At 51.1% G+C, this 106,692-nt stretch overlaps 1 protein-coding gene across 1 annotated transcript; it reads left to right on the forward strand.

Moving 5' to 3' along the window:
• The first annotated feature begins 25,976 nt into the window (after positions 1-25,976).
• Fam222a (family with sequence similarity 222 member A) lies at positions 25,977-88,607 on the forward strand. The gene is made up of 3 exons (XM_004664109.2): positions 25,977-26,352; positions 57,915-58,027; positions 87,293-88,607. The coding sequence occupies exons 2-3, from the start codon at positions 57,946-57,948 to the stop codon at positions 88,567-88,569; spliced, it is 1,359 nt and encodes a 452-aa protein (XP_004664166.1). The 5' UTR covers positions 25,977-26,352; positions 57,915-57,945; the 3' UTR covers positions 88,570-88,607.
• The last annotated feature ends 18,085 nt before the right edge of the window (positions 88,608-106,692 follow it).

The following is a 106,692-nucleotide window of genomic DNA, read 5'->3' on the forward strand; positions in this document are numbered from 1 at the left end:
ACCGTCCCCCCACCCACAAAGCTCCTGGGTGGGCGCAAGCTAAGGCTGCCCTCCATGGGACTCCACCTGAGTGTGCAAGGTGCTTGCCTGCTTTCTGCAGTCCTTGCCTTGCTCCCCCACTCCCTCACTCGCCTCCCGTGATTAAGACATCCTTTGCACCTCAGTCTTGAGCTTGACAGGAACACTTCTACCCTGTGTAGCTCATTCTAGCTGTAGGGTAAGCGTTCACAGGATTCTTTTTTTTTTTTTAATTATTTTGAGGGCTGGGGAGATGGCTTAGCGGTTAAGGCCTGCCAAGCTTAAGAACCCACATTCTTCTCTCCAGATCCCATGTTAGCCAGACGCTCAAAAATGAGGCAAGCACAAGGTCTCACATGCCCACTAGATGGCGCAAGTGTCTGGAGTGTGATTGCAGAGGCTGAGGCCCTAGTGTACCAATTCTCTCCCTCTCTCTCTCTCTCTCTCTCTCTCTCTCTGTGTGTGTGTGTGTGTGTGTGTGTGTGTGTCACTTGCCCTCTCTAAAAAATAAAAAAGTTAAAAATTGTTTTGAGGGCTAGAGAGATGGCTTAACAGTTAGGGTGCTTCCCTGGGAAACCTAAGGACCTGGGTTCACTTCCCCAGTACCCGTGTAAGCCAGATGCACATGGTGGTGCCTGTGTCTTCCAGTTCCAGTGGGGATTTGAGTCCCTTTGCTGAAAAGACTTGAAACGCCTAAAATTTCAAGCAGAGGGTTGACTAGAGAGTTCTGAAATCTGAAGTCTCCAAGTTTGAAATACGAAGGCTCTCCAGCTCACAAGAATTTATTGCGTGAATTTACAGCCCAGCCATGAGCAGAGCTAAAGGAAAGGGGACGCGCCCTGCAGCTCTGTGCTGTGTATGCTAAAAAAAAAAAAAAAGAAGAAGAAGAAGAAGTCAAGTGGAATGTCCATGGAGAGAGGGAAAACTTAATCCCAGCTCTTGGAAGGCAGAAGTAGGAGGATCGCCGTGAGTTCGAGGCCAGACTGAGAACACAGAGTGAATTCCAGGTCAGCCTGGGCTAGCCTGAGACCCTACACTGAAAAGCCAAAAAAAAAGTCTCACGCCGAGTTCAGTAATCCCAGCACCCCTACGGCAATGGGAGGCAGAGTCAGAGGAATCCTGAAGCTCACAGGCCAGCCTACTCTGGCGTCCAAGATAGCAGAAACAAAACAAGAGCCTTGTCTCAAACAAGGTAACAGAAGAGGTCCAACACCCTGAGTGTGTTCTCTGACCTCCACACGTGCATGGTGGCATGCATGTGCCCATGCACAACACACACACACACACACACACACACACACACACAGTGTGAGGGAGAATGAACGTACGGCCGCAAAACTCTAGACAGGACAGGAAAATTGTGCAAACTTCACTCTCCACAATGACCAAGAACCAAGCTATGTCCAGAAAACATCTAGAGTTGCACACACACACTCACAATGGTGTTTTAAAAAAAGTATTTGTATCTATTGATTTGCAAGTAGAGAGAAGAGAAACAGACATAGAGAGCAGGCATGCCAGGGCCTCCACTCTCTGAAAACAACCTCCAGACATGTGGCCACTTTGTGCATCTGGCTTTACTTTTAGTTACCTGGGCTGTCAGGCTTTGCAAGCAAGTGCCTTAAACCACTGAGCCATCTCGCAGCTCACATAGTTTTATATTAGGAAGGGTAATTTACCTAAAACAAAATTCATCCCCCCCACCCCAGACACAAAATGGCCTGGATATCCATGACCTCACAGGGCCTGACACTACCTACACAAGACCATCATAATAGGAAGGAAAGATGATGACATCGAAATAAAAGAGAGATTGACTTGAGATGGGGAGGGGATATGATGGAGAATGGCGTTTCAAAGGGGAAGGTGGGGGGAGGGAGGATATTACCATGGGATATTTTTTATAATCCTGGAAGTTGTTAATAAAAATTTGAAAAATAAATTCATTAATTTGAAGTTAGAGGTTTTGTGAGTTTTCACATTTTTCTCTAGTATCACCACCATAGTCATGAGCCTCCCTCCGCCTGTACCTCAGAGAGGAGGCAGGGCCAGTTGAAGGACAGGGAGGCTATTGTGTCCTGCAACTGTTGCGTGTCCCCCCCCACCCACATACACCTTGATTAACACCTCCAACCCTGTGTAGTATGGGTCCCCATTTGAGAAATCAGGGAGATCCCTAAGATCCCACAGCTCACAGGAGCAAGCTGGGACCTCACCTCCTTCTCAGTGCTTAGCTATAGAGATCCTCGGTGATCCTGCAAGATTGAGAGAAAGTTGGGGAGGAAATACCCTAGACATGTCTCTGGGAAGGGCTGGATACAGCTGGGAGTGGCCACACCCACCCCCCACCCCCCCACCCCCCCACCCCCCACCCCCCCACTCACCGACCACCACATGGCAGGATCATGAACCTTCACCACAGCTCAGGATGTCACCTTGGGTCCTCTACCGTCCCTGTGTGCTACCCTGGAACCCCTGTGACTTGAGGGTAAGCGGCAAAGGTGTCAGGGAAGCCCACCAGCCCTCAGAGCTGGGAAGAAGGAGCTAGATGGTTCTGGAAGCATATGCCCCTGCTTTGCTCTAAGCTGCTCTTTGTCTTCTTATCTGCAGGTCCTGTCCCCTCCCCACAAGTGAGGCTGTAATGAGCCCCATTTTCTAAGCCCCTGCCGTCCCTACTGCTCAGCGACACCAGAGTGCAGCCTCAGGCTGTCCTTAGCCATGAGGCACAGCCTGGACACTAGGGTAGCCCAGCATGGGCTGGCAATGGCCAGGGTGTCACCACCTGGGCAGGGGCCACACTTCTACCTCACAGGAGGCCCCTGGGGTCCTGGCCCAGGGCTCCCAGTCTTGGAGGCCATTTGCAAGGGAGGCTGGGCAGGCGCTGCCTGCCAGGAAGGAACTTCAAAGACTCCCTTAATCCCTGTGACATTTTCTAACACAAGAGTTTGCTTTTTTATGCTGCACATCAAAGCCCGGGGCTTTATAAATAACCCTCATAAAAGCCAAGGGGCTTGTGAAGTTAAACAATAAGTCACAAAGAGTGTGGGCATTTGGGGGCAGCAGAGAGGACAGGAAGTGGGGCCTAAGCCCTGCTCTGCTTCCCTGGCTCGGTGGGAGGCCTGGGGGGGGAAACGGGGTGGGGGGGGGAGCAGTGGTCTAGCCTGGTTTGGACTTGGAGGTTCCTTTCAGACTCATTTCCTGCCTCCACTCCATAGGCAGACTAATAGCTGAGCTGTCCACACATTCATGAAATCTTTCCTTCACTTGTTCGTTTATTTATTTATTTATTTACTTACTTACTTACTTATTTGCAAGCAGAGAAAGAGAATAGAGAACAGAGACACAGACAGGGAAAGAGAGAGAATGGGTGTGCCAGGGCTTCTAGCCACTGCAAACAAACTCCAGGGGCATATGATGTCACCTTGTGCATCTGACTTCACGTGAGTACTGGGGAATCAAACCTGGGTGGTTAGACTTTGCAAGCAAGTGCCTTAACCACTGTGCCATCCCCTCCGGCCCCCACTTGTTCACTCTTTTAGTAAGTCATTCAACAAACATTGCCTGGTGCCATTCCTAAACAAGGAACATGAACTTTCATGGGACTGGAGTTAGAATCACAGCACTTCATTTGCTTGGTGACTTCTAGCAAATCCCTTAACCTCTCTAAGCCTCAACTTCAAAATGGGACCAGAATTTGATCCTGCCCTGAGAGGGTCACTGAGGGCCTCCACAGGTACATGGGCTCTGTTAATGCCACGTGTGACAATGACTACAGTTTCAGAGGACCACGTTGGCAACCAGCTTGGCAATCCCCCGGGGGTGGGAGCTTTTCTCTTTGTCTGACTTCGGTACTCAAAATAACTTCCCCCTCCTCTGGGGCCCAAGCGGGGGGATAAGTTCTGGTTTCCGTTTTCTGTGAATCACTCGGGCTGGGGTCATCCATCACCCAAGGGGAGGCTACTCCAGAGTCAGAAGGGCCTGGGATCAAACCTTGTGTTTGGCCCCTTCCCAGCTGTGTGTCCTTGAGCCCTGTTCTTCCTCTCTGGCCCTCAGTTTTCCCCTCTGCGAAGTGGGGCAGTAAGGGGATTGGGTAAGGCTGGGCACATCCAGTGACTGGCACGTAACACGTGCTCAGTAAATGCCCATGGGGCTTTTATTTGGCTTTTCTCCCAGTGTCACTCCCCAGGGGCAGAGCTGGGCATCGGTGTAAAGAGAAGAGGGGGCAGGACTGGCAGAGCGTGACGACCTTCAAGCCCTGCACGTTGGGAATGGCGGCTGAGGGCCCTGAGGACAAGGTGACTGGAAGTGGGCCAGCCGACGCCTGGGTCATACCCTCCCCACCTCGGAGGGCCTTCCTCAGTGGCGGGCAGCGGCAAGGCAATTTAGAGATGAGAAACACCTTGGCAGTGAAACCACTGGACCAGGTCAACCCCAGGCCTGGCTGGTTTGCACACATTTCTCTCTCCTGGCGGCGTCTACCTGCCCGGGCCATGCTGACTTGCAGACAGCAAGTTAGCACCCAGAGCTGAGACACTGCTTGGCACTGGGCAGCTCCTAGCATGGCGTCCATGCTGTCCTGCTGCTGGCATCCTGGGTCTGTGTGGAGGCCGGGACAGCTGCTCCTGGCCTGGCACTGCCCCCCTGCCTCCCAGACTTACCTATGGCGGGGAGGGGGAGATGGATGAAATACCCAGTGTGATATCAGCAAGTTTGCTTCCTGGCAGAGGTCACAACTGAGGTAGGAATAAAAAAAAGGTACCGTAAAGAAAAATGAAGTTATGAAATTTGCAGAAAAATGGATGGACCTGGAAAGGATTATACTGAGTGAGGTAACCCAGGCCCAGAAAGCCAAGCGCCACATGTTCTCTCTCATATGGGGGTCCTAGCTACAGATGACTGGGCTTCTGCGTGAGAATGAAAATACTTAGTAGCAGAGGCCAGTAAGTTAAAAAGGAGACATAAAGGGAGAGAAAGGAAGGAAGGAGGGTACTTAATAGGTTGATATTCTATATATGTAAGTACAATGATTGAGATGGGGAGGTAATATGATGGAGAATGGAATGTCAAAGGGGAAAGTGTCGGGGGGGGGAGGGAGGGAATTACCATGTGATTTTTTTTATAATCATGGAAAACGTTAATAAAAATTAAAAAATAAAGTCTAAACAAGGCTAGAAAAAAAAAAAAAGGTACCGCGAAAGGCAGCTGAGGCAGAGGAAGCAGTGTGCAAAGATGAGAAGACACACATACTGAAGGGTTCCTGCCTCAGAGGACCCCTTTGTCCTGTTTCTAGAAGCTTCCAAGTGACTGATGTGGCTGGTATTCTGGGATCCTCATATCTTGGGTCCCCCTCCCTAAACCCCAGGTAGATATCATAATTCCCACTGGGGTACCCGAGACAAGGAAGGCTCAGAGAGATGACGTGACTTGCTCAAAGCAAAGATAGCTTGTGTCCAGATGGGCCTGATGAATGTGGGCATCTAGGAGCTGTGTGCACCTGAGGGCCTCCCACAGCCTCCAGGGTTCAGCTTCTGCTGCCTTCGCAGGTGGCCTCCTCTTGCCACACCTCAGTTTTCCCACGTGCAAGACAAGGTCAGGGTGGCTGAGGCCCAGACACCCCACCACCTCAGCTCCTGCCTCGCCATACTCACGATCGTCACACCTCGCACTGGCCTCGTTAGGTCAAGTAGCCTCGAAGCAGGATTCTCTGGGGTGGGAAGGTGCAGCCACAAACCTTGTCCCAGCAACAGCAAGGCCAGTGGGATCCCCTTGGGAGTATCTGACCTGGGCGTCCCCAACAAGCTGGGTCGGTCTCTAAGACATCGGACCTCTGCTACCTCAAGGGGTTCCTCTACCTGCCCGGTCCACAGCAGTGGGTGCCCAGCAGGAATGCTGAAGCTACCTTAGGGCTCAGGCGGCCACGTGCCCACCAGCCAGAGGGCTCCCTCCCCCACTCCCCCCCCCCATCCAAGGAGGAGGAGGAGGAGTACCCATGGAGCCTCACACATTAGAGGCAGTTCTTCAAGGTACCCTGGTCTTTCCAGCCTCTCACTTCCACCATCTGGAAAATAAAAGTGATGAGGTCACCTCGTAGACAACGCGCCGGCCCCCTCTTCACCTTGGCTGTAGAATTCTGTGTCTCTGACTTGCCAGGTTAGTGTAAGAATTCACCACCAAGGGGCTGGAAAGATGGCTCAGTGGGTGAAGAGCTTGCCCTGCAAGCCTAAGAACCTGAGCTTGATCCTTAGAACCTTAGAAAATGCTGGGTGTGGTGGTGCACAGCTGTAATCCCAGCACCGGGGAGCAGGGACAGAGGGGTAACTGGGGACTTGCTGGCCAGTTAGTCTAACCCTACTTGGTGAGGCCAACGAGAGCCCCTGCCTCAAAAAGAAGTAGATGAGGGCTGGAGGGATGGCTTGGCGGTTAAGGTGTTTACCTGCAAAGCCAAAGGACCCAGGTTCAATTCCCCAGGACCCACGTAAGCCAGATGCACAAGGGGGTGCAAACGTCTGGAGTTCGTTTGCAGTGGCTGGAGGCCCTGATGTGCCCATTCTCTCTCTCTCCCTCCCTCTCTCTCTCTCTCTCTCTCCCCCTCCCTCCCTCCTTTCTCTATCAAATAAATAAATAAATAAAAATTTAAAAACAAAAGAAGTAGATGATGGGCTGAAGAACTAGGCCAGAGAGATAGCTTAACAGTCTTGCCTGCGAAGCCTAAGGACTCAGTTTCAATTCCCCAGGACCCACATAAGCCAGATGCACAAGGTGGCACATGCATCTGGAGTTCATTTGCAGTGGGTGGAGGCCCTGGTGCGCCCATTCTCTCTCTCTCATAAATAAATAAATAAATGTTTTTAATTAATTTATTACTTTTTTATTAACAAGTTCCATGATTGTAAACAATATCCCATGGTAACACCCTCCCTCCCCCCACTTTCCCCTTTGAAATTCCACTCTCCATCATGTCCTCTCATCCTCTCAATCAGTCTCTATTTTGATGTCATCGTCTTTTCCTCCTATTAGGATGGTCTTGTGTAGGTAGTGTCAGGCACTGTGAGGTCATGGATATCCAGGCCAGTTTGTGTCTGGAGGAGCATGTTGGAAGGAGTCCTACCCTTCCTTTGGCTCTTACATTCTTTCTGCCACCTCTTCCGCAATGGACCCTGAGCCATGGAAGGTGTGATTGAGATATTTCAGTGCTGAGCACTCCTCTGTCACTTCTTCTCAGCATCATGGTGCCTCTGAGTCATCCAAGGTCACTACCATCTGAAAAGAGAAGGTTCTCTGCCAAAAGTGAGAGTAGCAAAATAAATGTTTTTTTTAAAGAAATGTGGATTATATTCCTGAGGAATAACATCCACACTACACATCACCCTGCACACACACACATAGGAACACGCGTACACATGCACAAACACCTCACATACACACAGGTGCAAAAAAAAAAAAAAATGAAAGTTGAAGACTCAGGGCTGGAGAGATGGTTTAGTGGTTAAGGCGCTTGCCTGTGAAGCCTAAGGACCAAGGTTCAACTCCCCAGAACCCATGTAAGCCAGATGCACAAGGTGGCCCACGCATCTGGAGTTTTCAGTGGCTGAAAGACCTGGTGCACCAATTCCCCTTCTCTTATAAAAAAATAATAATTAAAAAATTAAAGAATCAAACAACAGCCGGCATGGTGGTGCACACCTTTAGTCCCAGCACTTGAAAAACAGAGGTAGGAGAGTCACTGTGAGTTTGAAGCCAGCATGGACTATAAAGTGAGTTCCAGGTCAGCCTGGACTAGAGTGAGGTCTTGCCTAGAAAAAAAGAGAGAGAGAGAGAGAGAGAGAGAGAGAGAAATCAACTACCAGATAATAATGATTGTGAGCAACTCTTGAGTTCTTGCTGTCTATTGCTCACTGTTTAAGGGCTGCATGTGAGTCAGCCCTCCATCCATGCAACGATCTTGAGAGAAGGCTCTTGCTGTTCTCCCCATTTTATACTTGAGCAAACAAAGGCATTGAGAGGGTTAGGAGCCAAGCCAAACACTCGTGAGGGCTGAGCTAAGTGAAGGGCACTTTTTTAAAAATACTTTTTTTATTTATTTGCAAGCAGAGAGAGATACATAGAAGAGAGAGAGAGAGAGAGAATGGGAGCGCCAGGGCCTCCAGCCACTGAAACTCCAGATGCATGTGTTACTGTGCATCTGGCTTTATGTGGATACTGAGGAATTAAACCCAGGTCCTTAGGCTCTGAAGACAAGTGCCTTAACCACTAAGCCATCTATCCAGCCCATGAAAAGCACTTTAAAAATTTTTTTTTTCATTTATTTTGTTTATTTTGAGAGCAACAGAGAGAGAGAAAGAGGCAGATAGAGAGAGAAAGAATGGGCATGCCAGGGCCTCCAGCCACTGCAAATGAACTCCAGATGCGTACGCCCCCTTGTGCATCTGGCTAACATGGGTCCTGGAGAATCGAGCCTTGAACCGGGGTCTTAGGCTTCATAGGCAAGTGCTTAACCACTAAGCCATCTCTCCAGCCCATGAAGAGCACTTTTATTTCTCCACCAGGGTCTATGCCTGCTCCCAACACTTCCTCCAACAGTGACAGAGGGCATGCTTTGTGGGGTTACCTAGGGAGCACACTAAAGATGTTTTAACCTTAACTAAAGTTAGATCCAAACCAGACATGGTGGTGTGTGTCTATAATCCCAACATTCAAGAGGCTGAGGCAGAAGCATCAAAAGCTCAAAGCCAGGGCTACAGAGATAGATCAGTGGTTAAGACGCTTGCCTGCAAAACCTAAGGACCCAAGTATAATTTCCTAGTACCCATGAAAGCCAGATTCACAAGGTGGCGCATGCATCTGGAGTTCATTTGCACTGGAGGTCATGGTGTGCCCATTCTTTCTCATTCTACCTGCCTCTTTCTCTCTCACTCTCAAGTAAATAAATAATTTTTTCTTTAAAGTTCGAAACCAGGGCTGGAACAATGGCGTAGCAGTTAAGGCACATGCCTGCAAAGATAAAGGACCCAGCTTCGATTCTCCAGGACCCACGTAAGCCAGATTCACAAGGTGGTGCATGCATCTGGATTTCTTTTTCAGCAGCTGAAGGCCCTGGCACGCACATCCTCCCTCTCTTTTTCTCATTTTTTTTTAATTTTTTTTGTTTATTTTATTTATTTATTTATTTGAGAGCAACAGAGAGAGAAAGAGGCAGATAGAGATAGAGCGAGAATGGGCGCGCCAGGGCCTCTAGCCACTGCGAACGAACTCCAGACGCATGCACCCCCTTGTGCATCTGGCTAACGTGGGTCCTGGGGAATTGAGCCTCGAACCGGGGTCCTTAGGCTTCACAGGCAAGCGCTTAACCGCTAAGCCATCTCTCCAGCCCTCTTTTTCTCATTTTTTATTTGTATTTTATTTTATCTACTTATATTTTATTTATTTTGGCTTTTCGAGGTAGAGTCTCACTCTAGCTCAGGCTGACCTGGAATTCACTATATAGTCTCAGGCTGGCCTTGAACTTGGCAATGCTCCTACTTCTGCCTCCCAAGTGCTGGGATTAAAGGCATGAGCCACCACCTGGCTCCAGTCTCTCCCTCTCTCTTTCAAATATAAATAAAAATAAAATATATAAAAAAAAAATTTAAGTTCAAAGCCAGTCTGGGCTACAGGCTATTCCAGTTTAGCCTGCACTACATAAAAAGACCATGTGCAAAATAAATTAATTAATAAATTAATTAAAATTAAAATAAAGGGAACCACAAAGACACCTCCCAGCTGCAGTAGCAAAAGGTGGTTCTCCATGGCCAAGACCTGGGGATCCCAAGCTACAAACCTATCAGGGGTGCAGGGCGGGAAGGAACCTAGGGACCTCTGGGTTTTGGTCTGAGGGCTCCAGAAACTAGCTATGACAGCCTCACAGGGCTATACTCCTTACAGATGTGTCTGCCTGGGCTGAGGATGCCAGGCTATTGTCTGGCACTGGGGGAGGGGCAGTGCTGGGTGACAAGATCCTAGGATTGGCACCAAACCCCTTTCCCCTCTCAGCCTGCAGCCTCCTCCTCCCCCCACCCCCCCCACCCCCCCCCCCCCGCCAGCAGCTGAGCAGAGCTTCCGCTGTCTACGGCCTCATTTATCACTCGGAGGGGGACATCGCCTTAGTGTCGTCCCTGGGGAAGGCTCCGGCTCCACCGTGGCCCGTATGATTGAAATCCAGGCACGGCAAACAACTCAGCATGGGAAGGGGCTGCCCAGAGCCCCGAAATAAATAACACCGTGGGCAGGAGGCACAAATCTGCCGCTAATTACAGCATATCCTGATTAAATGGGGTGGGTAAATAAATATTTCAGCTGCGAAGATGAATCGGCCAGCACAGCTGCCTTGGCCAGCCCTGCACTGAGTTCCTTGGTGCCAGCTTCTCATAGGAGTGAAGGACAGAGCTGTGGCTCAACTGGCTTACTCCTGTGGCTCCAGAGCATGCATTCCCCTCTCTGAGCCTCAGCTTCTTCACTGGCCACCCTGGGGACCAACAATCACACCCCAGCCACAGTCAAGAGCCCGTGATCATGAATGCTGATGAGCAAGGAACTCAGGGACCCACAGCGCTGGGTTTGAATCCAGCACCAGGACCCTCATTGTGCTTATGAATACGAAGAGCTCTGCAGGCTGGAGAGATGGCCAGGCAGTTAAGGCACTTGCCCGCAGGGTCTGGAGACCAGAGTTCGGTTCCCTAGTCCCATACCTACAGAAAGCCAGATACACAAAGTGGCACACGGATCTGGAGTTCATCTGCAGTGGCTGGGGCTGTGGCTCACCAATTCTCTCTGTCTCTCTATCTGCCTTTCGCTCACTCGCTCTCTCTCTCTCTCTCTCTCTCTCAAATAATTTTTTTTTTTCAAAAAAGAGCCCTTGGGCTGGAGAGATGGCTTAGTGGTTAAAGTGCCTGCCTGCAAAACCAAAGGACCCAGGTTCAATTCCCCAGGACACACGAAAGCCAAATGTGCAAGGTGGCACATGCGTCTAGAGTTCGTTTATAGCAGCTAGAGGCCCTGGTGTGCTCATTCTCATTCTCACTCTCTCTGCCTCTTTCTCTTTCTCTCTCTCTCTCAAATAAATAATTAGGCGGGGGGAGGGGGGTAAGCCCTGCCTAGCACATGGTATATAGTCAACAGGGGTAGATACGACTGATGGAGCCAAGACCCACCACTTGAGTCTGGGCAGTGAGTATCATTTAATGTGGAGACCTCAGAAGATGGCCTGGGGAGGGGCCTACACGCTCCACCCTGCCCAGAGGCCCTGCGACAGACCTCTGCGCTTGTCCTCTCCGACGCCACCTGGCCATTTCTGAGGCCGAGTCTTAATCCGGGAGGGGAAGTGAGGGTGAATCATTCTGGAAAAGTTTAAATCAATTAACTCCCTTCCAGAAAACAGGCTGGGAAACATAATGGAGAAATAATGACTTTTTCTTCGTAGGATTAAATGACAAAGACCAGGGCCCAGTGAGGAAGCAGGGAACAGACTCAGAGCCCAGTTTCTGATGGCCTATGTGGCCTTGGGGAAGTCTCAGTCCTCCTCCACGCCTCGGTTTCCCCATCTGCACAAAGAGAAGGCTTACATCAACATCAGGAATGGCTGATCCATGTCTTGCCTCACTTCCCTCCCTTGCCCACGGCAGGCATATTAATAGCTCGGAGCGCTGTTCTCACTCAGCTCAAGTGGGACAGCAAAACCAATCCAAGCCAACACTCTAGGTTGGGTCCACTTGGCACACAGGCACCAGACTGGATTTAAATGATCTCCAAATCCCCCTCTGACGCTGGGTCATTATTCACCAACAGCATATTGTTACTGCCCTTATAGACTCGGTCCATCATGGTGCTAATAAGGATTAACATTCAGAGTGTTAGCTGGAGGCCAGGCACTGTTCTAAGTGCTTTCATATGTAAAAATCACAACTGTCAGACCAGGCAGTTTCTTTCATTATTATACTATATTATAATAAATATTTATATTATTATAAAATATTACAATTATTATTGCTAGCCTTTTTGTTTTGCTTTGTTTTTCTAGGCAGAGTCTCACTCTAGCCCCGGCTGACCTGGAATTCACTATGGAGTCTCGGGGTGGCCTTGAACTCATGGCGATCCTCCTACCTCTGCCTCAGTGCCGGGATTAAAGGCGTGTGCCACCACACCCAGCTTGCTATCCTATCCTTATTTTCGACAGCAAGGGAAAGTGATTGGTACCAGGTTACATGCTTGACAAGTGATGGGGCCAGGATTCAAGCCCATGGCCAGGTCTTACTGGAAATAGTCCAGAGGGGATAAAAGGGTCCCCTTTTATTCCATGGGGGAATCTGCAGAAGAGGCCCCCATTTCTCCATGCCGAAGCTCTGTGCCGATGCATCAGTCATTGTCAATTTGGAACTGTAAGTATCTTCATACTCCAGATAGGAAAACCGAGGCTGGGTGGGGAGAGGGGGTGTGCATGCGTGAAGGGACCTGCTCCAAGGTCCCATGCTGATTTCTTGGGGACAGCCTCTTCTCCTGGCCTGCACTGTGACAGAAATGGTGCCCCTTTACCCTGGCAGCTCCGGTAACCCTTCTGGGTCCTGACACACAGATGCAGCTCTCTGGGCTCAGGAGACTTACCAACTTGCCATCGGGTAGACTGCTTTTGGTGACTCGCCTGCCCGGCCTGCATGACTTCTCCCCTCTGCTCTTGGCCCCCGGATGACCCCAGGGGCTGTTGGTTGGAGTAGCTCTAGATCCCCACATTTCAGGAGAAGGCTATTCCAGTCCCAACCCTCTTCACCCATCTTCCTTCTGTAACCAGAAATGGGCAGGGCTAGGTGAGCTGGAGAGGAAGTGTCTCTCTCAGGAGACCCTTGGCTCACTGAGTTCTCTTCTGTGTCCCCTCATCAACTTCCAGCTGACCCTCTCCACCTGCAAGATGCTTTGAAAAATACTGTGTCATCCTACCTATAAGGCAGCCAAAAACAAGTGGCTCCGACAGGCGCCTTTGGGGTTTGGGGGAGTGCCACTTGGTTCTCAGCCTCCCCTCTCCCCAGAATTCTCCAAAAGATACTCAGAAGGTATAAATTTCTTCATAGCCATTGGCTCATGGTGTGAGCTATAGTGAGGGTCTTCTTTTCTCTGGGCCTCAGTTTCCCCATCAGAAAAATGACAGGCTCGAGCCCAGTAGAATTCAAATCCTTATAGCTGGAACTGTTGACAGTTTTTCTTTCTAATGAAGTGACATGCCAAACACCGTAATGGAATCGAGCATGCCCTTGGTAAAGCTGGCGGGGAGGGGAGTGTTGTGACATCAGAATGCTACCTTTTCCATCATCTCCTACTCAGCCCTGCCACCAACTACGGGACCCAGGGGCCTCTTCCTACATTCCCAGGAAGATTTTCGAAAGGACTGGCAGTGTGGTTCAGTGGGTAGAGTGCCTGCCTAACACACACATAAAGCCCTGAGTTCAGTCCCCAGCACACTGCTTGTGTATACTGGGTATGGTGGCATTTACCTGTCATCCTGGCACACAGTGAGCTTGAGGCCAGCCTGGGATATATGACACACACACACACACACACACACACACACATGGAGAGAGATTTGGAAATACAGAACTGGTATTTTTTTCCCAAGCACTTCATCATGAAAATATTCAAACATACAGCAAAGTTCAAAGACATTGATAATGAATGCTTAAACACCCACCACCTGGGGTCTACCATTAATATTTTACTGTTCTCATTTTATCAAAGAAGAGCACCTCAAAACTCTGCAAAATGCCATCCCCGAGGCCTGCGCTGGAGTGTCAGGGTCCTCTGGATGAGGGGTGAAACCCTATGAATTTCTAAGGTCAACACCAACCACGGTGGCAAACTGATCTTAGCTTTCAGGGTTTAGCTTGAAAGCAGTTTCTCGTGAGACAGTTCAAAGCTGAGGTCGCTGGGAGGCAGGTGAGTAGCTTTCTTCCACAAAGGGTTGATTGAAGGAGCTGAAGAAGGGCAGGTACAGCCATGCCTTCTCCCATTCTGACTCAGTTTCACACAGCACCCTGAAAAGGTGTCTCTTGGGACTGCTCCCACAGCATCCATGGAAGGGGGCTTGGGTTTCTGCAACCAAGTTAGCTGTCTGCCATACCCACCGTGGCTGGCCACCCCAACATCATGAGTCATCCTAGCCACGACCCTGTGTCTCTGCTACCCCATGTCCAATCAGAGGGGCCTAGTCAGCTGTCCCAAGAAGCTTAGCTTTGTTTCACAGGCATGTATTGAGCTCGTACTGTATACCAGAGCTTTGTGACCAACCTTACCAATGCAGAGATGAACAAGACCCGGGCCCATCCTTAGCTTTCTCGTAAATGGAACAGACAAGTCTTTCCTTTTCAGACGGAGAGCCAGAGATTTTCTATCCTAAAAAAGCAGGTAGAGCTATCAAGAATTGTTTGTTAAGTCGGGCGTGGTGGCTCACGCCTTTAATCCCAGCACTTGGCAGGCAGAGGTAGGAGGATCTCTGTGAGTTCGAGGCCAACCTGAGACTACATAGTGAACTCCAGGTCAGCCTGGGTTAGGGTGAGACCCTACCTTGAAAAACCAAAAAAAAAAAAAAAGAAAAAGAATTGTTTGTTAGAGGTAGGGTCTCACTGTATAACCCAGCATGGTCTTGAACTTGTGATCCTCCTGCTTCAGCCTGCAGACTGATGGACGGTGATTCCAGTTTAGTGCAGTGGTTGAGGTCAGGGATGTCCCTTGTGCTTACAAGAACATGCCAGCATTTCAGAAGAACACGTGGCGCCATGGCTCAGTGTGACCGAGACCTTTCCTACTGCCACAGAACCAGGGGGGAGCTAGCATTTGAACCCCAACATGATCAAAGTTTCTTATTCTTTTCTCTTCCATAAAGTACACTTAATGAGATTGGTGTTGCTATTCTTACATTTTCTTTTCTTTTTTTAATTTTTTGGTTTTTTGAGATAGGGTCTCACTCTAGCCAAGGCTGACCTGTAATTCACTATGTAGTCTCAGGCTGGCCTCATGGAGATCCTCCTACCTCTGCCTCCCGAGTGCTGGGATTACAGGCGTGTGTCACCACGCCTGGCTCTATTCTTCCTATTTTTCTTGCATGTGCACATGGGCATGTGTGTGAGTGGTATGCATGTGGAGGACAGAGGACAACCTCAGGTGTTATCCAACTGTTTATTTTTCTTTCAAGGTAGGGTCTCACTCTAGCCCAGACTGACCTGGAACTCACTCTGGAGTCCAGGATGGCCTCAAACTCATAACAATCCTACCTCTGTGTCCTGAGTACTGGGATTAAAGATGTGCGCCACCATACCTGGCTCTTTTTTTGTTATTTTTATTTATTTATTTGAGAGTGACAGAGAGAGAGAGAGAGAATATGGGTGCGCCAGGGCCTCCAGCCACCGCAAACAAACTCCAGGCACGTGCGCCCCCTTGTGCATCTGGCTAACATGGGTCCTGGGGAGTTGAGCCTTGAACTAGTGTCCTTAGGCTTCACAGGCAAGCGCTTAACCACTAAGCCATCTCTCCTGCCCTTCCCGGCTCTTTTTGAGAGGGTCTCTTATAGGCCTAGAGCTCAACAATTAAGCTATACTAGCTGGCACGTGAGTCCCACAGGTCAGCCTGTCTCTGCCTCCCCAGAGCTGGAATTGTAGGCTGTGCCACCACACCTGGCATTCATGTGGGCACCGGGGATCGAACTTACATCATCACGCTTGTGAGACAAGCACTTTACTGACTGAACCATCTCCCCAGCCTTGTTCTTACCATTTGATTTTCTTTTTGCAGTGTTGCTGGGAACTCAACCCAGTCTTGAGCATACTGCGGCAGTGCTTTGCTCTGCCTCTAGGCTCCCTCCCCAGCCTATTCTCCTAGTGTTAGAGAGTAAAAGCAGAAAACTGAGGCTCTGAGAGATGAAGTAACTAACTCAAGGTTATGTAGCCAGCTTGAGTTCATATCCTGGTCATATCTGTCAGAGCCCATTGGGGCACATCTTGGTGCGTCAGTGTTGTTTTTGATATTTAATTGATTTATTTGTTTATTTATTTGAGAGAGAGAGAAAGAAGCAGGGAGGAGGGGGCAGATCGAGAGAATAGGCACGCCAGGGCCTCCAGCCACTGCAAGCGAACTCCACGCGCATGTACCACGTGTGCTTCTGGTTTACGTGTGGCCTGGGGAATCGAACCTAGGTCCTGTAGCTCTGCAGGCAAGCACCTTCACCGCTCAGCCGTCCCTCCAGCCCTGTCAGTGGTTTTTATGACAAAATATGGAGGCAGTAGGATGGGTTGGAAGACAGTGGAATGCCTTCTCCAGGAACTGGCATGAGCATATTTTAAGGCGGCTCTGAGCAGTCATGTTACAAAACAGCTGCTGACAGTTGAGCAGACCCCCCTCACAGCTGGATCCCAGCCAGGAAGGGGTGAAGGAGGAGTGCTTCCTAGGAGAAAAGTGCCCCTGGTCTGAGCCCCAGGACTAGGATTCCGGTGGGGAGCTCAGGAGGCTGGGGAGGAGGAAACAGACCCAGCCTGTCCACGACAAAGGGCCCAATCAATGCTATCTCTCCGGGCCATGCCTGGCCAGACATTGATTTCTACCGCTGTTGTTAACTCCCTGTTTATGTAACGCCTGAACTTTGCACAACTGAACCGTTTAATGTGCAGAAGAGGGCCTGTTGCCATGAAAACCACGCTTCGCGTGACAGCCGGGATGCGGCCGTATCCCTGTTTTATTGGCCAGCATGGAATGTATTTTAACCTTGACAAGTCAATAACTTTTTGTACAGAAAGAGATCTTCCAGGAGGGCTTAGGAGGACCTGGGAGGGCCTGCTGGCCTCTCCTGGTCAGAGGGGAGGCAGGGTGACTGGCTTTAATCCCCTGGAAATCTCCCTGCCACTCAGAGTTGTGGGGGGAAAGCCAGGCCAGGCAGGCTAGAGGTCAGAGCCCATCTGGGCTTGGGGTAGAGACCACCCTCACTTCCAGCTGCTGGTTCCTGTTTGTGAAGGTGTCCAACAAAGTCTGAAACATTGCCTGCAAAGGGAAACGTCCCCCCCCCCCCACAAAGTTCAAATCTAGCTCTGCCCACTCAGGCTCTGTGTGACTTTGAGTAAGGCCAAGGACACCAGGTTCACAGACCCCATCAATGACAGTCGGTGGGTCCTCTTTTATTTTTTAATATTTATTTGACATGGAAAGAGGGAGGGGGAATGGGTGTGCCAGGGCCTCCAGCCACTGCAAACGAACTCCAGATGTGTGCGACCCCTTATACATCTGGCTAATGTGGGTCCTGGGGAGTCGAACCTGGGTCCTTTGGCTTTGCAAGAAAATGCCTTAACCGCTAAGCCATCCCTCCAGCCCCAGTGTGTCCTCTTTATAGCTTGTGGTAAGCTTACAGGTCAAAGATGTGATGCATGGTAGGGGGCAGTGGCTGGTCACAGGGGCCCCCCCCCATGGTTGTGATCATCATCATCACCCATATATTTTACAATAAGAAGCATTTGATGTTTGTGTAGATTCCCTTAAGCTTGGGGACATGTGGCACTCATTTTCTCATTACCATCTTTTTTTGTTTGTTTGTTTTTTTGACATAAGGTCTCACTCTGGTCCAGGCTGACCTGGAATTAACTATGTAGTCTCAGGGTGGCCTCAAGCTCACGACAATCCTCCTAGCTCTGCCTCCTGAGTGCTGGGATTAAAGGTGTGCGCCACCCTGCCTGGCTCTCATTGCCATCTTTAATATTTATTTATTTGAGAGAGACAGACAGACAGAGACAGATAGAAAGAGAGAGAATGGGCACATCAGGGACTCCAGCCACTGCAAACGAACTCCATAGGCATGCACCACATTGTGCATTTGGCTTTACATGGATACTAGGGAATCGAACCCTGGACCTTAGGTTTTGCAGGCAAATGCTTTAACTGCTGAGCCATCTCTCCAGCCCTCATTATCATCTTCAGATGAGCAAGGCTTTTGCCAGTAGCCCCACTTTTCAGATAAGGAAACTAAGGCCCAGAGAAGTTGGCTACCAAATCCAGAGATCCATGATAAAATGATACCAAATTAAAAAAATCAGGCTTCCTTTACTCTGAACCCAGTGCTTTTCCAAACTCAGAAACACAAAAACAGGAATATCCCCTCCCCAACTGCTGGCATCCGAGCATCCAAATTCCAGACTCACAGCAGACATCACTAATTGATGGCAGCACACATTCTCCCTCCTGAACCTGGCTGAGGCCTATGAATCAACACCATGTTTCAGATGGGACTCATGTAGAGCTGTGTGCCCCCAGAGGACTCTGAGTTCAAGTTCTACTTGCATCTCAAACTTAGTATATGACCTTAAGCAACTGCCTTCTTGCCCTCTCTGGACCTCTTGCTCCGTGGTGATGAATTAAGAGGAACTTCCAAAATTTCTTTTTAATTTTACTTATTTATTTGCAAGCAGAGAGAGGAGAGGCAGAGAGAGAATGGGCAGGCAAGCACCTTAACCACTAAGCCATCTCTCCAGCCTTTAACGGGGACATTTAATTCTTCCTGGATTCTCAAGAGGGGTCTCCAACCTTATCCCAACTCTCCTGTTCTCCCAGAGTCCATCAACCTTCTCCAACTTTATTAACAAATATTGATACTGACCCACTATGAACCTCAAGAGGGCAAGGTGCTAGAGACCCGGCACTAACAGGCCCTTCCCTCTGCCAAGGTCTCCCAGAGCGGGGTCTAGATAGAGACAGACTATGGGCAAGTCCACTCACAGGGAGTCAGAGAGTTGCCAGCCATGACAGTGATGGGTGTGTGAAGAGGGAAAGCAAGAGAGGTGCTCTGGAGAAAGCCACTTCTCACGGGGGCATCAAGGAGGGCTTTTTTTTTTTTTTTTTTTTTGGTTGTTCTTGTTATTTTTCAAGGCCGGGTCTCACCCTAGCCCAGGCCGACTTGGAATTCCATATGTAGTCTCAGGGTGGCCTCGAACACACGGCAATTCTTCTACCTCTGCCTCCTGAGTGCTGGGATTAAAGGTGTGCGCCACCACGCCCAGCAAGGAGGGCTTTTATAAAATTATATTTTTATATTTTTATTTTCCAAGGTAGGGTTTTACTCTAGCCCAGGCTGACCTGGAATTTACTATGTAGTCTCAGGCTGACCTAGAACTCATGGCGCTCCTCCTACCTCTGTCTCCCCAGTGCTGGGAATAAAGGCGTGCGTCACCACGCCTCCCCTTTCTTTAAAAAAAAAAAAAAAAAAAAAAAGAACTTTATTTGTATGGAGAGAGAGAGAGAAAATGGGCGCCCCAGGGCCCCCAACCACTGCAAATGATCTCAAAGTGCATGTGCCATTTTGTGCATCTGGCTTTATACGTGGTACTGGGGAGTCGAATCCCAGTCCTTAGGCTTTGCAGGCAAACGCCGTAACCGCTGAGCCATCTCTCCAGCCCCAGGAGGGCTTTTTTAAAGAGGTGACATTTGAACTGGGATCTGAAGTAGCTAGTGAGCCACTAGTACAAAAAGGAAAACTGTTCCAGGTGGAGGGAACAGCCCACAGGCCAGGTGGGCAAGGGTTGGTTCACTGTCTAGCGGTCAGGAAGGCTGAAGAACTGCGGGGGGGGGGGGCTGTGGGTAGGAAATCTTGGCAGGGGCCAATCCCTGGGGCTAGCTGATCCTTTTCTGCACACCCCATGGCTTGCCCGCCCCTGGCCTCCCTGCCCTTCCCCCCCCCCCAGAGGCTCTAGATATGGGGGCAGGGCAGGTGAATGACAAGGTTACAAGGGCTCCCTCCCTCCCCTTTTCTCCCAGAGAAGCATAAAGAGCTCTTTCTTTTCTGCTTATTAATAGCTCTGATTAAATTATCTCTGAAAAACCTACGTGGTGTGCACCAATGGGGGCTCGGCTCCCTCCCGGCTCTGGCCTAGATTACAGCAACCAGGGCAGGTGAGGCGACTGGGGGTGTGGGGCAGGAAGCTGAGGCCACCCGGCTTCCCTGCCACCACACAGTCCTGTCCCTTCCCTGACTTAGCCTTCTCCCCAGCACCAGCTCAGCCTGTGACCCACCACCTCTGCTCTGGGATGTTCTGGACTCTCCCACTGGATTGCTGGGTTTTGGCATAGGCCCTTCCCTCTGCCAAGGTCTCCCCTCACCCTTTCCCATGGCCACCTCTTCCTTCCTGCCCACTGCTCACCAGGCAGCCGGCTGTATTTCCCCCATTCCACTCTGTACTGAGGCAGGCAGCAACCGCCCCTCTTTCCTTGCCCTGGTACCCCTGCATCCCCACTGTTAACTGTCTTGTTAGTGCCCCCAGGAAATCCAAGTCCCACAAGGGCTATGTTTCCTCTGTCACTACAGATCCCCAGAGTCAGGCGTGGAGGGTTCTTAGACCATGCTGAAAGTGTGGGGAAATGAGCAGAGGTGAGACAGGCCAGGCTTTGCGGTGAAGGGAGCCACAATCCCAGGCTCCAGGCCCTCAGAGTGATGCCTGTGCCGCCGTGAATCCCACTTCACAGAGCAGGGAAACTGAGGCACGGAGAAGACGAGTGTCACAGGACTCCATTACCTTTTCTTCATATTCCGATTCTACCAGAACACAAAACGATCTGGGCGTGGAAACTCGGGCCTATAATCCTAGCACTTCAGAGGCTGAGGCAAGAAGACCTGAGTTCAGAGCCCCAGTACCCATGGGAAAATGCCAGGCATTGGTGGTACACACCTGTAATCCCAGTGCTGGGAGTAGAGACAGGGAAACCTTGGGTTCATTGGCCAACCAGTCTAGCTGAATCAGTGAAAGACTCTCAAAGAACAAGGTGGAGAGAGTGATTACTTGAGATGCCCAACATTGACTTCCGGCCTCCGTACATGCACACACTTGAACCCACTCACATGTGATCATGCGCGCGCACACATACACACCCAACACACATGCATATGCAAAAAAAATTAAAGCAACAAAAAAAATAAAAATCTGGACCACATTCATTCATTGATTGACAGGTTAATTCAATAAACCTTTATGAATGTCAACTGTTTGCAGGCCAATACTGGGGGAGCCTTGCAGAGCCTTAGGCCTGTAGGAAAACTGACAAATATCAGACTGGAACATCAATGGAGGTGGCAGAGGCTTGCTCCCGTGGTAGGTGGAAGTCAGGAAGGCTTCCCAGAGGAGGTGGCCCCTCAAGCTGAAATATGAAGCAGGAGGAAGAAGAGCAAACTACCCGAAGGGAGGCCCTCAGGTGGCTCCAACCCACCAGCCTGGGGTCGCATCCAACCCAAGACAGGTGTGAATGTGGCCTGACACAAAATCATAAACTCACTGCAAACATTATGAGATTTTGGGGGAGGGGGCTGGAGAGATGTCTCAGCAGTTAAGGTACTTGCCTGCAATGCCTAACGACCTGGGTTTAATTTCCCAGCACCCTTATAAAACCAGATGCACAAAGTGGTGTAGACATCTGGAGTTCCTCTGCAGTGGCTTGAGGCCCTGACACACTCATATTCATTGTCTCTCTCTGCAAATCAATAAATATTTTTTTTTAAAAAAAAGATTTTCTTTGCAACTGCGTTTTTGGTAATTCTATTGTCAGGTCACAATATCAGAAGGTTCGACAGAACTGTGAGGGGGATGGTGTGAGCAAAGGCCTGGGGGTGTCAGTGGCATGAGGAAGGTGTGCAGGGGTTTCAATGAGGTTGGTGTATAGGGTCATATCGGGACAGTGAGGAGTGAGCTGTCCCCCTTGTCCTCCTGCAGCCGGTGTTGGGGGACCAGCATGTCCTGGTGGTTCTAGGGACTGTGGCAAAGCTGTCTTGACAAGGTCTCCAGTCACATCCTGGGATTACTGCACATGACCTAGAAGCACAAGGCTCTGACCTTGCCAAGGTAGGCGTATGAGAGAGGGTGGCTGTGAATGTGTGTTTGGAGACATAAGTCAAGTTCTAAAACTGAGCATCTTAGGGGCCCTTGGTCTGTCTAGAAAACACCTGTCCCACAAAGCTGCCTTTGAGCCTTCTGATCCCTAAAATTCAACATCAACACCCCATTCCAAGATAGGACGCCTGGTTTGTCACCTGGCTATACTTTTGGCTCATCTGGGTAGGGAACACTTTGGAAACATATGTTTAAAAAGGCTTTCAAAAAATTGGGGTCCAGAAAAGGGAAGACACTTGTCCCCAACGTCATATACTGTCAATCAGCGTCTGGCACAGAGTATAATAAACCAAGGTCAAGGGCTCAGATGTTTGGGACCCAAGTCTGTCATTGTGTGATCTTGGGCAACTCAGGTGGCCTTCCTCCTCTCCATGATGTGGGTAGTAATCCTATATACATCCTATACAAATCTCTACAGATTTGCTGAGATGGTAAAAGGAGGGGAGACTGTGCAACATGAACAGCTCTGAGACATGCCCAGCTCAGAAGGGTCAAATCATGGTGACCCATGAGAACAATTACAAACTTTGACAAGGCTGTACTGTGTGGCCCCCTGCCTCCTTCACTCCTTCCGGTTCTTTCCTCCAGGCTTTGGCTGTTGCTGTCTCCCACCCTGTCCCCTGCTTGAATCTAGTCTCCCCACATGGCCATGCCCTGGGTCCACCCAGAGAGTTGCCTCAGCAACCTGCTCTGAAGTCAGGGCAGCTCTGGCAGCTGGCCCAGAGAGGAAGCAGCTGGTAGCTGATCACATTTCCAGGTAAATCGCCACCCCCACAGGCACTCAGAAATCAGGGAGAGGGCAGGGAGGACAGGCAGCGGTTGAGAAATAGAGCAGGCACAGAGACGTGGAGCTACTGGGAACCGTGTGTGCGTGGCATCACTCTGACGCCTCAAACAGGGCCAGCTTCTGCCCCAGATAAGGTGGTGGGTGGCCTACTTGTGCCGACCCTGGAGGTCCCTCATGGGTACCTTTCCCAGGTTCTGGATGGGTGTGGATTGGCTTCTGAAAGTAGGCTGAGGCCTGATTATAATCAGTCCATCCCCTTGGATGCACTCAGTAGCCTTCTAGAATGGAGGGCCACCACTGACATTTATTGAGCACCTACGGTGTTTCTTCCAGGCAATAATACATTGTGCCCTCACAACAGCCCTATAGGATGGGAATTAAGATGTCTTGTCATCTCATTTCACAGACAAGAAACAGGCACTGAGGCGCAAAGATAAATGACCAAAGCCAACAGCTAGCAAGGACAGAGCTGGAAACCCACCCAGGCTCTGAGGGACTCCAGGTATCATGAGGATGGAACCTCAAGGCACAGACTGAGGGGTCTGCTTGCTGCTTTACATTTCTGAGGCTCTGCCTGGAACACTGGCCAACAAGTTAAGTGTCCATCACCTTAGTAATGGACAGAAGTGGCCCTCCCAGGACCCAATTTCCCTACCTGAAAATGAGGATACCGCCTGAGGGCTGCTAGGCAGAGCAAATGAGCACATAAGCACCTACTTAGAAAGTCAAAGACAGCTGGGGCATGGTGGCACACGCCTTTAATCCCAGCACTCAGGAGGCAGACAGTAGGATTGCCATAAGTTTGAGGCCACCCTGAAACCACATAGTAAATTCCAGGTCAGCCTGAGCTGGAGTGAAACCCTACCTTGAAAAACTAGAAAAGAAAGAAAGAGAGCGAGAGCGAGAGCGACAGAGAGAGAAAGAAAGAAAGTCAAAGGCAAGGTGCAGCACTGTTCGATGGAGTCAAATTTGGAGCCCAAGTTGATGTGACACCACGCCTCAATTTCCCTATCCGTTGAAAAGAGAATCCTGGTGTCTCACTGTGTGTGTGGTGGCACATGCCCATAGTCCTAGCACTCAGGAGGCTGATACAGGAGGATTTCTTGAATCCAAGAGTTTGTGACCAGTATGAACAACATATTGAGACCATGTCTAAAAAAACTAATAATAATAGGGGCTGGAGAGATGGCTTAGTGGTTAAGCGCATTCCTGTAAAGCCTAAGGACCCGGGTTTGAGGCTCGATTCCCCAGTACCCACATAAGCCAGATGCACAAGGTAGTGCATGCATCTGAAGTTCATTTGCAGTGGCTGGAGACCCTGGTGCACCCATTCCCTCTTTCTCTGCTTCTTTCTCTATCTGTCTCTCTCAAATAAATAAAAAGTTAATAATAGTAACGGAATACTAGTGCTTGCCTTGCATGGTCATTATATACATCTATAAAGTGTATTGTACAAGGAGCTCAGTATTTCTCTGGGTATATGTGCTCCACATATGTCAATTGTGATGCCAAAAGTCTATCACTGGCAAAAAATACACCTTGGTACAAACACATTCTGCACATTTCACATCTTTCTTTCAGCTCTGTAAATTAAGAGTGTAATACAACTTCCTACAATATTAGTTTTCTTGTCTGCAAAATGCAGGTGTTACCGTCTACATCACACAGGCGTGAGGATTAGGTAGAGTGTGCGCTTTGCTATGTAAGCGTGTTAGCTATTGCACTCCTGGCCCGTACCACTGAGCACACCCTAACTCTTTTATTATCTTGAACGCATTCTTCACCGGGTTGGTCCCAAGATAAAATGAAACAATTCAGACTTAGCACAGTGTGTTACTCCCATCAAGAAGTTCAAAAAAAATGATACTGGGGTCTGGAGAGATGGTCTAGTGGTTAAGGCTCTTGCCTGTTAAGCCTAAGGACCCAGGTTTGATTCCCCAGTAACCCACCTAAAGCAAGATACACAGAGTCTAGAGTTCATTTAGAGTGGCTGGAGGCCCTGGCGCGCCCATTCTCTGTCTGCTTCTTTCTCTCATAAATAAATAAAATATATTTTTAAATGATAATGATCTTTTGCATCCCTGGGCTCCCCAACGAAAGGACTACAGTTACCAGCGTGCCCTGCGCCCCCAGTCCGGGCCCCTTCCTCAGGTTTCGTCGCGCAGGATGCCGGGAGTTGAAGTCCTCCCGAAGTTAGTCCCTCTTCGTCCCAGCTTGGGTGGGTGGTGGGGGAGCGGGGGTGGGGGGGTGAGGAAAGAAGGTTGGAGGACCGCCCTGCCGGCCTTTGAATTTTGCCGCGAAAAGCGCGCGTGGCGGCCCCCGGTCCCGCCCCCTAGAGGACGCGGCGCCGCGTCACCCTGGTAACCGCCTCCCGTCCGCAGCTGATTGGCCCGAGACCCGGGGGGCGGGGCCGGGGACCAGACGCAGCGGCGGCCGCGGGCGCTCGCGCCTGTCAGTCGGGCCGGAGCGGAGCAGCGGGCAGGAGTGCGGGGCCGGCAGTTCCGCGGAGCGGCTGCGCGCGCCGGCCGGGGGGAAGAGGCGGAGAACCCGGCACGCTGCCTACGGGGCGCGCCGCTCCACACCCGGACTCCGAGGCCAGGCGAGGCGCCCGCAACGCGGCCAGGAGGAGGCGCGAGGCTGCGGCCCCGAGAAGCCCCGCGCGCCGCCCGTGACTATGGGTGCGTGAGAAGCCCGGAGCGCGCCGCCTCCTGCAGCAGCTCTCCGACGCCCGGTGCGCGGTCCTCCGGGCCGTCTCCGAGTCCTTCCTGCACCACCTGGACCAGTTATTTCTTGGCTTCGCGTCTCCCCTCACCCTTCCCCAACCTCCCACCCCAGAACCCTCCGCCCCTCCCCGAGGCTGCATCCCAGCCTCCGCCGCTCGTTTTGCGGCCGCCGCCGCCGCCGCTGCTTGCCGGCTTCCCCTCCCCCCACACCCGGGGCTCGGAGCAGGAGGAGGAGGGGCCGGTGCATTCTCGTCGCTGATCTTTGCAACCTGCGAGGGGACCTGGTGCATGCCCGACGAGGAGTCGGGAGGGGGGCACGTTGCAGGTGCGTGCAATCCTCGCAGGAGAAAACCCACCTCCCCTCCACCCGCGCCCCCCCGCAGGGGGGGCAAACCTGGGAGCTGCAAGCCGAGGGCGTGCGTGCGTGCGAGAGGAAAGCAACAAAGACAAGGGCTGCAGCTGGGGCTGGCGAGAGGGGCCGCGGCCCGCCGGGCTCCCAGCGCGGACGGAGAGGGCGCCCTGGGAGAGGCGCGGGCAGAGCTGCAGCGGTGAGCCCGGCCCCCGCGGGGAGGCTCAGCGCCTCCAGCCGGACGCATCAAGCACTGACTCCGCCGAGGATGCGCAGCCTCCTTGCAGGAGTGGCCCAGGTCCCGGGTGGACACGACCTGCAGTGAGCCGGGAAAATCACCCTCTACAACCACCACTGCCCCCCGCCCCGACTTCGGACGCCGGGATCGCCCCTCACCGACAGCTCCCCTTCCCACCCGCAGAGAGGCATCGGCCCCCTGAAGGGGGGGGGGCTTCCTCGGGCAGCCTCCGCCACCCTTGCATGGCTACCACCCGCGGAGTGTAGCGTCGTTGCCTCTGAGACCTGCTGCTGCCCTTCGAAGGCCTGGTTGCTTCGGTGAGTTGTGCTGGTGGGGGTTCCGGGCCGAAGCTGGGGACACCCACCTGGCATCCTAGACTGGACATAAAAGGGCGCTACGTTGTTGGGCGGTATTGCCCCTGACCCTCCTACACACAACTTATTTGCACTGGTCAACCACTGGTGGAGAAGGGTGGGGGGGATTCCGTGGGATTTGGGGCAGCGCCGATATCATTAGAGGAAAGGTCACTCCTCCGGTAAAGCTAACAAAGGTAATGACTCCGTGGCTGGACAATTCCCAGGGAACTCTTGCATATTGGAGGGAGAGGGGAGCACCCAGGATGGGACAGCATTGAAGGCTTTTCCAGAGAAACCTTTGAGACTTTGGGGTTTTCAAGTGACATGGTTCAGAGGGTGAGAGGGTTGTGAGGTCCCACAATCCACCTTTGATGATTGTGTCCTCTGAGGCTAGGCTGTAGCAGGACTCTTCCATTCAGGCCACGATTGATTTCCACACACAGTTTACAGGGACAGCACATTCCCAGTTGGGGCCGCATGTGACATCACTGCCCGGCCTCTGACGTCACCGAGGTTGCCCTGACAACACAGCTGGCCCTGACCCAAGGCCAGAGAGGGCAGGACTGGTAGTGGAAAGGGAGAAAGCCAGCTAGCTCCCTCCTTCCCCCCACTGCAATCTCATGACCTAAATCCCCAGCCACACCACATGAGGTGGGGGAGGGTGGCAGTGCCAGCTGTCCCTGGTGATGCTCCTCCCCCCAAGGACAGGTGTTCAGAACTTTGTCCATGTGGCCTAGCAGTGCGTGGGAGCTCGGGACCTCCAGACACAGGCAACTTTCTGCTTTCAAACGGGATGCCAAAATGGAAGCCTCCTTCAACCTCACCATATATATACCCAGCCCGCGAGCTGAAGTTTCCAGGGCCCCCAGGGAGATGTGGGGCCTCAGCCTTCAAATAGGACATTTTTGTCCTCCCCCCACAAAAAAAAATATGAATGCCCTGCACTCAGTCCGAGAAGGTGAGAGGAGTTGCTAGCCGTGTGAGGTGCAGGTCCACGGGTTCCCCCGCGTTGTTCAACACTGCCCCCCCAGAGTGAGGGGCCTTAGCCCAGCTGGAACCCCTGCTTGCGCCACCCTCCCTCCTTTTGGTATTGAAGATGGTTTTGACAGGCTTCGTGATTGATGCTTGTTAAGCGGATGCAGGGCAAGTGAGAGCTAAGGTCTGAATGCAGCTCTGTCAGGGGCCAGCTGAGATGGGGGGTGCACCAGCCTTCTTTTTCCCCACCACACTCCAGCACCTGCACTATATAGTCTGAAGCCCAGAGGATTCCTCCCCCCCCCACTCCCGTCCCACCTCCTGGGGCCAGGCGTCCTGCTGGCCCTGTGCTGCTGCTTCTAAGTCCCTTCCAGCAATTACTGCCAGCTTCGGATGTGGGTGAAACAGCTTTTATCACATTTCTAGGAAAAGGTTCACAAACACTGTTACTGCTCCAATGGTGAGGAGCCGGGTGAGGGCACAGCAAAGTGAGGGGGCGTTGGGAGAAGCCAGGCCCAGTCTGCCGCTAGCTAGCATTTTTTTCCCCCCTTTCCTCCTAACCAGAGTCTCAGATTAACAGGTCAGTAAGTACTGGGGAGGTTGCTTCAAGGCTTGGCAGGGCCATGATATTTCCAGCTGAAATGGTGTCTGTCCTTTACACACAAGCTTTGAGGACAGAGGAAGAGATGCAGATGAGGGTAGAATAATGGGGGGGGGGTGGATACGGGGCCGATTGCATGGCCTTGCGACGCTTCCCAGTTTAGAAACAAACTCGGAGCGCGCGCCAGAGATCTACACACACAGGCGGTTGGAGGCCCTCCGTGGAGTATTTACACTCCCTCAGCCAAGGCGGAGGGAGAGGCTGTCAGAATTGGGCAACTCCTTCTGTTCCCTTCGCTCGCCTCCCTGGGCTTGGCAGTGAGTGCCAGACAACAAGCAGGGGGAGTGCCAGTTTACCCAGCATCTCTCCACGTGCCAGGCATTTTACAGGCTCTTAGTTGTTTCTTGGAGGGTCTTGTGCCCTGTAACCCATCGTAAAGGCAAGGAAGCCTAGGTTCAAGCCAAAGAGGCATGGTCCGCAGGGTGCTCATCCAGGCACCTGCTGAGGTCTGGCCGCTGCGGCCCTGGCTCCAGACTCTCCAGGGCCTTCCCAACCCAGACACTGGGGAGACACGGAGGCACCCCTTGCCTTCAGAGACTGGGGTCTCTGAAGGAGACAGGGCCTTGTCTACATGGAATCCCAGGTTCGAATCTTGCTTCTCCATCGCCTGCAAGACTGTGTTGAACATAGTGCCAGCTTCTGGTAGGCCCTTGTGCTCAGCCTGCTCCCCTCCCACTGAACCCCTTTCTCCAGCCCTGGAGAAGGCATGTGTGGTGTGGAACCCACCAGCCAGGAAGGGTGAGTCCCTTGTCGGCTTTCTCCTCAGTTCACTGTACCGGGCCACCCTGGACCCTCAGTTAGGTGTTCAGATAGCGGAAGGCAGTGGCACCTGAGACCCAGCATGGAGGTGAGGAGGGTCTGTAGGAGAGAGCCGCGTGACCCCCCCCCAAAAGGGGCAGATAGGGCTATAGAGGTCATGGCTGAATGGGGTAGGGTGTCCTTGAGGTCGCTATGCTGGGAGTCTCGGGTGACAGCGTATACATATCTAGAGGCAACACCCCTGCAGACTCTTTAGTTTTCTGGGCAGTCTCCTCCCAAGGTTGTCATCGTCACCCCCCAACCCCCCCCCCCACACCCTAGTAATCCTTTCCCTTGTCTAACTCCACGGAAGCTCGCCCATGCCCCGGCCCTCTGAGCCTCACAGTTGCTGTGGATGAGAGCCGGGCCCTGCCAGCTTGCCTGAATGGAGCAATGGCTCATGGCAGGGTGCCAGGCTGTGGGTCTGAGTCTGACTGTCACCCCGGGTGCGTGGCTTTGTCTCCTTGAACTTCTGTTTCCTCATCTGTGAGAAAGGAGTGACAAGGTGAGGATCAAGGTCTTAGTGCCGGCTACAGCATACAGTAAGCACTGGATAATTGCACAGCTTCATGCCTACTGTGAGTGTCGTCATCTTCCAGCTCTCCTAAGACCTTGCAGCCAAAGCAGGAGACCTAATTCCAGGGCAGGCAGGGGTCCTATGCTTCTGGTTCCCCTGCGGGTGGTAGGGGCACCCCTGTCCACTGCGTCCCCCAAATTGTGAGCACAGCCAGCTTCCATCTGAGTGCCACCGGGGCTGGGCCATAGATTCCCCGCACACCCTCCCTCCGGCCCCTCTCCCCCCCACCCAGTCCCTCCCCAGTCAGAGGAGGAAGAAGCAGGCTAGCAGCTCGTATTCATGAACCGTAATTCAATCAGGCAGCGATTCCTCCGGGCTGGGCGGGGGTGAGAACGCGGGGAGACTCGCACAAAAGGGCCGCTTTATTACCTCCCGTGGGCTGGGCATTGCCGCTCTCCCCCAGCAGCGGCCAGAGCCGCCTTTATTGTGTTAACCCATTTGCGTGTCAAGAGCTATTGTGCGCTTTCTCTCTGCCTGGGAGGTGCAGCCCGTGGGAGGAGGGCTGTGCTGCGGGGCCGGTCACCTCCTCGGGCGCCGCCCGCCACCCTGATTGGTTGCTAAGCGATTTGCATCCAAGGTAATCACTTTTATCTCAGAAGGATGTCGACTATAATTATAAGCTACTGACATCTTTTGAAATCTGCCTAATGACTATTTTAGTCTGCCCCGGGGGTGGGGAGGGTGATTCTGCAAAGGGCTGGAGGCTGGCAAGGGGGTGGTGGTGCATGCCTTCCACCTGGACCACTGACTGCCTGGTTGAAAAATAGCTGAGTGCCTACTGAAGTGTAGTGAGGAGCTCCCACTCCTGTGGGCAAGAGCTAGTGCCATTGCAGAGATGGGGATGTAGAGGCCCAGCAAAGGAACCACCTACCCAAAACTACTCAGCAGCTAGGTCTTTCTTGGACACTAATGTTATTTTTACTGGGGTGTGTGGGGGGCCGAAGCAAGCATACAGGAAGGTATGTTCCTGTTGGGGTCATGCCACCAGGAAGTGGCTGAAGATGGAGGTCTGTGAAGGGTCAGAGGTCAGGATGGGGGCTGGGGGAAGTGGGCAAGGAGAGGGTGAGCCGGCCCGGGTGACTGTTCCTCAACCTTTTCTCTCCCTGCTAGTCCAGCTCTGGGGAGGGCACCCTGCTGTGACCACTGTCCCACTGTTGGGTGGCAGAGCTCCTTCACAGAAAGTAAAGTAAGTGGGAGCAGGCTGGAGGGGAGGTCTTGAGGAGGCTACAGACTCTGGGATCTGAGAGAGTCTGCCCAGCCGAGGATGAATGGGGATGTCACTGTCAGAGGCATGACCAGGAAAGACAGAGGCAGCTTGTAAGAGCAGAAGGAAGGGAGGTGAACTAGTAGCAGGTAGCTAGAGGGCTGAGAACTCCATGTGGTCTGGAGAGGGAGAGGTCCGCGCAGGCATGGGAGGAGAGAAGCAGGAGCACAGCCTGTGAGTTGGAGGGGGTTGGCAGGGGACCTCAGGCTCCTATACTGCGTCTGGCTGCACATCCTCAGACAGGTCACTGTACCCCTCTGGGCTTTGGCCCCTGAAAAGGGATACAGGCCCCTCTTCCACATTCCAGATGCCCCTGGAACAGGCTGGCATATGCAGCCTCAAATATGCCTTCAATCATTGGTGTAAGAGAGCCATAGCAGTTCTGTGGGCTTGTGGGTGGGAAGAGTCTGTGTACACAGGGCACTCTCAGGAGCTGTGGAGACAGCAAGGAGAGAAGGACCTGCTGAGTCCCTCTGAACTGAGTGAGTTTAGCTCAGGGCCTGGCCAGTCACCCTGGCCCCACGTCATGCCGCTGTCCCAGCTGTAGCAGCTGTTTGGGGCCCAGGGAGCTCCTGCTATTGTGCAGAGGGGACAGGACAAAGGCCTCAGAGGTCAGGGGGTGAGGCCTGAGCCGCGACGAACAGGCTTCCTGGGACAGAGACTTAATGACGCAGAACTTACTCGTGGAATGTGGGCAGAGGGGCCTCCCTTGGAGGGAAGGGTCCAGTCACCAGCTGTCTGCTCCAGGATTCACTGTTGGGACAGGGCAGCCACCTGGCAAAGCCCGGGCTGTGCTGGGCACTGAGAGAGGCTGTAATGGCAGCTCCCAGGCCTTGCTTCTCGGCTTCTGTTTGACCTCGGGTTCCTCTTCTGTCAGGTGTGTCCAAAGTCCGCTGAGAGGACAGGTGTGAGGTGTGGCCTCAGTGAGAGAAAGGCGGGTCCTAAATGGGAGTGGCTCTCGTGCATGCACCCTAACCACCTGCGCGTTCGCAGGGGCTGTTCTGCTCCATGCCAAGTTCCCTGTCAGGTGCTGGGGACACAAAGTTGAACAGACCCCACTGGCCACCTCAGACTCAGTGGGGTGGGCCATTTGCCCCAGTAGAGGGATTCACAGCATGAAGCCACTGGGGCACAAACAGGAAGTCTGTGCCCCTGGGTGCCTCTATTCTCCCAAAGTATGCCAGGGAACCTATAGATGGAAACTTAACTTGCCTCTAGGCAGCTGGGGAGGGCTTTCTGGAGGATAGGTGATAGTCGTTGCTGGCTTTAAAAAACAATTTATTAGCCAAGCGTGGTGGCACATGCCTTTAATCCCAACACTCGGGAGGCAGAGGTAGGAGGATCACTGTGAGTTCGAGACCACCCTGAGACTCCATAGTGAATTCCAGGTCAGCCTGGGCTAGAGGGAGACCCTACCTTGAGAAAAAAAATTATTTATTTATTTGAGAGTAGGAGAGAGAGAGGGCAGGCCAGACCCTCCGGCCTCTGCAAACGAGCTCCAGATGCATGCGCCACCTTATGCATCTGGCTTACGTGGGTCCTGGGGTATCAAACCAAGGTCCTTTGGCTTTGTGGGCAAACGCCTTAACCACTAAGCCATCTGTCCAGCCCATTGCTGGCTTTTTGCCCTTCCTTGGGGCTAGCATGAGAGTCCCAGGACACTGTCAACATCTGCTTTGTGCCAGACTAAGCTTCCTGTTTGGCCTTTTTTCTCTGCTTTCATCCTCAGATCATTCTGTTAAGTGTATTTCCGTCCCTGTTGTGGAGGTGAAGAAACATGCTCATCCAGGTAAAGCCAGTAGTCTAGGGTTGGGCCCACGTGGCAGGTGAACACAGTCCTCCTCCCAGGATGGCTGGATGCCTGGGCAGGGGCTGAGGGACTGTGCTTTGGGCCAGCAATCTCTTACATGCTGCTCAACCTTGAGCAAGTCACCCCCCCCCCCCCCCCCCCCCGCTCAACACAGACATAACTGCATCCCTCATAAAATGTCAAGGATGGTAAACCCGTGGCAGGCCTGGCCGGCCTTACGCTGCCGTGCCCTTGGTAGACATTGCCAATCACTCGCTGCCCTCTTTCCCGGCTGCATTCCTCCCCTGACCTTGAGTTCTTTCCAGGGCTCTGGGCAGGCAATGTCCATCAGTCAGCAAGGCCTGTGAGCAGCCAGAGCAGGTTGGCTGCCTGGTCTTGGTGAGCTCCCCGGGGGGGGGGGGGGGGGGAACTCCTCTGCTGTCACTATGTGATTCAGAAGACCAGGGGACCACAGCTGATGATTCTTAGAGACCTTCTGAGCATGTGTGTGTGTGTGTGTGTTTGGGGGTTGTCCTTCCTCCATGAGAGCCATTTGCATATGAGGATCAGTTACCTTCTAAACTCCACCCCCCCACCCCCTGCCGGTCCTTGCAGAGTCCCTGCAGCATTTATGGAGCTCTTCATGAGCTAAGAGCTGCCTGGAATCCCTGTCAGACACCACCCCACGGGGTACCTGCAGGCCTTCCCCGCCTCTAGGAAGAACCTCTGAGTCCATTTCCAACATGCAGAAGTGGAGGCTTTGCACAGTTAAGCAGCTAGCCTCACACACTTGCTGGGTGACGGAACTGTCATTCAACCCCCCCCCCTCCTGACTGTAAAAGTCCACAGCCTGGGGGGGTAAAGCAGAGGTCACAGCCTCCTGGACAAGGTGTCATTTGTTCTGCTGGGTCTCTGACAGGACATGAGGGAAGGGAGCTGGGAAGAGTGACCTTCCAAGTGGAGGGAACAGCATGAGAGGCGGCCCAGGAGCAGGCCAGTAAGAGTTTCAGTGTAAGGACCGTCAGTACGTGGTGGAGTGTGTCTGGAACGTGGAGAGGGGATTATAGGAGGAGCCAGGGCTGACCTTGGCATTTGGAACAGAAGAGCTGTGCAGTTCCATCTAAGCATCCACATCCAGCATCTGTGTGAACCCAAGGTGCAGGCACTTGGGGCTCCCTGCCTCTGGTATACTGTCTGCTTAAGCCAGAGTGGTGCATGGTACCCGGTAGGAAGGCATCACAGAACTGTTTGTTGAATGAATGAATGTATGCGTGCTCACTGGACAGAAATGCTCTTGACTTCTTTGGGGGTCCAGCTGCTAGGAGGAGCCCCTGTCTCCAGGAAAAGTTGGAATACCAGGCCTGGCAGGAAGCAGCAGGGGAGGGCATTGGATAGGGGCCCCTCCAGCACTCTCCTGCCCTGCTCCCTGTCCCCAAGACCCATCGTTGTAGACCTTCCCTGCTGGGCTGTCTGCACCTCAGCAGCCTAGCCTGGCCAGCAGTGCCGGGGCCCAGAGCTTGGGGGGATGAAAGATGAAGGTTCATGACCATTTTTTAACTCAATAAAGGGGGAGACAAGCTGCAGGCTGCAGGCCGGAGATATAATTAGTTCGCAGCAGTGGCGCTTTCTTGATTTAGCTTCTGAGAGAACAAGACAAGGATGTTATACCCAATTAGCAGTAACATCCAGTCGGAGCCTCAATAGGTGAGATAACAAGCTATTTTTATGACTTTTCTCTCCCAGCTTGGAGGGGGCAGGGAAGGGGGCATCGGGGCCTTATTTCTTTTCATCAGGGGACAATTATTAGCAATCTCAGGCTCTCCCAAAGCCAAATGATGCATTCGTTAACCCAAACAGGCAAGCAGCTGGCGTGGCAGGATGGTATTGGGAGAACAGGGGTAACCGGAGGGATGCAGAGCCCAGTAGTTTGGCAGGACAGGCTCATATCTTTGATCCTTATTGCCTGCCTTGATTTCCTTACCTGCTTTCCCTACCTATGAAGAAGTCAGGCTCACTCCACTGGGGATGTGTAGGAGCCTGCTCTGGCCCTTGGTGGCCCTCCCTGGCACCATTTTCCATCCTTGCTGCCAACTGGGCCAGAGGCTCTGGCTCCTGAGCCCTGCACCTGCCATCGCACCGTGGCTAGCGGTATGCGTCGCTCATACTTGTCCCAGGCCCCAGGTCTGGGCTCAGGCTGGGCCTCAGGTGATATGCTCCGGTCTCTTCACCCTCACTGCCCTTCCACCCGGGCATCCAGTGCTGCCCAAAGCCCCCGCTGGGCAGGAAAGTCCTGCCAAGCCCCGCCCCAGCTGCCCGGCTAGACTCCCAACTCCTGGCAAAGGGTGGGGACGAAGGGAGGCAAAACCAGAAAGCAAGCTGGCATAGTCACTGGCACTTGCCATCCAGCCAGGCCCCATGCCCAGAGCAGGTTCCTGGACTCTCACGCGCCCTGGGGAATCTTGCCACGCCCTACCACACAGCTCCTCCCCATCAGCACGGAGTCCCACACTCTCAGACAACTGACAGATCCAGCCATGCAAAGTGGGAGTTTAATTGCAAACAGTTTTTATGGATCATGGGCCCATCTGTGCCACCATATGCAAAAGGGGAAAAAAAAAGAAGAAGAAGAAACGCTTTTCTCTTTCCTCCCCACTACACTCCTAAACTAACTCCAGAAATAATTGCCAAGTCTTTTTGGCTGGAATGAGCAGGGAGCTAGGACTTACCCTGAGAGCTTTCTGGCAGAGTGAAGCCCTACCAGGCCAGAGGGTCCCACTAGGGCTCACCCCAAAAGTGGCACCTCACTGTGAACAGGATGCCCAGGGGCTCAGCAGTGTGCTGGCTGCTTCCCAACCTCACTGGGCTCTGGGCCTTTGCAGGTGCCTTGGGGCTGTCTTTCTCAGCCGCCTGGTTGGAGGCCATTTGAGGCAAGACCTAGCAAACAGCTTTGTGTGAGGGAGTGAGCTTGCCGGCCCAGAAAATGGGACCCCAGGAGAACAGGGCTCCCGAGCCTCATTGTCACATCTCTCCATTGTTCCTCTTGCCCTGGTGCCCCGCCTGGCTTTACACATGAGCCCCTCCTTCCGCCCCAAAACACAGGAAGGCCAACTAGGAGGCAGCCTCCCCCCCCCCCCCCCATGGAGCATCCTTCTGAGGGGACCGGTATTGGCAGCTTCTTAAAAGACTCGCTCACCTCAGAGGTCACCTACCTGGGTTTGATTCCCTGGCTGACATCCGACTGTTTTTCCCTCTCTGAACCCGTGTGTTCCTGTGGAACTTTGAAATGTGGTCAGTAAAGAAATGCACACAAAGCTTATTTCTATATCCGCAGACTCTCTTTTGCCTCGAGGCTGTGGGCCTTGTAAGGAAGGCTCTTTGCTTTGTTCCATGATGTCTTCCCAGATTCCTGATCCGTGTACCTGAGACTATGAGTGTGTGCGTGTGTGTGTGCGTGTGTGCGGAAGCGAGCCGGGGAGCGCATCAGCAAGTGCGTGAGTTCATGGGGTGGGGTGAGCCTGTGCCTGGACAAGTGAGGGAGTGAGTCAGTCAGTGAGCGCATAAGCAGGCCAGCGAGCAAGTGAATGAGTTTGTAAGGGAGGTAGTGTCCGAGTTGAATGAATGAATGAGCGTGAATGAATGTGAGTGAGCTACGCTCATGGACGTGTTTGCTCAGGCACTTCCCTTACAAACTTAACACATTCACTTGCTCGCAGCTCTTTGTGGGGAAGTGAACAACATGGGGCCTTAGTTTGTCAGAAATTCTGGGTTTTTAACACCCTTCCACCCTACAGTCCTGAGACCACCCTGTGAGCTCAGTTCTCCAGGTGAGGGAAAAGGGTTCAGAGATTAAAGGACTCTTCAAGGCCATGCATCTGGAGAGAGACTCAAGCCGTGATTATAGTCCTGGTCCGAGCGAGTCCCCACTGCTCACGGTGACAGGTGAGGAGGGTCAAGCCCAGAACTGGGAGGGGACCTGGTTAAGAACACACAGCAGAACCACAGCAGCCAGCACCTGTGTGGTCCTTCCTACCTCATGAGGAAACTGAAGCCTGGCAGCCTCTCTCGCTGCTCCCCCTTCCCTTGTGCCCCAGGTCTGTGACTGCCAGTGTGTTCCTGTCAGCTTTAGAAACTGGCAGAGTTGTAGGAGTCAGCAGCCAGCCCCAGAGTGGGGTGTCCACCTGTGCCCTGAGGCCAGGCGTTTCTTGCAGCCAGGTAGCCTGGAAAATGGGCCAAGACACCATCCCCTGGGGCCTGGGTGAGCCGAGCAGGGCCAGGCCCGGCCGGCCCCAGGCAGCCTTTCCCCGCCCTGTGGTGATCACCAGCTCCGGTTGTAATCATTAAAACTATTAGAAGGAAACGTTCGCTTGAAGCAAATGTCAGGCGTAGAGTTGTGCTTTGTAAACGCTCACAATTAATGCCAATCAGGCCCGGGAAAAAAAGCCGGCCTGGAATCCTGTCTGTTTCGTCTCATTTGTCAGCTGGTGCCGCTCCGTGTCGCACATTTTCATACAATTGCTATAAACATAAAAGGGAAACTCCACAGCGTTCGCCGGCGCCCGGATGGTGCGCACGGCTTAATTACTTGGTACTCTGCTGTTCACTTGGCTGCCCCAGCCCGAGCCCAAGCAGGTGGGAGGGAGAAAGGGGGACTTTGTGTGGCAGGCAGGGCCTTCATGGGGTCAGCTAGGGAGATGCGTCAGGCTGGGCTTCCGGGCTGGTTCTCTGGGGCTCTGGTCCACAGAGCTGAGGACATCCAGGAAACCGTTTACAAGCTCCTCAATAAAATCCAGGGGCTGTGAGTTCACCAGTCTTGGCTGCAGATACCAAGTCCAGCTCCTAGACTGGCCTGCATGCATGGCTTCAGGCTTCCCTGAGAGTGGGGGAAATAGCCTCTTAGAAAAGGCATCAAGTGCTGGGTGTGGTGGTGCACACCTTTAATCCCAGGAGAGGTAGGAGGAGCCCTGTGAGTTCAAGCCTGAGAGAGGCAGGAAGGATCCTGGGGAGTTCTAGGCCTCCCTGAGACTAAGCAGTGAAGACTATACCTAGAGGGAAAAAAAAAAAACACACACACACACACACAAAACATCAAGTTTGCTGGGCCTGGGAACATCATGAGGTGGCTTTCTCATGTGGTTGCTACACAGGCCCTACAGGGTGAGTGGTCCCCCTCATACAGGAGAGGATGAAGCCCAGGCTTCTATAGCCAGGAATTTGAAGCTCTTGTCACTGGACCTCAGAGTCTAACCACTGGATCATCCTGTTCCATCCTTCTAGGGGTTGGAAGGAGATGAGGTAGCTCTGAGTCCCCAAACAAAGTAGATGGTTAATAGGGTCATCCCTATGCCTGGAGACTGGACCTTACCACCTAGCCTGAGGGTCAGTCCCAACAGATGAGGGCCTTGCCGGATGGAAGGTTGGGGTGATTTAAGATTGTCACCCCCTCCCCCAGACTCCATGAGTAGGACTGAAGAGGAGATGCTGAGTTCAGGCCCAGGAGGCTCGCACCCACCCACTACCCTCCATGGGATGCCAGGCCCTCACTGCTTCACAGCCCCCGCTGTACAGAGGAGGAAATCGAGGTCAGCCTCAGGTTACCCAGCAGGGAGACACGGAAGCTGGTCTACAGTCTTCCCTGACTGTCAGTCCCCTCCCCATCACCACCTGGATGAGAGGCCTTGCCACAAACCCTCCCAGGACTCAGGCCCTCTTGCGGCCAGGGTCTTCTGAGGCCAGGCTGGCTCAGCAGGGATACACTGGCCTTTGTGTCCGCTCACTTGGCTGGCCTGTCAGGCAGTGGAGTGGGGAGAGGGTGGTGTGGCCCGGCCAGTCAGGGACAAATGCTCCAAGAAAGAATAGAGGCCCCTTTGTGTGGTTCTCGGTGGGGGGAAGGCTGCTGCCAGCTGCCACCCCATGTGATGAGGAGGCTAAGCCCTCCTCATAGGTTTGCCCGCCACCCCCCAGGGGACCGGCCGGAAGCCCGTCATCTTTTCCCATTGCATGTCTTCCTCTTGTCTCGTAGGGCCTCTGCCTGCTATAGAAGCCTCTTGCAACCACTTTCCTCATTTACTGTGAGCCTACTATGGGCCACCCTGGGCCAGGCCCTCATATCCCCTGCTGTTGGGGTTCAGTAGTTACATATTACCTGGAGGTCTCCACTCACAGTGTGTGATGCGGTGGAGGCCTTCTGTGACGATGGGCTCAACTTCCCTGGCTCCTCCCCGAATACCTGGTCCCTGCCTAGAAGAGCACAAGCAGGTCAGTGACAAAGGTATAGTCAAGTGTAGGGTACCCACCAGGCAAGGAGTCCCCCAACCCCAAAACTTTGACCCGCACTGAGACCCTACAGTTTCCCTGAAACCCAGCCATCTCCTTTAAGCCCAAGGCATGGCCAGGAGGTCACAGCTAAAAGGAGATTCAGAAAGCTAGAGACTGGACAAGGTCATGGTTTTGACTTGAAGCCCAAGTCTGAGCCTCAAACCATCTGACTGCAAAGCCATACCCTTCTCCAGAGTGCAAAACTCAGGTGCCCACCCACCAGCAGGCAAAACAAGGAACAGATCTGGTGCCAACTGGCTTCAGGAAATGCAGGCTCAGTGCTACAGAGGGCTGGGATGGTTTGGTTTTTGCCCCTGAGACACCAAGCAATAACAATTTTAGGGGGAACTTTAGGGACTTTTTTCTTTTAAAAAAAAGATTTTAAGATTTTATTTTTAAATTTTTATTATTATCTCTTAGAGAGAAAGAGGCAGAGAGAGAGAGAATGGGCATACCAGGGCCTTCAGCCGCTGCAAATAAACTGCAGATACATGCGCCCCCTTGTGCACATTTGTGACATTTCACTCTTACATCGCCGTGTGCTTGGCTTGCAAAGGACCTGGAGGTTTGAACATGAGTTCTTAAGCTTTGCAGACAAGCACCTTAACCACTGAACCATCTCTCCAGTCTTATGTTATTTATTTTGAGAGATATAGAGATATAGGCTCCAGGGCCTCCAACCACTGCAAATGACCTCCAGACACACATGCCACCTCATGTATCTGTACATGGGTCCTGGGGAACCCAAACCTCAGTCCTTGGCTTTGCAGTCAAGTTCCTTAACCATTAATCCATCTCTCCAGTCCCCCCCCTTTTTTTAAATTTTTTATTTATTTATTTGAGAGTGACAGACACAGAGGGAAAGACAGATAGAGGGAGAGAGAGAGAGAATGGGCGCGCCAGGGCTTCCAGCCTCTGCAAACGAACTCCAGACGCGTGCGCCCCCTTGTGCATCTGGCTAACGTGGGACCTGGGGAACCGAGCCTCGAACCGGGGTCCTTAGGCTTCACAGGCAAGCGCTTAACCGCCGAGCCATCTCTCCAGCTCCCCCCCCCCTTTTTTTTAAGATTGGCAGCCACTTTGTATTTTTTTTTTGTTTTGCTTTGTTCTGAGACACAAGACTTAAGACAATCCTCCTGTCTCAGCCTCCTAAGTGTTGGAATAGCAGGCGCGTACCATCATACCTGGTGATTTTGTTTTTAATTCAGCCAGCAGTGCGAAGAAAAGATGTTTGCAGGCAGGATTTGCATGTTTTGGTGACACTGACACGGAGTGTCTGGGCGTGAAGCACGTCACGGGTCCCAGGATGACTGGCCTGCCTCTTCCTCAGCCCTCACAACCCGCTGTGTCTCCCCCAAGTCCCTGCAAAGGCCCCCAGAAAACACCCCCAGCTGCATCTGCACTGCCAGAGGCAGGAGGCAGGGCCCGAGCCCTGTGAGGGCACCACCCAAATAGCTATAATCAGCAGCCTCGCCAAGACTTCAAACTCACCCAATTATCCTGCGAGGGGAAAAAAACACAAAATGAAAACAAATTAACATGTTTGCATAGAAACTGCCGCAGCAACACACACAGAAGGGCGCGCACACGCGCATGGCGGTGCATGCCCTGGCAAGGCTGGGAGACGCTGCTGCTGCCCCTTCCCAGCCCTGGCACCCACCTACGCCAAGACGGGACAGGCTTCAGTGGCCATATTGTCCCTAAACATGGCTGGGCACAGCTTCAGGCCACCCGGCTTTCAGTTTCTTTGATATTTTTCTATAGTGCTGAAGATTGAACTCAGTGCCTCATGCATGATAGGCAAGTACCCTGCCACCAAGCTGCATCCACAGGCCTTTTTTTTTTTTGACCCACAGTTTTTCAGGTTTTTTAAATTATTTATTTATTTGGGACACAGAGAGCAAGAAAGAATAGGCACATTAGGGCTTCCAGTCACTGCAAACGAACTCAAGACACATGCACCTCCACCTTGTGCGTCTGGCTTACATGGGTCCTGGGGAATTGAATCTGGGTCCTTTGGCTTTACAGACTGCTAAGCCATCCCTCCAGCCCTTAACTGTGTTTTGGGGTTTTTTTTTTTTTTGTTTTTGTTTTTTTTTCTGAGGTAGGGTCTCACTCTAGTTCAGACTGACCTGGAATTCACTGTGTAGTCTCAGGGTGGCCTCAAACTCATGGCGATTCTCCTGCCTCTGCCTGCCTCCCAAGTGCTGGAATTAAAGGTGTGTGCCACCACATCCAGCCCCTCAGTGTTTTGAGGTAGGGTCTCGCTGTAGCCCAGGCTGACCTAGAATTCACTATGTAGTCTCTGGGTGACATCAAGTGAACAGTGATCCTCCTCCTCCTGCCTCCCGAGTGTGCCGCCATGCCCAGGTTTTCTTCTTTCAATTTAATAAATTCATAATATTTATTGTGTGCCAAAGTTTCCTGTCACTGATAGGTGAGGGATGTCTGTTGTGAACCCCTTTCTGTGGCTGGAGAAACTGCAGCACAGAAGTTAGCAGACCTGCTCAAGGCTACATAGGCTAATGGGAGAGCTGGTTGGGGTTTGAACCCAGGCAAACCAGATCCCAAGCCCGCTATAAGCCCTGTGCCTTTGCCATGGCCTCCCCCTTGTCTTTGGGGGATGAGCCGGGACTCCTACCTGGCATTCTAGGTTCCCCCAGCCTGTGTCTGTCTTCCCTTGTACACCACCCACACAGTGCCTCACCCCAGCCCGGTGTGATGGTGCACGTCTGTAATCTCAGTGATTTGAGGCAGAGGCAGGTTGACAAGATCAAGGCCAGCCAGGAGTAATGAGACTCTTAAAACAAAAAACACCCCTGGTCTGCCAGTTCCTTATCAGGTGGTACCATGCCTGTGCCTCAGTTTCCCCTCTTAGAACAGTCCCTGCTTGTTGCAGTCAGGTTCGCATTGCTAGTAGAAATCATCCAATCAAGAGCAGCTTGTAGCCGGGCGTGGTGGCGCACGCCTTTAATCCCAGCACTCGGGAGGCAGAGGTAGGAGGATCGCGTGAGTTCGAGGCCACCCTGAGACTCCATAGTGAATCCCAGGTCAGCCTGGGCTAGAGTGAGACCCTACCTTGAAAAAAAAAAAAAAAGAGCAGCTTGTGGGGGGAGAAAAGAGGTTTATTTTGGCTTACAGGCTCGAGGGGGAAGCTCAATGATGGCAGGGAAAATGACAGCATGAGCAGAGGGTGGACATCTTCTCCTGGCTCACATAAAGTGGACAATAGCAACAGGAGAGTGTGCCAAACACTGGCATGGGGAAACTGGCTGTAACAGCCATAAGCCGCCTCCAAAAATACACTGCCTCCACAAAACGTTAATTCCTAAATCTCCATCAGCTGGGAACCTAGCATTCAGAGCACCTAAGTTTATGGGGGACACCAAAATCAAACCACCACTTTCTGCCCCTGGTCCCCCTAAACTGATATCTATACATGATGTGAAACACAATGCATTCAGTCCAACTTTAAAAGTCCCCATATATTTTAGCAATCCCAATGATGTTCAAACAGCCCCATATTCCAAGGTCTTTTTAACTGAGCCATAATACCAAAAAATCCCCCCAAAACTCATAATGGCACAGAATAAACATTCACACTGCAAAACATGGCATTGGGCATAGCAAAGAAATATTCAACCACTACAAGATTTAAACAACTAGGGTAGCCGGGTGTGGTGGTGCACACCTTTAATCCCAGCACTCGGGAGGCAGAGGTAGGAGGATTGCCATGAGTTCAAGGCCACCCTGAGACTCCATAGTGAATTCCAGGTCAGCCTGGGTTACAATGAGCCCCTACCTCGAAAAAAGAAAAAATAAAAAAAAAAAAAAAACAGGGCAAATATCCAACTCTGTAGCTTCAAGTCCACCAACTCTAGCCAGTGACAAATCTCCAAGTCCGATAACTCTAACCAGCAACAAGTCTCTGGACTTCCAATTCTGCCCCACCAGCTAGGCTACTCACAGTCCTGGAAAACTTCATCGGGGCTGGCAGCTCTCCTTAGCAGCCATCTCGTGGTCCCGGCATCTCCACCGGGTCTCCACTGCAATCCACGGTTCATCCTCATGGCCCCATTCGGTCTCCATGCAGGCATCCAGCAAACCCGCTTCATACTGCCCATGGCCGTTTCCAAAACACAAGACCATGTTGCAAATTCAGTGCCCCTCTCTTTGCTGCATTCTTATACTCCACAATACCAGGTATGTTAACTTGTTAATCCAGGGGGAATAAAGCAGATTTTGAAGAACAGGACACTCTGTGAGCACTCAAGCCCCTTGTTGCCCCAGTGCAGGTCAGATGGCCCAATCTCAAAGGTTGTCAACTCTCAAACAATTTGCAGGTCAGTGGGCAGCATTTTAGGCCCAAAGATTTTTTTTTTTTCTGTGCCATATCCCTCTGCTCACACCAGTTCATTTCTACGCAAACCAACTCTACACAGCCTCTCAGGACACAGCCATAACAGCAAGCTTCTCACACAAACTGCTCGCCCAGTCCAAGCAAAGCTCTTTCTCACCCTCATAAGCCAAACCTCACGGTCCACAGTTCTTACTGCATTCAGGTCTTGTAGCTCTGACCAGATTAGTCCATCAAGCTGTACTTTAGCACTGCAAGGCATCTTTTAGGCCAAGGTTTCAAATCCTTCCACATTCCTTATGAAAATCAGCTCCAAAAGGCCAAAGCCACATAGTCAGGTGTCTAGCAGCAATCCCACTCCTTGGTACCACTTTACTGTTGCAGTCAGATTCGCATTGCTGCTAGAAATTACCCAACCAAGAGCAGCTTCTGGGAAAAAGGTTTGTTTTGGCTTACAGGCTCAAGGGGAAGCTCCATGATGGCAGGAGGAAATGATGGCATGAGCAGAGGGTGGACATCACCCCCTGGCCCACATAAGGTAGATAATAGCAACAGAAGAGTGTGCCAAACACTGGCATGGAAAAACTGGCTATGACACCCATAAGCCCGCCCCCAACAATACACTGCATCCAAGAAGCTTTAATTCCCAAGTCTCTATCAGCTGGGAACCTAGCATTCAGAATACCTAAGTCTAGGGGGGGACACCTGAATCTAACCACCACACTGCCCCAGCAAGGTTAGGGGGATGCATTGAGAGTAACTGAGTGGAGATTTCCACCTGTGGTGTGTGTCCCTGCACTGGTCCGTCCAGCCCCTGTGGTTCTCTTAGGTCTGCCAGGCCTGGCTCATCAGATCAGAGCTCTTGCTGAATGCCTTGGGCTTGATCCTAGAGCTCCCCAGGCCCTGAGGGTGTTCAGATGAGGGACCAGAGGGTCCCCTTTCCAGGAAGCAGCCTACTATTGGACAACATCCTACTCAGGCTTCCTGAAGTCCCACTCTCCCGAATTTTAGGTCGCTGGGGCCTGCACCCCATTTTTTCTGGGGTATATGCTTCTTCACTGGGCCCTGGAGCCTGAGGCACAGCAGCTTGGTGAAGGCACCCTTTGAATGGAGACATCCCTCTCCTATCCCTATTTGAGGTCTTGTCCTTGGGAGTTAAAAATTACTTGCTCCGGGGTCCCCAGCCTCCTCCCTCTGTGGCTGTGTAACCAAAGACAAGTCCCTGGACCCCTGTGAGCCCTCTCACTGCCACCTCTGGCTCAAGTCGTTGAGCACTGCGTCCGTGACATGCGAGCGTTGCTGTTCTACACGTCATCCAACTCAGTCCTCACTGTGGTGGCCAAGGCAGGTGTGTTTTCTAATTCTACTCTGCAGAAGCCCAGAAAGCTAGGGCCTTGGTGACTTACTTGAGGCAGCCTTGCTAGTGAGCTGCCTGCTGGGCCAGCGAGGAAGTCAGCTCTAGGTTTGCAGTTCAACTGAGGAGTTGTCTTGTTTCCGCTCAAGGCTTTCGGGAGGGATGGGGTCAGTGGCCTGTGGTTCTGGAGAGAGGGGTCAGTAAAACACCTGGTAGTGCTGGTGGATGAGGTGACTTCTGTGGTCTTGGGTATACCCTTTGGCCTTGGCCTCTTGATCTATAGTCATACCTACTAAAATCAGGGCCTGTGCAGGGGCCAGTGCCCACTTGGAGGGCCCAGCCCTTCTTCAGCCGTGGGTTTTAGAGTCAGTCAGACACAAGTTCATGTCCAGACTCCGCCTACGGTAGCCTTGGACAAATCCTTTTCCTCTGTTCCCATGGGGCGTGGCAGACTGGTTATACAGTGCCCAATAGATGAGCTTCCCCCCACCTTTAATGTTTTAATTATTTTATTATTTATTATGTGTGGTGTGTGTATGCATATTTATGTTTGGGGGGATACATGCTACAGTGGACACATGGAAGTCAGGAAAGCCTGGGGCATCGTCTCACCTTTTTGAGGCAGGCTGTCTGGCTTATTTGAGCCTTTCAGGAATTCTGCTATCTCCGCCTTCCATCTTACTATAGGCGCACTGGGTTTACAAATGCTTGTGCTACTGTAGTTGGCTTTACATGGGTTCTGGGGATCCAAGCCTAGGTATTTTCACATTTGCATGGGAAGCTCTTTATTTTTATTATTATTAGTTTTCTTGTCGAGGTAGCATCTCACTGTAAACCACGCTGACTTGGAACTCACGCTATAGTCCCAGGTTGGCCTCAAGCTCACAATGGTCCTCCTGCCTCTGCCTCCCAAGGGCTGGGACTAAAGGTGTGCGCCACCATCCCCGGGCTGCTCCTTATTATTCACTAGACATCTCCCCGGCCCCGCGGGTGTGGCTTTGAAAATGCCCACTTACTGCTGGAGGAAACGGCCTACCCAGGCCTGAGCTGAGGGGCTGGGGAGAGGAGGACTCCCCTCCTTGAAGAGTGTTCCCAGCCCCTGAGCCTTATGACCCAGACGCTCCCAGCATGACCCAGGGCCAGATGACAGGAAGATGACCTGCCCCTGTGTCTGCCCTCCTCCCCCCACCCTCACCTGCATGGGTGGTGACTCTCTCTGCAAGGTAGGGTCCCTTGGGGATAAGGTGCTCTGGTTCTGACAGGTGGTTAAAGAAGGGATGTGAGACCCGTTGCTCAGGCCAGCTGACCAGAGAGGAGAGAACTGTGAGCTCAGGGATGTGAGGAATTATAAAGGTCTGGCCACTCCTGTTTAACAGAGATTTATCAAGCAGCTGCTGTCTGTCTGTCTGTCTGTCTGGCCTGAGGCCCTGCCTCCTCACCTTTGGGCAAACCACATGCATGGATGGCTTCCCTGGATCTAGCCTCACATGGAGTTCTGGTGAGGGTCTGAATAAGGTGACATTCTGTATGTACTAGGTGCCTGGGAGCACGAGTTGGGGTGTCCCCCTGGTGCCTGGAGTGAGGGGAGAGGCCCTGTTCTAAAGAGGAGCTGTACGTGGTGGCTGGTAGCCCCCCCCCCCCCCCCCCCGCGATTCTGAGGGAAGATGCTGGGGGCTGGGTGGGAGCTTCCTGCTCCTCGCTCGCTATGAAAGCAGCATCGGTCTTTAAGTGTTTGGAAATGACAAGTCTGATGAATGAAGAGAGAAACAGCCACCGTCTCGCTGCCCACAGCTAAGCGCTTGGTGCTATGCTGGGGGCACTCAGGCCAGGTGTAGGGCATTTATTTGTAGAGCATCCGGTGTCGCCTTGCACAGGTGGCCGGCCTGGGCAGGCAGGCTCGGTGAAGGGAAGTGTGGACACGGCTGAGCCCGGGGTCTGGGCTTGCTGGGTCGCGGGCTCCAGGCCGGACCCCAGGAGCCACCTGCCCTTCCTGAAGCACCTTGTCTGGCATGTGCCGGTGCAGAGCGGCCCTTGTTCTGCACACATCTGATCCCGCCTCTTCCACATCGTATCATTTGTAACCGTCACCAGGCAATGGGCCTGTCGCTGATTCAATCTTGGCTTTGTGCTGTCACAGCCGTTTTTCTGCGCCAGGCTGATTTTGAAAGGAGGCCCCATCCTCTGGGCCCGCTTTTCAGTGGTGGGGGAAGGGGTGTGTGCGCGCATGCACACACGTTCCCCACATGCGTGCATGCAAGTGCACACACACACACTCCCCCTCCGCCTCTCACTACCCAGAGTGGAATTAGGTAGGCCGATGAGGGTCTTAGGCCTGCTGCCTGCCCTCCTTTCCCCTTCCTTCCCCACTTTTGAGTACCTACTGTGTGCCCCAGAGTACGTGCAGCAGAGCCCGCGCTGTGGCAGAAAGCAGCCAGTCTTGCAAAGGTGCAGCGATGTCAGAGGGCACCGTGGTGGAGGTGCTCTGGGATGATGGTCAGGGAAAGAGGGCTGCCACCTGATGGGTGAAATGATGATGGAGCTGAGACATGAGCCAGGAGGTGGGGCTGGCTCAGAGACTGTCACCCGTGGAAGGTGGAAGTGGGCTTCTTGTTGGGGACAGTGTAGCCATGCACTGTCCACAGGTGGCTCTTGAGCACTAATAAGTGATTCAAAACAGCTGCCTGATTGGTGTGCCATCTACTTCAGATTTCAAAAGCTCAGTGTGGGAAAAGCACATTCAAGTGTCTCGTTGAAAACAAAAGATATCAAAGTAGAGGAGGAACTGGTTGGAAAGAGGAAGGGGTTCAGCAGAGGAGGGATGGGAGAGGAAGGACGAGGAGATAATGGGAGAGGGTTATGATCAAAATACAATCTATGCATGGATGGAAATGGTCAATAAAAATGTTAAGAAATAAGATGCCTGATTGGTAATTTTTGAATACTAGCTATATATTGAGGTGATACCACTCAGGATCTATTGGATTGAAATAAGGTATGTCACCAAGTTTAATTTCCTCTGTGGCTACTAGAAAATTATGCTTACACATGGACCTTGTATGATGCCTTAACTCTATTTGACAATGCCAGTGCCAAGAGTGTTTTGGTTTTTTTTTTTTTGTTTGTTTGAGGAAGTTTAGTAAGGGGAGGGGACAGACTCAGTGTGGTTGGCGTGGAGGATGTTACAAACACCCAGAGGTCAGTCGCAGAGCTGCAGGGAGTGAGTCACAGCTGGAAGGTGGCCTGGACAGGTAAGGAGTGGTATGGAGACCTGGATGTGATGGGTCTTATGAACGGAGCCGGGGTCTGCAACAGAAGAATCCAGGGCTTGCTGGCGCGTGGCCTGGCTGACCTGATCCAGTGCCCTGAAAGCTTCGTCTCTCGGCTGTCCCCTCCCACCCTCCTCCTTCACAGAAGCTGCTGCCTGTCACATCCGTGATTTACCATGAGCCCAAGCCTCATGTTGCCAGGTGGCCAGAGGTTGAAATATCTTTTGAAATGTTCTGAAAGATAACAGAAGTGATGTCTGCCCATTGTGGAAAGATTAGAAATGCACAAGAGCACAAACAACGAAAAGACCCTTCCCAAAGGTAAACTATTTCACAACTTGTCTATGACGGAGCCAGAACTTGAACCCAGGCAGCCTGGCTCCTGTGCCCTGGCTCTTTGTAAACCGTGGTGTCCTGTGGCTGGGTGACATGGACGGAGCTCTTCAACCATCAGGGATGTCAGATCCCCTCCACCTCGCAGCCCAGGTTGGAAGCTGGAGATAGGCATACTGGGGGGGGGGGGGCTCATGTGTTTGGCTCTCAGAGGCTTATAAACAAAGGTGGCAAGAGCTCACGAATGCCAGGCAGGACTTCCATAGAGCCAGCATCTTGTGTTTTTTTAGTCATTGTCCTGAAGCCGCCACTCTTTTCTACTGTAGCTCCAGAAGTTGGCTTTGGGCTACAAGTTGAGACCAGCTTTTACAGCTCCCTCCTCACCTGGGCTTCCCATTGTCTGAACACTTCTAGACCATTCTTGTGTATCCTGCCTTCCTCCCGTTGGCTCCCGCTCCTCCCTGATCACCATTCATCCTCAGGTCTTTCCGTCCACCAACCTGCCCGGGGTTTCTGCCCACCCCCCTGCCATCCTGCTTCCTCTTGTATAGCAGCACTTGTCACTGTCCCTGAGGTGAAACGGGTGAAGTGATGTCCACGAAGTGCTCAGCTCACGGGGAACACTAAAACCAGCTCATTGCTCTACTAAGTCTCCTCCTTTCTCATTGTCTAGCTGGCCCTGAACTGAGTGCAGGGTCTTAGGATACCTCACTCTTCATAGCTTTACCTTTGCCCACAGGTCATCGGAGAACACTTTTTCTTCTGGAATCCACGTACACAGTGCTTCTCCAGAACAATGGGTTGGGGACCTTTCCCCCTGAACAACCCAGTCCCCATTATAGCGCCACAGCACCAGTAGCTCATATTGACTCCTGCCCACAGTCCCCCCCCCCCCAGCCTTTGCCCAGAATGTAATGGAGGAGACTCCCCCCAAATTTCCCACCTTGGGATATTGGCAAGATGAGGACAAGGCTTTTGAAGGTGGGAGCTGGCAGATCTGTGAGCACGTCATCCCCTAGCGAGGTTCTGTCCTATCAGCACCAGCCCCCTGCCTCCAGGTAGGTGGAGGTTTCATCAGAATGAGCCACGCGCATCCACTCCCTCTGAACTTCTCTCTCCAAAGCCTGGCTCCAGGAGGAGGTCTCTGTTGGTTGTTAGTGGCAATGGCTGTCCCACATTGTCATTACTGGGATGAGAATGCCTTTGAACCGTCATATCGAGCCCCCATCACGTACCTGCTGGGTCTTCCAGGGCTGAATCGGCACTTGTCCACACAAGCCCAAGGTTGGGCCCAGGCCAGCTTCCCACTGATGAGGGGTGTTCATTTCCCCCACAAGGTTTGCTCTGCAGTGGCCAGAGCTCTCCTCCCCAAGTTTCCCACATCTGTCTGCCTTCCTTCCTCCCTCCCTCTCTCCTTCACTCCCTCCCCCTCCTGTGCAGTCCTGACTTGGGGTTGGGGGTGGGGGACACTCTCTCCTGCTTTCCTTACTGCTGTTTCCTACTTCCCTGTTGATAAGTGATTAGAATGCTTCTACTTAGGCAGCTGCCCTGATGACCTGATGGCACTGTGCAAACCCATGTAGAGAAATTGATGAAGAAAACGAGGCTGGCTAGGCATAAAACTGGGAGTTTTAGTAAAAGGGCAAAGCTTAAACAACTTGTTTTGATGTCCAGGATACTATACTGTCACCCTCCTCATGAGGTAGCTGGGTGGCCTTCCTCTTGACGCCGAGGCCAGGTAGAGTGGTCCCGTCGTGGTGACTGAGCATCACACCTCCTCGGGTCTGTGAGAGCCAGGCAGCTAGCATAGGACCCTGGCACACAGTAGGTACTTGTTATGTCTGCCTCAGAAGTTGGAGTGCCCTGGAGCCCAAACACAGCCAGTTTCCATGGCAACTGGGTGGCCCTGCCCTCCCAGGCTCAGCCCCATCCCTTTCTTGGGAGCTGGCCATGGTGCTGAACGAGCTGGGGCCCGCCAAAAACCACAGCCCCTGCTTTGTGACCCAGGAGCACACTCCTTTTGAGACCTACCTCTTGCCCATTCTTCCTTCTGGAGATAATTTTCCTTTGGGTCTACCAGGTGCACACACTGCTAACTTAAGGAAAAAGTGATCAGAGGGCCACATAAACAGTCCATTCATTGTACTGTCTCCTACATCTATCATGTTCTGTGTGCATGTTGGAAGCCTCAGCAAACTGGGCTTCAGGTTGGAGAGATGGCATAGTGGTTAAGGCGCTTGCCTGAGAAGCGTTAAGGACCCAGGTTTAATTCCCCAGGACCAATGTAAGCCAGATGCACAAGGTGGTCCATGCATCTGGAATTTGTTTGCAGTGGCTAGAGGCTCTAGTGCACCCATTCTCTATCTGTGCCCCAAATTTATTTATGTATAATGTGTATTTTCAGATTTTTCTTTTTGAGATAGGGTCTCTAGCCCAGGCTGACTTGGAACTCTGTAGTCTCAGGGTGGCCTCGAACTCATGAGGCTCCTTCTATCTCAGCCTCCCAGGTGCTGGGATGAAAGGTGTGCGCCACCATACCTGGCATGGTTGAGGAGCGTCTTAAGGAACGCTCTACTTGAAGAAAGACTGGAAAACAGGACAGTAGGACCCAGGCCCACAGTGTGCCAGTGAGTCGGTGTCAAGGGAAGCCCACCTGAGGGCTATGTCATCCAGAACGTCACTTTAGTTTTTGGTTTCCCCAGTACTGCAAGCATCTCTAGAAACAGCAAATTGGGACTGAACAGAGAGATGTGCAGGCCAAGCAGAGGGCTGGCATCTCTGTCCTGGGAGCGGAGGAAGCCAGGCACCCTCAGAGCTCCTGGCTGGCCAGGTGGACACGGCAGTAATCTGGCAGGAGATGGGGCCTCCTGTTGAAGGACTGGTGCTCCCTCCCCCACCCTTAAGAGAGAGTTAAAATCCCCTTCTGGTGCCTGCCCAACTGGCAGCAGGGGAAGTAATCACTTTTCACAGACCCCCTTATCCACAGCCCAGCCCTGGGCCGGTTTAATCAGCAGTGCCCCCGTGACTTGAAGATTCCCCGGCTGGAGAGATGGCAGAGGGGTTAAAGAAAATTACCCTGGCCTCCTCCATGCTAATGTAATCTCTAACCAGATCTGTCCAGCCGCAGCTCAAATTGCTTTTTAGATTAACATTTAATTATTAACAGGGTCCCCTGGAAGGCCCCGGGCTCTGGGAACAGGGATGGGGGAGGAGCACCAGTAGGTAGCTGGGATAGGCTGTAGCTCGGGCTGCCTTGCAGAGAGCAGAGGATGGGGGAGAGAGACTAAGAGTGAGACAGGAGACGCAGAGGGGGCCGGGCAGGGAGAGAGAGAGGCAGCCAGAAAGGAGAAGGGAGACAGGAAGACTGGGTGGGCAGGTGGAGTTGGGGACAGGGATGGAGACAGGAGAGGAAAGCCCATGAATCCTGCCGTGGGAGCCTTGTGGGGTGGAGAGAAGGACTGTATCCTGATCCCTCCACCACATGACACTCCCAGTAAGGTCCTTCCATCCCCTAGGACTGGCCACAGGCTGGCTGGTTTCTTCCCCTCTCCCCCCTTGTTCCGAGAGCTTTCTGATGCTCTCTGCTGGCTCCATCGGTGGTTCTGAGACCTACATTGACACGGCTGTTTGACTCCAGTGGCCCCCAGCGCAGCACTCCGGACCTCTCAACACCACTTCAGGTTCTTCCTGTGCTTGAGGGAAGCTATGTGTTCAGGACAGCCTGGGGAAAAGGCGACTTCAGTGACATTCTGGGCAGGGGATGGAGGTGGGAAGATGGAGGGAAGCCCTGGAGAAATGCAGGCATCTCTCCTTTTCGGGCACCCAGAGTCCTGACCGTCCACTCTGCTGCGTGTGTGATCTGCTGGGGGTTTTCCAGCTGCCTGTCTTGTTCCTGCTCTAGAGTCTGAATTGTAAGAACTGCACCTGATATTCTTTTTGTATGTCAAAAAGCCAAGGAGCAAGTCTGGAGAGATGGCTTAGCGGTTAAGGCCCTTGCCTATAAAGCCTGACAACTAGGTGTGATGTCCCCCGTACTCAAGTAAAGCCAGATGCACAAAGTGATGCATGCATTTGGAGTTTGTTTGCAGTGGCTGGAGGACCTGGTGTGCTCATTCTTTCTATCTCTCTACTTGCAAATAAATAATTTGTTTAAGTCAAAGAAGGGTGCCAGACATAGTGGCACATGCCTTTAGTCCATCACTTAGGAGGCTGAGGAAGGAGGATTGCTGTGAGTTCAAGGCCAGCCTGAGATTGATTCCAGTTCAGCCTGGGCTAGAGCAAGACCCTAGCTCAAAAAATCCAAACAAACAAACAAATAAAAAAGGTGGACTGGAGAGATGGCTTAGCAGTTAAGGTGCTTTCCTGCAAAGCCAAAGGACCTCGGTTCGATTCCCCAGTACCCACGGAAGCCAGATGTACAAGGTGGCACATTTATCTGGAGTTCCTTTGCAGTGGCTGGAAGCCCTGACACGCTTATTCTCTCTCTTCCCCCTCCCTCCTTCCCTCCATCTTTCCCTCTCTCAAATAAATAAATAAAACTTTGCAACTTTTTTTTTTTAAAGGCAAGGAAGGCTAGAGAGATGGCTCAGCAGTTAAGGTGCTTGCCAGCAAAACCTAACAACCTGAGTTCGATTCCCCAGGACCCATATAAAGCCAGATGCACAAAGTGGCCCATGCATATGGAGTTCATTTGCAGCAGCTAGAGATCCTGGCATATCCATTCTTTCTCTGTCTATGTTTGCAAATATATATATATTTTAAAGCCAAGGAGCCAGCCCTAGACCTAATTGTATCTGAAAATCGCACATGATGTGATCAGGCCAGGTGGCCTCACACTTAGCTGGCTTTCTCTTGTGTCAATGTGCAGCCAGAAAAACAGAGACTGAGAGGTCCTCAAAGCCACTCAGCCAGTGAGAATGCCAGTGCCTGGCCTCTGAGGCTCTCTGTGCCCTCCACACAGGACCCGGTGTGACCTTCCTCCCCAAGTTGCAGCCAGACTTAGGCCTTGAGCGAAACCACAGAGGTCCTGAGTAGGCAGCCCCCAGGACAAGGGTGTTGAATGGGGCCTGGAAGTGACACGGCCCATAGCCTTGGTGGGGTCACAGCTGTGCCCTGCCAGGGAGCTCACGTGTGTCTTTACATTCCGTCTTGCTCCAGGAGCAGACTGATGAGCTATCAAGGTGGGGAGGGCGACTTCCTCCACTTGCCACTGTGGGAACATGCTGGGAGAGGCACAGCCCAGTTTCATCTAGGGCTGGATTTCATTGGGGAGGGCAGCTCTGGCTGGATTGTGCCTGGAGCCCTGTGGTGGGTCATTCTTACCTGCTTCTGTGTGCCTACACATGGCATAGTGGTGGCTCCCAAAAGATGCTCTGAAGTGTTGGCTGCCTGAGTGTGAGTGTGTGTGGGGGGGGCTGTGTATGTGTGAATGTATGGGGGTAGGTCTATATGCAAAAGACAAGGCCTAGGGAGTTCTGCTCACCTCAATATTGCTGCGCCCCCTGCATGGCTTACATGCTGCTGTGTTCTGTTAAATGGTTATGGAACGAGTGAACAGCCTCCAGGGAGCCCCTGCCTTCTTTCTGGTCCTCCACTGGGGAGCATTCACCCTCCCACCCCCATTGTTGGGCCTTGCTTCTGCCTGACCGGAGCTGGAGGTAAAAGGCCCCTTACCACAATGGAACTGCCATACGGTGCTGGCTAGGAGAGAGGGGGTCCAGGGGTCTTCCCCGGGATTGACACCACCACGGTGTGCCCCCCAAACTCTGTGTGACCTTACACAATCTCTCCCCTTCTGTGACCAGTTCCCACTGTGTGAAGTAAAGCTGACACCAGAATTCACCCCAGAGGCAGCTGGGGCTCTCCTGAGGTTGGCAGGGGCAGGACGCAGGCAGAGCTGGCGCTGTCCTCAGCACCCAGGCGCGCCTCGCTTTTTTCCAAGCTCCTTCTTCCTCCCCCCACCCACTCCCTGGGCTCCATGACGCCCCCTGCAGCCAGACAGGATGGAAGAGGTGACAAAAGGCAGCAAGCCCCAGAGCCCAAGGCTCTGCTCTTTAATGAAAATAAAGACAGCCCTGAGACAGCCTTCCCCTGCTCATTGTTCAGCAGACTCAATTCCTCCTCAGCTTGGAAAGTTTCTTCCCTCCTTCCCACCCCTGTCACATTTCCTTATCTAACCGTCCAGCTATGAAAGGGCACATCGACAGCTGGGGGCGTTATCTGGTGGAGGGGACCTTTTCCTCGGGTGTCTCCCAGATAAGGCGTCTTATCAGCCCCCATGTCAGGGACAGTGCCAGAGCATTCTAATCATTGAGGCTTGCGACATTTTTCCCTCCCCCCACTTTTATTATTAAAGTCACAAAAGACCTTGAGCTTATAAATAGTCTGATTTGCAGATAGGGTTTCAAAATGAGCAGTGGCGCTCCAGATGGTCCCTGGCTGGATGGGGGAGTGATGAGTCCACGGGGGTACTAGGGAATCGGCTTTCTGTAGCTGGGATGGTGCCAAGCAAGGAGCGGGCAGGTCGGGAGTCCCGGGAAGATCAGGAGGGTAGCGTCGTAGGTGCTGCCCACAGTCCCGGCTCTGGCTTGCTGTGTGACCTTGTGCGGGTTCCTTGGTTTGTCTTGGCCTCATGGACTCCATCCCACCATAACCAATGCACTGATAACAGCCATTCATTCAACACCTATTTATTAAATGATTACTCTTGGCCAAGGGAAATCGAAACAGATAGGACATGGTCCTCACCGCTGAGAAACTTACAGTCCAGCAGAGAAAGACAGACATGAAAATTGGCAGTTACGACTCAGTATGATTGGAATTGTGAGGTGTGTGTGTGTGTGCTGGGGGCGGGGGGGCGCTATCCAGAGGAAGGGATGGCCAAACCAGTCTGAAGATAGACCTGATATAATGTGGACCAGGTGGTGTAGCACCGTAGGTAGAATGCACCAGTTTAGAGATGTGAGGCAGCTCCAGGAGGGAGCTAGAAGGTGGCCCTTGGCCTCCAGGGCCAGCCGGAGAAGATTGTCTCTGAATCAGACAGTCATGGTGATGGCGTGATGCTGGCTCTGGGGATGGTGTTCCACACGCCGTGGTGCAAAGCTGGATTCTGCCTCACCTAAGACCAACCCCCTGCCTGCCTCCGCAACAGGACACAAGGTCATGGGAGAATGAGCCGGGGGGGACTTGGGAAGCAGGGATGGACATGCTGGCCTCCAGCCTGCTGTCCTGCAGGGCAAGAACTGGCAGGACCTTAGCAGCTGGCCCAGGAGGCTTAGCTGAGCCTTGACTTTGATACCATCTGTCCCTCCTGAAACTGGAATCTGATCAGGCCCGGACCCACTGTTGGTCCCTGGCTTCCAGACTGGCCTAAGCAGCGGCATGGGAGCACCCTGGAGCCCAGAGCCCCAGGGGGTGGCTGGCGGGTTCGGAAGGGGCTGCAGAGCTTGATGGCTGCCCCTCACCCTTGGCAGCTGCAGTTCAGCCTACCCTGCTCAGCTGCAAGCTTGCTGGGATGGGACCCGCATGCTGCAGTGGAGTTGGACATCTGGCCCCCTGGACCTCGTAAAAGGCCAGAGGCAGGGCAGGAAGCTTGGAAGACAATGACCCGAGAGACCAGAGGGATCATGGGATGACCTCCACAGGCCACTGAGGGCCACTCAGCCAGTGCTGTCAGTGGCAGGGGGAACCCCAGAATTTTTCTGGGCACCCGGTTTCTGATCACCCTCTCTAGCCAGCACTGTCTGGTCCGTGGGCAAGGGACAGGCCTACTCGGCCGCTGCCACTAGGGGGTCTCCAAACAAGGGGCTGTCCCTTCTGGTCCAGTGTCCTACCAATGGTGGTGAGAGTGTGGCATCAGAGTGGCAAGAAGCAGCCTCTGTCGTCCTGGAGCAGGTAGTGAGGGGCCCATGTGGCCCACCCAGGTGTCAGGTCCCAAGTCTGCGACGGTCATGCCCCCCCACAAACTGTTGGTGTACGCATGTAGAGGCTCAACCCACGTGATTGAACACGTCACGGGCCACACGCTGGTGTATGTGAAAGTGGTCACCCAGCACAGCGGTCTCAGGGGCGGGGAGTGTGGCCTCTAAGCCGGAGTCCAGGGATGTGGCGGCAGCAGTCCCAGCAGGTCTGTTCCTACCATCTGCTCACGCCCCAGGTCCCCAAGGAGCCTCTCTGCTTTCTGAAGTCAAGGACTTTCAGCCCTGCAATAAGACCCACTTCACACTCTCTTCTTAAACTGTATAATTCCTGCCTGATTGTAATGGCATATTTTAAAATCACCAGAAACCAAAGCTGGAAGTGGGTACTGCAGCTTTTATTGCCTTGCTATGTTAAAGCTGGCGATTGGAGGGGGAGGGGAAGAGCATCCCCCCCACCCTACCCCACATCCATCCCCCACTTTCTCTCTCTCTCTCTTTTTTTTTTTTTTTTACCTGAGACAGTAATAGGAGAAAATTGGTTTTGAAACTGAATAAAAGTCCCTTTCAGAGGAAATCATTTCTCTCAGGGTACCTTTGCTGAAAGTAAAATAGAGCATAATGAAAGGTGGTTACGTGATTGTCTTTCATTTACCGAGAGGCCAGGACAGACGGGAGGCTGCCACCGTCTCGGGGAATACAAGATTGGAATAATTGCGCCGTAACAAGGAGCTTGTTGTGAAATTAGTATCTTAAGAAAGTGGTGAAAAAAAGGCTTTTCCTCATGAATACTTCATTATTAGGAGAAAGCGGCAGAATTTAGGGCTTCAGACACCTGTTTAGTATTAAATACCTTCCCTCTCTTCCCCTTAAACACCCCCCCCCACATTCTCCATTCAAACCAACAGAGGGGGGAGGTAAACTAGGCTGGCTGCTGGGGATGAAATGGCATCGAGGGGACCCTCAGCTTGCCTGAGGTTGATCCCATCCCTAGGCTAGCCTTCTCTGTGGTGGGGACAGGGGGAGAGCAGGCCTGGCTGGAGCTCCTCATCCTCCCACAGTGGCCTCTAAAAGCAGGTCTGTCCTGACCCAACTGCTGCAGGCACTGGCCCTAGACGTCTGTGGCAAAAGGCGGGTGTTTGGTTTTTTTTTTTTGTGGGTGGGTGCACATGGTTTTCACAGGAACACCAAGCATCTGGCTTGGGGTATGGTGAGCCACTTCTGGGCTGTGTAGGTGGCCCTGCCCTTCGCATTTGAGGTGAGGCATTTGGTCAGGGTTGGGACATCCCTTGGCCTCCTTAGAACCCTGTCTTGATAGCTCTACCCTAGGTGTGCTGTGAAAACACCCCCAGACAGGGGCCAGACCAACACTTCTATAAACAAGGATACCTATGCCCTGCCCCCCATGGCTACCATTGTATGGACCCCAAAGATGACCACCTAGATCATGAAGTGGGCAGAGGGGGTTTATCTGCTCATGGGATTAAAAAAAAAAAAAAAAGCCAAAATCTACCACCAGCCATAGGACAGCTTGTTTTGGAACATAGGTACGTGGGGATCTGACACATCTGGGGTGTCAGAGTGGCTCCCTGGAGGAGGTGACCCACACCCCAAGAAGGCCAAGGGCACATATGACTCATCAGCTGTGCCCTGGTTGTAGTGGAAGGTCACTTCCTCCCCTTCAGTGGTGCCTTGGTCTCCTCTCAGGGGAGGGAGAAAGGAGGGTCAGTGTTGAAAGTCTCTGGTCAAGCCAGTCTGGTTGATACACTCTTGTGATCTCAGCATGATCACAGGTGCCCCCCCGCCCCCCCCCCACAAAAAAGGTCTGTAAGTCTCTGCTGTTCCTTGGGGTTCTGGGGAGGGTGGAAGACTTACCTGAGCAGACCTCAGTGACCGGTGCCTCCTCCCTCCCTCACAGGACCCTGCCGCAGAGCGTTCCCAGCTCAGCCATGCTGGCCTGTCTGCAGAGGACCCAGAACCCACCGGGCCAACACCTGGCCTGTTCAAGCAAGAGCCTGGAGCTGCGCAAGTGTGAGTGGTGGGGGGGCCCTCTCCTGCCTCTACCTGCTCTGTGGCCCCCAGGGGCTTGTTTTTCTATGCCTCAAACCTTTTGCCACTCAGGAAGGAATGCCTTCCACCCACCACATTTCTCAAGGTCTGATGCCTGCGGTGCAGCGTGGTGGCCCATGCCTGTGACCCCGGGGTTCAGGTGGCTGAGGCAGGAAGATCCTGAGCTTGAGGCCAGCCTGAGCTGTACATCTATCATTGTTGTGTGACATTCAGAAAGAAGGGCTATAAGAGACCAAAGCCTGCTCTCTCCAAGGCAGCTGATGTCAGTTTCCTGTGCCCTCTCAGATGTTTTATGTGTCCCCAGCACCTGTGTGTGTGCGCACGCGCCTGTCTTACACTCAGCCCCGCACCTCCCCGTGCCGTATATCCTGTGTGTGCACACGCACCTATCTTACACTCAGCCCCACACACCCCCGTGCCGTATATCCAGTGTGTGCACACACGCCTGTCTTACACTCAGCCCCGCACCTCCCCGTGCCGTATATCCTGTGTGTGCACACGCGCCTGTCTTACACTCAGCCCCGCACCTCCCCGTGCCGTATATCCTTTGTGTGCACACATGCCTGTCTTACACTCAGCCCCGCACCTCCCCGTGCCGTATATCCTGTGTGTGCACACGCGCCTGTCTTACACTCAGCCCCGCACCTCCCCGTGCCATATATCCTGTGTGTGCACACGCACCTGTCTTACACTCAGCCCCCCATGCCATATATCCTGTGTGTGCACACGCGCCTGTCTTACACTCAGCCCCGCACCTCCCCGTGCCGTATATCCTGTGTGTGCACACGCGCCTGTCTTACACTCAGCCCCGCACCTCCCCATGCTATATATCCTGTGGGTGTCAGCTGCTAAAGAGCTTCCTCATTCTTTCACCGCGTCGTTTTCTTCGGCAAGGGTAGACCATAATTTATTTGGCCAGCCCTCTATTTAATCTGCACGCCCACCCCCCCACCCCCCGCAACCCCCAACCTGTAGCTTTTATAAGCAATGCAGCAACAACTGCTGCATTGTTACAGGGTGTGAAAAAAAAAAAGTACAGGGTACATTTCTGGAAGTGGGAATGCTGGGCTGAAGGCATGGCATTTTGTAACGCTGGTGGATGTGGTCGGACAGCTTTAAGTGTCGTCTCGTTGGACATGCCACAGTCCAGTGCGGAAGAACTCCTCCTTCACACCCTGACTCATGCACACCATCCAGCTTCCAGGCCTTGCTCCCCTACACAGTGCAAATAGGACCACGATGTAGTTTTCTGTTTTAATAGTGTTTTTTAAATTATTTATTTGAGAGAGAAAAAGAAAGAGACAGACACACACACACAGAGAAAATGAATGGACATGCCAGGGCATCTAAGCTATTGCAAATGAACTCCAGGCACGTGTGCCCCCTTGTGCATCTGGCTTACGTGGGTCCTGGGGAATGGAACCTGGGTCCTTAGGTTCAAACCTGGGTTCTTAGGCTTTGCAGGCAGGTGCCTTAACCACTAAGCCATCTCTCTAGCCCCGAATGTAGTTTTCATTGAAAATGCATAAAGCTCAATATCTTTTTTCATGTTGGAGCCCTTTGCTTTTCCTTTGAATATTCTCGTCATCTTGGTCAATTTTTTCAGTGCAGTGGTAGTTTTTGCCCACTGTTATTGATTTGTAGGAGCTATTGTATGTGATGGGACCAGACCCCCGTCTCATAGGAGCCGTGTATGTCCCTGTTTGTCATTTGTCTTTAGTTCTGCTGTGGAGGAATGGTCTTTAGGAAGTGAGATTTGTCAGTATTTTCTTTTATGGCATTTGGATTTTACATCATGCCTAGAAAGTCTTTCCCTAGGCTATTTTGTTTTAAAAGAAAATGTTTCCCCAAGGTTTCCTCTGGTCCCTTAAAAATATAAATATATATACATATATATATGTGTGTGTGTATATAATGTCTTATGCATTTCAAAAGGTTTCTTGTAATGTTTAATGAATGATCGTTTTTAAAATATTTGTTTTGTAATTTACCTGCTATAAAGTAAGGTCTAGATCTAAGTGTATTCAAACATCAGTGCAATAAGCTGTTTTCTTTCTTTCTTTTCTTTTTTTGCAATGGGGGTGAGGTAAGGAATGGAACCTAGGCTTTACACATACTAGGCAAGAGATTGTTCCACTGAGCTGTGTTCCTACCTCCTTTTCTCACTTCTATTCGATTCTGCTCTGTTGACTTTCTTTTTTGAGAAAGGGATCCTAAGGATGCCCTTAACCTCCTGCCTCAACCTTCCAAGTGTTAGGATTACAAGCATGTAATACGATACCTGTCCTTTCTCTTTTTTTTTTTTTGAGGCAAGCAAAACAGACTGGCCTTTTCTTAAATGCGTGTGAGAGAGAATTGGCACGCCAGGGCCTCCAGCCACTGAAGTCAAGCTCCAGACACGCGTGACCCCTGTGCACATGTGCAGCCTTGCATCGCTGTACATGTAGCTCATGTGGGACCTGGAGAGTTGAACATGAGTCCTTAGGCTCTTTGCAGGCAAGCGCCTTAACTAATTGCTAAGCCATCAGAAAAATTAGAAATTATAGGTTTGGCCAGGCGTGGTGGCACACGCCTGTAGTCCCAGCACTCGGGAGGCAGAGGTAGGAGGATCACCATGAGTTCAAGGCCACCCTGAGACTACGTAGTGGATTCCAGGTCAGCCTGAACTACAGAGAGACCCTACTTCAAAAACCAAAAAAAAAAAAAAAAAAAAAGGTTTATTGCAATAGATACATACCATTCGCCCCTTAGAAGTGCTCAGTTCGGTAGTTTCTTAATCTGTTCACAAAATGGTGCAACTATCACCGTGGTCCGTTTCACAACAGCTTCATAACAGAAAAGAAATCCCATAGCCCCTGACAGCTACCCCCATCTCCCTTCACCCCTTCTTTCTCTGTAGTTTGCCCCACTCTGGACTTTTTGGAGTAATGGATTCAGACCCACCTCACTGTGACTGTCTTTTCTTGGGTGTTGACAGGGGTCACTGTGTGGTCGCTCATATGTGATGTGCTTTAATATTGCATGGAACTTCCTGCTCCTCAGTATTACTCTGCTGCTCCAAATTTCCTTTGCTGCTCTATTTATTTTGCTGTCTGAATTGTGGAATCCACTTGCCTAGGGAAAAACAAAAGCCGTGTTTTGTGCTTCGACGGGAACTTGCATACATTTACACATGGATCTGGAAAGACGTGCCATTTTCACAGCACTATCTTTTCCCTCAAGAACACACTATGCTGTTCTGTTCGTTCAGGCATGTTTTAAGTTATTTCAAAGTCTTAGATAATCGCATATTTTTTGGTTATGTTTATTTCTGGATAGCAGAGCTTTTTTTTTGTTAGGCCACTTCTTTTGCAAATGGAGGTTCTACCTATGAGAGCTGTTAACTTCTGTCACCTTTCCGAATTCTTATTGTTTGTAATTTAGGCTCTTGGATTTTCCTGTTAGCACTACAAATGATAATTTACCTACTTTTTTTTTTTTTTTTTACAGTATTTGTGTTTGTATGTGTGGTGAGGTATGTAATAAGTGGTGTATGCACATGAGTGTGCAGATGTATGGTATGCGCATGAGCAAGGCCTGAGGCTTTGAGTGCCCTTCTCTGACTCCCGCGTATTTCCTTGAGATGGGAGCTCTCCCTCAACCCACAGCTGCTGCTTTTAGCCCTCCCCGGTCCTCATGCTTAAGTGGTAAGCCACTCTTACTGTTGCACCATCTCCCCAGTCTCCTCCAGCTTTCGTTGTTGTTTTGAGACAGGCTCTCATATAGCTCAAATTGGTCTCAAACTTGCTGTTTAGCTAAGGATGCCATTGAACTCCTGATTCTCCTTCCTGCTTCCACTCCTAGTATGCTGGGGTTACAGGCATGTACCACTCTGCTTTCCTAATAATTTAATTTCTTGGTTTTGCTTGATGGATTTGGCTACCATTCCTGGAACAATGAAGTTGATAGTGGTGATAATCAACATTCTAGCTGGGTAGCATTCAGATTTCCCCATTAAGGAAATGCTGGCTTCAGGACAGGCATTTGATCAGGTTAAAATAAGTAAGTCTCTATCCCTGTTTTATTAAGTTTTAAAAATCAAGAAGAGACAATGAAATATTTCCAAGTGACTTTTTCAGTTTATGAAGCTTAGCATATAGTTTATTTCCTTCAGTCTCTTAATGTGAATAATGACAGTAGAGAGTCCTTCATGTTGAACTATCCTTGCATTCCTGGTTGACCCCTACTTGGTTACAGAGTATTTTGTTATAATGTACTTTCAGGGTTGGATTTGCTGCTTAGGCTTTTTGCCATCATTTAATCAGAAAGGTTTTGTTTAATATTTTTTGTTTTATGCATTTATTAGAGAGAGAGAGAGAAAACAGGCATGCCAGGACCTGTAGCCACTGAAATGAACTCTAGATGCATGCACCACCTTGTGCATCCAGCTTTATGTGGGTATTAGAGAATTAAACCTGGGTCTTTTGGCTTTGCTAGCACCAGCCCCATAATCAGAAAGATATTTTTAAAATTTATTTATTGAGAGACAATGGGGGCACCAGGGCCTTTAGCCACTGTAAACAAAATCCAGACACATGTGCCACCATGTACATCTGGCTTACATGGGTACTAGGGAATCAAACCTGGGTCTTTAGGCTTTGTAGGTAAGCACCTTAACCAATAAGCCATCTCTCCAACCTGATCTTTTTAAACATTTTATTTTTATTTATTTGAAAGCAAGAAAGAGGCAGAGAGAGACAGACAGACAGAATGTTTGCAGTGGCTGGAAGCCTGGCACACCCAAACTCCAGATGCATGTACCCCCTTATGCATCTGGCTTACATGGATCCTGGGGAACTGAACCAAGATCCTTTGGCTTTTCAGGCAAGTACTTTAACTGCCAAGCCGTCTCTCCAGCCCTGTCCAGCCCAATTTTTAATTTAAAAAATACTTTATTTGACAGAGGGAGAGAGAGAAAGAGGCAGATACAGAGAGAGAATGGGTGTCCCAGGTCCTCCAGACACCGCAAATGAACTCCAGACACATGCACCACCTTGTGCATCTGGCTTTACATGGGTCCTGGGAATCAAACCTACATCCTTAGGCTTCTCAGTCAAGTACCTTAACCACTAAACCATCTCTCCAGCCCCAAATTTTAAATTTTTAAAAATGTATTTGTGGGCTGGAGAGATGGCTTAGCGGTTAAGCACTTGCCTGTGTAGCCCAAGGACCCCGGTTCAAGGCTCGATTCCCCAGGACCCACATTAGCCAGATGCACAAGGGGGCGTACGCATCTGGAGTTCGTTTGCAGTGGCTGGAGGCCCTGGTGTGCCCATTCTCTCTCTCTCTCTCTCTCTCTCTTTTTCTATGTCTGTCACTCCCCCCCCAAAAAAATGTATTTAGTATATGTTTATAAAATATTTATAAAAAATGTATTTGTATATGTGTGCCTGTCTCTGGTTTCCCTGTGGTGAAATCACAGGTCCATGCCACCATCTGGCATTCTTCTGTGGGCAGCAGAGATCAAACTCAAGTCCTCATGCTTGCAAGGCCAACATTTTACTGACTCTGCCGTCTCCCCAGGCCAGAAAGATTGTTTTAGAATTTTCTTTCTTTTTGAAACAAATGTAGCCTGGGCTCCTCATACTCAAGATTCCCCTGCCTCAGGATTTCTGGTGCTGGGATGATGGACAAGCTCTACCACACCTGGCATTGGGTCAGTGTTTTTGGTCAGATGTTGATATCTGTAGCTTTCCCTCTTTCCTTGTATTTTGCAACAGTGTAAATAGAAGTGAGAGTCAGGCGTGGTGTCGCACACCTTTAATTCCAGCACTCAGGAGGCGAGGTAGGAGGATCGCTGTGAGTTCGAGGCCACCCTGAGACTACGTAGTGAATTCCAGGTCAGCCTGGGCTAGAGTGAAACCTTACCTCAAAAAAATAAATTTTTTTTTATCAAGGTTTTCAAACTTATATACATGAGGGCAAGCAGAATAATTCAGTTCTTTTAAGTGATAGTTTCATCTGTATTTCTTTTTTGTTTGTTTGGTTTTTCAAGGTAGGGTCTTACTCTGGCCTAGGTTGACCTGGAATTCACTACGTAGTCTCAGGGTGGCCTGGAACTAACGGTGATCCTCCTACCTCTGCCTACGGAGTGCTGGGACTAAAAGGTATGTGCCACCATGCCCGCCTTCAATGTTATTTCTTCTATTGCATAATCTGTGGGCTTCCCCCGCCCCCCATTGTCCTTGATCAGGTTACTTAGCTACTGTACTGATATGAGCTATTGCCTTTCCCCAAAGAGCCATCTTCAGTATTTGTTAGTAATTACCCAGCTACTAAAGATGAGGCTGATGTGTACTACTTCCATCCCCCCTTCTCTTCCGTAATCAGCAATGCCATTATTGTATTCTTAGGGCTTTTAAGGTCAGCATCTGACATTGCTGCCACAGTTCCAATGGTCGTTTCCTTCTGTCTGTTGAAGAGGTAAGAGCAGTGCTCACCACCAACAGTCACGCCCCAGAGCTTCTCTAGTATACTGTGAGGTGGCCTTGGGTGACCAATATTCCTGGACTTCCAGCATTCCAGATGGTTCTGCTGTTATTGCCTTTCCACTTGAAGGTTTATGAAAAAGAAGCCTGTGGAGCCGGGCATGGTGCTGCATGCCTTTAATCCTAGCACTCAGGAGGCAGAGGTAGTTCAAGGCTAGCCTGAGGCTACAGAGTGAATTCCAGGTCAGCCTGGGCTAAAGTGAGACCCTACCTCAAAATTTTAAAAAAAAGGGGCTGGAGGGATGGCTTAGTGGTTAAGGCATTTGCCTGCAAAGCAAAAGAACATCGGTTTGATTCCCCAGGACGCACATAAGCCAGATGCACAAGATGGCACATTCAACTGGAGTTTGTTTGCAGTGGCTGGAGGCCCTGGCATGCCCATTCTCTCTCTTTCTCTCTGTTAAATAAATAATAAAAAGAAGAAGAAGAAGAAGAAGAAGAAGCTTGTGGGGTATCTTTTGTTCCTGTGAGGATTTCATAGGCTCTGTCTAATGTCTTTATTTTTTTTAATATTTTATTTTTAAAAATTTATTTATTTAAGAGACAGAAAGAGGTGGGGAGAGAGAGAATGGGCACACCAGAGCCTCCAGCCACTGCAAACAAACTCCAGACACATGCACCACCTTGTGCACCTGGCTTACGTTGGGTCCTAGGGAATTGAACCTGAGTTGTTTGGCTCTGCAGGCAAGTGCCTTAACTGCTAAGCCATCTCTTCAGCCCAATTGCCTTTATCTTTGAAATATTTTTATTTATTTATCTGCAAGCTAAGTGAGAGAGAGAATGGAACATACCAGGGCCTCTTGCCACTACAAACTCCAGGTACATGTGCCAATTTGCATCAGGCTTTATGTGGGCTATTTAAATTGGGCCTTCAGGCTTTGTAAGCAAGTGTCTTTAACCACTGAGCCATCTCTCCAGCCCTGTTCTGCTGTCTTTAAATGCTGCCTGTCACCATGGAAACTATTAAGCTGTGTTTCCCTCCCCCCTCAATCCTTTACTTGAATTCCACCTTTCTGTATCTTCAGGTCTTGGGGTTGCTTGATCTGTTTGGAGTGTGTTTTTCTGGAAGCGTGATTCTGTGAACCTTAAGCATGCAAATCTAAGGCTCTGGGTTATATATCAGGGCTCTTCCCAATGTGGTCACTCTGTTCCCAGTCCATGGGCAGTACGAGAGAGCCCAGAGGGCTACCCCAGATGTCCTCCTTCCCCTGCCCACCTGGATCCTTTCACATCTCTGCACTTAGCAGAAACAACACTGCCTCCAGCTGTAACTGAAGAGCACAAGAGAGGGGACCAGGGAGAGAGAGGTGACCAAGTTGAAGAGAGCTGTGTGACTATCCCACCTGGACATTGGCATGAGGCTGCTGTCCTTTCCTTCTGGGTGTGACTATTGGGTCACGAGGCCCCTCATCCCCTTTGCCCTGTGCGTCAGGCTGTGGTGGAAGGAAGATCCTGACCAGGCCACGGTACAACATGACCTTGGACAAGTTGATCAGCTTCCTGGAGCCTGTGTCCCACTTCTAGAAAGCATAGGGTCAGCTGAGGTGACACAGGAAGCCACCCAGCTCTATGGTGATAATGTCAAAGGAGACTCAGAGTAAGCCTGACTTTCAAAGCTGTGATGAAGACCAGCTGCCACATGAATCCAGAACATGGAATAAGGGACCAGAAAGACTGCAGGTCACATCTACGAGAGCCAAGGACACAGTCAGCTGTGTGTCCCAGAAACTAAGCTGCTGGCTGTTCTGGCTTATACCAGGTGACCAGAGGAAGTGACCTGGAAGAAAAAAGGGAAAAAAAACAAAAACAACACAAGCAACCAGATTTCAAGGAGAAAGAAATCTACTCCTTATCCTCTACCTCAGGCCCAAGAGCTGAGCCTCACACAACTGGCTAAAATCTCTGGGTCCCGAGCAGGACCTGCCTATTCCTACAACAGAAACCTGTTTATCTCAGCTGCTCAGGGCCTCACCAGCTAATAAATATTTGACTTTCTTGTCGTGGAATTAATAAACACACTTTGAGTTGCATACTACTAAAAATACAGAGAGCCCCAGAAAAGCACCTTGCAGTTGGTGGGGGTGGACTGAGGGATGGGGCCTCTGCTGTGTCCAAGGCCCCGTGAGAAAGAAGCATGAGGCAGCTATAGACGGCAGTGAGAAACCCCAGGCCTTCTCTGTTGGCTGCCGGGTAGGAATGCCACCTCTTTATGGACAGGGCTCGCCCATCTGCCCGTGACACGGGGTTAAGAAGGGAAGGAGAGGGGTGGGAAAGTGGCCCTGGTTAAGAGTGCTTTCTGTGCAAACACGAGAACCTGAGTTCAGTTCCCACACACCCATGTAAAAAGCTGGATGTGACCACACACACACACGTAACCCTGGTGCTGAGAGACACAGCGATGGGAGGCTCACCAGAGCTGGCTACTAGCCAGTCAGTCGTCTAACTAGAAAACAGCAAGCTCCACGTTCAGTGAGAGACTCCGTCGTAAGGAAGTAGCCTTGGAGAGAATGAAAGGATACCCAGCGCCATCCTCTGGCCTTTGCATTTGTGGGCACGCCTGCCCCTGCACACACACGTTCACACACCCAAAAGAATAGTAACAGAAGAGGAGGGACCCCCCCCCGAGGGCCCAGCCACCCCCTCTAACACTTGTGCCTCCCCCTGCGGGCCACCCAGCATCCGTATCCACAGCCACACGAGAAGCTCCTGCCAACGCTCCTCGCAAGCCGTGAAGGGCACCTGCCTACCACCCACACCCGCCACCTGTAGGTTCTGGAACCATAACGTCCCTGCTATAGAGGCTGGCTCAGGGAGCCCTTGGCCACCAGCAATTGCTGCAGGGTCTATGCTAAGAAAACATAGAAGAAAAGAGGCAATTTAAAACTCAACAAAATGAGGGCTGGAGAGATGGCTCAGTGGTTAAGGCACTTGCTGGCAAGACCAAAGGATCCAGGTTTGATTCCCCAGTACCCATGTGAAGCCACATACACACGCATCTGGAGTTTGTTTGCAATGCCTAGAGACCCTGGCATGCCCATCCTCCCCCCACCCACTTTTAAAAAAAATTTTTGTTTATTTTTATTCATTTATTTTGAGAGCGACAGACAGAGAAGGAGGGGGAGAGAGAGAAAGAGTGGCCTCCAGCCACTGCAAACGAACTCCCAACACATTTGTCCCCTTGTGCATCTGGCTAATGTGGGTTCTGGGGAAGCCAGCCTCGAACTGGGGTCCTTAGGCTTCATAGGCACGCGCATAACTGCCAAGCCATCTCTCCAGCCCATTTCCCCCCTCTTTATACACATTCTTTATACACACACACACCAGCCTCTCTCAAACAAGTAAATTTTTTTAAAAAAATTAAAATTCCATTTCAAATAGGAAAGTGTGGGGGTGGGGAGGGAGGGAATTACCATGGGATATATTTTATAATCATGGAAAATGTCAATAAAAATTAAAAAAAATTAAAATTCCAACAAAATTTAAAACAAATCTTTGGCTGTGCAGCAGATTTAGTTACATAGCTGCTCCTGAGTGCTGCCCGAGGGGAAAGGAAGGCCTGGCACACCCCTGTCCCTGCCTCGGATCTGGGCCTGGGAGAGGGCTGGATGGACTTAACCACACCGTACACCTGCTCATGACTTAAATAAAAATAAGCCTATGGGCTGGGGAAGATGGTTCAGCAAATGAAAGCACTTGCTGCATAAGCACCAGGGCCCAATTCATCCTGAGTTCAGTCTCTAGCTGACTACGGCCACACCTGTCTGTAACCCCAGTCCCATGAGGAGAGGAGACCAGAGAGTTGCTCGGGCTTGCTGGTCAGCCAGCCTTACCTTAAATGGCAGCTCCAGGTTCAGTGGGAGACAGGAAGCACATTAGATGAGCAAAACAGGGCGGAGGGGGTAACCTTAATGTTCTCCTCTGGTCTCTGCAGAAAATGAAACAAGCCCTGGGCAGGGGAGATGGCTTAGCGGTTAAAGGTGCTTGTTTGCAAAGCCTGCTGGCCTGGGTTCAATTCCCCAGTACCCACATAAAGCTGAGCACACAAAGTGGCAGAGGCCCTGGCGTACCCATATTCATTCTCTCTCTCTTAAATAAAATTTTAAGAATTTAAAAAGTAAGCACTGAGCTGGGAGCTGTGGCAGTATCCCAGCACTCAAGAGGCCAAGGCCAGGGTTATTGTGAGTTTGAGGTCAGCCTGGACCACATAATAAAACCAGGTCTCAAAACCCACTAAACAAAAGCTCTGAGCCAGCTAGGAGGAAAGGTGACTTCCTTCAGGTATCTATAGAATTCAGCCAGACTTGCTGACAGTAAACCCCAAGGTGGCAACATCAGTGGGAGCCAAGATCTAAGTCACTACCTGTCCACACTGCAGGTGGCCCTCGTTGGCTAGCAAGACGGGAAAGGAAAATTAAAAGATGTAAGGCCATGGTGGGGAGAGTGCATGAGAGGGAGGAGCAAAGAGGGGGAATGGAAATAAATAAAATTAGTGTGAAAAACAAAATGAAACCTAATTCTTTGCATGCTAATAAAAAAGCTATAAGGATCAAAAAGGGATAAACTGTTTGCATAGAAAAACCAAGAGAGTGGGCTGGAGAGATGGCTTAGCGGTTAAGCGCTTGCCTGTGAAGCCTAAGGACCCTGGTTTGAGGCTCGGTTCCCCAGGTCCCACGTTAGCCAGATGCACAAGGGGGCGCACGCGGCTGGAGTTCGTTTGCAGAGGCTGGAAGCCCTGGCGCGCCCATTCTCTCTCTCTCCCTCTGTCTTTCTCTCTGTGTCTGTTGCTCTCAAATAAATAAATTTAAAAAAAGAAAGAAAGAAAAAGAAAAACCAAGAGAGTAAGACTCTAGTTAGATTGTGAATATAAGCCAACATACATACCACTGTATTCTAAAAGTTGGCTGGCCAAGTTTTCCTGTGTAGACAGACATTTTTCACCCTTGCAGACCATACAATCTCTGCTATAACCTAACACATATAACAGCTGTCATGTACTTAAATAGGTGTGTGTGATTGTGTTCCAATAAAACTGTTTTTAAAAGCTAGTGGCAGGGCTAGAGAGATGGTTCAGCGGTTAAGGCTCTTGCCTACAAAGCCAAAGGACCCAGGGTTCAATTCTCCAGAACCCATGTAAGCCAGATGCACAAAGTGGCATATATATCTGGAGTTTGTTTGCAGCAGCTGGAGGCCCTAGAGCACCCATTTTCTCTCTTTTTCCTCTGTCTCTCTCTTTTTTCCTCTCTCAGATAAATAAAAAGCTAGTGGCAGTTTATACTCCTCAACAGCATTGAGTTGGACAGTGTATTTTATAAAGATACTAAGAACTTTTGCTAAAAAAGTTATTTTTAGAGAGAGAGAGAGGGGAGACACACCAAGGCCTCCAGCCACTGCAAACAAATTCCAGATGCATGTGCCACCTTGCACATCTGGCTTACATGGGTATTGGGGAATTATACCTGGGTCCTTTGGCTTTGCAGGCAAGCACCTTAACCACTAACCCCTAAGAACTTTTTTCGCCTTAACCACTAAGCCATCTCTCCAGCCCTCCCTTTTTTTTTAAAGCTTTTTTTATTGACAACAAGCACAATTACAGACAATAAATCATAATTTGATCCCCTTCCCCTCTTTCCCCTTCACAAATCCTCCAGCCCTCCCATTTTTTTGAACCCTGGACAGTTCACCCATTTACAGTCCACTAAATAGCTTTCACAGCCAGGCGTGGTGGCGCACACCTTTAATCCCAGCACTTGGGAGGCAGAGGCAGGAGGATCCCCATGAGTTCAAGGCCACCCTGAGACTACAACCTGAGCCAGAGTGAGAACCTACCTCAAAAAACCAAAAAAAAAAAAAAAAAAAAAATTTAAAAATAATTTTCACATACATTCAGTCGTGCCACCATCAATCACCATGACCAAATTCAACAATATTTTCTGGGCTGGAGAGGTGGCTTCCTGTACAAGCACAAGGACCTGAGCATGATCCCTTGTAGCTACGTAAAAAGCAGGGTGTGACCACGCATGCCCGTAACCCAGATGGGAGTGTGTGTGTGCAGAACAGGAGGATCACTGTCTAACTAAATCAATGTTGCCAAGTTCAGTATGAGGCCCTTTCTCAGGAAAATAAGGCAGAAGGGTGGTAGAGGAAAACACCAGAGTCCTTTCCTGGCCTCCACACAGGGCACACTCATCTGCACACACACACACACACACACACACACACACACAGCCATTTTCATCACCCCCACAGAGCTATGAGTAGTCATTCTCCACAACTCCCATTTTTCTTTAACACCCTTAGTCCCAAGCAAACTCGAAACCACTTCATGTTTCTAGAATTGACCATTTTGGATAACAAATGGATTCATGAGATATCTTTAAAAAAGAGAGAGAGAGAGAGAGAATGGGTGCACCATGACCTCTAGCCACTGCAAACGAACTCCAGATGCATGTGCCACCGGCTTTATGTGGGTACTGGGGAATCAAACCTGGGTCCTGTGGCTTTGCCAGAAAGCGCCTTAACTGCTAACCTGTCTCTTCAGCCAGAGATATAATCTTTTATAACTTGCCTCTTCCATTTAACATTTCCAAAGTTTGTGCACATTGTAGCGCCTATCAGCACTTCTTTCCTTCTTGCTAAGTGACATTCCATTCCATAGAAATGCTGTTTTATATATGGATTTATCAACTGATGGGCACTTAGTTCCTGCCCCCCCCCCGCAATGTCTTTGACTATCATGAATAATGCTATGAATTTTTTGAGCAAGTTTTCATGTGAACGTTGTTTTCATTTTTCTTGTGTGGATACCTAGATTGGAATTTCAAGGCTCCTGGAGCACTGTTCAACTTTCAGAACTGTTCTGTCCCTGAACTGCGGCACCGTTTGACATTCCACACCTCCCCTAACACTTGGTATCCTCTGTCTTTGTTGGTTTGGGGACAAGGTCTTCTCTGTAGCCCAGCCTGGCCTCAGCTTCCAGAGTGCTAGATTACAGGCATGTGCCGCTATGCCTGGCTACCTCTGTCTGTCTTACTATAGCCACCTTCATGGGTATGAGGTGGTATTTTGGTGTGGTTTGATTGGGTTTTCAGATGCAAAGAATTCTGAGCATCTCTTCATGCTCTAACTGTCTTTTGTGTATCTTCTTTGAAGAAATGTCTCTTCAGCTGTTTATTTTTTGAGGTCAGGTCTTGCTGTAGCCCAGGCTGGCCTCGAACCCATAGTGATCCTCCTACCTCTGCCTCCTGAGTGCTGGGATTAAAGGCGTGCGCCACCACGCCTGGCTCTCTCCAGCTGTTTTGCCTGTCTTTTAATTCAGTTATTTGTGTGTGTGTGTGTGTGTGTGTGTGTCTGAAAATGTCAATGTGCCCGTGCTGCACCTTCTGAAACAGGCTGGCTTGTGGGCTTCAGGTCGCATCAAGCTTTACTGGGTTTGGGGAATGGAACCTGGGAAGGTGAACACAAGCGTCTTTAATGCTGTTTTACCTAAGAAAGCTTTTTATTTTCCCTAAGAGTTTTCTAGTTTTGGCTACGTCAGTTAGGCCTGGAATATATGTTTGTTTGTTTGTTTGTTTGTTTGTTTGTTGGTTGGTTGGTTGGTTGGTTGGTTGGTTGGAGAGAGAGAATGGGTGCACCAGGGCTTCCATCTGGTTTACGTGGGTCCTGGGGAATCGAACCGGAGTCCTTAGGCTGTGCAATCAAGTGCCTTAACCACTAAGCCATCTCTCCAGCTCATGGGATATGGTTTTAGTTGTTTTGTCTGTGCTGCTAGGACAGGATCCAGCTTCATTCTTTGCATACAGATGTCTGTCTACCTGTCTCCACCAGGATCTAGATGTTTGTTTCTTATCTTCAACACTGTTTGTCACAAACAACAGGTTTCCCCCACTGAGCTGTTTCGGAATGAAAAGCAACCCAGTCCTGGATTCTCTAGTCCCTTGACTCATGCATGCCTCGCCTTATGCCATTAACCATGGTATCCTGATTAGCCTAACTTTGCAGTAAGTCTTGAAATTAAAGCCACATGAGTTCTCCAACTTTGTCTGCCTTCAAAATCATTTTGGCTGTTCTGAATTGCTTGGATTTTAGCACCAGCTTTTTAATTTCTGCCAGGAAGCTGGCTGAGCTTCTGATGGGGACCGCGTTGGATCCATAGACCAATTGCCACCTGCCAATCCGTGAACACAGGAGAGTCTTCCAGAATGCCTCCTGCTATACAAAGCCCCAACCAGGATGGCTTCCCCGGTGAACTCTACCAAGCAATTAAGGAATTAATACCAGTTCTTATTTAAGTGATTAATACACGCCAGTGTTTAAACGATTCCTTTGAACAATGTTTAAGCATTGTTCTTTTGTTGAAATTCATTTCTAAGCCTTGTATTATTTTTTGGTGCTGTTATAATTTTTCCCGGTACTGGGGATGGAACCCAGGGCTTTGTGCAGATTAGGCCCGGGCTCCGTCATAGCCACACCCTCGGTCCTAGTGCTATTGTGTTCTGTGTTTTTGAATGTTGAGTGTGTAGACACAGAATTGATTTCACATCTTGATTTTTGTACCTGGCAACCTTGCGGAGTTAGTTTATACTAACAGCTTTTGTTACCTGTAACCAGGGGTGGTTTTACTTCTTTCTTCCCAATGTGAATGCTTTTTCTTTTCCTGTTTAATTGCCCTGACAATGGTAGTTTCCTTCAGTGCCATATAGAAGAGAAGCGGCAAGAGTGAAAACATCTGTGCCTTACTCTTCTTGCTAGATCCAGAAAGCATCATTCAGTCCATCGTGAAGCCAACTGTGTGTGTGTTCATGGAATGTGCACGTGTACGGAAGCCAACCTCAGGCACTACCCTCGGGAAAACTGTCCACTTTCTTGGAGACAGTGTCTCTCAATGGCTTGGAGCTCACCAATTAGGCTACATAAAGTAGCTGGCCAGTGAGCCCCAGGGCTCGTTCTGTCTCACATCCTCAGTACTGGGATTCCAGGTTCCTGCCTGACTTTTAACGCAGATACTGGGGGTGTAACTCAAGGCCTTATGCTTGTGAAGCTATCTCCCCAGCACTCCAGCTTTGGGTTTTGTTTTGTTTTGTTGTTTGTTTGTTTTGTAGTTTCTTGGATGTTTTCATTGTGAGGAGGTATGGATGGGACAAAGAGCTTCCTCCGCAGCCACTGAGATGATCATATTGAAACTACCCTCTGTTGATAGGTTAATTGAGTTTTTTATTTTTTGTTTTTTGAGGTTGGGTCTCACCCTAACCCAAGCTACCTGAAATTCACTATGTAGTCTCAAGCTGGCATCAAATTCACGGAGATCCTCTGCCTTGACCTCTCAAGTGCTGGGATTAAATGAGCACACCGCTACTCTGTGATTGACTGATTGATTGATTTTTGAGGCAAGCCCAACAGAGTGGGCTTGAAAAGAGAGAGAGAGAGAGAGAGAATTGGTGCTCCAGCCACTATAATCGAACTCCAGGTGCACTTGCCTCACATGTTTTTGTTTTTTGTTTTGTTTTGTTTTGTTTTGTTGAAGTAGGGTCTCATTCTAACCCAGGCTGACCTGGAATTCACTATGGCATCTGGCTTACATGGGACTTGGAGAATCAAACATGGGTCCTTAGGCTTTGTAGGCAAGTACCTTAACCGCTAAGCCATCTCTCCAGCCCTACTTATTATGTTTTTCTTTCTTTCTTTCTTTCTTTCTTTCTTTTTTTTTTTTTTCCTTTTTTTGTCAAGGTAGGGTCTCACTCTAGCCCAGGCTGACCTGGAATTCACTATGGAGTCTCAGGGTGGCCTCAAACTCACGGCAGTCCTCCTACCTCTGCCTCCTGAATGCTGAGATTAAAGGTGTGCACCACCATGCCCGGCTCCTAAATTTTGGTATTACTCAACCTTGCATTCCTGAAATAAGTCCCACTTAGTCATGGCATACAGTCCTTTTTATATATTTCTGGATTTGGTTCCCTCATATTTTGTTGATTCTGCCTTACATATTCATAAAGGACATTGGCCTATAGTTTCTGTGCGCATGAGAAAGAGTGGTTTTTAGTTTTGGCAGCCACGTAATGTTGGCCTTACAGAATTACTTTAGACTTGTTGCCTCTTTCCTGGAAGAATCTGCAAAGAAGTGATATTAAGCCAGGTGTGGTGGCACACGCCTTTAATTCCAGCACTTGGGAGGCTGAGGTAGAAGGATTACCTAAGACCTACAAAGTGAATTCTAGGTCATCCTAGGCTAATATAAGACCCTACCTCAAAAAAACAAAAAACAAAAACAAAAAGAACTGATATTAATTCTTTAATTGCTTTGGAGAGTTCACAAGTGAAAACTTTGTGGCCAGGACTTTGCACTGTGGGTAGTGTTTTGTTAATATTTTATTTATATGTTAAAGAGAGAGAGGGGCAGATAGAGAGAATGGGCACACCAGGACCTCTAACCACTACAAACAAACTCCAGACCCATGTGCCACCTTGTGCATCTGGCTAACATGGATACTGGGGAATTGAACCTGGGTCATTAAGCTTCATAGGCAAACACCTTAATCACTAAGCCATCTCTCCGGCCTGTGGGTAATGTTTTGACTGCTAATTCAATCTCTCGTTATATAAGGTCTGCTCAGATTTCCTACTTCATAAGTCAGTGTTGGCAGTTTATGCCTAGGAATCTGTCCATTTACTCTATGATATGATACATAATTTAAAATTTTTAATAACATAAATTGACAATAAGTGAAATTTATGGAGCAAAACTTATTCAAATATATTTTATTAAGGAAATGTAGGGGGAAATTTTTCATAGATAGTGGGAGGATTCCCCGAGAGAGAGATGTTTAATTTTTCAGAGCTGTCCTAGCACTTCCTCTGTAGCCTCAAGCTGACCTCAAACTCATGAACTCCTGAGTCCTGGGACTAAAGGTGTGTGCTACCATACCCTGTTCCCAATTATATACGTATATTTAATATTTTTATTTACTTGCAAGCAGAGAGAGAATAGGTGTACCAGGGCTTCTTGCAGCCACAAACAAACTCCAAATGCATGTGCCACTTTGTGCATCTGGCTGTACATGCATGGCTATTAGAGAACTGAACCGGGACTGGCAGGCTTTGCAAACAAGTGCCCTTAACCACTGAGTCACCTCTCTGGCACAGCTTCCATATATATATTTTTAAAGGCATAAATAAACTTAAGACACATGTATAGGGGCAAAAATTCAATGTAGAGAAAAAATTCAACCTAATCCCAATACTTTTTCTGTGTGTGTGTATGTGTCTTGAAAAGCTCACTTTAAAGGTAAAGAGTGAACAAAGGGCCAACATTTGCCAAGGCAGCTTTTTAAATTTATGTGTGGTGTGTGTGCGGAAGCCAGAGGACAACTTTGGATATCGTCCTCAGGAACACCATTCATCTCCTCCTCAAGACTGTCTCCTTGGCCATTTAGACTGGGTGGCTGGCAAGCTCCCGGGATCTTCCTGCCTCTACCTAAGGGCCGATGTTCAACTCCCCAGATCCCATGTAGGCCAGAGACACAAGGACACATGTGCAAGGTGACGCATGGACAAAGCTGCACATGCACACAAGATGGCATATGTGTCTGGAGTTTATTACAGTAGCTGGAGACCCTGGCACACCAATTCTTTTTCTCTCGCTCTCATTTAAAAAAAAAAAAAAAAAAAAAAAAAAGCCAATCTGTTGGGTTTGCCTCAAAAAAAAAAAAAAATTTTTTTTTTTTTTTTTTTTGCTTTTTGTGGTAGGGTTTCACTCTAGTCCAGGCTGACCTGGAATTCACTGTGTAGTCTCAAGGGTGATCCTCCTACCTCTGCCTCCCGAGGGCTAGGATTAAAGGCATGCGCCACCATGCCTGGTTTTCAAAAAAAAACTTTAAAAAAAAAATAAGAAATCCTAGGCAGACTAAAAGTTTAATACATGGCAGGCTGGGGAGATGGTTTGGCAGTTAAAGGCACTTGCTTGTAAAGCCTGACAGCCAGTTCGATTCCCCAGTACCCACATAAGCCAGATGCACGCAGTGGCCCGAGGCCCTGTTAGGCCTAGACTCATTCTCTGCTTGCCTCTTTCTCTGCGTCTCTATCATTTTTTTTTGTAAAGAAAGCATAACACATGGAAAACCAAACCATTCACAGAACAACAATGTGCAGTATTATCTGCAAGGCAGGAAAGAATCTAAGATGAGAGAAATAACCTATCGAATCATGTTAAAATTAAAACTGTTTCGGGCATGGTGGTGCACGCCTTTAATCCCAGCACTCGGGAGGCAGAGGTAGGAGGATCTCCATGAGTTCAAGGCCACCCTGAGATTCCGTAGTGAATTTCAGGTCAGCCTGGGCTACAGTGAGACCCTACCTTGGAAAAAAAAAAAAAAAATGAAAAAACGGTTGTTCATCAAAAGGCCATAAATGAAAAGAGGGCCTCTACAACACTTGTTGAGGACCAGTCTGAGAACAGACAGGGAGCTACTATGGACAGAGGGCAGAGACTCAGAGAGGGAGGGTTGGGCAGGGCCGGGAGGATGTTGTGTTGGCCCTGAAGCCGTGTAGATTGAAGCGAAGGGGGTCCTGGATGGCTGGAAGAGAACCTAATTAGCTCAGGGGTAGGCACGTTGGGCCGGGGAGGGATTGAAGTACCCCAGGCCCACCTACAGTGACATTCAGGCCCCTACAGTGTTCCTGATGGGGCTTGGGATGAGGAAGGCATGTATGTATGTATGTATGTATGTATGTATGTATGTATGTATGTATGTGGGCAGGTGCAGGCTGTCCCTGATTGGGCACATGTGGCTCCACACGTGAGCCCAAATATGTGTGTATGAGCTTGAAGTGTGGGCACAGAAAACCAGAAGGCAGTGCCCGTGAGAACCACTCCCCGCACCGCTTGTTCCATCCAGTAGGAGCTAGAACAAGGCCCCAGCCCAGTTGAAGCACTTCCCGTGGGTCAGGCCACCTGGTGTGCATCTGCTCATCTCACTCTCTGCCCCGTGGACACAAGAGCTGTGGACACTTACCTGAGGTCCCCAGCCCGTCAGGGGGCACCTGGGTCCAGCCTTTTGGTCAACCACCACGGTCAGTGGGCTGTGGCAGGTTGGGATCCCTGGGATAACCAGCGAGGTGCTGAGCAGCCAGCCCTGGGGCTCCCCAGATCCCTCCCTAGGGAGCCAGAGAACAGCTGTGTCTGCCTGCCCAACAGCCCTCCCGCCCACCCTCCGGAGCAACCTCATTAGGGATTCTGCTGGTGTCACCAGCTAATTAGTGTCACGTTAATTGAGCGTTCAGGAGGCTGCCACCTCCAAGGGCGGAGTGTCACAGTGAAGGGGAATGCAGATGCGCTGCTGTGCCCCAGAACTCCTCCTGCCCTAGAGAAATGCTGGGTGCCTCTGGCTCCTCACTTCAACACAGAATGCCTGCTGTGACTTCCAGAGCCTTTGTGGAGGACACTGGAGGCGTAAGTGGCCACGCTCATGGACCACCTACGTGCAGGGTGCCCAGCTTACCTGGCACTGTCCTTGAGAAAACGACATGTAGCCGGCCGTGGTGACGCACGCCTTTAGTTCCAGCACTCGGGAAGCCAAGGTCAGAGGACTGGTGTGAGTTCGAGGCCAGTCTGGGCCAGAGTGAGACCCTACCTCGGAAAACCATAGAGAGAGAATAAATGACATGTAACCCCGTTCTGCACCCATAAACATGACTTTCTAGGGTCATCCCTTATGAGACAGAGGGGTCACAGGGCCACCTGCAGCTGGAAACTCTTCAATGGGCTCCTGCTTGCTGTGCCCGTCTTTTTGGGGTCCCGGGCACATGAGCTGCTCTCCCGAAGCCTCGCTCTGCTTTTCTGTCAGAGGGAGTCAGCCCCAGCACGTGCCTCATAGGATGTAGCCTGTCCACATCCACCTCCCTGGAGGGGCTGGCCTAGGGCCTTGATAGAGGCAGGGGCCCCCAGGGAGTCCCAGGGGCAGGATCAGGAGCTCTGGGCTGGTCGCCTTCACCGGGTCACATTCCATGCTTTGTGGTGCTGGGAGCAACACTGCAGCCCTTCGTTTCTCTATAGGTGAGAACTGAGGCTGCCCAAGGTCACCCACAGTCAAGGTGAAGCCCACAACCAGGCTTGGCATCTTAGCGCTCTGTGGGGCTTTGCCCGCCCCTCTCTCCTCACCCCCCCCCCTCCTGGCTGGCAGAGGCTCAGTGAAGCCCTCTCTGTGTCTCCCCAAGGCAACATTAAGCCCCACTCAGAGGGCTGGTTTTAATTGGCTTAATATACTCGTTAATAACCGCGTCTATTTAACGCACCTGTAAAAGGCCCATGACATTAACTTAATGGCAGTGACGATTCGCCCGGCACTTCCAGCCAGCCTTTTAAATCTCCCGACAAGCCTTTAATGGGGGCCATGTCGATGGAGATGGATCAGAAAAAAAAGAGGGAGAGAGAGAGAGATGAGCAGAGGAGGGGCTGCCCAGGTCACAGGGGGTTCCTCTGTACACCTGGGTCTCTGCTATGGGGTTTGTACTGTGGACCCTTGCTCATCACCCTGTCCCCTGAATGTCTGATCCCTTCTGGGTCCCAGCACACCTCCTCCCCCCCCCCCCAAGGCTACATCAAGGACTTCAGGAAGGGCACAGTAGCTGGCCCAAAGGGTACATGTGACAGGGCAGCTGTTGGCATATAAAAGGAGGCCAGGGAACACCATGTGTGCATCTGGGGCCTGGATCAGGAAGGGAGGTTGCAAAGGCTATGTGTGCGGCCAGGTGCCCGGGACTTTGAATGACACAACTTCAACAATACACACCGGCCCAGTAGAGGCTGTCAAAGAGGCAACGGGAGCCTGGAAGTGCTCAGCCAGCCCTTCAGCCTGCTCTCGAGGTCTGTGGCAAGCACTGAGCCAGTTCCGACTACAGAAAACAGGCTCCAAGAGGGTGCACAGCCCGTGTGTGGAATGTTCATCAATTCTCTAACAGCCCTTCCACCTTCCAGCCCCTCACCCCCGACATACTACAGGACTGCCCACTCTGTCACCTCTGCATGCTGGGGGGGGGGTTGGAGGGAGGGACGGGGGAGGAAGTGTGCTGATTAAGACCAAGGAAAGAGGTGGGCGCTTAGAAGGGACAGAGCAACCATCAGCATCCCAGGCCCTTTGCAGGACCCAAGGGGGGCAAGGAGAAAATACCCTTTTTTGAGTTTTTTGTTTGTTTTTTTGGAGGTAGGGTCTCACTCTAGCCCAGGCTGACCTGGAATTCACTATGGAGTCTCAGGATGGCCTCGAACACATGGTGATCCTCCTACCCCTGCCTCCCGAGTGCTGGGGTTAAAGGCGTGTGCCACCACGCCCAGCAACACCCATGTCCTTAACGTAGTTCAAAGGCATTCATGGCTGGCCGCCAGCAGCTACAGGACAGTGAAGAAATGTCATCCTGACACTCCAGAACCCGGTGGCCCTTCTCAGAGTAGGCTCTTTGTTGGCATTTGCTACTTTTTTTTTTCCCCTTCTTCAGGCCACAGCTCTCCCCGCTCAAAAGGGAAGGAGAGGGTGCTGGGTGAGTGGTACGGGACAACATGCTTTGGAATCTCCTGCCACATTCCCTGTGCTGCAGGCTCTTAAGAAACCTCACTTCTGAGGCTGCAGACACAGATGGCTTAGCAGTTAAGGCGCTAGCCTGCAAAGCCTAATGACCTGGACAACCCAGGTTTGAATCCCCAGTACCCATGTAAAGCTGTATGCACGAAGTGGTGCACAGATCTGGCGTTTATCTGTAGTGGCTGGAGGCCCTGGCGTGCCCATTCTCTTCTCTTTGTAAATAAGAAAAATATATTTAAAAAAAAAAGAAAAAAGAAACCTCACTTCTAATGCCCATCACATCCTACTGTTGCCGAGGGCCTGTGCATGCCCTCTGTGATAGTTAATCTTGTCAACTTGATGGGATTTTAAATCTCCATAGAAACAAATCTCCGAGGGAGACCTCTGAGGGATTATCTAGATTAAGTTTATTGAGGTGGGAAGACATACCCTGACTGTGGGCAGCACCGTTCTGCAGGAGTCCCCGACTGAGTAAAAGGGAGAAAGCAAGCTGGTTGTGGAGGCTCTCACCTTTAATGCTAGAACCAGGGAGGCCAGCCAGGGCGTGAGACCTTGCGTCAAAATGAGAGGGAGGGAGGGAGGAAGTAAAGAAAGAGATGGTGCTTGCCTGCAAAGCCTAAGGACCCAGGTCCAATTCTCCAGGTTCCACATAAGCCAGATGCACATGGTGGCACATGCTTCTGGAGTTCAATTGCAGTGGCTAGAGGCCCTGGAGCACCCATTCTCTCTCTAATAAATTAATAAAAATAAATCTCAAAAAAAAAAAGCAAGCCAAGGCAGGATATGGTGGTGCATGCCTTTAATCCCAGCACTCAGGAGGATGGCTGTGAGTTCAAGACCACCCTCAGACTATGTAATGAATTCCAGGTCAGCCTGGGCTAGAGTGAAACTCTACCTCAAAAAAAAAAAAAAAAAAAGAGGGGGAGGTAGGAGGATCACCGTGAGTTCGAGGCCACCCTGAGACTCCATAGTGAATTCCAGGTCAGCCTGGGCTAGAGTGAGACCTTACCTCAAAAAAAAAAAAAAAGAAAAAGAAAAAAGAGGGGAGCCGGGCGTGGTGGCTCACGCCTTTAATCCCAGCACTTGGGAGGCAGAGGTAGGTGGATCACCGTGAGTTCAAGGCCACCCCGAGACTACATAGTGAGTTCCAAGTCAGCCTGGACTAGAGTGAGACCCTACCTTGAAAACTCAAAAATTTTTTTAAAGGGTGCTGGAGAGATGGCTTAGCAGTTAAGGCGTTTGCCTGCAAAGCCCAGATCCCGGTTTGCTTCTCCAGGACCCACATAAGCCAGGTACACAAGGTGGCGCATGGATCTGAAGAACCTTTGCAGTGACTGGAGGCCCTGCCCTACCCATATTCCCCGCCCTTTCTCTCTCAAATAAATAAATCAAATATATTAAAAAAAAAAAAAAGTCAAGCACAGGCATTCAATGCTTTCTGCATTCTGGCTGCAAATGAACTAGGACCAGCTGCCTCAAGCCACTGCCCCACACTCCCACCATGATGGAATGACCCTAACCTGTAAGCCAAAACCAGCCCTTCCTGCCTTAAGTCCTTTGGGTCAGCAGTGCCGTAAGTGACTAATACACGCCTTTCCACCCAGTCACCTGTGACATCCTGGGGAAACCCGCCTGTCAGTCCCTCTGAATAACTAGCATAACTGAGAAAAGGCTGCTTAGCAGAAGACAGGTTGTCTCAGGCTCACGCTTACAAAGCCCCCACTGCTGCGTGACATGGGACGCCATGGTGGCAGCATGTCTGGGGGAAAAAAAAGTTGCTGGCCTCACGGGGGACCAGGAACACCCACTCCCAGGGACCTCCTTTCTCCAACCAGCGCCACCTCCTAACATCTGCTATGAACCCAGCAATGCCAGCACCCTCAGGATCCAGTGACCTCTCGAGGGCGCCACCTGCTGGGGGACCAAGCTTGAAGCACACCAGCAATGCATTGGGGGATATTTCATATGCAAACCACAATGGATGAGGTCTCCCCATAGCTCCAAACCCACCCCCTGGGGTCATGCCCTCACGATGCCCGTGGCGGCCTGGCAGTTGGCGCTGTGTGCCCCCCGCTGTCACTTGTCTGCTTTCCCCATCACCAGCCCACTGTGTACCACAGCTCCAGTTCCTATGGCAACATGTCAAGTAATCCCAAAAGCCAGTGTCAAGAGGCCATTAGGCTCAGGTATGGGGTCAGGACGGCGGGGACAGCACGTTTCTGCCCCGTGGTGCTCCTGAGGGCTGGAGGAAGGTGTGCCAGAATCTTCTGAACACTCGCGTGGTGGGTGACGCTGGTGGTTGCTCAGACCACCCACCTGTGGCCTTTCTCCATGTGGCTGGGTTCCAAGGACAGATGTTCGGGTGGAAGTCACATTGCCTTTCGCAGCCTAGCTATGAAAGTCACCTAGCGTCACTTCCGGCTGCTGTGTCCTGTTCAGTACGGTTGAGCCTCCACTGAGCCGGTCCGTGTCACGTGATCGGAAATTGGACAGGTGCTTGTAGGAATCGTGTCCAAGAATGTGTGGACATGTTTTAACACCTCCACACCTGTCTCGGGCCTGTTTCTGGGCTTGGTGCTGCCTGCCAGTCCCCCACCGGCATGTCAAGCCCCTCAGACCCTCCCGAGTCTCTGGGCCTGCACAGAAGGATCTGAGAGAGACAGTGTGCCAGCGCCAGGGGCTGGAGGTGGGATGCAGGCCGGACAAGCTCATCCACCCACGTCCCCACCAGGCGTTCAGCATCGCATTCTTGGGTTCCCACTGTCTCCTGTGGGTAGTGGGACCCCAGGAGTACACAGGGAGCTCAGATCACATGTGAGGACAAGCCAGTGGCAGTCAGTCTGCTGTGGGCCATGCAGTAATGACCAATTCCTGTGGGAATCTCCTGGCTTGGCTGGGAGAGTCAGAGCAGGCGGGGTGGACCCCCCCCCCCACTATCCCAGAGGGCCATGCACCCTCACCGCTTTGCCCTCATCCTCACCTCTACTAACAAGCTCACCCTGATGACTCCCCAGCCCCGCCCATGAGGACCCTTCACTGTGCCCCTTCACATTCACTGAACAGACAGCGCCAAGCACTCCGAGGTGGTCCCCTTCCCTGGGAAGGTCTAAGGGGTTCACCAAGCCAGGCTTAAGGGTCAGGTATGTCCCAGGGCTCCAAGTCACACCCATTGCACTCTAGCCAAACAGACCTGTGTTTCAAGCACCTACGGGTGGGCTGGGAGAAGGTTCCCCAGGGAACACGCCACAAGCACGGGCTGCCGTCCCAAAGACCTGAGGGATACCATGATTAAGCCAGGTTTGCGACTAGGGACTTTGGGGGCCTGGCCACTTGTGCATTCCCAGAGGTTCTCACCTCTGAGGTGGACAGAGAGCCTCTCCAAGCACAGCCCCAGGTAGTTGGTCCAGAGACAGAGGCAAGGGTAGGAATGACCAGTGACCTAGAAGGCAGACAGACCCCAAATCCTCTCCTTGTTACCTGTGTCCTCTCTGAGCTCCTCTCATCATCTGTAAAATGGGAATCTGTGTGCATCATCTCTTGCCATTGGACAAGTGACTCCAACACTTGAATAGCATAGATCTTTTCAGTCAAAGTGGCTGAAAACTTGGGATCAGCTTGGCTGCTCACAGTCCCTTACTCTACATGCACCCCCAAGACCCCCCACATGAAAGGGCATCCCTACAGCAAGTGCTGTGGAGAGCCAGCTGGGAGGAAGCCACTGTGTCTCCTGTGAACAGCCCCAGAAGCCACATTCAACTCCCTTTTTGGTTACCCAGTCTGCCCCGTCTGGTGTGGTACCTGGGGACTGCAAGGGCATGAATACCAGGTGATCAAGGTGGGGCTGGAGAGATGGCTCAATGGCTAACGTGCTTGCCTGCAAAGCCCAACGACCTGGGTTTGATTACCCAGTACCCATGTAAAGCCAGATGCACAAAGTAGTGCAGGCATGTGGAGTCTGCAGTGGCTAGAGACCCTGGCATGCCCCTTCCTTCTCTCTCGCTTTCTTTCTTTGCTTGAAAGTAATTAAATTATTCTTTAAAAATCCTCAAGGTGAGGGCTGGAGAGATGGCTTAGCAGTTAAGGCACTTGCCTGCAAAGCAAAGGACCCAGGTTCGATTCCCCAGGACCCACATAAACCAGATGCACGAGGTAGGGCATGTATCTGGAGTTCATTTGCAGTTGCTAGAGGCCCTGGTGCACCCATTCTCTCTTTCCTCTACCTCTTTCTGTCCCCCCCCCCTTGTTAAATAAAAATTGTAGAGAAAAAAAATCATCAAGGTGAGGGCTGGAGAGATGGCTTAGCACTTAAGGTGCTGGCCTATGAAGCCTAAGGACCAAGGTTCGATTCCCCAGTACCCATATAAGCCAAAGGCACAAGGTGGCACATGTGTCTGGTGTTCGTTTGCAGTGGCTAGAGGCCCTGGCACATCCATTCTCTCTCCCTCCCTCTCTCAAATAAGTAGATAAAAATTAAAATAAACCATCAAGGTGAGGCAGGTCTCTGGGGCTGGCTACCACATGTTATAATCTGCACTCATATCTGTAAAATGGGACCACGACCCACCCCCACAGTGCCCAGGCCCGCCAAACACACGCCGCCCTGGAAACAGTGGCAATGGACATGTAGCCTGGACACCCAGTAAGCCTGGCCCAAGAGCTTTGTATCCTCAGGGAGCCCCACTGACCAGATGGGGGAGCAGAGCACCTTCTTTTGGAGGATGCGAACAGGAAACAGGCATTTTCCCTCATCTTAAGTTTTTTTTGTTGTTGTTGTTCATTATTATTTATTTGAGCATGGCAGAAAGAGAGAGAATGGGCACACCAGAGCTTCCATCCACTGCAAACAAACTCCAGATGCATGTACCCCCTTGTGCATTTGGCTGACGTGGGCCGTAGGTCCTGGGGAATTGAGCCTCGAACCGGGGTCCTTAGGCTTCACAGGCAAGCGCTTAACCGCTACGCCATCTCTCCAGCCCACTTCTTAAGGTTTTAAACACCTAATTTATCCCATCCATTAGATAGATTCTGTAGATTTAATCATTTTCACAGTTGGTGGCTCATTGGATACTCAAGATAAACTCCAAATGAAAGTATAATGGTGAGGACAAATGAGTTTTCACACCACAATGGCAGAAACTTGCTTGGGATGAGAGTTTAAGAGGAACGAAAACACACACAGATATCATTTTATTTTATTTTTTTTTTCCCTCCCAGCAGCTGCTTTTGCTGAGTCTGGTAGGTTTCCACAGCTAATTTCACCAGTTTTGTTCATCTGTAAAATTGCATAAAAGTGACATTTTTGTGCTCATTATAGCAACTGCTGATTTATGGCTAGCAAATGAAGAACTGGTCCCTTTTTTGCGGGACTCTCCGAGCAGTGCTAAGTGCCCATGAAATTGCTTGTATAATGTAGTTTAAATCCAATCTAAGAGAAAGATTCCCCCGCAGGCCAAAGTGACATTTCCATTCTCCACACCAAGTTTATTTTAGGCCACTTAGGAGGGGACACCCCAAGTACAGCCAGGGTGGGGACCCATAAGTGGGCTCACCTGCCAGGCTCAAGTTAGGCCAAAGGGATGAAGGAAGGGCTTGCCTTCTTGTCCTGTTGCCCTGCCCCTGCTGAACCCCTTCTGTAGCTGCCCAGCGCCCTGGGGCAGCACTTTGGCACCTGGGCATTTCAGGATGTGCAGGAGCACACAGGTCCAGGTCCTACTTGCTAGAACTATGAGTGTTTCCAGATGATGACAGCGTGTCCTCTGGGTTGAGAAGCCACCACACTGTTCAGATGCCCTCCATGCGCTGGTGCGAGCTCTCCCAGGCGTCCCTCAAGGTTTTCTCCCCACAGCAAGCCACTCTGGCCCCTGCCAATTACGATGACACCCAGGACATCCTTCCTAACCTGATCCTGTGCTCCACTGGTGGCCTTAGGTAATGGGCACACACTCCTCTGAGAAAGCTGGCCCCAAATGCCTGGCCTCCCCAATGCAGGGCAATGGGATGGGCAATGAGCCCCAGGCAGCGTAGGAGGAGGCCTGGGGCAGGCAGACCTTCCTGGGCGCATGGGAGGGTGTTCACACTGTGGCAGCACCAGCTTCTGCTTTTGCTGCCCATCATACCCGACTTGTAAAACCCTCACAGCTGCTCTGGGAGGTAGCCTTGACAACAGCAGCACCCCGCTTTACCAACCAAAAAACTTAGCCAGGCTTGGTGGCACACACCTTTCATCCCAGCACTCGGGAGGTAGAGGGAAGAGGATCCCTGTGAGTTTGAGGCCAGCCTGAGATACAGAGTGAATTCCAGGTCATCCTGGGCTAGGGAAAGACCCTACCTCGAAAAAGCAAACCAAACTAAGAAACAGCTAAGGGTTGGTGCCGTGAAGCCCTCCCTGCACCTGAGGTCCCTGGCTCAGTTCCCCAGCACCTGTTTTGCACCTCACCCTGCCGGGTCCCTTGGCACCATCTAGGTCACCTTGCCAACCTGGCAGCCATCATGACTCCCATTCTACAGGCAGGGAAACTAAGGCTCAGCTGGGCAAACAATCTGCCCAGTGCCACAGAGCCCATGTAACCAAGTCTCCCCCAAGACGTAGCAGGTTCCAAAGTCCAGGTGTCTCCCTGTGCCCAGGCCGTGACCCTCCTCCCTAGCCCTTGGCTCCAGGGAGGACGTAGTCTGCACTTGGGTCTGCAGTGCCTCAGAATCCAGAAAGGAGCCTGCCCACCCAACCACCTTCCTTCCCCGTGGCCATGGCCAGTTGGGCCTACCTACAGGCGGGTGAGCTGGACGACCTGGATGGATGTCACACAGTGTTAGTGACAGGCACACCTTCCATCCCCAAGCCCAGATTAGCAAATCCACGTTGTCAGAAGTGCGGGTGGACGTGGCTGGGGGCCAGCAGGGCCCCCGTCGCCCAGCTTTGTTCCTGCATTGGGAGTAGATGGCATGGATGACCATAGTCCCCACCCCATCTGAGCCTCACACCCGGGTCCAAAGCTTGGAGATGGGGAAGGAAAACTGAGTCCCGGGGAAGTGAGCGAGGGAAGGGGCAGGGCAGCTCCTGAGATCCCAGTGGGCAGCCGGGAGCTGTGTGGCCACCAGGGCAGGGCAGGTCTCACCTGTGCCTCTGTCCCCTGCAGGCGAGTCAGTGGCTGGCTCCATGCATTCCTCCCGTTACCCGAGCCCGGCTGAGCTGGACGCCTACGCTGAGAAAGTGGCCAACAGCCCGCTGTCCATAAAGATCTTCCCCACCAACATCCGCGTGCCGCAGCACAAGCACCTGAGCCGCACGGTCAACGGCTACGACACCAGCGGCCAGCGCTACAGCCCCTATCCGCAGCACGCGGCCGGCTACCAGGGCCTGCTGGCCATCGTCAAGGCGGCGGTCTCCTCTTCCAGCACGGCTGTGCCTTCCGGCCCCACCAAAAGCGTGCTCAAGAACGCAGAGGGCAAGCGGACCAAGCTGTCACCAGCCACTGTGCAGGTGGGCATTGCTCCCTACCCGGCGCCCAGTGCCCTGGGTCCCTTAGCCTACCCCAAGCCACCTGAGGCTCCTGCCCCGCCACCTAGCCTGCCTGCAGCCGCCACCACCAGCTCCGCCATCCCCCTGCCGGGCCGAGGCCTGCCCCTTCCACCCTCCAACCTGCCCTCCATCCACAGCATCCTCTACCAACTCAACCAGCAGTGCCAGGCCCCAGGCGCTGCACCCACTGCCTGCCAAGGCGTAGCTGTCCCCCAGCCCAGCCCAGCCAAGCACGGCCCTGTGCCCAGCTTCCCCGGCATGGCCTATTCAGCCACCGCCGGTCTGCCTGACTGCCGGAAAGGCGCAGACCTGGGCCAAGGGGCCACAGCTGCCCTGACCCTGGCTGGGGCCACCAAACCCGCAGGATACGCAGAAGGCGGCCTCGATTACCTGCTGTGGCCGCAGAAGCCACCCCCACCCCCACCCCAGCCACTGCGTGCCTACGGCGGCGGCAGCACTGTAACCAGCAAGTCCCCCGAGGCTTGCAGTGGACGGGCCTATGAGCGGGCCAGCGGGTCACCCCTCAACTGTGGAGTCGGGCTGCCTACCAGCTTCACCGTGGGCCAGTACTTCGCTGCTCCCTGGAACAGTGTACTGGTCACCCCTACCAGTGACTGCTACAACCCGGCCACGGTGGCAGTGACTGAGCTGGGACCCGGGGTGACCCGGGAGCTAGCCGGGCCTCCTGTGGACGTCCTCTCTGGCCTGACCAGCAAGAGCGTGTGCAACACGTCGGTGCTGAGCAGCAGCCTGCAGTCGCTGGAGTACCTCATCAATGACATCCGGCCACCCTGCATCAAGGAGCAGATGTTGGGCAAGGGCTACGAGACGGTGGCCGTGCCCAGGCTGCTGGACCACCAGCATGCCCACATCCGCCTGCCGGTCTACAGATAAGATCTGCCCTGCAGATGTAGAGATGGACGGATGGATGGACGGATGGATGGATGGGGTGCTGGGGGGAGGGAAGGGGGAGACAGGCCACGGAACGGGGTGGGCAGCTGGCAGAGGCATCTAGCCCCACTCTGTACCCACCACGATGCCCACAGGGAAGCCAGACTGGCTGCCGCTTTGCTGCTGGGGGCATGGGGCGGGGCAGGGTGTCCTCACATGCCAAGGTTCCTCCTCCTCCCACCAAGGGCCCCAGGGCTGGGGCAGCAGTGATGTCCACACTCCTGTCTAGGGACAACAAAAACACTTAAACACAGGAACAGTTCCTTCTGGCCTCCAGCACTCAGGCCCGTGGGGAAGCAGATGGAAATGGGGTGTTTCAGTCAGAGGAGAAGGTCACATACTGAGTCTCTACCCACAATCCCCCAGCCGCCCAGAAAAGGAGTAGGGATGGGGGGGGGCAGTCTATAGGAAGTTCCTGGGCCCAAAGTGTCTCCTTCCCCGCCAGCCATTCCAGATGAAGACCACTCTGACTCCAGGCTCCTACGGGGCCCCAAGACTACCCTATGTTCCTCCTCTCTGACTCTTCCCCAACTCATTCCTTCCTAACAAGAGTCATGCCCGGTCCGTACTCTGCACACCCTGGACCAACCTCTTCTCCATTCCTCCCAATACATCTCACAGGGCTGCCGGGCACAGGTGGTACACTGCACAAGGGCACCTTGTCCAAGGAGATACCACTTGCATCCTAGACTTGTATATTTATTACAATTTTCCGCATCTTGAGGAAGGGGCGTCGTTTTTCCTGTTCGCACAAAGATGTCGCAGGGGCCAGCAAGGGGCCTTCAAATTCCAGCTCTATTCAGAAGAGCCCCCCACCCACCTTGCCTTCGTGGTTTGTGTGTGGGATCTCCTGGGAGCCAGTCGTTATAACGGGGAGAGCCGATCCAACTCCCTCTTCTGTACCCTCCCCCTCAGGCCTAGCCGACACTGTTGTGGGGGTAGGTAAGCCCAGGAGGTCCCCAAGGCCTGCAGTCCCCCAGCCCTGGCCCCTGGGCGCTCCGGAAGTGGTACTATCTCTCCAAGGCCTGTTCGAGCACTAAGTGCATTTACAAATCTCTGAGAATGTTTTTTTATACTAAAATTGACCATTATATTCTACTGTGAGAAGTGCAGTCTGCACTATATTGTTTTAAAAACGAAGAGAAAGAAAAAAAAAAAAAAAAGGAAAACACAGATGGTGTCTCAGCTGTCGGCTTGCCTTACAGCTCTTGTCTTCCTGCTCTGCCTTCCTCCCTCCCTGAAGGACCCACGGGAGGCCAACCTAGGGAGCCTCAGGGAGCGGGGTGCTGCCCAGGGCCTCTCACCTGTCCGCCCGCGGGAACAAAGTGGGAACCGAATCCAAGCCGCTGGGGGTCCCCTCTGCAGAGCGGGGCTGGCTCTGTCAGGCCTCCCGCTTCGTGGTGGCAGGGCGGTGGGGACAGTCCTGCCCAACCTTCCTTAAGCTCGGCCACAGACCCAGCCCTGCCCCCTTGGAGCTCGACCTTTGCAAGGCACCAACGGTACTCGTAAGGGGAGACGCACCCACCCGAGGTCACACAGCAAGGTCTCGGGAAGTGGGGTCTCCACCCTATGGCATGGGTCTGCCCTCAGATCTCGTCCCTGCCACAGGAGGGCTTTGCCCAGCTCTTGGCCTGCCAGCCTGAAGGGAAAAGGAGGACCCTCCCCCCGGCCAGAGGCAGCCCTCCCTCCCCTCGGACAGCCCCGCCTGGCTGACCAGTGTGAGTCAAGACAGGCCAGGTGGCAGCTTCCCCAGTCTACGGCCCCCAAGTCTGGCAGCACATGGGTCACGGGCACCAGGAGCCTCACAGCAGACCGCAGTCCACGGGCCACATATGGGCAAGACCAGGCCTTGCCAGCTGGGCCCACAGTGCCACGTACATTTCCCAGCCCCGTGGAGCAGGTGACCGGGCCTGCTGAAAAAGGTCAGGTGGGCCCACACTTCCCTCTGGAGACCCTGAGTTGGTCTGTCGGGAAGGGCCGCCTGTCAGGGATGGAACCCAAGGAGTCAGGCGCATCAGGAGTGGGGACAGAGAGGCAAAGGCGAGCCTGTGGCCAGGTTCCTTCTCCCTGGGGCTCAGTTTCCCTTTGGGGAGCTAAGAAGGCATGAGTCATTCTAGGTGCCTTGTATTGCCCCATGTTTACACGTAGTTGCCTTGGCCCCTTCTTGGACAAGGTCAAGGACACCAGTGCAGACCTCAACCCACATGAGCACTCCCACACCAGGCTCAGCTGTGGGCATCACCAACAAGCGCTGGCCTCAGGTGAGGCTCATAAGGCCCACAAAGGCAGGCAGCGCCTAGCAGTCCCCAGCTGAGGCCAGAGGACACAGCCCTGGGCCCCCACACACCACATGGGGGCCTGTTTGCCTCCAGCACCCCAGACCGGGAGTGGCCACGCAGCCAGGCTGTAGGACTTCGTGTCCTTTACCCTTCGCTGCCACATCTGTGGTCTTTCTCAGTCCCTGTCCCAAGGCGCGGGGACCCCTCCCCGTGAAGCTATCTTGGGCCCACAGTGCTCAAGAGCGGAACCAGCGACATGATGGTCAAGTGTACAACAAAGTGACTCCCGCTACCATTACCACACACTGTCACGGCAACCAAGAGGCCCCCCTCCCCCTGCGCTGGGCATGGGTGAGGGCAGACAGGGTGAGGGGCAGGTGAGATGGACGATCTGACACTCACCGGTCCTGGGTGGCAGTGCGTGTGTTTTCTTCACCCACAGCCGGCCTGGGAACATTCTCCCCAAGTCGACACAAACTGGAACAAACGTCATTTCTGAGCTTGACCGCGAAACAGCAAAGCGCCTCCGAGCTCTGTTTGGAGACCTCAATTCCAAACCAGGCGCCACGCATCCCACTGCGCCTGCGCTGCGTGGCCCCAGGGAAGGTGGAGCCATCGGGTGGGCGTGGCCATCTGGTTAATTAAGGGCCAGCCAGGCAGGTGAGGCTGGTTGGGTAGAAAGCTTTCTGTTAAAATCGAGTGTGGTGGTGCATGCCTGTAACTCCAGCATTCAAGACATGAGAATCGTAAATTCCGGCTGGTTAAGGCGCTTGCCTGCAAAGCCAAAGGACCCAGGTTCAATTTCCCAGGAGCCATGTAAACCAGATGCACAAGGTGATGCAAGAGCCTGGAGTTTGTTTGCAGTGGCTGAAGGCCCTGGTGCATTCATTCAAATTCATTCTCTCTCTCTCTCTCTCTCTCTCTCTCATAAGTAAAATATTTAAAGAGAGAGAGAGAGAATCACAAATTCGAGGCCAGCTTAGGCTACATAGCAAGATCTGGGTTCAAAACAATAGGAAAAGTCACAGGCTGGAAGGATGACTCAGAGATTGAGGGTGATTGTTTGTAAAACCTACCCTGACAGCCAGGGGTTCAATTCCCCTGCAGCCATGTAAAGCCAGATATAAAAAGTGGTGGGGCATCTGTTGTTTGTATACACACATATACTCACAGGGGAAAAATATGTTAAAAAATCACCAGCTAAGTCGGATGTGGTGGCGCATGCCTTTAATCCCAGCATTTAGGAGGCAGAGGTAGGAGGCCACCCTGAGACTACATAGTAAATTCCAGGTCAGCCTGATTTAGAGTGAGACCCTACCTCGAAAATCAAAATAAAATAAAATGAAATAAAATCACCAGCTCACTGGAGAGTGGCAGGGGACAGGAGAAGCCAAGAAGACTGTCCCCAGTATCCCATGAACACCATGAGTGACCACAGACAGCTCTGATCCAAGCCCCCAACCTCAATTTCTAGATCTGTCAAAGGAGAGGTGACACCTGAATTGAGTTCCCCAGGGCATGGGGCTGCAGGGTCAGACAGAACTGGTCCTATACCAATGCAGGAGCAAGGATCCTCCCCCATACCTCTTAACTGTGTGTTGCAACAGGGGAAACTGAGGCCCAGAGGAAAGGAACTTAATGTCTCCAATTGCAACACAAGACAGTGATAAAGGGCTGAGGAGATGGCTCAGCAGTTACTTGCTTTAAAGCCCAACAGCCCAAGCTTGATTACCAAATACCCATGTAAAGCCAGATGTGCAAAGTGGCACGTGCATCTGGAATTTGTTTGCAGTGGCAGGAGGCCCTGGCACACCCATACCCACTGTGTGTGTGTTTGCCTCTTTCTCTTCTCTCAAATAAATTTCTTAAAAAAGGAATAGTGATACATGCCCACCACATGCCATGTTCAGCTTGTGACTCTGACTTTGGGGTAGTGGGAAAGTTGGGCACACTTGGAAAATAGGCCTCCAACTTTGCATCTGGATCTCTGCCCTGGTCAACAGGAGACAGGGTGCTGGGCAGGGACCCTCAGCCCCAGTTACAAGCAGAAACAAGACACCCCAGGGTGCTCAGTCACTGAGGTAAGGACTGTGTGTATTAAATGTATTTTCCACGCATGAGGATTTCAACGTCGGTATTTACCAGAACATAGCACCACTCTAAGGCAAGAGCCATCTGTGTGTTCCATGTGGGTTGAACTGCGGAGAGAGGTGGTCAGCTCCCGGGGAGCTCGGGGATGTTAGGTATAAGACGTTCAGTGAAGACAGCTGTGCTTTCCTTTTGTTATATACCCCAGCTGATTTACAAGTGCAAGGGCTTGGGATACCCTTGGTGGCAAGCACTTGCCTAGTACACACAAGGCCCTGCCGTTCCCAGCACTACAGGAAAAAAAGAAAAAAAAAAAAAGACAGCTGGAGAGATGGCTTACTGGTTAAGGCACTTGCGTGCAAGATCACACATGTGCACAAGGTAGCACATGCATCTGGAGTTTGGTTGCAGTGGCTGGAAGCCCTGGTGCACCAACTCTCTTTCTCATAAGAAAACAAAAAAAAACAGTTGTATGTACTCATTCTTAGAGATGCACAAACCACAATAAAAATAAAGGCTCTCTGGGCTGGAGAGATGGCTTAGCGGTTAAGCACTTGCCTGTGAAGCCAAAGGACCCCGGTTCGAGGCTCGGTTCCCCAGGTCCCACGTTAGCCAGATGCACAAGGGGGCGCACGCGTCTGGAGTTCGTTTGCAGTGGCTGGAAGCCCTGGCGCGCCCATTCTCTCTCTCCCTCTATCTGTCTTTCTATGTCTGTCGCTCTCAAATAAATAAAATAAAAAAATGACACAAAAAAAATTAAAAAAATAAATAAATAAAGGCTCTGGGTCTAGAGAAATGGCTTAGTGGTTAAAGCGTTTGCCTGCAAAGCCAAAGGAACTAGGTTCGATTCCCCAGGACCCATGTAAGCCAGATGCACAAGGGGGCATATGCATCTGGAGTTCATTTGCAGTGGCTGGAGGCCCTGGCACACCCATTCTTTCTCTCTCTCTTTCCCTGCCCATTTCTCTATTTCTCAAATAAATAAAGTAAAAATAAAGGGTCTGAAAAGTCTTGCAGGCAAAAGACTCTTTAAGCTAAAACCTACCATTTCTCTAACTTTGTTTGTTTGTTTGTTTGTTTGTTTGTTTGTTTGTTTTTGCAAGCAGAGTGAGAATGGGCACGCCAAGGCCTCTTGCCACTGCAAACAAACTCCAGATGCACAAGCCACCAGCTTTGTGCATCTGGCTTTATGTGGTTATTAGGGAACTGAACCCAGGCCATCACATTTGGCAGGCAAATGCCTTTAACCCCTGAACCATCTCTCTGGCCCTTTTACTTTCTTTTGTTGTTGTTGTTTAAGGTAGGGTCTCACTCTAGCCCAGGCTGACCTTGAATTCACTATGTAGTCTCAGGGTGGCCTTGAACTCACAGCCACTCCTACCTACCTCAGCCTACCAAGTGCTGGGATCAAAGGTGTGCGCCACAACACCTGGCTCCTTCTCTACTTTTTTAACCTGTCTTTGCTTCTGTCTATTCTGTCCAAGGAACAAACAGGACTTCAGGACATCCCCTGTGTATTGCCATGTAGGGACCCAAATGAGTTCTTTTCTCTGGGCCTCAGTCTCCCCAGTTATAACACAGGGCTTCATAATGAACTCATGGCCAAGCAGGGACTGGAACCCAACCCTGAGCGTGAGTCACTGAGGTGCATTTCCAGGCACAGCATGTCCACCATGTTGGCCCAGGCATGAAAGAAAGGGGAAGATGCTTATGGAAAAAGAGGAAGGCCACACCCTTCAGCCTGGCTGTGTGTCTTTAAATTTTATTTTACTCATTTATTATTATTATTACTATTATTACATTGGCTTTTTGAGGTAGAGTCTCACTCTAGCCCAGGCTGACCTGGAATTCACTATGTAGTCTCAGGGTGGCCTTGAACTCATGGCCAAGCCTCCTGTCTCTGCCTGAGTGCTGGGATTAAAGGCATGTGCCACCATGCCTGGCTAAACCAAGGTGAATGAACTCTACACTTGATCTTAGCCAAAAGGCCAAGAAGCGATGTGAATGAATTCTAGATGCATGTGCTACTTTGTGCATTTGGCTTTATGTGGGAACTGGGAATTTGAACCTGGGCAGTAAGGCTTGTAAGCAAGCACCTTAGCCACTAAGCCATCTCTTCAGCCCACCTTTTTCAATTTCTCAATTTTTTAAATTTTTATTTATTTATTTGAGAGCAACAGACAGGGAGAGAAAGAGGCAGAGAGAGAGAGAAAGAAAATGGGCACACCAGGGCCTCCAGCCACTGCAAACGAACTCCAGACGTGTGCGCCCCCCTTGTGCATCTGGCTAACGTGGGACCTGGGGAACCGAGCTTCGAACCGGGGTCCTTAGGCTTCACAGGCAAGCGCTTAACCGCTAAGCCGTCTCTCCAGCCCTCAGTTTTAACAGTTAAATTATTTATTTGCAAGCAGAGAGGAGAGAGAGAGAAATGGGGGCTCCAGGGCCTCCCACCAGTGCACCCACACTCCAGATGCATGCACCACTTTGTGCATCTGGCTTTATGTGGGTCCTGGGGAATCAAACTTGAGCAAGCTTCCTTAACTGCCAAGCTATGTCCCCAGCCTATTTAACAGGGTCTCATTATGTAGCCTAGGCCAGCCTCAAACTTGCCATCCTCCTACCTCAGCCTCTCAAATACCGCTGTGCATCACCATGCCCCATTGAACACTGCTGTTTTGGGGAGAAAACTGAGGCTCAGGTCGGAAGGCAAGTTTCCTGAGAGTACATCACAATTTGATCCTAAACCATCCAAAGGTAGGCCACCTTCTCCCCTCTCAGGGCACACCAGCAAGTTCCCAGGAAGGTGCTTTCTGAACAAGGTCCCAGATTCCAGTGTCGGTTATCTTCTGAGGAGGTCCTGAATGTGACCACAGCATCCCCTGGTGGTCGGCTGCAGAATCTCAGCCATCTGGCAACGGGGAATGCGGGGATGCGCTCACAAGGAGGGAGGCCCCCAGAGTCACTTAAGAACCTGGAGATGCTGAGCAGATCCCAGGCTGAGCTTTGCAGATCAGGGTTGAGTCAGCTCTATCCAGCCCTCCTGTGCCCATCTTTCAGAAGCCAGGGCACCTCAACTGTGGAATGAGAACCCAAAACAGTAAATTAAAATAAATCCTACCCTGGGCTGATGAGATGGCTCAGCAGTTAAGATACTTGCATACAAAGCCTAATAACCTGGGTTCAATTCCCAAGTACCTACACAAAGCCAAATGCACAAAGTGGTGCATACATCTGGAGGCCCTCAAGTGCCCATTCTCTCTGTCTTCTATCTTTCTATTAATTAATTAATAAAAACAAATCCTACCCAATGGTAGAGTGCTTGCCTATAAGCTCTGGGTTCCATCCCCAGCACCACCAAAAAAAAAAAAAGAAAGAAAGAAAGAAAGAAAAGAATCCTGGGCCCAAGACAGAGAGATGGCTCAATGGTTAAAGACACTTGCTTACAAAGTTTGATGGCCTGGATTCAATTCTGCAGTACCCATGTAGAGTGAGATGCACAAAGTGGCAAATGCGTCTTGAGTTTGTTTGCAGTGACAGGAAACCCTGATGTGCCCATACCCACTTTCTGTTAGTGTTTCTCTCACACACAAATACTTTTATTTTTATTTATTTGCAAGCAGAAAGAGATAGAAGAGAAACAGAGAGAGAGAACGGGTACACTAAACCCTCCAGTCTCCGCAAATTCCAGATGCATGCGCCACTTTCTGCATCTGGCTTTATGTGGGTACTGGGGAATCGAACCCAGGTCATTAGGCTTTGCAGTCATGCTCCTTGACCACTAAGCCATCTCTCCAGCCTGATAATTTTCCTTTTATTTTAGAGATAGAGAGAGGGAGAGAGAATTAGTGCACCAGGGTCTCAGCCACTGTAATCAAACTCCAGACACTTGTGTAACCTGATGGGCATGTGTGACCTTGCACTTACCTCACCTCTGTGCATCTGGTTTACATGGGATCTAGAGAATCAAGCATGGGTCCGTAGGCTTCGCATGCAAGCACATTAATGGTTAAGCTTTCTCTCCAGCCCCCAATAATAATTTTAAAACAGTATCCTACTTAGCCAGCTCTAATGGCACATGCCTTTAATCCAAACACTCAGGAGACAGAGATGGGAGGATCACTGTGAGTTCTAGGCCACTCTGAGACTGCACAGTGAATTCTAGGTCATCCTGGACTAAAACAAGAAGCTGACAACAAAAAATAATAGGGCTGGAGGGATGGCTTAGTGGTTAAGGTGTTTGCCTGCCAAGCCAAAGGACCCAGGTAGCCAGATGCACAAGGGGCTGCACACGTCTGGAGTTCATCTGTAGTGGCTGGAAGCCCTGGCATGCCCTTTCTCTCTCTCTCTTTCTCTGTCAAATAAATAAATAAAATAAAATATTTTTAAAAATAATAAAATAAAAAATCTTATTTAAAAATTCATCCCAAGCCAGGTCTTACTCACTCAGGCTGACCCAGCACTCACTCTGTAGCTCCAGGCTGGCCTCGAACTCACAGAGATCCTCCTACCTCTGCCTCCTGAGTGCTGGGATCAAATGCACGTGCCACTGTGCCCTGCCCTCCCTTGCCTTTCTGTCTCCAAAGCTTGAATACAGATCTCTCCATGGCCTCCAGGAGTCCTCCAAAATAAAAGCCAACAGATGCTCGGTTGTTAGGTAAGTGCTTCTGCTAGGAGGCAAAAAAATAAAAATTAATATCGCAAACAGAGACCTTCACTGTTTAATCACCCATACAAATGAATCAGCCAGTCCACAGACTCCGTCAGGGCCAAGGCACCCAGAATGGCTGCTCACTGTGACGTTGGCACACTCGGGATGCCAGAGTGCCCATCCGGAAGAGCCGGACGGTGTGGATGAGGATGGCCTCGATTAAATAGCACTCCCAGCATTCATCTAAAACAATAGCAACAGCTAATAATAACAGGGTGAACTCTTCACAGTAATGAAACTATTCACAGAGGTAGGAGGTAACTGTTCAGTTAAGACCCGAGAGTTCCTCAGACTGTCTTTCCTGATGGGATCCTTTTGTTTTTGCCTTCTGACACACTCATTATTGGCCAGTAGTGCTTTAAACTTGGGAGGAAAAAGCCTGCCTGTCATATATGACATCCACAAATTTTCTCATTATTTTCTTTTTATTTTTAGAGAGAGAGAGAGAGAGAATTGGAGTGCCAGGGCCTCAGCCACTGAAATCGAACACCAGTCGCTTGCACCACCTAGTGGGCATGTGTGACCGTATGCTTGCCTCACCTTTGTGCATCTGGCTTATGTGGGCTCGGGAAAATCAAACATGGGTCCTTAGGCTTCACAGGCAAGCGCGCACCCCCTTGTGCATCTGGCTAACATGGTCCTGGGGAACCGAGCCTCGAACCGGGGTCCTTAGGCTTCACAGGCAAGCGCTTAACCGCTAAGCCATCTCTCCAGCCCTGGTTTGGTTTTTTGAGGTAGGGTCTCACTCTAGTCCAGACTGACCTGGTACATTTTAGTGGCCCCTTGTAGATGGCAGCTAGGGATCTTCTCAGCGAAAGGCCACTAAGTAATAAATACCTGCAGGCTAGGGACTCAGTATGTGGCACGTGGCAGCCAGGGTCTCCACTGCAGAAGTGATCATGGAGCCAGAGGTGTTGAGGACAACATACCTGGGTTCAAATCTCACCTCCACCACCTACCAGTCTTGTGGCTCAGGCAAGTGTCTTTACTCCTTGGAGCCTCCTCTTTTTTAGCTATCAGCTAGACTGTAGTAGAGGTTGTGGTTTTTGGCTTACCTGGGTTCTATATCCATTAACTCTCACTATCTGCACTTTAAAAAAAAAATCATGACCAGGATTCAGGAAGTAGAGGTAGGAGATTCGCTGTGAATTCAAAGCCAACTTGAGACTACATAGTGAATTCCAGGTCAGCCTGAACTAAAGTGAGACCATACCTTGAAAAAAAAAAATCATGAAAACTCAGGATGGATGGCTTATATCTCAAATAAATAAATAAAATAAATAAACAAATAAATAAAAATCATGAAACCTCAATGGTATCCAAACACATTCATTTCTCATGTACCTGGGAACTTCATTTGAACTCAACGAGGTTGCCTGGAGCACATGGCTCTGCTCTATGGGTTAGCAAGGGCAGGCATGTCCACCTAGATCCTATCATTCAGTATATGGTCAAGGTCAAGCCCAGGTGTGGGAAATTTGCACTTTGCCTGCAGTGAGAGGATGAAGCAAGATTTAACTGCATAAAGTATAGATAAGAAGCCAAGGGCATGATTTACACATGAACCATCACCCTAGCACTTAGGAGACTAAGTCAGGAAGCTCACATTCCAGGCCAGCCTGGTCTATCTAGTGAGTTCTGGGCTAGCCTAGGCTACATGGCAGGTGAGGGGGGAGTGACAGGAACAGGGAGATGGAGCTGTGGTGCAAGCTATCAAGTCAACATGGGGGAAAGCTGTCCTCCCCCATGCTCAGATCCAACTTCAGGGGAAAGCTGACTGTCTCTGCTCTGACCAATAGCTCAGATCTGACCAATCAGAAAACATTCTGGGGCTGGACCTTTAACCCCAACACTCAGGCTTAGTGGCTAAGGCGTTTGCCTTCAAACCCTAAGGACCCATGTTCAACTCTCCAGATCCCACATAAACCAGATGCACAAAGGTCTTGCCTCAAGGCAAGTGTCAGGTCGCACATGCCCACTAGGTGGCGCAAACGTCTGGGGTCTACAGTGACAGAGGCCCTGACATGCCAATCCCCCCCCCCCAATAACAAAAGGAAGGAAGGAAGAGAAAACATTCTCGGTCCCTGGCTACAGTGACTAGTTCAAAGTGGTCCAGTAAGATGTGGCCTTGGTCCTGTCCGTGCAGGTAAGCTACTCTTGGCTGTAAGAATGCTGGCTTGATAAGATGTCAGCCTGGAGGACTTCTGGTTAAGATGGTGGTGTAGGAACCACGCCAAAGCAGCCTAGAGGGGAAAAAAAAAAAAAAAGCAAAATACACTTATTTTGTTATTGTCTACAAGTTTGGAAATGTTCAACAAAAAGATTTTATACATATGAAAAGATGTCAGCCTGCAGCAAACACACTGGGTAAGTCTGCTTGAGAACCAAGCTACCAAAAAGGAAGGTGGAGTAAGGGATGGACACTGCAGCAGTTGCCTTCTCATGGCTGGGACCAAACACCCAGCCAGAGCATCTTATGGAAGGAGATTACTTCCAGCATATCATTTCAAAATTTATTTTATGAGAGAGAGAGAGAGACAGAGAGGCAGAGAGAATAGGTGTGCCAGGGCCTCCAGCCACTGCAAATGAGTTCAAGTTACATGTACCATCCTGTGTGTCTGGCTTGACATGGGTACTGGGGAAGTGAGCCCGGGTCGTTAGGCTTTGCAGGCAAGAGCCTTAACTGCAGAGCCATCTCTCCAGCCCTCCAGTGTAGAGTTTTGAGGGGCAGTTTCATCATGGCGGGGAAAGCATGGCAGGCCCGAGCAGAAAGCCCGAGTCGCACGTTCACATCAGCGGGGAGAAGGAAGAGGAAGCTGTCTAGTTCGTAGGGCTGGATGATAAAACCTCAAGACCCACCCCCAGTGACTCTATTTCTCCAGCAAGGCACCACCTCCCAAAGGCTCCATGACCTTCCTGAACAGCAGAAGCTGGGGATTCTGCATTCAAACACTGAAGGATAATAGGGGTACTTTACCTTCAAACCACTACAGGCACATGGGACCGGATCCTGAGGACCCCATCTGAACATCTTGATCCAGCCATGCCTGGTTGTCTTCAGTTACACAGGCCAATTCATGAGCCAGATGTGCTGGTACATGCTTATACTCCCACCACTTAGAAGACTGAGGCAGAGGGATGAGACGCCTTCCAGCGAGTTGTTGGCCGGGGCGGACTCTGATCTACCACCCCCCACACACAAATAAAGAGGGAAAAAGGGGGTGGTGGGAGGGGATTATGATCACGGTATATTGGTTATATTTATGGAAGTAGTAAAAAAAAAAAAAAAGGTTAGGGTGCCAGGCGTGGTAGCGGACGCCTTTAATCCCTACACTCAGGAGACAGGGGTAGGAGGATCACCATGAGTTCAAGGCCACCCTGAGACTACATAGTCAATTCCAGGTCAGCCTGGGCTAGAGTGAGACCTTACTTCAAAAAAACAAAAGAAAAAAAAAAAAGTTTAGGGGCTGGAGAGATGGCTTAGTGGTAAGGCGCTTGCCTGTGAAGCCTAAGAACTCATGTTCAAATCTCCAAGTACCACATAGCCAGATACAGTGACACAAGCATGTAATGTCACACATGTGCACAAGGGGGCGCAAGCGTCTGGAGTTCATTTGCAGCAGGCTGAAGGTCCTAGCAGGCCAATTCTCCCTCTCTCTCTCTGCCTCTTTCTCTCTATCTCACAAAATAAAAATAATTTTTAAAAAGTTTAAAATTAAAGCCGGGCATGGTGGCACACACCTTTCATCCCAGCACTTGGGAGGTAGGAGGATTGCCGTGAGTTCGAGGCCATCCTGAGATTACATAGTAAGTTCCAGGTCAGCCTGAGCTACAGTGAAATCCTACCTCAAAAAAAAAAAAAAAAAAAAAAGGAGGAAGAGGAGGAGGAGGAGTGCAACATAAACCAGTTTTTACTTGGATTTGTCACACTGCACCCAATACTATGACTGACTCATGGAGGGGAGTGTGCATAAAGAAATGCGTCTTTATAAAATCACTATGTGTGATGAAGATGAGCATCCTGGAACACCCAGCAGGTTCTGTGTGCACAGGTTCTGTGTGCACAGTTTTGTGCTTTGTTACGGAGTTTTTCAGCCCTGGGGAGTGAACAGTCGGGGAGGGGAAGCAGAGGAGGGGCATCGGTTGTCCTCACTGAGCTCTGGTCACGCTCTCTGAGCAGCTGTGTGACCCTGTGCCTTGTACAAAATGAGAATGAGGGCGAGGAGTAGGGCTCAGTGGCAGAGTGCCAGCCTGGTGCAATGTTGGCAGAAATAACCTGACCAACAGCAGCTTGGATCGGGGGGAGGTTTATTTTGGCTCACAGGCCCGAGGGGAAGCTCCGTGACGGCAGGGGAAAACGACGGCACGAGCAGAGGGTGGACATCACCCCCTGGCCAACGTAAGGTGGACAATAGCAACAGGAGAGCGTGCCAAACACTGGCATGGGGAAACTGGCTGTAATACACTTAAACCCACCCCCAACAATACACTGCCTCCAGGAGGCTTTAATTTCCAAAATTGCCATCAGCTGGGGAGACTAGTATTCAGAATACCTAAGTTTATGGGGGACACCTGAATCAAACCACCACGCTTAGTATGCTTGCAGTCCTGGGTTCGGTCCTTAGCACCTCGGAAGAAATAGTCAATGAGACCTCATAGGCAAAGGGTTTCAAGGGGTTTTGAAACAGCAGATGCTTTTTTTTTTTAATTTTTATTTGTATTTATTTATTTGAAAGTGACAGAGAGAAAAAGAGGCAGATAGAGAGAGAGAGAGAGAGAAGGGGCGTGCCAGGGCTTCCAGCCACTGCAAACGAACTCCAGACACGTGCGGCCCCTTGCAGCAGGTGCTTTTTGATCTATGCCCTGACCACTATAGGTTGATGATAACCTATGTCAAAATGTGTTCCAGGGCTTGCTTGTGAAGCCTAGGGACCCAGATTTGAGTCTCCAATACCCACATAAGCCAGATGCACATGATGGTGCGTGTGTTTGGAGTTTGTCTACAGTGACTAGAAGCCCTGATGTGCCCATTCATTCTCTCGCTCTCTAAGTAAAATTTTTTTTTAATTTTTATTTATTTATTTATTTATTTGAGAGCGACAGACACAGAGAGAAAGACAGATAGAGGGAGAGAGAGAGAGAATGGGCGCGCCAGGGCTTCCAGCCTCTGCAAACGAACTCCAGACGCGTGCGCCCCCTTGTGCATCTGGCTAACGTGGGACCTGGGGAACCGAGCCTCGAACCGGGGTCCTTAGGCTTCACAGGCAAGCGCTTAACCACTAAGCCATCTCTCCAGCCCTAACTCTCTCTCTCTCTCTCTCTCCCTCTATCTGTCTTTCTCTCTGTGTCTGTCGCTCTCAAATAAATAAAAAACATTAAAAAAAAAGATTTCTTAAAAAAAAAAATAAATAAAAATAAAAAATAAAAAAGATTTTACTGGAGACCAAACATGGTGGTGCACACCTTTATTCCCAGCACTCAGGACACAGAGGTAGGGGGATTGCTGTGAGTTCGAGGCCAGCCTGGGACTATAGGATGAGTCCCAGGTCAGCCTGGGCTAGAGTGAGACCCCACCTTAAATAATCAAACAAACAAAAAAGATTTTACAGGGCCCATATCATGTGCAAGGCCTTGGTTCACTGCCAAAACTAAAATAAATTTCTAAATAAGTAAAAGATAATCTCAAACTTGAAAAGTTTGAAATTGTCCTATTGACCCATAGATAATCAATACCCAAATCATCAAATATTTCTAAAAAGCAGGGGATTGGCCAATGGCTTAGCGGGCAAGAATGCTTGCTATGCAAGCATCAGGGCCTAAGAGACTGAGTTCAATCCCCAGCACCCACATTAAAAAACAACAACAATAGGGCTGGAGAGATGGCTTAGTGGTTAAGCACGTGCCTGTGAAGCCTAAGGACCCCGGTTCGAGGCTCGGTTCCCCAGGTCACATGTTAGCCAGATGCACAAGGGGGCACACGCGTCTGGAGTTCGTTTGCAGAGGCTGGAAGCCCTGGCACGCCCATTCTCTCTCTCTCCCTCTATCTGTCTTTCTCTCTGTCGCTCTCAAATAAATAAATTAAAAATTTAAAAAAAAAAAAAAAAACCAGCCAGGTGTGGTGGTTCACGCCTTTAATCCCAGCACTCGGAAGGCAGAAGTATGAGGATCACTGTCAGTTCAAGGCCACCCTGAGACTACCTAGTGAATTCCAGGTCATCCTGGGCTAGAGTCGAACCCTACCTCAGGTCATCCTGGGCTAGTCTCGAACCCTACCTCAAAAAACAAAAAACAACAAACAAAAACAATCAAGGTCTGGAGAGATGGCTTAGCGGTTAAGGTGTTTGCCTGCAAAGCCAAAGGACCCAGGTTTGATTCCCCAGGACCCTCGTGAGCCAGATGCACAAGGTGGCGCATGCATTTGGAATTTGTTTGCAGTGGCTAGAGGTCCTGATGCACCCATTCTGTCTCTCTCTCTCCCTCTAATAAATAAATAATTTTTTTTTTTTAAAGGAGACACTGGAAAAGCTAACCACCTTTTTCCTCTGGATGTGATGTGAGGCTTGGATCCGGGGTGCTGTTGTGTGCAGGAGGGAAGCCAGTGTGGGGAAACCCCAGGTAGGTGTTTGTTGAAATCCAATAATAACTAATGCTAAAAGACTAAATGAGCGGTGGAACTGTGCCCTGTAAAGAGCTGGGGTTCTGCCATTAGCCCGTCTTCATGCCCTCCTTAACCTGGATGTCCCGTTATCGGGATGATAAATATTCATTTTTCTTTCAGTCCATGTAGTTTTCTGTGATCTGCTGCCTAAATCACACAGCTATGCATGCACACCACAGCAGCAGTCCTACAGGACTTATCTGCTCTTCCCAAAGGACAGTCAGGGAAACTGAGGCTCAGAGAGTTTGTGAGCTGCCCACAGGGACTCATATGATTCCTGAGGCAATGCTGGAAGCCAGCCCCTTACTGTATAGATGAGCTTTCCAGCACCTTCTCCCACATGTCCTTTGCCCCATCACTGTCCCCATCTCAAGGGCACCCTTGGGAGCCCCCCCCCCCCTTGTCTCCAGCAGCCACCTTCAGGGAAGAGTCAGGTGGCATGCTGTCTTCTGACCACCTGGGAAGACTCCGGCGACAGCTACTAAGTAGGAGAGTGATTTCCCCTCAGCCAGATGGAGGAAGGACGAGCGAGCCCCTCTGGCCAGGCTTCCCTTCCCTGACCTCAGACCCCAGCGGGCTGGTCAGTCCACTGCTGGTCCTACTGAGGCCTGACTTGAGGGAAAGTTTTGTCGTTGTTTTTCAAGGCAGGGTCTCACTCTAGCCCAGGCTGACCTAGATTTCACTATGTAGTCTCAGGGTGGCCTCGAACTCACAGCAATCCTCCTACCTCAGTGCTGGGATTAAAGGAATGGCTGCCCTTCTGACCAGGGAACCCTGTGGTTCTGAGGAGGCCCAGCCAGGACAGGCATCCGGTCCTCTCTGGTCACAAGATGGTCTCAGGCACGGGCATGTGATCCAAGGTCTGTCAGAATGGCTCTTGGGTTGTTGAGGATGCTGGGTGCAGCTGGGAACATGGCACCCTGGGAGAAAGCTGGTCTATTGGAGAACCGCAAAGTGGAGCTTCTGGTAGGGATTCGGAGGGACACGTTCAGCTGGGTCCTTGGGAAGGGCGATGATGTCCCTGGCTTCCTCCTCCTTGAGCTTCTCATTGTCTTTTCTCCTGTCATCCAGCCTTACTGTGGTGGTTTGAACATGAATGTATGTCCCCCACAGCCTGACATACGGTTTTTAATATGTTATTTCTTTATTTACAAGGAGAGAGAGAGAAAGAGAATCGGTATGTCAGGGCATCTAGCCACTGCAAACAAACTTCAGATGCATGCACCACTTTGTGCATCTAACTTTATATGGGTACTGGGGAACTGAACTCAGTTTCTTAGGTTTTGCAGGCAAGCACCTTAACTGTTGAGCCATTTCCCCAGCCCCCTGGGGTAGTTTTTAAAGAATATATTTTATTTACTTATTTATTCGGGACAGAGAAAAAGGCAGATAGAGTGGGTGCACCAGGGCCACTAGCCCCTGCAAAAGAACTCCAGACACATGTGCCACCTTGCATATCTGGCTTACACGAGTACTAGGGAATTGAACCCAGGTCCTTAGGCTCCATAGGCAAGTGCCTTAACCACTAAACCATCTCTCCAGCTCCCTGAGGTATTTTTTGTTGTTGTTGTTTATTTTTATTTATTTATTTATTTGAGAGCAAAAGACAGAGAACGAGGCAGATAGAGAGAGAGAGAGGGAGAGAATGGGCGTGCCAGGGCCTCCAGCCACTACAAACTAACTCCAGACACGTGCGCCCCCTTGTGCATCTGGCTAACGTGGGTCCTGGAGAATCGAGCCTCGAACTGGGGTCCTTAGGCTTCACAGGCAAGCACTTAACCACTAAGCCATCTCTCCAGCCCTCCCTGAGGTAATTTTGATTAAGCTTACAACTTGAGTTTCCAGCAGTCCTGCTGGAGGAGGTGTTTCTGGTGACGGATCATTTGGTCCAGGCCCAAGGTGTGTTCTGAGCCAGCTGGAGCTCTGGCTGTCCATGTTAGCTGGCTGCTTGGTGACGTCTCTCTGCCATGCATCTATGGGAGTGAGCCAGCTTCATCTGCCATTGATGGTGTTTCCACTGGACTCTATAAACCTGAAATAAGCCCTTTCCTCCCATAAGCTGCCTCTGGCCGGATGTTTGTCCCCGTGATGAGAAAGTAACTGCAACGCTTACCCTTCCGACAGACTCAGTGGGTTATAAAGTGACTCAATCCGAGTCTCCAGACACAAGTCCCATTGCCTTTGAGCAGAGGGGACAAATCCGGTCTGCAGAGCTGCCCAGGGCCGTGGTCTCCTCTGGTATCCTTCAGAGAGGACCTCACCTGAGCCAGGACCCAAGCTGGGAAGGTCAGAGTGCTGCCATTTCCCCAGCAGGAAGGTGGCAGGTAGGGACC

The sequence above is a fragment of the Jaculus jaculus genome, chromosome 13, assembly GCF_020740685.1.
Source record: "Jaculus jaculus isolate mJacJac1 chromosome 13, mJacJac1.mat.Y.cur, whole genome shotgun sequence".
Classification (NCBI taxonomy): domain Eukaryota; kingdom Metazoa; phylum Chordata; class Mammalia; order Rodentia; family Dipodidae; genus Jaculus; species Jaculus jaculus.

Excerpts from the sequence above, each read along its gene's own strand:
- Fam222a (XM_004664109.2), top strand. The coding sequence starts at position 57,946 with ATGCTGGCCTGTCTGCAGAGGACCCAGAACCCACCGGGCCAACACCTG. Across the intron at positions 58,028-87,292 it reads GAGCCTGGAGCTGCGCAAGT|GCGAGTCAGTGGCTGGCTCC; the intron begins GTGAGTGGTGGG and ends TGTCCCCTGCAG.